This window comes from Lacerta agilis, chromosome 9, assembly GCF_009819535.1.
Source record: "Lacerta agilis isolate rLacAgi1 chromosome 9, rLacAgi1.pri, whole genome shotgun sequence".
Taxonomy (NCBI): Eukaryota; Metazoa; Chordata; class Lepidosauria; order Squamata; family Lacertidae; genus Lacerta; species Lacerta agilis.
The window spans coordinates 61765587-61904089 of record NC_046320.1 but is presented as its reverse complement, the minus strand read 5'-3'; the positions used below and the strand labels follow the sequence as shown (position 1 = coordinate 61904089).

The 138503-nt window shown below is 44.3% G+C and overlaps 4 protein-coding genes and 1 long non-coding RNA gene across 12 annotated transcripts; 2 read left to right on the top strand and 3 right to left on the bottom strand.

The window, feature by feature from the left end:
• Positions 1 to 39276: 39276 nt before the first annotated feature.
• LOC117053216 lies at positions 39277 to 47819 on the top strand. The gene is made up of 4 exons (XR_004427366.1): positions 39277 to 39347; positions 41713 to 41821; positions 45721 to 45879; positions 47738 to 47819. It is a non-coding gene; the product is annotated as an uncharacterized LOC117053216 (long non-coding RNA).
• Positions 47820 to 49876: 2057 nt separating this feature from the next.
• HNRNPD (heterogeneous nuclear ribonucleoprotein D) lies at positions 49877 to 65145 on the bottom strand. Of its 3 annotated transcripts, none has more exons than XM_033160799.1 (8): positions 64856 to 65145; positions 58480 to 58648; positions 58193 to 58354; positions 56652 to 56783; positions 53946 to 54045; positions 53139 to 53288; positions 51437 to 51549; positions 49877 to 50225 (listed from the first exon to the last, which is right to left on the bottom strand). In XM_033160799.1, exons 1-7 carry the CDS (start codon positions 65071 to 65073, stop codon positions 51482 to 51484), a joined length of 999 nt encoding a protein of 332 aa, XP_033016690.1. In that variant the 5' UTR covers positions 65074 to 65145; the 3' UTR covers positions 49877 to 50225; positions 51437 to 51481. The 3 variants fall into 3 exon arrangements, with proteins under 3 accessions (XP_033016690.1, XP_033016688.1, XP_033016689.1); XM_033160797.1 differs by having other exon boundaries at positions 51452 to 51549; XM_033160798.1 differs by lacking the exon at positions 49877 to 50225 and adding an exon at positions 51030 to 51138 and having other exon boundaries at positions 51452 to 51549.
• Positions 65146 to 69894: 4749 nt separating this feature from the next.
• On the bottom strand, positions 69895 to 76831 carry HNRNPDL (heterogeneous nuclear ribonucleoprotein D like). Of its 4 annotated transcripts, none has more exons than XM_033160790.1 (8): positions 76626 to 76828; positions 73882 to 74050; positions 73620 to 73781; positions 72357 to 72488; positions 72123 to 72237; positions 71699 to 71866; positions 71340 to 71432; positions 69895 to 70161 (listed from the first exon to the last, which is right to left on the bottom strand). In XM_033160790.1, the coding sequence occupies exons 1-7, from the start codon at positions 76763 to 76765 to the stop codon at positions 71362 to 71364; spliced, it is 957 nt and encodes a 318-aa protein (XP_033016681.1). In that variant the 5' UTR covers positions 76766 to 76828; the 3' UTR covers positions 69895 to 70161; positions 71340 to 71361. The 4 variants fall into 4 exon arrangements, with proteins under 4 accessions (XP_033016681.1, XP_033016683.1, XP_033016684.1 ...); XM_033160792.1 differs by having other exon boundaries at positions 69895 to 70157; XM_033160793.1 differs by having other exon boundaries at positions 76647 to 76825.
• Positions 76832 to 83022: 6191 nt separating this feature from the next.
• Positions 83023 to 96960, top strand: ENOPH1 (enolase-phosphatase 1). The gene is made up of 6 exons (XM_033160787.1): positions 83023 to 83153; positions 89603 to 89704; positions 90683 to 90885; positions 91636 to 91768; positions 93637 to 93760; positions 96339 to 96960. The coding sequence occupies exons 1-6, from the start codon at positions 83070 to 83072 to the stop codon at positions 96476 to 96478; spliced, it is 786 nt and encodes a 261-aa protein (XP_033016678.1). The 5' UTR covers positions 83023 to 83069; the 3' UTR covers positions 96479 to 96960.
• A 7421-nt stretch (positions 96961 to 104381) lies between these two features.
• TMEM150C (transmembrane protein 150C) lies at positions 104382 to 134605 on the bottom strand. Of its 3 annotated transcripts, none has more exons than XM_033160780.1 (9): positions 134356 to 134605; positions 127287 to 127350; positions 116197 to 116278; positions 115922 to 115975; positions 113054 to 113086; positions 111072 to 111129; positions 110555 to 110682; positions 106294 to 106471; positions 104382 to 104739 (listed from the first exon to the last, which is right to left on the bottom strand). In XM_033160780.1, exons 2-9 carry the CDS (start codon positions 127310 to 127312, stop codon positions 104531 to 104533), a joined length of 768 nt encoding a protein of 255 aa, XP_033016671.1. In that variant the 5' UTR covers positions 127313 to 127350; positions 134356 to 134605; the 3' UTR covers positions 104382 to 104530. The 3 variants fall into 3 exon arrangements, with proteins under 3 accessions (XP_033016671.1, XP_033016672.1, XP_033016674.1); XM_033160781.1 differs by lacking the exon at positions 111072 to 111129 and adding an exon at positions 112831 to 112898 and having other exon boundaries at positions 134356 to 134602; XM_033160783.1 differs by lacking the exons at positions 111072 to 111129; positions 127287 to 127350 and adding an exon at positions 112831 to 112898 and having other exon boundaries at positions 134356 to 134378.
• Between the last annotated feature and the right edge of the window lie 3898 nt (positions 134606 to 138503).

Sequence of the window (138503 nt, the reverse complement as noted above, 5' to 3'; positions counted from 1 at the left end):
CGCTTCATTGGAAGTGTTTTCAAAATCCTGCCAATGTTTTCAATTGTTTACAGTGTTCTTTCAAGTAACTTAGAAAATTTCCCCATTCGTTGTCAAATTTATTGTCCTCTTGGTCTCTGATCTTCCCGGTCATTTTCGCCATTTTGGCTTAGTCAATCATCTGCAATTCTTCTTTTGTAGGTAGATTGTCCTCCTTCCATCTTTGGGCAAGTAACATCAGCGCAGCTGTTGTAGCATAAATAAATACAGTAGTCTCTTCTGATCCTTACGTATTTCTGGACTTAAAATACCTAGTAATAAAACTTCAGATTTTTTTTACAAAGGTAATTTTAAACATTTTTTTCAACTCATTATAAGTCATTTTACAATATACCTTTGATTTGATTTGATTTTTTTATTTTTTATTTTTTGCATGTCCACCACATGTGGCAAAATGTGCCTTCTTTCTGACGCTGTAATTTCCTGATGCCCAGCTTCACGCCTGAAGGCGAACTCTACCATTGTCTCCCAAGACTGACGGATGCCAACAACAGTGTGCTCAGATTTAAATGCAACTCAATGTAAAAGCAGACAATATCCGCTGGGGAGCATGCAGAACTGCCTTGTACTGTCTCAGACCATTGGTCCAGCCAGCTCAGTATCGTCTGCCCTGACTCTCCAAGCTTTGAGAGTCTTTCCTAGGACCATTTGGAGATGCCAGGGACTGAACCAGGGACCTTCTGCCTCAAAACAGAAGCTCTGCCACTGAGCCACGTCCTTCTCATGAACACATTTCCACTTGCCCAAGTTCTGCCCAAGTGAAACAATAGGAACCTAACTATTATGGTGGCATGTGAATTCTTGGGTAAAGATTGGCAGGTCATGCTTACATCTATTTTATTTCTGCTTGTGGTTCTTTGGGTGTAAGCCATTGTTATTTTGGTTCGGGGTAACCAAAACAGTGCACCCCAAAAGTTCTTGGCCTGCAGTTCCCATCAGTTCCAGCTGCCATGGGCAACGGCCAAGGAATATGGGAGTTGTAGCCCAACAACATCTTGAGACTGCCACATTGGCTACCCTGTTCTTATTGTTCTCTGAATATTGGAGGAGAATGGATGGTCCTGCCTTTTGGAAGGAGAAGGGAGCTAGACATGGTAAGTTTCTGGAGAATTCCTAGAACTCAAATAGTGGCAGTGGATGGAGAGCAGGTAAGAGTTGAGCCGAAATTCTGATGAGTGACTCATCAACTCTTCTGCAGTCTCTAGAAAAGGTGGACCGTTAAATGGAAGCAATCTGGCCAATGCCTCTCCTCTCTGGTTTTCTAATCTGGGTCAGCTATGGTTCGGTAACCAAAGCATGAATGAGACAGCTCTGATTCTTCCCAGCATTTTTGGATGAATAATTCAGCAACATTAAATAATTCAAGGAAGGGCTTTCTCGGCAGATACACTTATTCTTCTGTTCTCATTCCAGCCACCTGCCATCGCCGTGGCACCATGAACCTCCCTCTTTTGAAGCTCTCCTTCCGTTTTTCATCTCGCATCCTTTCTTCTGATCTACGCCACTGGGCTTGCGAGACAAATTACTGGCAGAATTTAGCATTGGTTGGGGGGGTTATAGCTGGCTCCCCTTTTTCCTCTATTTCAGAAGCTCTATTTGACAAGGTTTAACAAACATAGTAATGAGATCTCTCCAGAAAACACAAATGGCAGGGATCTTTGAAAGATGTTTTATTGCACTGAATCCAGTACTGCTTGAAGAAGAGATCAAAAAACTGTGGTGTAGGCTCCAAGGGAACGGTCCAATTCAACATTTAAAGTTTGTATGGAAACATGCTGAGCAATGGGAGGCAGTGGACATAATAAAGGAAGATACTCATTCTTTGATTATTGTCTCTTACCAAGAAAGAAACTCCAGCCACTGAGAAGGACAGCTTTTTGTTAATATTCATGTTTAGATTTTATTGAAATTTTTCAGTAGAGAAATAATAAATGTCAAAGGTGAAGAAAAATCAAAAGAAAAGAAAAGAAATAAAAAGTGTTTGAAGTGATGCAATACATGGGTATATATGTAGTATGATTATTCTAGCAAATATAAAATTATTAACAAATCATTGTGCTTTTTATAAATGCATTCCATTTTTTTTGAAATCATTTTTATTTGATTTTACAAATACAAAGTTATATTAAAAATATATATTTCCATAAACAGAGATTACTTCAAATCTTGGGAGCTCCCCTCACCCCCCTCCATGGGGTCCCATATTAAACATTTAAAACTGCATATTCCTCCAAATTCTAACTATTATATCAATCCATATTACCCTTGGTAATTATTACACTACAAGTGAAATTAAAATCCTGCCAATGTTTCCATCTGCTTACAGTGGTCTCCTAAGTAACTTGTAAATTTTCCCCATTCTTTTATAAAGTTTTTGTCCTCTTGGTTTCTGAGTTTTCCAGTCGGCTTTGCCATTTTAGCATAGTCCATCAGCTTGGTTTGACATTCCTCTCTGGTGGGGACCTTGTCTTCTTTCCATCTCTGAGCTAGTAACATCTGGGCAGCTGTTGTTCCATACATAAAAATTCTTTTCTGCTCCTTTGGGATGTCGGTACCTGTAATTCCTAATAAGAAGGATTCTGGTTTCTTAACAAAAGTTATTTTAAACATTTTTTTTCATTTCGTTAAAAATCATCTCCCAGAAAGCCTTTATCACCTTACAAGTCCACCACCACATGTGTTAAAGGGTACCTTCTTTTTCTTTACATTTCCAGCAGATATTTGAACTTGCCCTATACCAGGCATAGGCAACCTTCGGCTCTCCAGATGTTTTGGCCCACAACTCCCATGATCCCTAGCTAACAGGACCAGTGGTCAGGGATGATGGGAATTGTAGTCCAAAACATCTGGAGAGCCGAAGGTTGCCTATGCCTGCCCTATACATTTTTGCTAGTTTAAATGCATTTCAAATACCATTATATTTATCCACACACAACCTGCGTCTAAAAGCAACCCGTTCGTTTGTTGCAAGAGTTGTCATATCTTCTTCCCCAGAGTGGCTGGGGAAACCCAGCCAGATGTATAAATAAACAACAATTTATTTGTGCCTCGCCCATCTGACTGGATTGCTCGAGTATAGTCTCTAACAGCTCTGTAAGAGGTCTGTTAAAGTCTGCAAGGGTTTGTTACCGCAGTTGCACTGTTACTTTTTTAGCCTATAAAAGAGTTACTGTTAATCTACTGCAGTCCTGGGCGTTCATTAAACATGCTCTTTGGAAGAAAGCTGGGATAGTAATGCACTACTAGAAAATATTAATACACATTTACAGGCTCATCTGAACTGGCCCAAAGGTAACATAATGTCACTGCTCATATTTATCAGTTGTTCTCCTTGCCCCTAACATCAATAATTTTTCATTTGGGTTCACTACCACTCAAAATTCAAATTGTATATATATATAGTCCACAGGGCTGGGACAATGGGTGGTATTTAATCAGTGCAATGCATGAAAAAAGTGTTGAAAAACACTTTTAAAAAGAAACCAGAAGCCTTTTTTGCTGGGCATCCTAGGCCAAGAAATTCCGAAAGGTGATAGAACTGTATTTATGTATGCCACAACAGCAGCTAGAATTTTGATAGCTAAAAACTGGAAGACAGAAGAATTACCATCGATAGAAGAATGGCAGATGAAAATGATGGATTATATGGAGCTCGCAGAGATGGCCGGGAAACTGCATGACCAGAGGGAGGACGCACTGGAAGAAGACTGGAAGAATTTTAAACTGTATTAAAAAAATTATTGTATGATTGATAATTAGATATAACTAGGAGAAAGTTAGGCTGTAGATGTAAGTAAGGATAAGTGGTTAAGATAGATGATTATAAGTTAAGAAAAATAGAAAAGACTAGATATTTATAGAAGTTTTGGTATAAAATATGATTTGGTAAGATGTTTAGAAGTTACTAAAGACGATTGACAAGGAACGCAGGAAGAGGAAATAGGAGGAAGTCCAATATAATGTGAGGAAGGAATATGAGATATAAGATAGATATGTATGTTATTATGTTTGTTTTGTTTATTTTTATGTAGTTGTAGATGTGTGTGTATTTTTTGTGTTTTAAAAATGTTTAATAAATAGTATTTTTTTAAAAAAAAATCAGTGCAATGCATTCTGTTTGCATGATGGGACTTTCCCCCCTTCCTCCCCCCATGTTCACCTTTCCCAAAGTTGCTTCAGATGGTATGGAAAACCCCAAAAATAGATTTAGGGCATACATGGGCAAAATATTTCAATATGCAAGCAGAAATCCTTCCAGTGATGGGACATTTATTTAGCACTTCGTCTGACTCCACCCTATAGCTATTTTTATCCGTAATTATTATTGTTGAATTTCTATCCCACCCTTCCTCCCCAAAGAGCCCGGGGCAGCAAACAGGATATACAAACAAAAAAGAAAGCAAAAACACTCTAAAACACATTTTAAACATGCTTCCATCCAATTATCTTGAGGTTACATGGACCAGTATTCTTTGGCCATCAATTGCCTGAGTGAACAGGAATGGTTTTCAAATTCCTCCTGAAAATTAATAATGGTGGAGAGAGTGCTTTCCAAAACTGGGGAGCCACCACTGAAAAGGCCCTGTCATGTGTCGACACCAGCTGCGCAGAGGTAGATAGACAGACATCCCTTTCTGAACCTAATTAAGATGTTTCCCCAGCATAAATTCTAAAAAGTGTTTTTTCCCCTTACAATACAGCAAAATCCACTGAAGGAGAACCAAAAGTTGTTAACTTTAGCTTGACCCCAAGTGGCCATGTGACACAGCATTAATTGCCATTGCATCTGAGCAAAAAGATTAATGGCGGAGGCCAGGGACTGTGCACTCATTCCATATATGTGGTGGGGGTTTTTTCCTTTTTTTAAAAGGTACCTAATTCACGTCCCAACAAGTTACGATAAACCCTGGATCTGTCTTAAGAATCAGAAGAGCGACCAGCATCTGCCAATCTCCTAAATTCATTCCGCAGACCCGAAGTTAAATTATTAAGAGAGCATGGATCGCAGGGTGATGGATGCCTAAGATATACTGTCAGACGGCTACCAAATGGAACAACAGCATCAAGCTGTGTCTGTCTTGTCAGGATTGAGAGAATGAGTGAGTCGTAGGATAAATGAATGCCTGCTGGCCAAAGGCACTCTCCCTCCACCAGGATTACTAACTGAAATTTCTGTATGCCAAAGGGGAGACAAACAAATTTACTTTTGGGGGGGCAGGGCAGGAAGCTGTGGGGGGGGGAGACTTTCTGGATCTGAGTCTCTCTTTCCACTCCACTCCTGTGAATGCTATAAACAATTAAAAAAGGTAAAGGGACCCCTGACCATTAGGTCCAGTCGTGTCTGACTTAACTCGCATTACTGGCCGAGGGAGCCAGCGTACAGCTTCAGGGTCATGTGGCCAGCATGACAAAGCCACTTCTGGCGAACCACAGCAGCGCACGGAAACGCCGTTTACCTTCCCGCCGGAGCGGTACCTATTTATCTACTTGCACTTGATGTACTTTTGAACTGCTAGGTGGGCAGGAGCTAGGACCGAGCAACGGGAGCTCACTTCATCGCAGGGATTCGAACCGCCGACCTTCTGATCAGCAAGCCCTAGGCTCTGTGGCTTAACCCACAGCGCCACCTGGGTCCCTGCTATAAACAATACTTAGTGTTTATTTAGTATTTTGGAAGGGTTGCAGGTGGCGCTGTGGTCTAAACCACTGAGCCTTTGGCTTGCCGATCAGAAAGTCGGCAGTTTGAATCCCCACGAGGGGGTGAGCTCCTGTTGCTCGGTCCCAGCTCCTGCCAACCTAGCAGTTTGAAAGCGCGTCAAAGTGCAAGTAGATAAATAGGTACCGCTCTGGTGGGAAGGTAAACGGCATTTCTGTGCATTGCTCTGGTTTTGCCAGAAGTGGCTTAGTCATGCTGGCCACATGACCCAGAAGCTGTCTGTGGACAAACACTGGCTCCCTCGGCCAGTAAAGCGACATGAGCGCCGCAACCCCAGAGTCATCTGCGACTGGACTTAACTGTCAGGGGTCCTTTACCTTTACCTTTTTAGTATTTTGGAATGTTCAAAGAGCATCATATGTAGACGATGCAGTAGCACAATAGGTCGGTGCGTCTGCTGGTTCAAGGTCCAGAGACAGCTGTGGGTGGGATTCCTGCATTGCAGGGGGGTTGGACTAGATGACTCTCGGGGGCCCTTCCAGTTCTATGATTCTATGAGCCACACTTCTGCTTGGATTGCATGCCTGGAAAGTGTGGGTCCAAGCAGTTTCCTCCCTACTCTGTTCCTTCCAAGGGAAAACTCACTCTTTAGCTCTAAATCGGAACAAATGGCCATCCATGGAAAAGCGGAATTGTTGTTTTTTCTGATTGATTGCTGATTGATCTCCCCAGGAGAGAAAGCAGCGGGACAAGAGGAAGTGTGGATAAGCCCTCAGACTAATACAATGACAACACTCAGCAGTCATTGCACCCTGATATGGGCCACATTCTAGGGCTGGGTGGTATATCGATATATCATCAAAACCGGACTGAAGTCCATATTGTGATATCAGTTTCATAATTTTCAAGCTAGCAATATATCATGAATCTTGAGGTGTGTGTGTGCTATGCAAAAATCACAACATGGGAGAAACCGTGGAGCCAGCCAATGCTTCTAAATAGCTCCATCCTTATTTCAGACATCATGATATATTGGTATATCACAATGTTTAGTTGGTGATAGATCACGATGTTGAAAACCAGATATTGGCCAGCCCTACCTACTGCTCGCCTCTACATAGCTCTATCCTTATTTCAGACATTGTGAAGTATCAACATATCACAATGTTTAGCTGGTGATATATTAAGATATTGAGAACCAGATATCACCCAGCTCTACCACATTCACATCATACATCTCAAGTACTATGATACCAATTTAAACAGTCATAGCTTTCCCCCCAAAGACTTCTAGGACCTGTAGTTCGCTAAGAGTGCTGAAAGTTCTTTGGAGACCCCTTTTCCCATCCCAGAGCAACAATTCCCAGAGTTCCCTGAGAAGAGGGATTGGTGGTTAAGCCACTCTGGGAGTTGTCATTCTGAACAACCTTCCACCTGACTGCATCTATTAACCAGCAAATGTTAAATTTATTTCCTAGGCATTAAAGAAAAAGAAATATGGCGGAGGATCCAGGATTAGCCAAGAAGTCATCACCGTTGCATTCTAATAATGTAAACAGAGGCAATATGTCCAACCAGTCAACCATCCTAACTGGCATTAGAGTTGACAACACGTCCTCATTAACGGTGATAATCTGTCAGCAACAGCATGGCGTACAACGCAGCGTCTTTCACCAGGAATCAAAACGTGGAACAAGGTACTGCTCAGTGGTTGGTAACCTTTCCAAATGCACCAATTGGCAACCCATCAGTGGCAGAATCTCTCTCTCTACAAGCTTTCAGGGCAGAGTCCGAAGACTTTGCTAAGTTCAAGGAGAACAAGAGCCTGACATTGCCTTGCCAGGGTGTTTGTGTGGAGGGCTGATAAATCCCCCTTAAATCTTACAAGATAGCACAGTTTTACTGGCTGACCTTCAAGGGCTGATAAAATCTCATTAGGCAATGCTGATGGGAGGAAAGAAAAATCATTATCATCAGCAGGCAGGTGTCATAAATTCTCCCCATTGTTGCATACGATGAAATGCTTGAATAATTAAAGCATGGCATTAAAACACAACGCCATCCTTTTTTCAAAAAACAAAACAAAAATTCATTCTGTTCCAATTTGCACTTAAGTGAATGTTTTTCTTTTCTCTCCCCCAAGTTTAATTCTTTGACTTTCTTACATTGCCTGTTTTAAATCATAATGACTGTCAATCATAATGCTGTGAACCTAGCCCCAGATTCCTATGATGATGACCCACAGTCAGGGTGGTCATAGTGATGTCAGATGACTGGCAGGGAGGTCCTCTGCCCACCTGTCCAATTTGGTCCCAAGGATCTGCCCTGCCAACCCCTATTCTATAGTGTCAGCTATCCCCACCACCACCACTTGCAGATTGGGTAAGCATTCATTTTATTGAAGTCATTCATACAAATGCTGAACAGCGCAGGTCCTGAGACAGAACCTTGCAACTCAAGACCTCTATCCAGTTTGATGCAGTCATTAAAGTCATAGGAGACCTTTTCGAATGCTTTGCTGAAATCAAGATATACTGTGTCTGCAGCATTCCCATGATCTACTGTATTAGTAACTCTATTGGGAAAAGAGAGGGTCCAGCAGGTCTAGAGATGGAAGGATCTGTCACTTTCAGATCTCTCAGGTTCTCATTTTTCCGACCTTACATTCAGTCCTCCACATTTCTGCAGCATTTTCTGGATATTTATAAATAAATCAGCATGATTTCCCCCCAACATTTTAGTGCATGTTTTCATATCTAGTTTTGACTAACGTACACATTTTCCCAAGCAATTTCTCCTAATTTTTGTATGTTGTTTTCACAAATATATTCATTTTAAAGCACAGTTCCCCTATTGTATGACTTTTGGTAAACGTGGTTTGGTTAGAAAACTGCATCATAGAATTCAGGTAAGTACAGATTTCAAAGGACATCCATAGTTTGGTTCTCATATTGTTCCGGAACGTGCAAATTTTATGACTTCAACTTTAACTGTGAACTGAAACAAATTTATCCTCCATTCCTAGGCATAACTTGTTCTTGATAAACCCAAGCTGGCTCATATTAATCAAATCACTCTCTCCCAGCTGGTTCAGGTCATTTGGGATCGGAGTAGAAGACTTTGACGTTAAGGGAGAAAATATATCCCCTAACATCTGCAGCGAGTCAGAAAACTACAATAGCAAGGAATTGGTAAAAATGCCACCAGCCGTGATGTTACAGAACCTCCATGCTTACTAAGCAATTGTGTGTTGATTTCAAAGTGCAAACATTTAAAACGGGGGTTCAAAATGGACCCTTCTCATGTAAACACTGAAGCGTGGGGGTCATGTTGGGGGAGCCCATTCTGTAACTCCTCTCCACACCAGAGATGCCAGGGGTTGGACTAGATGACCCTAGTGGTCCCTTTCAACTCTGCAATTCTATGATTCTATTATTCTAAGGGTCACATGCAGCCCTAGGACTTATTAGTGATCCACCCCTAATCTAGCAGCAGCCTTTTACACAGAGAACGTTCTGTCAGTTTCTATTCCTCTCCCTGTGCAGTCACAAGACTGTGTTTATACATTCCACACAGATTGTTGGAATCACGGGAACGGATGTTGCTGTGCTCTGTTTCCTGTTGTTGTTGTTGTTGTTGTTGTTTTCTTCTTCAGACTTTTCGTAGCCAGAGAAGACATGCTTTCTTTTCTTTTCTCTGCCTTATGTTGTTGTTCAGTCGTTCAGTCGTGCCCGACTCTTCGTGACCCCATGGACCAGAGCACGCCAGGCATGCCTATCCTTCACTGCCTCCCGCAGTTTGGCCAAACCCATGTTAGTAGCTTCGAGAACACTGTCCAACCATCTCATCCTCTGTCGTCCCCTTCTCCTTGTGCCCTCCATCTTTCCCAACATCAGGGTCTTTTCCAGGGAGTCTTCTCTTCTCATGAGGTGGCCAAAGTACTGGAGCCTCAACTTCAGGATCTGTCCTTCTAGTGAGCACTCAGGGCCGATTTCCTTGAGAATGGATAGGTTTGATCTTCTTGCCTTATACTGCCTTATACTTAGCAATAAAAGTAGCTTGTAGCACACACCTCTGCCTCAGTTCGTCTGTGTTTATACTCTGCAAGATGTCTGAATGTGTGCCCGGTGTCTGAACGGCACGGGTCATAATAAATCGTCGGGAAAGGCTGGAGAGCTGCCGCTCATCGCTGATAGAGAGATACATTCCTGAGGTGTGCCTGGGAGGATCATTCTTCACACACACCCCTCCGACCTGACACGTTCCCTGGCCATCCTGTGATTACCGGTATTTGCAAGGCAGCAGAGATCAAGGCTCCAGCAGCAAGCTCTCAGTATACTAAATCATTCCGCCTCTTATGCTATGGATGTGATGAAAGACCTACACAACGCAAGTAAAATATGCATTATGTTTCTTTGGAGTCCTCAGCAGTTCCATAAAAAAGAGAGTTTCTGGGGAGCCCCTCTGCGATATCAAATGGGACACATAAATGAAAGTCTCTCTGTCTCCTCCAACATGCGGTTCAATTGGAAATCAACCATTAATCTCCCTAAAAACATTTCACCGAACATACAGGCCACAGCAACTTTTAAATAGGAGGTGTCACTAAAAAGAGTGCTTTGCTACAAGTACTTTCAGAAAGCTGGTACTATAACTGAGATGCACTTCCCACCCTCCCCTCTCCAATAGATATGTAGCCTTTTTTTCTCCTTTTCATTGCTCTCAAACTTGCTGAAGCTTCTGAAATGCCCAGAATCAGAAATCAGGACAGCCGAGATAACAGCCTATTTTGAGTTTCTTTTTGAGTCTTCAAATGCAAAAAAGGCAACAATTTATTTGGCAGCTGTTTGAAAAGGGAAGCGATGTTTAGTGCTGGTGTGCCAACCATCGTTTAATTCAATTTATTCTTAATTAATGTTTAATGGTTGTTTAATTATGAAATGAAAGAAGAGAAAGAAATCAGGAGGAGGAGGGGGAGGAGGAAGCCCTAGCAAAAGCCTGGACAAGCTTTGCACGCATGCATCTGTCATGGCGCTTAGAAGCTTCAATAAAATGCCTCTGATTGCAAATGAATATGTTACTCTGCTTCCACACTGGGCATTTATAGTGGAACGACTATGCTATGCCCACTCACTTTTTTATGGGGCATCTGCAAAACATTGTGAGCAAGCCTCCCCACTCCCAATGTTTCCCTCCCCCCCCCCACAATACCAGCGGGAAAGAGGTATTTGCTGGTTGTTGTTGTCGTTTAGTCATTTAGTTGTGTCCGACTCTTCGTGACCCCATGGACCAGAGCACACCAGGCACTCCTGTCTTCCACTGCCTCCCACAGTTTGGTCAAACTCATGCTAGTACAGTGGTACCTCGGGTTAAGAACTTAATTCGTTCCGGAGGTCCATTCTTAACCTGAAACTGTTCTTAACCTGAAGTACCACATTAGCTAATGGGGCCTCCAGCTGCCACCACGCCGCCGGAGCACAATTTCTGCTCTCATCCTGAAGCAAAGTTCTTAACCCAAGGTACTATTTCTGGGTTAGCGAAGTCTGTAACCTGAAGCATCTGTAACCTGAAGCGTCTGTAACCCGAGGTACCACTGTAGCTTCAAGAACACTGTCCAACTATCTCGTCCTCTGTCGTCCCCTTCTTCTTGTCCCCTCCATCCTTCCCAACATCAGGGTCTTTTCCAGGGAGTCTTCCCTTCTCATGAGGTGGCCAAAGCCCAAATTTAATCACTTTACTCCTGTGATTTTCCAGGTTAAGGGGGCTGCAAACGGGCATTTTCCGGAATCAAATAACACAGAACGGGCACTAAACATGCACTATATTTCATTAGTTAACTAAGAGTGGCTTTTACATCATGTGAACGCTCAACTCTGATGAGGAAATTAACAGATAGGGAAATGGAATAAACTGTGGTGTGAATGCAGGCTTAAATTTGAAGAGTGTGATGTGTGGACGGATCCTGTTATTACTTATAATATTATCTGAACTAGCCTTAAATCCTGACACTTTCCCCCCCCACCTCACCTCAGAGGAGATTCCGAGTCTTCGCCCTTCCTTCTGCTAGAAGGATTTGAGCAGCCTCAGCAATTCTGTTGTCAGATCTTTTTGTTTGCACAAAAAGCCTATTTGCCATCTCCTCTTGTCCCACAAGGAGAAAGTTAAATAATGAGACTGTGGCATGCCAAGCAGCCTCCCTCCCACCCCCACCCCTCCCCCAAGACAACCCATCAATCTGTGTGTGGCATCAGGCAGGCTGCAATGACCATCCATCAGCAACCCAACGGAAACCGCAGGAGAAATTATTAAGCGAGCAATGAGGGGATCGTTGTTTGTTTGCTCATGTTTCTGCGTCCCATTCCCCCCCCCCTTGAATTGGGTGGAGGGAGTAAGAACACGGTCCAATCACGTTTATATTATAATCCTTCAAGATCCCCATGGGTAGTGTCATTTTCAACCAAGTCCCTTGAAACTGCGTTGAGTAAGAGTTGAGGGCATCTAATAATGAAGGGTGACATAGAGGTTCTGCGCTAGACTGAAAATTGCACCTGAATTTGTTTGGTTGGTGATGTATAAGCACTGTATACTGAACTGTATGGATTCATATGGGGCTGCTCATGAGAAGGTGGCTTTTCAGAGCTTTTTTTGTGAATGCACTTGAGCTTATCAGATGATACATCTCCCCCAGCCCAGCCCATCACGTGAAGGAGAACTTGTCAGGCTAGTTTAGGTCTACTGAAATAATAATGTTGCTTTGTTTTTTTATTTCTTACCCACCCTTCACTATAAGGTCCCAGGGTGTGTTACAATATTTTAAAATGCTTAAAACGAATTAGTCACAAGAATACGGCAAGCCCTGAAAATGTATCTCTCAAGCTTTGAAGGCCTGACATGAGCCAGGGGGAAGAGGTTTCAGTCTGTAAGCAGCGGCAAGCTGGAGACGAGGGGAGTCAGAGCACAATGTGGGCTGACAGTTTGAATCCAGGACTGTGGCCAATAAGCACTCTTGGAGTGTTGTGTCCTAGGCTCAGGTTGTATATACAGTGGTACCTCGAGTTACAAACACCTTAGGTTACAAACGCTTCAGGTTACAAACTCCGCTAACCTGGAAGAGTTACCTTGAGTTGAGAACTTTGCCCCAGGATGAGAATGGAAATCATGTGCCGGCGCCGCAGCGACAGCAAGAGGCCCCATTAGCAAAAGCACGCCTCTAGTTAAGAACAGTTTCAGGTTAAGAACGGACCTCTGGGACGAATTACCGTATTTTTTGCTCCATAGGGCGCACCTCGTTTTTAGAGGAGGAAACAAGGGAAAAAAATATTTTTCTGCTTTTCCTCCTCTAAAAGCCTTGTTTTTTTGAGGATCAGCTAAAAGTTTTGCAGCTTTTTTGCAAAGGGAAAAACCCTGTTTTTTTGAGGATCAGCTAAACGTTTTGCAGCTTTTTTTGCAAAGGGGGGAAAGCAAAGCTCCTTTTGCAAAGGGGGAAAAGCAAAGAGGAAAAGCCCTGTTTTTATGGGGTTCAACTCACATTTTTGCAGCTTCTAAAGGAAAGGGAGCCTTTTCTACAGTTTCCAGACAGATAATCTAATCAGCCAGTCACATGTCACTGGGGAAACAAACAACCTCCCTCTGCAGCACATTCAACAATGGAGGCCTGGGCAAGAGGGCGGGGCTGAAAGGGAGCCAGGGACTCTTATCTCTCCCCGATCTCTTGCTGATCAGCTGCTGAGCGGATCCTTTCAACACCCCCTTTTCTCTTTGTAAAATAAAAAGCATGGTCCTCTTTTGGTCCCTGGGCAATTCAGCTCCAGGGACCACCATTCGCTCCATAAGACGCACAGATATTTCCCCTTACTTTTTAGGAGGAAAAAGGTGCCTCTTATGGAGCGAAAAATATGGTAGGTTTGTAACTAGAGGTTCCACTGTATGTGTAAATAAATCGTATATCATAAAGACACCACAGTCTCCAATGGAAATATATGCTATATATCAATTCATTTTCCTTCTGACACACCCTCCGTCTCTGGGTTCTCACCCGGGGTCTGAACAAACTCTCAGCTCACCCACAAAAGTCTCACAAGAAGAGTTTCTGGAAACAGGAGACACCACCCTAGTCTCTCACTCTAGACTTCCTTTTAATGCTCAGGCCCAAGGTGGATGCTACTTCCTCAGGCTGCCCACAGCTGCATCCCATTCACCTGCACACCCAGCTCCACTCGCAGTTACTTCCTCGCCCTCTGTCCTCTCCTCCTGCTCCAGCTGCAAAGATGAGCTACATTGTCTCCTATCACAGGTGTACAATTTTGTAGCGAAGAATCTCCCCTGGCTCATCATCAAAAAATGGGATAATATTTCCCCGGCTGTGCCAAAAGACAGAGCCTGCTAACAGATGCCGGTGCATCGACCAGACAACTTCAGCTGAGAATTCGCATGGCCAGTTTTCCCTGGCAGACGGCCAACAGCTTTCTGACTGGTTTGTTTGCGGCTAATGATCTGTCCCTAAAGCAGGGTGACCCTCTGAAGACTTTACTCCTGCTGCCTGGGAAGTTCAAGCGCTAATATCCCCCCCATAGCTCGCCTTTCAGATTGTCTGTTTTGCCTTCTACGCTGTCTCCCAAGGTCAATGACTCAGCAAACCGCAAGGTGCTTTTGCCAAATGCCAAGTCATTCATTCATTCACCACCACCAACCAGCAACATTGAAAATGCCACTCTCACACTCTGTATGGGCTGTCTCTGTTTAATATGGGTGAATTTCAGGACAGACTGCATGACTAGACTCAGACTCAGGTTCATGTTGGTATGGATGTGAGAATAGCCCAGTTTGAGACTGAGCCTCAACCTTGGAACTTCTTGTTTTCCCATGTCTGAGCTCAGTCACGGAGCACACACAATATTAATAAAGGGAACTGTGCCTCTGGGCATGGGCATATAGTTGCTAACCAGCCAGAATTTGACTGATCTGATCAGAATTTCACAGCCCTAGCCAGTTACTAGGAGATGTAACCCAAAGGTTGGGGGTATGTTTGGCATTTTTGTCTGTCTGCAAAGAAGGTCATGGAGTGCCCTGAAAAAACGCTCTGCACAATCTCAGAGGCTGTACGTTCCTTTTAAAAACAAAAATGCTTCCCATCAGAGGGAGGAAATAACATTGTGCAAGCTTAGGTATTGTGTGCTTCAATCCATGTTTTACAAACAACATGATGAAGTGGTTCGTAAGACCACTGGGAGAGGAAGATGGAGGCGGGGGGAAGCTCACCGCCCCCAGCAGCGCGATCCCGGTGGTGTGCCATCGCGGCTGTCCCCCGCCCGCGCTGGGCGCCACGCCCCCAGGACGTGCACCAGCCATGGCCCCGCCTGCTCTCCACGCCCCAGGGCCGGAGCATGAAGCTCCGCCACTGCGTAAGATCAAGGAAAGGCATGCCCTACTTGCTCAGAGACAGTAAACTCAAGGTGCCAGAATTTTAGAACACAAAACTTGGCAAGCTGGGCTGCAGTCAGAGCACCTCCCCCCCCTTCCTTTAGTGACAAGTGGGGAAGATAGGGATTCTAGACAGGCCCTCTAATAGATGGGCTGAATGGAGAAGTCAAAATCAAGGAAGTGGCTTTAAAACAGAATTGAGGAACCTGCGGCTCGCCAGATGTTGCTGTTTGTAATATTTTGTTTCAAGTGTTGTAACCTGCCCTGAGCATAGCTGTCAAGTCTCCCTTTTTTGCGGAAAACTCCCTTATTCCAAGCCGTTTCCTGTTGCTATCCCTTATTGTTGCTATCCCTTAAATTTCCCTTATTTCCGGGAAGGAGAGTTGGAGTCGGGGGACTCCTTGGGTCCCTGCCTTTCTCACCCCTGCCTGCCTGCCTGCCTACCTCACAGGACTGTTGTGGGGATTAAATGAGGACTAGGACCAGGGAGCTCCTTGGAGAAAAAGGTGGAATATAAATACCTAATAACAAACAGGCAGGCAGACAGACAGATATATAAAGAAGAAGATAAAATAGACAAATGTTTCTCGGCAACAGGTGCTCAGATTAAGCATTGCTGCCCCTAACTGGAGGCAGAGCAGAGCCAACCTGGCCAGAAGCCATCAGTGGTCCTCTCCTGCTGCATGAATTTGCCTAATCCTTTTCTAATGCCATCCAAGTTGGTGGCCATCGCTGCTCCCTGTGGCAGGGAGTTCCAGGGGTTAACTGTGTGCTGCATGAATAAGTGCTTTCTTTTCTCTGCCCTGATTTCTCTTTCCTGGTGTAAATTAATTTGTAGCCTGGGGGGATTACCGCGGCGTGGACTGTCCCTGAGAACCGTAGACTGTCCCCGGGACAGGTGAGGGTGCTGATCCCTTATTTTCAAATCCGAAACTTGACAGCTATGGGCCCCTGAGATCTTAAAGAGAAGAAGAAGAAGAAGAAGAAGAAGAAGAAGAAGAAGAAGAAGAAGAAGAAGAAGAAGAAGAAGAAGATATACTCAGAGTAGGCCTATTGAAAATAATGGCTCAAAGTTAGTAATATCTATTACTTTCAGAGTAAAAGTTAGCTGAATACAACCCTCATTGCTTACAACGAAGGACCATGACAGCTCCATTAAAGCGATTCCCATCTAGTGTCAAGATTTTTCCTTTAGCCCCAGCTCTGTATTTTGAACTATCTGATTTAAACTGCAGCACATTGATAATTAATGGAATCATGACCACTAACCTGGAAGGGAACATTACTTTGATAGCTCCATGCCGCTCATTTTCATGTCGAACACATACTGCCGTGTGGGACTTTAAATTATTTAAATAAATCTGCATTTTCATCTCTTTCCCCTTTCGCAGAAACAATCAGTTCCACCCTGCTGCACTAGAATTGCGCAAAATAGGAACACGCTGCTGATGTCTAACAGGGGCATTCAGATGATCAAGGACTGATCAGGGAAAAACAACGGCATGAGACATTGAGTATTTCCCCAGCGTGTACTAAGGCAACTGGTGTTGATGTAAGTTATTCTCTTCCTCATAAAAAAACAACACACACACAGAGACACACACACACACACACACACACACACACACGAACTGCTGTGATCGCGTAAGGAAAACGCAAGCCTTGAAATACATTTCTAAAGAATGCTTAATGCTCAGAGTGATTGCCTTTGCAGCAACTTTCTCTTGCTTGCGTCTTATGATATTGCATTCTGCTTGGTGTGAGCACCCACAGTCAAATCCGTCAGAAATGCCATGTGTCGCGCTGGTCTGCTAGGCAAACTGGCAGGCCCCATTTTGGCTTTGGAGTCGACCAATCATGAATGGGAGAAGGTGGGCACCACTGGGCAGTTGGTCTACTCTTTCCTGAAGCTACTTAAGCATGTACCAAATAATTCACCAGCAGGCTGGGTCAGGTTGAAACCAAATAATTGTAGAGTTGAAAGTGATCCTAAAGGGCCATTCAGTCCAACCCTCTGCAATGAAGGCATCACAGCTTAAAGAATCCCTGACAGATGGCAATCCCACTTCTCTTAATTACTACCGGTAGAAACCCCTCTAGTAATCTCAACTTGCATCTCAACAAAAAGCAGAACATTTTTGCAAACTAACAGGAGGACTAGAAGCGTCTTTCTATTTAACCCAACATTTCTGTTTCTCAAGATTCTCTGCCATATATGTTAGAGGTGATATTTCCAATCCTGCACCTTGCTGTGACTATTTATGACTGTCCTAAGAGCAGCGCGGGTGGCGCTGTGGGCTAAACCACAGAGCCTAGGGCTTGCCGATCAGAAGGTCGGCGGTTCGAATCCCTACGACGGAGTGAGCTCCCGTTGCTCGGTCCCTGCTCCTGCCAACCTAGCAGTTCGAAAGCACAAAGTGCAAGTAGATAAATAGGTGCCACTCTGGCGGGGGGGTTAATGGCGTTTTTGTGCGCTGCTCTGGTTCGCCAGAAGCAGCTTAGTCATGCTGGCCACATGAGAGCTGTTCGACAGTGGAATTTGCTGCCAAGGAGTGTGGTGGAGTCTCCTTCTTTGGAGGTCTTTAAGCAGAGGCTTGACAGCCACCTGTCAGGAATGTTTTGATGGTGTTTCCTGCTTGGCAGGGGGTTGGACTAGATGGCCCTTGTGGTCTCTTCCAACTCTATGATTCTGTGATTCTGTGATTCTATGAACCAGAAGCTGTACGCCATAAAGTGAGATGAGCACCGCAACCCCAGAGTCATCCGCGACTGGACCTAACGGTCAGGGGTCCCTTTACCTTTACCTTTAAGAGCAAAACTTATCTATTTTGGTCAGGGAAGGGGGAGGGGGAGGGGGAGGAGAAAGGACTGCATAGATCAGGGGTTGGCAACCTAAGGCCCGTGGGCTGGATGTGGCCCAATCGCCTTCTCAATCTGGCCTGCGGACAGTCCAGGAATCATCGTGTTTTTACATGAGTAGAATGTGTGCTTTTATTTAAAATGCATCTCTGAGTTATTTGTGGGGCAAAGGAATTCATTCATATATTTTTTTCAAAATATAGTCCGGCCCACCACATGGTCTGAGGGATGGTGGAGCTGCCCACAGCTGAAAAAGGTTGCTGACCCCTGGCATAAATTCAGGCAGGATAGAAAAAAAGCCATTTGCCTCCTAGGAATATTCTTTAGAAAAGGGATGCGGCAGATTTATTGTTTGGTCTGAAGGGAATAGAGAAATAGCGTTAAATAGATTCCAATGCTTGTAGACAAAGTCTCCATAACCAGATTCAATAGCACGTATTATATCTGAAATGCACAGTGAATGCATAAGCAAGCTGGCTTGTTCTAATCATGAGGCAGCCCACGTTGTTGTTGTTGTTGTTGTTGTTGTTGTTGTTGTTGTTGTTGTTGTTTTTGCAGCAGGGGGAGGAGATGATAATGATAAACCAAGAGCAGAGGGGTGTACCAAATGCCTTTCAAATTTGCATCGCTGCCAGATGCTATTGAAGAGATGGCGCTAGTTGCAAAAGGAGCCCTTTGAAAGAGTGAGTCTGAAGTCACTGCCAAATAACCTGCTTATTAAGCACAAATCTTGATTTGTTTGCACAAAGTCTGGTCATTGTGCTGCCATTGTTGTTGTTGTTGTTATTATTATTATTATTATTATTATTATTATTATTATTATTATTATTATGCAGGACGGTTATACAACGTCGCATCAAGCAATCGTTTCCCCAAACATTCCGGTGCATTTTTCCATCGTTGCTGGTTTCTCCAAATTGAATGGCCCAACCTGCATTTGTGGTTGAATCCTGCTCAAAAACAACAGTAGCCTGGAAGCGCCCAGACCCTTGAAAGGACAAGGGTTGTACGTACATCAGGGACACCATTCAAGGAGAGAGGGAAGTGGGGGGAGGAGAGAGAACTTTGATTGGCTCACCCCACTGAAGCACCTACAGCTCTGGTTGTTTACAGTGTTTATTTATTTATTAAATGTCTACCCCACCAATTCATCCAAGGATCACAGGGTGGGTTTGAAGCATAAAAACACAAATACATGCTGAGTTACTGGTCTCTGAAGCCACAGTAGGTGCTGAAATTCTCCAGTGGTTCGGCTCCACCCCCAGAGGCGTACTCCGTTGTCTCTTGAGATGGATGGATGCCAACATCAACTGATGCAAAATCACTATACCCGGCAATCCTTTTTTCCTTTTAAAATAAAATGTTTAGGGGTACTCTCATTTTGACTCTAGAAAAATCACCATTTTATAGTTCAAATTGGGGGGGGGGATACAGTAAATGGGCAAAAGTACAAAGATTCACAAAATGTTTATGGGTATGTGTGTTGGAATGACGCTCGCTCAGAGACGGCAAACTCCAAGACCCCTGAGCGTCTCCCAGGAGGCCCTCTCTGGCTGGCATGTCCCTTCAGTCCAGAGCGCCTATATCTGCGACCTTTCTCTTATGAGAAGAGCAAACAAGTCTTCTAGCATCATGCAGCAAGAAGAAGGAAACATCTGTAGATCTAAACTACGTTTATTTACAGTCTATATACAGAGAATTCATTTCCATGTCTGTGTTCTCCAAGCTCTGGGAGAACAAGAAGCAATCTGCGACACAGCAGAAGTGAAACTAACTTACATTAAAATTACAAGTAGGTAGCCGTGTTGGTCTGCCATAGTCGAAACAAAATTAAAAATTAAAAATAAATCCTTCCAGTATCACCTTAAAGACCAACTAAATTTGTTCTTGGTATGAGCTTTTGTGTGCATGCACACTTCTTCATAAGCAGAAGTCACCAGACCCTTATATATAGTGACAGGGTGGGGTGGTGGGAATGGGTCATTGGCTGATAGGTGAGGTAAACCTGTTGACGACTTTTAACAACTGCCATTGGCCATGCAGGAAAAAGCAAGGGGTGAGATGGCTAAAAATAGCTTTGTCATGTATAATGAGATAAGAATCCAATGTCTCTATTCAGACCAGGTCTCTGGTTTTAAGTTTGGTGATAAGTTGCAATTCAGCAACTTCTCTTTCCAGACTATTTCTGAAATTCCTTTGTAACACACTCAGACGGAAGAGATAAGACAGTCTTCCGTTCTCACACTCTCTCTCAGACACTCATGTGATTTATACTAATCACAATAGCCAAGCTGAAGCAGCAGAGGCTACACAAAACCTAACAATGTGTACCCCTTCCAGTAGCACCTTAGAGACCAACTAAGTTTGTTCTTGGTATGAGCTTTCGTGTGCATGCACACTTCTTCAGATACCTATGGACACGAAAGCTCGTACCAAGAACAAACTTAGTTGGTCTCTAAGGTGCTGCTGGAAAGAATTTTTTTATTTTTTATTTTGTTTTGACTATGGCAGACCAACACGGCTACCTACCTGTAATGTGTACCCCTGAGTTTCCCCAGAAAAAAAACCACTGACACCCAGTTTTGGTCAGTTCCACAAACATGCCCATTCCAATGCTGCAAACCTTATTTCACACAGCCCCCACTGTTCTGGCCCTTCCTTGGCTCTCTGGAATGAGTTTGTGGGTGCAGGGCTTTGAGGAGAATGACACCAGCTGCTGTCCATTCATTCACACAACATTAGAAACAACCCCAAATATTTGACAGTATATTAAGATGCCTATTGCATAAAAATCACGGGGCCCTCCAGATATCCTTTTTCATTGTGCATTCGTGACCATTTGTGCTCCTGGTGCGGAAATCAGTTATACGCAATCCACTTTCAATGCAGTTCTCCTGACAAAGTTTTGGAGTTGGCGGCGTGCTGCATCCCATCAGCGCATGCCCCCGTAAGGTCCTGCTGAGATTCTGCAACCTTTTACTGTATATCGCAAATGTTTGGGTTAAATTTTCCTGTGCTGCCTTTGTTGTGCTGTAGCACAGGAGTGCCCCTCTGGATGGTAACAATGCAGCAACAACAAGGAAGCATCGCAGAACAACTAATAGAATCCACAGGGAACCAGGCAAAGGGCCTTCTCGGTAGTGGCGCCCGCCCTGTGGAACGCCCTCCCACCAGATGTCAAAGAAATAAACAACTATCTGACTTTTAGAAGACAAAGGCAGCCCTGTATTGGGAAGTTTTTAATGTTTGATGTTTTATCATGTTTTTAATATTCTGTTGGGAGCCACCCAGAGTGGCTGGGGAGGGGAAGCCCAGCCAGATGAGCAGGGTATAAATTATTATTATTATTATTATTATTATTATTATTATTATTATTATGAACTGTAGAGCTGAAAAGGACCCGGAAGGTCATCCAGTCCAACCCCCTGCAATGCAGGAATCATTGCTAAAAAAATATATCCCAGGCAGATGGGCATCCAACCTCTGTTTAGAAACTTCCAGGGAAGGAAACCTGTTCCACTGTTGAACGGCTTTTACCATTCTGGGAGAAGGATGTGCCTGCTTCTATTGCAGCAGAATACATCCACCAAAAAGAAAAAGAAAACCCGGTCTAGAGGGGCCCCATGATTATTACTGCTTCACCTTTTCTAAAAATGGTATTTAGAGATGCCAATATGTGCAAGACAAGGTATTTCAAACCCCACCCCCCTCGGCACTCCCTTCCCATCAAGGCACATGGCAGAAGCTCTGTTGGGAAACTGTTTCTGACGCCGCATTTACTTTCTTAAATCATTAAAGTGTTATTGTATTGCTATGGATTTCCGCCCTCCCCCCTTTAAATGATGTTGACAGCTCTCGACTCCTCCAGTGTAATAAAATGTGTGATTTGCAGCGTGAGATTCCCCTCCCCTGCTAAAGCAGACAACGGGCAATTGCTAATTTATCACAAATGGGGGTTCATGGTTTTACTTCAGAAAGGAACATTGCTAAACACCAAGGGACCTATTCAAGGAACAAAGCAGGCTTGGCTTGCGTTTATTTTTCCGTAAGGATTCCTGCAAATACAGCACATTTGCATGTTCTTGGAGAGTTGACAGAGGGCGCCTGATATCCTTCATTTCTGGAAATTCCCTTGCCCTGAGATCCCATTGCAACATACCCTATAGCCAACACTGGATTGCATCTTACAATTTACAAAAGCCCTCTTCCAAGAACTAGCATCTGGGCAAGTTAAATATGTGTGGGCGGTGGGTGCTTCAAGGTTTTAGTGAGCATTCATCCAGATTTGTTTAAGGCAGTAGTTCCCAAACTTTTCCGGGTCACCGCCTCCTTAGTTTCAGTAAGCTTATATCCTATAAAAGCATTTTACCCTATGAAAAGCATTATTCAGAATTCTTCTTCTTTCTTCTTCGGTGATCACTCGTAGCTGAGTAAGATTGTCTTCCATAAACACGGCTTTAACAATGAGTCCATAAGTGACTGTGGAGGCCAATTCTGGACCCACACGTCCTTCCACAGTGGGGACATAGGTTCCCGGGCAGGAGTTGATCACGGTGTGGATTTGCCAAGCGTGCCTTCCTCTTAGCACGTTTCTCCCTTGCGTCATGAGTTTGAGTGTCTTCAAAGTCCATGACACCTTTGGTAAAGGCTGTTCTCCATCTGGAGCACTCGCAGGCAAGTGTTTCCCAGTTGTTGGTGTTTATACTACATTTTTAAAAATTTGCCTTGAGACAGTCTTTAAACCTCTTTTGTTGACCACCAGCATTACGCTTTCCATTTTTAAGTTCGGAATAGAGTAGTTGCTTTGGAAGATGATAATCAGGCATCCGTACAACATGACCAGTCCAACGAAGTTGATGTTGATATTAGTTTGCCTGTCTTCCCAAGTGATGTGTAAGATTTTTCAGAGACACCGTTGATGGAATCTTTTGAGAAGTTGGATATGGCGTTTGTAAGTGGTCCATGTTTCACAAGCATACAGTAAGGTTGGTAGTACAATAGCTTTGTAAACAAGCATTTTGGTTTCCCTGCGAATGTCCCGGTCCTCAAACACTCTGCACTTCAATCGGGAGAAAGCCACACTCGCAGAGCTCAGGCGATGCTGGATTTCGGCATCAATGTTGACCCTTGTGGAAAGATAACTGCCTAGGTAGGAGAAGTGATCAACATTTTCCAACGTTACACCATTGAGTTAGAGTTGTGTGTGCACGCTCAGAGGATGACCTCCAAACCACCCTAAATATCTTCGCAGAAGCTTACGAAAAGCTTGGCCTGTCGCTCAACATCCCAAAAAAACAAAGTTCAGAATAGTGGTTTGCACAACCCACTAAGGATGATAATAACACAATAAGATGCATAATTCATTGCACATTCATTCGAAATCCAATTAAAACCAATTAGTTTAATTAATTCAATAAAATTCATGAACTTGATCCAATGATACCAACTTTTCAATGTCTGATAGTCATTTACTCCTCCAGCACCCGCCTGCCACCCACTTGCCTCTTAGCACCGATCCCAGGTAATCCCACCCCCTGGGGGTAGTACCATATACTTTGGGAATCCCCTTTAAGCGGAGGCTAAATGATTTGCATTAAATGAATACTTTCCCCCCCACATTCCGGTGCATTTCCCCATCACTTTCCTTATCACAAAAAGTCAAATCTCAAGGGGAAGCAGGGTTGGTGTGCAAGACCTCCCAGCCCACTATAATTACAGTACAAGACCTGAATCGGCTGGTATGTGAAACTGGGAAAGCCCCGTTGCTCAGGAAGCTCTAATTAGCCTCAGCCATCGCATTGATTTCCTTCTTCCTGCCTGCTTGAGAAAACAACTTTTCCATGACAATGTTTACTATTCGTGCAATTAAATAATTAGCCATCCTTTAGACTAAAAAGGTACTTTAAATAAAATAAAAGGATGACTATGGTGTGAAATAAACATGAAACTGCCAAAGAGAATCACCTGTGACAACCTAATCTAATTTGCTGCTGTGCAGCGAAGAAGCATATGCCCGTGCTGCCCAGGGTGGGTGCGCTCCCGAGGGGGCAGGGCACACTGCCGAGGGGGGCAGAGTGCAGAGGGTGCCCTTCCAGGCACAAGATAGCCGCTCAGGTGCACGGAGCAGCGTGCATGCCCTGCAGCCAGGGGCGGAGCGAGCCGTCCATGAGACAGAGGAAGCCGCCGATGGTGGACATTTGGCGCACCACCCGCCCACGACTGCCAAGTGTCACCCTCTCAGCGAAGACACCCGGGGCGCTCCGCCCCCCACCGCACCCCCCTTCCTTCGCCCCTGCTGCTTTGGATGTTGTAGAGAGAGCTGCAGTTCTGTTCCACATTCCCGAGTTTCAAATTATCCATTAGTGCACCGTCACATGTCTCTGTGTGTGTGTGTGCACGCCACTGGAAGACACAGGAAACATCAGGGTCATCTAGTCCAAAATGCAGGAATCTCAGCTAAAGCATCTATGTGGAGCAGCAAAATCTTGAGACCTCTGTTGGCGTGTTTCAAGCTATGAACATTCACCTATGCTCAACCCAGATATATGTGTAAAAAAAAAACAACAACAACAACCACCCACACATCATAAAATGCCAATAAATCTCCAGGGACCTAATTCCAAAGAAAGCAGGAGCTGGGTACACCCTGCTCAGTCAACTAGGGTGCAATCATGTAACAGCATGTACACTTTTGGATTTATTTTGCTATGGGTCAGGTTAGCTCACTGCTTGCTTTTAATCGCTAACTTTATCCTGCCCTGTTAGGTTCTCAAACTCCCTCTCCCCTGCAATGCTGGGATTTCTGCAGGATAAAAAAAACAAAACAACCACAGCTGATGTCAAATTAAGATGTTCCTAACACCTCTTTTAATGGGATCTGTTCCTGCTGTTCATCCAGCTTCCTTTGCGTGTCTTGCAGGCAATCCTTAACCTGCAGGTTAACTCTATTACTAAGAACTTTGCTTCCCGAACCCATTGGTTATTTGCCCTTGAGGCAATCGCAATTAAATCAAGCAAGTATTAACCGCAATTATCTGCCTGCTCCCTTCTTCGCCCTCCCCATCAACCCCACCCCACCCCAACCCAAAGTTGCCCATCTGGGGCTCCAAGATTACGCTGAGAGTGATGGATGGAGATATAGTCAACTGCACACACCCTACCGCTGGTGCGATATTGTTACAGTGAATTCATCATCCTGACACATTCATAATACTTAAGCACACCACTGTGCTTATTGCATTCAGCTCTGCTGGATTACTGGTTAAATTATAAAGCTTCATAGCACACGCCACCCAGAAAAAGGTCTCGATAACCTTAGACAGCATTAACAAGGGTGCGTCCCCTCGCAGCTATAAAAACGTGTCAACTGCTGAGGGCTGCTTTACATATATTTATTTTCCTAAAGGGTGATCACTTCTGCATAAGGAAACTGCACATTGTGTTGTGCTGAGTTTACGGTATATATGTATAGACAATAGGGATCCACAGCCAACCATATCCGAGAGTGAACATTTACAGCATGCATGCAGTTTAGGGATATTTAAAAAATAATAATTGTGTGTCAATTATTGTTTCTCAATTTGATCCTTTTACATGGGTTTGGGTTTTTTGTGGTATTTCATGCATTGTGACTTGCTGTTATTTTTATGGATTGTAGTTTAGTAATTGTTTATTGTAATCGTTAAGTTTAATTGTTTTCATTGTTTAATTACTATTTTTCTGATACAGTGGTACCTTGGGTTACAGACGCTTCAGGTTACAGACTCCGCTAACCCAGAAATAGTACCTCGGGTTAAGAACTTTGCTTCAGGATGAGGACAGAAATCGTGCGGCGGCAGCACGGTGGCAGCAGGAGGCCCCATTAGCTAAAGTGGTACCTCAGGTTAAGAACAGTTTCATGTTAAGAATGGACCTCCAGAACGAATTGAGTTCTTAACCCGAGGTACCACTGTATTTAAATTTACTGTTTAATATTAGATGTTAATGGATTGTCGAATAATGCTTTATTTGATATAAGCTGCTTATTTTAAATTTATTATGACTTTTTTGTATTGGATCAGATTATTAAGTGTGTGACGCAGGTGGCGCTGTGGTTTAAACCACTTAGCCTTGGGCTTGCTGATCAAAAGATAGACAGTTCGAATCCCTGCGGCTGGGTGAGCTTCTGTTTCTCTGTCCCAGCTCCTGCCAAGCTAGCAGTTCGAAAGCACGCCAAAAAGTGCAAGTAGATTAATTGGTACCGCTCTGGTGGGAAGGTAAACGGTGTTTCCGTGCGCTTTTTTGGTGTCGGTGTTCCGTTGCGCCAGAAGTGGCTAATTCATGCTAGCCACATGACCCAGAAAAACTGTCTGCGGAGTGGACAAACGCTGGCACCCTCGGCTTGTAAAGCGAGATGAGCGCCGCAACCCCAGAGTCGTTCATGACTGGACTTTTTTGTTGCTGACTATTTTGTTGTTTCTTCAGCTTGTAAACGCCTTGTGTTTAGTAATACAGAAAGGCAGAATGCAAATTAAAAAGTGAAATGAAATGAAGTGCATTTAAAGTTCTATCAGTCATGGCTTCTCCCACAGAATTATGGGAGCTACAGTTTGTTAAGGGTGTTCAGTGATATTAAGAGACCCCTATTCTGCTTCCAGAGCAACTAGTCCTTGAGAAGGCTGTTCCAAATGGATGCCACAAAAAGGTACTGCTTTTTGTTCATGTTGTGGTGGATACACAGTGGATAATTGGTTTTTACTGCATGGAAGTGTAAACAGGGTAGGTTTGGGGGTTTCTTTTCTGGTATGTTATGCATGAGGTCAGAAAAGACATGGACTGTGTTGCTATTTTGGGGACATTTTGAGTTTAGAAAAGTGTTTACATCTCTTGACCAATAATAAATGAGGGGCAAACCAAGTGTGATTTTAAATGCATAAACTGGGATTGCGTGAATCTTTTAAAAATCTAAGGGGTGGCGACGATCAGGATTGGGACCATAATCCGATAATGGTACCAGAGAAAATTCGCCACCAGTTGCTCAGGAGGGTGATTTTCATCAGAGATGGCAGTCTTGATGGCCCCCATCATGATAGGTTCCCTCATCCCACACCTATGCTCCCCATGGCTGCTCAATCCCATTTTTAAAAGAGTCACTCAGTTGCAAGTTAAACATCACCTGTAGTTAGAGAGCCAGTGTGGTGTAGTGGTTAAGAGCGGTCGGCTCGTAATCTGGTGAACCGGGTTCGCGTCCCCACTCCTCCACATGCAGCTGGGTGACCTTGGGCTAGTCACACTTCTCTGAAGTCTCTCAGCCCCACTCACCTCATAGAGTGTTTGTTGTGGGGGAGGAAGGGAAAGGAGAATGTTAGCCGCTTTGAGACTCCTTCGGGTAGTGATAAAGCGGGATATCAAATCCAAACTCTTCTTTGATGCTCAATTAGGACTGCATTTGTTAATGATTATCCTGTGTTTGGTTTGGTTTGGTTTGGTTTGGTTTGGTTTGGTTTGGTTTGGTTTGGTTTGGTTTGGTTTGGTTTGTTATGTTTTCTTGTCTCTGGGGATCTTCACATGCGTAGATTGGTTTTTCTAAAGTACAAGTCTAGAATCCAAGAAGGAAAGGGGGAAATCTGAGATTCTGGGAGCAGAACATTGAAATAAATGATTACTTATTCTGGTAGTGCAATTCAGATGACTCCCCCCACCCCACCCCACCCCACGCAATTTTCTCCTGTATTGATTCATAACCTTAATCCAATTTACTTGTTGCATATTTAATTTTAAAGCCATCATTATTGTCATATTTCATTTGGCAACCCATTATGCAAAGCACACTCATTCAGCCTCCCTTTCTTGAAAAATACCAATACAACTAAGAAACGAGCTGTTCATCTAATATAATCACATTCACTGTACCCTCAGAACTGTAGTCACTTGAGAGAGTGAAAAGTGCAATCAATAAGATTAGCAGCAGCTTAGAAAGGTCAAGGCATATCAATATTTGCATTTAATTGACCAAACCCCTCTAGGGTGAAAAGGGGAAGAGAGAGAGAAAATATGCAGGTAGCTTTCTGGGATAAAGTCAATATAGGTGAGTCAGCATTTCCACCTCAGCCCCACCAGCTGCATCGTACCTCAGAAGTGCAATTGCTTTGCCCCTGGACTTGCTGAAGTTCTGCTTTCATCTTCAGCTTTTGTCATGTGTGCTCGCTAGACAAAGCAGTCAAGGAACTTATGGCGCCATTGAGCCACACACATCACAAGCAACAACATTTAACTTATTCTGCCTTTTCCTCCTCGGCTGCTGCAGATTCAACTCACCTTTGGATCAGTCTTGCTTAACAAGCAAATTTGAGCCCTGAAATCTCAGGGTCTGAGATGCTGCCAGCCTGGCAACCCAATTTGGCTATCAGGGGTGTCAACTTGAATAAAGTATGGGGGCGGGGCTCAGCTAAGCCCCGCCCTGCTTAATTGATCACATGGCACTGTGCACACACATCATTTGAATGGCAATGCCCATCAACTTTGGTGAGGCCTAGCCCACTCAAATATTTTATTGGGGGTGGGGCTGAAGCCCCCTCAGCCCCCAGGAGTTGGCTCCTATGTTGGCTATTTACATATAGACTTGCAAAATAGACAATCCTGGTTATGAGGGATGAACAAGTGTACCAATACAAACTGTACAGTGACCCATATTGTCCAGGACACTTGTGGTACTCCTTGCATGTCTGCAGTGCCAGATTTACGTATAAACAAGCTATAGCTTAGGGCCCCACTCTCTTGGGGGCCCCCAAAAAAATTAAAGGGGGGGACTGGATGTACATTTCCAAAATATAAGATAAAAAAAACAAATAAAATAAAACTTACATACAGCAACAGTGTTTGCTGCTAGCCTGCTCCCTAAAATATCACTGGTTTGCTCATTTCTGTATCAATTACTTTGATAAAATACCTATTTTGTTATGTGCAAATGGATTTAGATACCTATTTGGTCCATAAATTACCTTATAGCATATATTCAACACAAAAAACAGCGACAATTTGTTGTTTACAACAGACAGCTGGATATATAAAGGCCCCCATTATCTTCAGTAGCTTAAGGCCTCATCAAACCTAAATCCGGCCCTGCATGTCTACAAGGAATTCCATAAATGGAGGGTGTGTGCGTGTGCATGTTTTGGTTGTTATTTTTTTTTTAAAGAAAATTGCAATGCCTTGTGAAAATTGCATTTTGGCAGATCCTAAAGTCCAGGGATGAGAGCTTAACCATTAATGGGCAAGTTGCTTTAGGTAAATTGTTTCTCATCCCTCAGAATAACAGTACAGTGGTACCTCGGGTTAGGAACTTAAATTTGTTCTGGAGGTCCATTCTTAACCTGAAACTGTTCTTAACCTGAGGTACCACTTTAGCTAATGGGGCCCCCTGCTGCCGGCACACCGCGATTTCTGTTCTCATCCTGAGGCAAAGTTCTTAACCCGAGGTACTATTTCTGGGTTAGTGGAGTCTGTAACCTGAAGTGTCTGTAACCTGAAGCATCTGTAACCCGAGGTACCACTGTAAACAAAACAAAAACTCCCTGGAGTAGGTACGCCTCTGGACTGATGCAGCAGATCTCTTCTTACTTCTTATTTCAATAGGAAGAGGAGGCCTTTAGCTTTCCAGACCCCTCTTTAGTCTCAGACTGTTCCTGCTTTCAGAGTTACTTTATGCACCGGAGTGCCAGCAGCAAGGAACCCAGACATTCCCTGGAGCCTCAGCCCTGCTCTTTAACCCATTCAAGTTCCTCACTTTCGTGAATGTGAATAAAACTTGGAAATAACCAAGATCCGCTCGTAGGGCGTAATAATCGTTTTATGTAGAGCCAAAGGTCGGCCTCGTCCTACCCTGGAAGCGTATCCCGGCCGAAATAAAAATAAATAAATCTGCGGTGGGTCTCCACAATACTAGACTAATGAGATATTCATTATTAAACAAATCACTATGTAATAATGCATGAAACGCTAATGAGAGCAATATTAGGCACGACAACTCGCACAATTATTTGACAGGCGGTGGAATTAAGCAGTTATATGCCAGTATCTCCTTCCACCCAGAGTGGCTTTCACCTGGCATTTGTTCTCAAATGGTTGTGCGTGTATAAAAAAATAAAAATTTATTTTGTTTTGACTACGGCAGACTAACACGGCTACCTACCTGTAAGTGTGTGTGTGTGAGTGTGTGTGTGAGCGTGTACACAACAGAGTAAAAGATTCACTTGAAGTGCACCAGCTCACTCACATCCATGTTCTCTTAGGTTCTAAATTCTGTTTACTATTAGCTTTCCCCCCCTCGCTAAGTCTTCTAACTATAAACCGCCCATAAGCAAGGCAGCTAAATATAATCTGAAAACGAATGAAGAATTCTTCTCAAGGGCGCTGGGGGGGAATGCAACATAAAAGCTTTTAAAGTACTGCAATTAGAATAAACCATGCATGTCCAAAGTCTGTTTTGGGGGCGTAATCTGGAGACTCTTGAGAGTCCCATGGACTGCAAGAAGATCAAACCTATCCATTCTCAAGGAAATCAGCCCTGAGTGCTCACTAGAAGGACAGATCCTGAAGTTGAGGCTCCAGTACTTTGGCCACCTCATGAGAAGAGAAGACTCCCTAGAAAAGTCCCTGATGTTGGGAAAGATGGAGGGCACAAGGAGAAGGGGACGACAGAGGATGAGATGGTTGGACAGTGTTCTTGAAGCGACTGGCATGAGTTTGGCCAAACTGCGGGAGGCAGTGGAGGATAGGGGTGCCTGGCGTGCTCTGGTCCATGGGGTCACGAACAGTCGGACACGACTGAACGACTGAACAACAACAACAACAAAAAATCTGGCCCACCGGTCGATTTAAAAAAAAAGCAACTTCAATCCTAAAAAAAGCTCAACAACCAGGGCCGTCTTACAAAAAGTACATCTGCTGGGAGCAAATATCTTGGCTGGGGAACTGCACTGCAAAATTCAGAGAAGTGCAAATTGTGAAGGATAGTATCTTATGGTTTGTGGATTGTTTCAGAAAGCGTGAACTAGGGGTGTTAGCCTTGCAACGCAAACCGAATCAAATTTCTTCCTCCCGTCTCTAATTCCAGAGCGTCCTCTTTCTGACATCCAGGTTATCCTGCCACTACTTTTCAGGGACAGGACATAATATATGCTGCCAATAACTAGCCCTTTGCAGAGCGCCTTCCATTTAAGAATGGTGTGTGATATGCCTAGGAAATGGCGGGTTGAGTGAGTTTTCAAATCTTCCCAGACTGCATAAACAATAACACCTCCCCAGGTAATCTGGAATTAATTCCTGCTGCAAAAGGATCGGAGCATAATGAAACTGCAAAGGTGCTAATTTATCCGGTTATCACAAGGAGACATTTATTTTTAGGTTCTTTCTATCACACAGCCACACCTATATCACAATGCCATGGAGAAACCTCAGGGTCCCATCTCCAGGCACCTCATTTTCTAGGGGGGGGAAGCACTGGTTATAGGGTTATATATTTTGTGTTATTATTAAAAACAGGAGCCTATACTCCTGATGGGGGAAAATATGCCTGAAACTGTGGGTGTGTAAAGAAAAGTAGAGAAGCAAAACCTAGGATTTGTGCCAGAGGAGCACAATTCTAGCCTATATTTCATATGCTGATTTAGCAAGTGGGGTTCAAATTGATCAAAAGGCCAGCATTCAAATTAATTTCGCTGATTTTGGGGGTGCTTTTTTGCCTCCATCCCACATGTCCTTTTTATTCACTATTATTTGCACTCATTGTGGCATCAGGGCAGTCACACGTAATCCAGAGTGATTTGACAGCCAATCCCTCTTTTCTCTGGGAATTGTATCTTACAGCGCCCTTAACAAACTACACTTCCCAGAATCCTTAGTCATGAAGAAGAAGAAGAGGAGGAGGAGGGAGGAGAAGGAGAAGGAGGAGTTTGGATTTGATATCCCGCTTTATCACTACCCGAAGGAGTCTCAAAGCGGCTAACATTCTCCTTTCCCTTCCTCCCCCACAACAAACACTCTGTGAGGTGAGTGGGGCTGAGAGACTTCAGAGAAGTGTGCCTAGCCCAAGGTCACCCAGCAGCTGCATGTGGAGGAGCGGAGACGTGAACCCGGTTCCCCAGATTATGAGTCTACCGCTCTTAACCACTACACCACACTGGCCATGGTACTGCTTTAAGTGTATACTGCAGATGGGGCCTGACTGATAGCTCTCCAGGGTTTGAGGCAGAAGCTTTTCCCTGCCCTACCTAGAGGCACCAGGGTTTGATCTTGGGACTGAGCTACACAGTCCTTTCTCAACCAGTTTGACTCCATGATAAAGATTACTGCACCATCAGCTTTGCAGTTATAGAGCAAACCTAGGCCAACGTTGTTGAACTTTTTAAGCTATTTCGCCAAAATGTCAGCACATGTCATAGCCACATCTGCACCCCACACACTTCCTTTTCCTTACTGTTGTGACAGCATGCAATTCACCGCCAAATTATAATCTATATTTGGTATAATGCCTTTGGGGGCTAGTAGTGCCATCGGAGGCCAGAGAACCACCAGCTGCTCATCCCCAAAACTGAAATAATGGAAACGTCACCAAGTGGAAACAGGATACGAACCATGTGAAAACTGGTCGTTGCTAAAGAATCAGAGGGCCGATTGGAAAAGATGCAAAAGCTATATTTAGCCTTTTGAATTTTGGGTACCGTTACAGAGAAGCAGACCTGAAGGCAGGGATTGCAAAAGTGAGTTTTTTTTAAAAGGAATGTTCGGGGGGGGGAGGGAAATTCTCAAATAAATCTAGGTGCTGTTTCAGCTGAAATGGTAACCACATAAAAGCCTATAAAGCAAAATCCTTTCTGAAAGCAAATGCTGCCACCTGCTGGACAATAGTGAAATAGGCATGTGAAGGTCCAGAATTTTATTAAACGGGTTGCTTGTGACAAATCTAGAAAGGATCTTAAGAACCATCATATTCCAGGTAAAGTGTTCATGTACAAGGCTTAATTCTCTTTGGGGGCATATGTGGTCCTGTTTAGATGGGTGACTTAATGCAAATAAGCTCTCTGGCTATTGTTAGCCCAACAATCACATATGCATAATTTTAATTATTACTATTTTGATATTAATGTTTCTTTCCAAACAAGCCCCAAGCAGAAGCTGAGTCTTGTTCTTAGCCTACCACACATGGTTTGTTTGAAGAAAAACAAACCATGCCTTCCCCTTTATGGCGCAGGCGAGGAGCAGTAGACGAGCAAAGCATTTGCACTCGTTAAAACGTACCTTATTTTAAACAGTAGTTTAACATTGCAAGCAAACCAGGCCATAGAGGCTAAGCTTTTAATGAACAGCCCAGAACCAAACAAACAGAGCCACAAGGGAACAGTCAGAAATTGCACCAAAACATTCAGAAAGCAAACTTTGGGGGTGTCCCTAAACATTGGCTTCAATAGAAATAGAATCATAGAGAGTTGGAAGAGACCACAAGGGCCATCCAGTCCAACCCCCTGCCAAGCAGGAAACACCATCAAAGCATTCCTGACAGATGGCTGTCAAGCCTCTGCTTAAAGTCCTCCAAAGAAGGAGACTCCACCACACTCCTTGGCAGCAAATTCCACTGTCGAACAGCTCTTACTGTCAGGAAGTTCTTCCTAATGTTTAGGTGGAATCTTCTTTCTTGTAGTTTGAAAACAATAGGTATTGTTCTGCATGATATTATCATGAAGTGTTAATTCCCGGGGACTTTAAGATTGAACACTTACACAAGAAGTGAAGTACAGACCTGGTTGGCATTGATCTGTCTCAGGAGACAATGGAGAAGTGTATCTTTGGGGCTGAAGTAAAACAGTTGAAAGTTGCAGCGTCTGCTGTGGCTGTAGAAACCGATGTGGGCACAGGACCTAGGACATACCAGTAACATACAAATGGAAAACTGGGGGAAATTATGGAAAGTAAATTTAAAATTTACTGATTGTGTATTGTAAAGAGAGAACTACATGAAAATGATGTACAGATGGTATATAACTCCGGTCAAATTAGCAAAAATATATAGAACAGGATCCAACAAATGCTGGAAATGTAAAGAAGAAGAGGGCACTTTCTTTCACATGTGGTGGAATTGTAAAATGATTAAAAATATTGGGAAATGATTTATAATGAAATGGGAAAAAATGTTTAAGATAACTTTTCTCAAGAAACCAGAAGCCTTTTTATTAGGCATTTTAGGTCAAGAATTGCCAAAAGAGAAGAAGAAACTGTTTATGTATACAACAACTGCGGCTAGAATATTGCTAGCCCAAAGATGGAAAAATGAAGAAATACCAACGAAAGAACATTGGCAAGAAAAGCTGATGGAATATGCCGAAATGGCAAAACTATCTGAAAGACTGAGAGATAAAGACAATAGATTGGGAACCATTTATGAGGTATTTACAGAAGCAATGTAAAGAGATGGACTCACTAGCAAGGTTTGAATAAGCACTTACAATGTATAAAGTAAATACAGTTACAATTAAGAAATTACTTCAATGATAAGAGAATAATAATAGTGGATATTAAGAATGCAATATGAAGATACAATTTACTTACTTACTTAGGTTTACTGCAGCTTTAAGCTCATATACAAAATAACACACAGTATTAGGTAATTACAACCAGTAATATATACATATAAAACATGGGTAAAACTTTCAAAATTCATGTAGCATTCCATTTCGCCTCTTATAAGACAACACAGAAGTTAAAAATCTTGCCACCTGCAAGGATACGGTCGAATCAGTGAGGCGGGTCTCCACCGGCAGACCAGAGAATTTTTGAACTAATGGTCTCAGAAGGTTTGTCCGAGCAGCACTGTACAGGGGGCAACTAAAAACTATATGCTGAAGAGATTCTATCGCCTTGTTGTCGCAAGAACATAACTCAGAGACTCGGCCCTTAGAAAATCTATGGAAAAGGACCCTAGAGGGGGAAACGTTAAACCTCGCTTTGATAACACAAAGTGATGGCTAGCATTTGAGAGGGATGTTAAATAAGTTGGTACTTGCTGAGTGATAGAAACTCCCATGTACCGGGGTGAGCATACCCCCCCCCTCCCAGTATAAGATCACATTGCAGTCCATAATCATCTATTCTCTGGTTGATGATTCTTTTAGCTGTAGTAAGGTCAGACTTTAGCAGATCTAGTGGGGAAATTCCAAAAAGCAAGAGTTTGGCATGGATCTTACTGGCCCAAGGATTGGTGAAACTGTCCCGCCATAGACACTGAGCTAAATAATAGTTTGGCAATCTGTGCCAAAGAGTTAAGCAATAATTTAAAAACCCATTTCCACAGCAGAATCTCCAACGATGCGGTCTTCAGTTCAAGTGGTATAGCCGCATTACTCACACATGGGGGGAGTACCCCAAGATACAATATAATAAGCAAGGACAGTCAGTATGTTAAAAAAAAACCAGAAGAAGGAGTTGAGGGAAGTCCGGGGGGGGTGATTTAGGGAATTTTTTTTTTTAATGTTATATGACATGGTTTTTTTTACTATTGTTAAAAATTATAAAATCTAATAAAAATGTTCTTTTTAAAAAGAAACTGATGTGGGAGAGGTATGTTTTCTTGCAGCTGGGGCAGGTGAAGATGTCCATTTGTGCTGCGGCAGATGCACCATAGCGTTTCTTCTCTCTGCGGATTAAAGGGGAGAGAACTATACATAAAATTTACAGGTTCTAATTTTTTTGGTCCAGATGAAAATTTAGAAACAATTGAAACAATAATTTCAAATAGAAATAGAAGACATCCCAGCAGAGAGGGGAGGTTGGTGACCAAGGTGCCAGCTCCACCTGCTGCCCAGGTGCTCACTGATTGGACAACAAGTCCTGAATTGCAGGGGTTGGACTAGATGACCCTTTGGGGTCCCTTCCAAGGCTGTGATTCTGATTCTATGATTTCACAACTTCCAAGGCCACTCGTGCTCTCCAGACTTGGACTGGACAACCCTCCAAAGAGAGAACTTTTTCAAATGGGGGAGGGGGAGCTGTGCCGCTGACAGCCCATCAAACAGAGGAGCATCTTCTGCAAAGCAGGACAAGTTGCCTGCCCACACACCCTAAATACAAATTCACATATTTTCCCACTCTTTTGTATTGGGTCTGTTACATTGTCGGCCTGCAGGCAATGACTTCCTTGGCTTTTAATTCATCTCTTTATGGTGCTTAGGGGGAAGAAATAGTTGTTTTATATGCAAGTGCCAAAACAATACTAATAGATGCTCAGGGTCCTTTTTGGGATGTTGGTGAAAAGCTTCTTGTGATTGACAGGAGCATTCTGAGGCAGTTAGGAGACAGTTAGGAGAGGCAGTTAGAGGATGGGGAGTTAAGATTAGGGTGAGAGAGAAAAGGACACTGGAAGAGAGTCTTCGCAGTTTATAGTCTGGAAATGTATATTGTTTGTTGTTATTATTAGCATGCCATGGGGATTATTGGTTAATAAGATAATGTACAGTTAAATAATATCCACAAGATTTTACCTAAATTGGATTTGCCTCTTTCACGTGTGATTGCTGAACCCCTTTAATTATTTCTAGTACCAGGGAATACATTCCTCTTTATCCCGCCCCTCCTTTATATCGTCCTTCCTCAATTTATCCGCTGTGCTGGGGGCACTGCTATTCTTTCGCTCCGTAGTTTTATTTAAGCACTTGTGGGTTTTGTATCCCTTTGTATTTAACTGGTTCGCAGACATCCCAACAGAATTTTAGCCAGAGTCATGTTGACTTATTCCATCGGGGTCTTTACAGGTCGCCAAATAAAAATAAAAATAAAAATGGGAAGGGAGGAATTATCATTTGCATTTCCTTACCACAGAAAGGTCGTGACACCATCTAAGTCAAGTGCCTACAATAAGTATGTTGCTTCCTAAACGATACAAACCCATACTTCTTTCTAAACCTATGGATGCACAAACAATCCCAAGGTCTCTGGGTAACATCCACTCAGTTTCTAATCCCTATGGGCTCTTTCCCCCAAAAAAACACCACAACTTCCCACATCCCAGGCACATAAACACACTCTCTCTTCTCCCTTTCCTGCCCCACAATAATCTATGATCTGAGGTAATGCTCTGCCACCCGCAATCCCATTTCTCCCCCTTCCTGTGCCCTCAGTAGAGCTGGAAATCATGAGCTTTGACCTTTTTCCTTATTTTAATACATTTATATCTGATCTTTTTCTGCAAGGAACTTGAGGTGGCATACCCATTTCCCCATTTTAGCCTCTCTTGACAACACTGTGGGGTAGGTTAGGATAAAACATAGTAGGCCCCGTGCGGTTTTGAACCCTGGTCTCCCAGGTCCTGGTCCGAAACTCTGGCTCTTAAACCCAGTAGAAGTACAAACTGGAGAATTGTTTGCGTCCTCCCTTGCTAGAGTTCTATGCCTAATATGAGAGAGAATTATTTGAAGTATTCCTTTTAAAGCCTGTACAATCCAGAGGGATCCAAAACCCAGAGATGATATTAGATCTTTGATTTTAAATGAGATAAACACTTTATAAGGATTTTCCTTTTTTTATCGGTCTGTGAGTGCTGCATTCAATTAGAAATGTTAGGCTTGAAAGTTGCTTAAACAGATTAAGAGCTAAGAGCAAGCAGACAGCTTCCTCATATAAAATTGATACCATCTTCCCAAAGCGCTGGAGGGGGGGGGTTTCCCCCCTAATAGGGCACATGAGGCACGATGCTATCAAAATCAAACACTTAATTCTCTTCCAATTTCAGAGAGAGGGAAGCATTTACTGAACAGCATCATTGAAAACAATGGCATTTCAATGTGCTTCTTCACTGCGTCTGAATGGTGCCCATTGCATTTCTAATAATAATAATAATAATAATAATAATAATAATAATAATAATAATTTATTTATTTATTTATATGCCACCCATAACTGACTGGGTTACCCCAACCACTCTGGGCGGCTTCCAACAAATTAAAATGCAATACAACAGCAAAATTTTAAAAGGAAAGCATCATAACCAGACCCTGGAGAGGCCTGTCAGGAGTAAACATGGACCATTGGTATCAGATAGTATGTGGAAACAGCCTTACTAGAAAAACTAACCAATAAACTAAAACTGACACGGGGACAAATAGAAGATGCCTTCACCCCAGTATGGCTCCCCTTTACCACATACACAACCCAACAAGACAACAAGAATCGGCCAACAGCATATGAATCAATATGGCTAACCTGACCCCAAAATCCACACTCACACACATAAACACATCTCACTACAGCCAGCCAAAGACAACCAACCACCCCCTAGGCCACCCCCCAACCTCTCTCCCCACCAAGGAAATATAAGAAGCAAATAGAAAGGGAACCCACACAAGTGATGCTGACACAAAACCCCACACATACACTTAGTAGAATAATATTGCATGCAACACTAATGTCTCACAACTCATGGAACCGATCTGTAGAAAACACAACTTGAAAAAAGAGACAACACAGTATTTTTGTAAACTAAGAAGTATTTAATAAAATTTAAATTAATAAAATTGAAACTGTTCTTAACCTGAAGCACCACTTTAGCTAATGGGACCTGCTGCCACGCCACCGCCGTGCGATTTCTGTTCTCATCCTGAAGCAAAGTTCTTAACCTGAGGTACTATTTCTGGGTTAGCAGAATCTGTAACCTGAGGCCTCTGTAACCTGAAGCGTCTGTAACCCGAGGTTCCACTGTAATATTATACATTCACACCATCATTATCCTCCTTAGAGCCTATCAACTTCCTTCCCTCCCGCCTCATGGCTTTTGAAATTGACCTTTATATCATTGCACGTTATACGTTTTCCAGTTCTAATTACACTCATTACAGAATGGCTCAAAATTTAAATAAAGATAGAAAGAGAGAAAATTTCTCATTACAAGTCTTCAAACAACCCTGCTGGTGATGTCAATCGCTTACAATAATCTCTCAGATATCGTATAAATTTACTCCAATCCTTTTAGAATACTTGATCGTGCTGCATTCGGATTTTTCCTGTCAGCTTCGCCAGTTCTGCAAAGTCCATCATCTTCATTTGCCGCTCTTCTTTCGTTGGTTCCATTGCATTTGTTGAGCTGGTTGCACGTTACTTAGAGACCGTTGTAATTATGTGGTATATCAATTTATGAAGTGAATAAATAAAAGTAGTGCCTTTAATCGAGTGCAGAAGGAGCCCAGAAGGCAGTGCAAATCCAATAGCAACCAGGTGGTGCACAGATAATGTTCACGCTGCATGTTTTTCCTAACAAGCACCAAACATTTGTCATTTATTTTTAGGGGACCACCTCCGCAGTGACTTAAGTTGTATGCAAAGGCTTGGAAAAAGCATCTGTTTGTACAGGAAGGTAAGTCGAGTGTTGCAGCATTTTTTCTCATGAAGAAAGACAGCCCTAATCCAGGTTTTAAAGATTAACTGTAATAACAAATGGATTACAGGATTACGCTAGAGATATGCTTCCCTATACACATAGAAATGTAAAGCCGTCATGGTGCAATTGGCATGACTGCCAGTAGGTAGTCACACCAACACCATAATGACAGAATAGCTGGCAGGTGAACAAGGAAGCAGCCCAGGTGGCAGGCAGACCAGGTGAAAAGTAAAAATATAAAAAGAAAAAAGGAGAAAGGGGAAAAACGAAAAACGAAAATTAATAAACGAAAAAGAATTAGTCAAGTGCACAAAATTGTTCAAAGGATACAAACAGTAATTTGAATATACTATACACCAGGTTCTCAGAAAGAAATTATATTTGTAATCCTTTTCTTTCTTTCTTTCTTTCTTTCTTTCTTTCTTTCTTTCTTTCTTTCTTTCTTTCTTTGCAGTCACTTTCTTTCTGTTCCGGAAAACTAGTTTGAATCCCTGCTATATTAGTTGACTTCCCTCTATCTCTTTACGGCTTCAGCGCTTTTCTTAAGTGACAAATATTCTGCATTCATTTATTAAAATCAGGTTCCCCCCTCCATATATATGTGAGATAAATCTAAGCACAACCAAATATTGGTTTTGGAACAATATTTTGTCGGGTAGTTTTTAAAGCAATCCCATTCCTTTTTGTACCTTGTCACCTGAGGGGTCTCTTATTAGTTCTGTCCTTTTGGCTAGTTCGAGGTACTGGCACAACTTTAATTGCCACTCGACAGGCCAGGTGAACTGTTTAGTGGAAGTGGGAGGTGCTTCGGAGAGCGGCTGGGCAAACTCGTCACTGGAGCACTTCCCCCCATTAAACACAGCTATAGCAGGTTTGGCAAGCGACTCTCAGAAGCAGCTCCCCACTCTTTTAAAGAGGTTAGGATGAGCTGCGAGGGAAGGGTCTTGAGGGGATAGATAAGGAAGTGGGTGCACTGTAAAGGGAAGAGGGGTTGGCCAAGTGTGGGGAAAGGGGAGAAGATTGCAAAGGAGTTGGCATTTAGCCAGTGGCAAAGGAAGCCGCTTGGCCACCTGGAGCGGCAAACCCGGGGGCACTCAGGGACGGGGTGTTGCTCCTTAGCACGTATGTGCGCTATGGAGCGGTAGTGCCGGCAAACTGCGAGCAAGCCTCCGCAACTTGCTCGCAAACCTGCTCAGCGCACTCTTTCCTTTTTACGGCTGGGGCGAAGGCGAGGGGTGGGCCAGGGAGGCTGATGCCCCTCCCTGCCCCTCGCCTCCACCCCAGCCGGAAAAAGGAAAGCGTGCACCAAGCAGGTTTGCAAGCAAGCCGTTGGCGCACGCTTTTTTACCAGGGGGCGGGGCTCGGCTTGGGCGTCGCGGGGGGCGCCGAGTGTCACCCCCTCCAGGGTGGCAACCAGGGTGGACCGCCCCCCAACTCCCCCCTTGCTACGCCCCTGCATTTAGCTGGGGCTGGCAGCTAGAGTGACCAAGGGTAGCAACCCCCAGTTAGTAATTCTAAAGTATTGTTATAATCATCATTTATGGGGTGCTTCTAGGTCTCCCAAGTGTTTTGAATGTCAGTAAAAAGAACCACCCAGAGACACCATGAAGTCCTAGAGCAGGGGTCAGCAAACTTTTTCAGCAGGGGGCCGGTCCACTGTCCCTCAGACCTTGGGGGAGCGGACTATATTTTTTTTTGGGGGGGGTGGAATGAACGAATTCCTATGCCCCACAAATAACCCAGAGATGCATTTTAAATAAAAGCACACATTCTACTCATGTAAAAACACCAGCCACAGGCCCCACAAATAACCCAGAGATACATTTTAAATAAAAGGACACATTCTACTCATGTAAAAACACGCTGATTCCTGGACTGTCCGCTGCCCGGATTTAGAAGCCAATTGGGCCAGATCTGGCCCCCAGGCCTTCATTTGCCTACCCATGTCCTAGAGAGTCAGCCAAATGGTTCTGTGCACTGGAGTTCAGTCCTTAAAATAAGCTAGGCATCTGCACAAAATGTGATGGCAATACTTTCATAGCATACTCACAACTCAAAGGGTGTACCGCAAGATACATACTAATAATTCCAGTGGGATTTAAGCAGCCTCTGGGCAGGTTTGCAGCTCAAATCTGCTGATACCTAAATTCACTTATGTTCTTCATATAATTCGTATGACTGTAACCCTATACAAATAGGACTCCTCCTCATCCAAAATCTTGGCAATTCTGATAAATAATATTACTTCATATGCCTATTGATGTCTATTTGACATTTTGATTGTGTTGATCATAGAATTCTTGAATTCCATGTTAAACTGTCCCATTCAATTTCCCTCCAGATTTACAAGGCAATCAGCAGTCAAGCAACTCCTTGATATCACAAGCACTTTTTGCTCGGTGTTTTGAGAGTTGGGAACAGATTTTCAAGATATATTAGCAAAATACATGGTAAGTAACTTTGCCAACTTCTCTTACTGTTGCAATAAAGAAAACAGCTACACGAGAAATCAAGTTTAAATATAATTGTTTCAGTAAAATAACTTTTTCTGCAGCAGAAACATTCTGAGTTTAATATTTGTACAGCTTATCCAAAAAGACTTGTCACTGTAGTAAAATATTAACTAGATAGTATCAATCATTGCTTTCTACTGCGTCATCACATTAGACAGATACCTTCCAAGAGCAGAGGGAAACAAACATACACTTTTAAATACTTTAACTCTTCTCCTGGATCTTCTAAAGCTACTTTAGGTAAAATAACCTTATTGTATTCACTCCTGCAAAAGTTAATTGGAATGATTTCCACAAGAGGCTACCGGGGCTTTGAATCAGTATTGGCAATGGAGTGTGAAACTAATCTTACTATAGAGTAAAATTGTAAGGCTGTTGTCACGCTACAGTTTGCACGGTCACCAGTTAGGCGACCGCGGCAACTCCAGTGTGACCACAAAACAGCAAGCAAGGAGAGCAGGCAGCCGAGGCAAGCTGTTTAAAGGAGGGTGGGCAGTGTTTCAGAGAGTGGTTTGCCAAGCCCCTTTAAAAGGGTTTGGGGAGAGCTGGGAGGGAATAGCCAGGGTAGGTGAGTTGTGCAGTGAGCGGGTTGGTTCAAGTGTTATGGGAGGCTGGGTTGGCCAGAGGAGGGGAGCAGCCCCGTGTGTGTTTGGAAAACCTTAGTGGTTTATTTGTTTCTTAAAACGGACACACTGCCTGATTGTAAAAAGAAAAATCAAAACGGTTTACAAAAGAAGATAAAGCAGTAAAATTATCTTCCTTTTTTTAAAATCATATTTATTGATTTTCCAATATATATTTCCAATTACCAATCAAATTACAATCCAAAATAATTATACATTCCAATTATAACAATTCCAATTATGCCAAAAAATTTAATTTGTGAGTTCCCCATGTCTCGGACTCCGGAGCGCTTTTCTAATCTCTTCCAGTTGCATTCAAAACCCAGTATCTTCACAACCTCTGATAAATGCCAGCAAGCAGACACGATTATAATAAATAATGTCTCTGTATGGATAAAGCAGTAAAATTATCAATGAGAAAAATAAACAACAATAACTGTGTATGTAATTGCGAATTGGATTCTGTTATATTATTATTTTCTATTAATTATTAAATAATTAATATTGCATTAACACACACATTACTTTCATATAGGGAGAAATGGGCTCCTGCGCCATTACTATGGAGCTAGAAAAGGGTGGTTTCAGCAGAGGTTGCTTGTATGGCATAGCTTCCCAGATATAACAGATATGTGAAAGAAAGGTGGTCAGATCTGAAAGAGCAGGAGAGGTCCGACACCTTTAATCACTGTGTGGGATATCGAAATTCACTCTTTCCACGCTTGGTAAAGGTGTACGGGCCCCCACTTTGACTTATCTGTTATTCCCGGAATGCTACGTAATTTTGGTTTCTACTATGCTATATGGTTAGACTGAGTTTCCTGTGAATATGTATTTGGTAAAGAATGGGAATCCATTGTTGTTGAAGTTCTGCAAATGCTGGGGGATTGCATAGCTATTCTTACACGTGAAGTCTTAAATTGCCATGTTACAACAATAACAGTTCATCAGTCACTAACTGGCACTGAAAGGAATTGCTGAAATAAGAACCATATGCTTATAGGGGGGCAGATAAGCCCTTCTCACGTCCTACTGCTACTCGCAGATTAAAGATTAGGAAACTAGATTTGACTGAAATTGAGTGTCTTGCTGCATTGGAATAATTTTTTTAAAAAAAAAGACTGTCAGTGCATTGGAAGCAGGAAACGGGCTAGGAAGGCAGCTGGACCTTTGGATCATAAGGGAGTCAAAGGTGTGCTAAAGAAGGAAAAGGAGATTGCAGAGAAGCTGACAGAATGCTTTGTATGTCTCTTCGCTGTGGAAGATGCAAGGCAGTTCTCTGTGTGCCCAAATGAGGGGATTGGTAAAAGTGAAGTTGAAAAGAAAGTCAATAAGGTTTGGGAATTCCTGAAAATCACAGTAGTAGAAACTCAGCTAAAATGTGCTCCTTGCATTTCTTTTTTTGCACAATCTCTGCTTTCTTTGGTCAATGTATGTTCTCATTGGGGATAAGTGACCATTTTCTGAAGAAATGCTCCTTGCCTCCAGTAAGTTTCTTTGACTCTGCTCATTAACCACGCTGGCATCCTCTTGGTTGTTGCACTCCGGTCCTGCTTGTGAGTAGCCTCCAAGCATTTGGTTGATTGCTGCGAAAAGAGGGTGCTGAACTAGATGGACCACCGGCCTGATCCAGCAGCACTTTTTTCTGTTATCATTGCGCATCCTTAGAGCATTCCTGAGATCCAACAAGGGACAGCAATACGAATGCAAAAAATCAAATGTTAGAAGCCTTTGCAAAAGAGAAAACATAACACCAACCTCTGCAGTCTTTTAGATCATTTTGAAATCTGCATTATCTCAACAGAGAGCTGAAGGAACTAATATTAGTAACCCTTTATAATAGTGAATTTTGTGATACTTGGCAGTACAAACAGATAATTACTTCTATGCACTAACGGTAGAGAGGTGAGATGGAAGGGAGAGACCTAGGAATTTTCATGCATCTCAGTGTTATTTAATCATTTATTTGTTTTGTGAAGGTAAATTGCCCTAACCTCATGGGAATGTTTTTTTGTTTTGCTATTAATTCGTAGAAGTGCTCAGGTGACCTCTAGTGGCCACGTGACAACATTGCGGAGAAAGCGCACAATTCTAAAATATAACTTGAATATAGTGGGCTTACTACTTTTAAGAGCAGCAGCAGATAAAATGGAGCTACTAAGCAGTCTGTGTTTGAAAATGGGTATATTTTAAAACAAATGTCCACTTAATTTGTATATTAACCAAACTATGCAGTGTGGGTTATTCCTGCTCAGTGTTCCCTCTGTTTCAACCCCATGTTGTTTGCATCCGTCTGTCTGGAGAGACAAGGGAGTGCACCTTCGGGGGGGGGGGAGAAATCACATCTGTTTTAGCAGCACCAAAGTGACCTTCCCGGGATGCAAACCTGGGCAGTGTGTATGGAGGTCTTGGGCTGCTCAGATGACAAGACCCCCGCCTCTCAACCTCACTGATTTGGTCCAAAAGAAAGCTTGGCTGCAAGAATGGCCAGAAGAAGGTATATGATGATGGGAATTGTAGTCGATTCATGGTTGGTTGTTGTATTTAACATGTTATACTACTTCTCCCGCTGGCTTTATATAGCAGGAGGGTTGTACTGGATTTTTAATACTTTGGAAATAAAATACTAAAAGGCATTATTACACAGTGTTGATAAATGCTTAGTAAACAAATGCATTTTAAATCTTACTTGGTTCTCATTTTAACATTGGGTTTTACTGTTGCGTTTTATTTTTTACTCTACCTGTAGCTTTTTGTTTTGAGCCGTGAGCTGCTGTGAATTTAGGCCTGAAAATTAGGACAGAAATCTTTTGAATAAAACCTAGACACTTGGTGGAAACAAGGAATTAATTCAGTACAGTATAAGGTTTCTAAATATCTTATATAGTGGTACCTCGGGTTAAGAACTGAATTCGTTCTGGAGGTCTTAACCTGAAACTGTTCTTAACCTGAAGCACCACATTTAGCTAATGGGGCCTGCCACTGCACTGCCAGAGCACGATTTCTGTTCTTATCCTGAAGCAAAGTTCTTAACCTGAAGCGCTATTTCTGGGTTAGCGGAGTCTGTAACCTGAAGCGTCTGTAATCTGAAGTACCACTGTAATCGGTTCACTGACTTATTTTTCAGGAAACATTGCTATACAAAACCATGGCCAGTATTATTATTATTCCTATTTACTGTAATAATTGAAATGAAAACTTTATCCTGGGTAGATGGCGTTTGATCAGAAACACAGTGATGCTGCAATTTCTACACTTCAAGTTCAAGTGGATGATGTGAAAAATGTCATGAGTCAGAATATTGAAAAAGTTTTGGACAGAGAAGAACGGCTGAGTGAGCTGGCTGATCGAAGCGATGATCTCCAAACAGCGGTGATTCTACATTCATTTACTTTTTGCAGAATATTTTTCAGTAGAATGGCTTTAAGCCGACTCTTTTAAGGATCGGCATCAGGATCTGAGGGTTGTATTATATTAACTACATCAGCTAAAGGATGTACGATTCTGCAATGTACCTTCCTCCCCATCTCTCCCTGCACTCTCTTGTGGGGGGGGAACGCCCATAAGATTTAGGGGCACAGAGAGGGGTATGCTCCATTGTTGTTGTTGTTCAGTCGTTCAGTCGTCTCCGACTCTTCGTGACCCCATGGACCAGAGCACGCCAGGCACGCCTATCATTCACTGCCTCTCGCAGTTTGGCCAAACTCATGTTAGTAGCTTCGAGAACACTGTCCAACCATCTCATCCTCTGTCGTCCCCTTCTCCTTGTGCCCTCCATCTTTCCCAACATCAGGGTCTTTTCTAGGGAGTCTTCTCTTCTCATGAGGTGGCCAAAGTACTGGAGCCTCAACTTCAGGATCTGTCCTTCTAGTGAGCACTCAGGGCTGATTTCTTTGAGAATGGATAGGTTTGATCTTCTTGCAGTCCATGGGACTCTCAAGAGTCTCCTCCAGCACCATAATTCAAAAGCATCAATTCTTCGGCGATCAGCCTTCTTGATGGTCCAGCTCTCACTTCCGTACATTACTACTGGGAAGACCATAGCTTTAACTATACGGACCTTTGTCGGCAAGGTGATGTCTTTGCTTTTTAAGATGCTGTCTAGGTTTGTCATTGCTTTTCTCCCAAGAAGCAGGCGTCTTCTAATTTTGTGACTGCTGTCACCATCTGCAGTGATCATGGAACCCAAGAAAGTGAAATCTCTCACTGCCTCCATTTCTTCCCCTTCTATTTGCCAGGAGGTGATGGGACCAGTGGCCATGATCTTAGTTTTTTTGATGTTGAGCTTCAGACCATATCTTGCGCTTTCCTCTTTCACCCTCATTAAAAGGTTCTTTAATTCCTCCTCACTTTCTGCTATCAAGGTAGTATCATCAGCATATCTGAGGTTGATATTTTTTCCGGCAATCTTAATTCCGGTTTGGGGTTCATCCAGTCCAGCCTTTCGCATGATGAATTCTGCATATAAGTTAAATAAGCAGGGAGACAATATACAGCCTTGTCGTACTCCTTTCCCAATTTTGAACCAATCAGTTGTTCCATATCCAGTTCTAACTGTAGCTTCTTGTCCCCCATAGAGATTTCTCAGGAGACAAATGAGGTGATCCGGCACTCCCATTTCTTTAAGAACTTGCCATAGTTTGCACAAGTGTAAATCCTTGGACTGATGGAACAAGTTCGTTGGATCCACAGGGAAGCCATGTGGTCCATTTGCCAGCAATGCATTAAGTTGCTTACTTTGGGGGCTCATCACAAATTACTCCTCCAAGACAAAGTCGTTAGTGATCAGGGCCTTTGAAGAAACAGTTTTAAATGTTTAACTATCAATTCATGCTAATTAAGCAGCTTCAACTACACTGAATTCCAAGAGGAGAAATATTCTAGGCTCATTTTGTGATTCTCCCTCCCACCAGCTCTCAAAATACTCAGACAGCCTGATGGGGAAAAAAGCTAACAGCTTTATCCTAATCGTGCCTGCTCATAAATCCTATTTAATTCAACAGGGCTTATTCACTTAAGTAGGGTTCAGATTACAGCTTAAGTGTGTTAAAACACAATTCTTTGAATTGCATCCGTTTTATAAACAATACAAGCTAAGACTTAAATTACCAACTGTTGGGGTAATTTGTAAGTTACACAAAGCTACATCCCCATTTCTAAAGCAGCCACTTTCATCCATTTGATGTGTTGCCCTGCTTATTAACTTGCGCCTTTCTCCATTTGCTTTCAGGCTCACGGTTTCCAAAAAACGTCTACAAAGATTTCAAGGAAGATGTGGTGGAAAAACACTAAAATGATCATAATTATTGTTAGCATTGTCCTCGTCATAGTAGTGTTCATCGTCCTTTTAGCCACAGGCACCATTCCAACATAAGGATCCTTTTAAGCATTCTCAAAACGATGCCCTGGCATTCTATAAAGAGTTCTAGATTGAAAGGCACAAGTATTTTTGTTTAGTTTTCAATCTTCAAATAAGTACAGTTAACAGCTACAAATTGCTTTTACATACTAGCGCTTGCCGCTGGCTGGCTGGCAAGCAAGCAAGCAGGGATGGGGAACCTGTAGCCCTTCAGATTGCTGGATAACAAACCACATTATCCACAACCCTTTGCCAGACTGGCTGGGGCTGCCAGGAATTGGGAGTCCAACAAGGTCCGGAGGATCACAGATTTCCCAGCCCTGCAATAAAGGAATGAGCTAACTCCCCATTTTAAATATTTCACATCATAAAAAGCGACAAGGTAATAGATATACCTATTAAGAACCCTCAAACAAAACCCTGAACCAAATTCTCAATGGTGCAGGAGTAGAAATACTTTCAATTTCTAAGCCAACTTGTTGAATCTACTTCCTATTCTGCACACTTATATGCTTAAGGCCCACATTCTACAAATACTGGTGTTTAAGGGTTAAATAACAACAATCTGATACCAAGTAGGAAAAGTTCTTTATTAAAAGGGGGGAAGTCGTGCTATAGGCAAGAGAAGGCTTCAGAACTCTAGACCACAATGTCTTGCCCAAAGGTTTTTGGCTTGTTTTCACACGATTCTTCACTGCAGTTCAGTTTCATGTTTATTAAGCAACAGCCTGATAAGAAATCGAGCCCTAGTGCAGGTGTGTCTACTCATTCCTATAACTGGAGCCTCTCTAGCTGAAAAACTATTAGTAGCTGGACTTCAGTCAATAGCTATATGTCCATACACGTGTGACTGCAATGTACTGAGCCCCAGCATTTTATATGTAAGAATTTTGGGGAAGAGCAATGAGAAAGATGCTGGGGCTTGGAGCCAGCCACTGATGGCACCATGTAGACAGACCCTGAATCAGCACCTCCTTAGAGCCATGAGAACTTGTTGAGAAGAACGGATTGTGCAATACAAGCCATGGGAGAAGCAACTCATTCTGCAGTCTCTTATTCCAGAGTAGACTGTCAAGAACCGTGAGAGTACTTACCCAAATGCCAGTTATAACCACCAGTACAAAATTAATGAAATACTTAAAAGTGCCACCTTTCTTGATTCAACTGCTTATATAAATGTTTTGTTTCCAATAGACATCGATGTGACAGTGATAACAAACAAAATATAGATATCCATGTACCATCCGGCCAATGTTTGTTGAGTGCTATTAGAAGTCACACTTTGTTGGGCAGGCGCCATTGTAAAGGCTGGAAAATATAAATGTGACATGGACCCCACTGTACTGTCTGAAGTTTTGGTTGTTTTTTAAAAAATGTATTTCTTGAGTTCAGGAACAGAGGGAAAGAAAAATTGTGCAGGCTCCTAATCCACAGCCAGTAGGTAGTGTCAATTCAGAACCGCTAAATCTACAACACTGGAATTATCCTGCCTTTCAGGTGACTGACTCAAGCAAGATACAAATATGAACTGCCAAGGGTGGTGCAAGGAGATTGTCACTGCCAAACTCCTCAAGCATAAAATCTCTTAACAAATGATCAACATGGCCACTTAAGTGTTTTGGCATCCACATGTTAACGGGGCAACATTTTTGTAATGTGAAAACCACTGTAAGCCATTTAATACAGTGATCAGATTTCTAGCTCCCAAGGCAGTGGAGTAGAATTTGTGCAAGCCTTAATGATGCTCCACGGAGGTGAGAAAGCAAGATGGATGTTAGAACCTGTCTATGCATTAAATCCTTCTTATCTACTACTAATACAATCCAAATAATAAAAAATCTGGAATTGTTTGCTACGGAAATATGTTGCTGCGTTTTTAGTTGCCTGCCACTGATGGAAGTACAGCCACAGTTGTCCCCTCAGATTTTTTTGCTGAATGGATGCATAAGCAGCTTAATACCTTCAAAGAACTCAAGAGCCTCCCTGTTCCCGAGAGGGAAAAAGCGAATGCAATTTATACAAAAAGATTTATTAAAAAACCAGTAAGACACTACTACGTCATGACACTGTCACACTGGGCTTTAAACACAAGACTTTTTTTCTACAATACTGGGGAACAAAATGGGCGTGGGCATAAATCAAATTGATCCTTAAGCGTAGCAAAAAAAAAAAAAAGGAAGAGAAAAAAAAGACGGTGAAAGCAATTCTGTTGTAATGAGAACGCAATCAAACTTCAGAGGGACCAACATCTTACTTCCAATTCAGGGACTTGATACAAAAATTTTAGTTTGAACTGCTATTAGCAGGCAGCATGAGCCACCTCAAAATGAATCTTCAAATGAGAATACTGCTTGTCCACCTAGAGAGAAAGAAAGAGGGGTCAGTTTGTGAAGGCCATAAGTTCTAGCCAAAGTTACAGAATGTGTTTAGATACCCCTATGTCCCACTACGTAAATATTGTATCAACATTAATCAAATATGCTTTTTTTATTTTAAAGCTGAACAGGAGAGTCCATGAGCTGGAAATCCACATGTGCACCACTGTTTGGAAAAGGGTCTTTCCACATCTCTGAAATTACTCAAGAAATACTTGTTTATTCACGAAATGCCGTAAAGGATCTCCCCAAACCCTTTAATGCTCAACCACCACTGAGTAGCGGTAGTAGCTTAGCAAGTGGCTATTTTTGGCCCAAACACTTCTGTTAAAGACTTATAATTGCCAGCTAAAACAGCACTACTTGTCCATTAAGAGAAATACAACAAGGAGAAAGGGTTATTAAAATAGGTATACTATAAATAGGTGCGTGTAATATATATATATATAATATTGAGAAGTTAGAGGAGTTGACACAACAGGACTTCAGCTCAAGAACATCTTGCAATTACTGCTACAACGTCTATAAAAATGGGAAAAGCAAGCATTAAAATAGATTAATAAAATATAAAATTAAAGACTGGAAAATCCAGAGACAAGCTGTATCCTTAGAAGAACAAACAGTTAAAATTATTCAGTAAAGCTGACGTATTTAACCATTACTGGGCCTGTAAAAAATGCATTAAAAATTACATTACAAGTAGTTTTACAAGCAAAGAAATAAGTGAAGGCAAAGCTTGAAGTATCCATTTTATTATAATGCTGATACAGGATGTTGGAAGAGACCATACCAAACGGCAGCATTCGAGAGCGTGAGCATCTCGTACCCTGTCCGCATTGAGCGGGCCTGTGAGAATCGGGAAGTCAGCGCGACACAGGGCCTGCAAGGAAGTTCCCGCTGGCGGGTACAAACAAGGTATAATATCAGAGTTAGTAGGCAATACTGTTTTCGCTGCAATTCCTTAATTTGTACCCATTAGCAGTACTTTACCTGTTAACTTTACTGACTTGTTAATTTACAGGGCAAAAGGCAAAAGCTTAAGAGCGCCTGGGTTACTTATCTTCAAAGGCATTACGTTACATTACGGTAAGCACTTCTGGGTGCTGCGAAATTTTAAAACATCAATCATTACAGTATCTTACGCAATGTACTCAAAAACAGCTACTATTAAGTATAAAGTTACGGCGCAGCTTACAAATGAGGGACGTACCTGTCTGGGGTGGGCTGCCAATGGAATAATTTAGTATGGTTTGTAGCTATTTTGATGACCTCCTCGCCGAGATATCTTCCCATAGCCACTCTGCTGATCTAAATAAGAGAAAGGGCAATTTAAGGCTCACGGAAGTTAAAGAGGCCACCGAGCTTAAAGGCCATCTATTTATTTTGTAAAAGGCTAGATGCCCAAGAAAGCTCTTCACATAGTGCTAGCACCACACACATGACAGCAGAACCCTCTTTTATGCCTGTCAATTCCAAGATAAATGGGGACAAACCACTACTTTTACAGAAGCATGCCATGCAAGCTTCACCAGCCCAACAAGGTGATTCATTAAAGACTTCAATAAAATAAAATAAAATAATAATAAAATTTTATTTGTACCTTGCCCTCCCCAGCCGGAGTCGGGTTCAGGGCGGCTAACATCATAAAATTAACACAGTATACAAAGAACATAAAAACAGGCAATCAATTAAAATACATCTTAAAATTAGTTCAGAGCAAATTAAAATCTGGACAGATAGCAGTCCACGGGTAAAATATTCTCCAGGCCAACTGTTACCACTGCTCTTATAAAGGACTTGTGAGCGGGCTAGGAGGCCTATTTAATATTTGTTCTTATAACAGAAAGAAAAGAATCAGACTGAACCCTGACCAAAGGCCTAGGGGAACAGCTCCGTATACCACCCTTCATCTGCAAATCTCAGGGTAGTTCATAACATAAAATAATAATCCCCCCTCCTACAATACATTTAATAGGGCATTCGGTGTCAATCAGCCAAATCAGTATGGATTTAAGTGCAGACCAACAAGTCCAACCTTGGTGCCATCATGGACAGCCTATTTAAAACAAAAACACTACCACTTCTTGATTACTAGTGACTGGGCACAAGTCACTACAGTGGTGCCTCGCAAGACGAAATTAATTCGTTCCGCGAGTGCTGTCGTATAACGGAAATTTTGACTTGCGAAGCACGGTCGGAGGAAGCGCAGTTTGATGGGGGGGAGTCGCAAAACGTTTTTGTTTTACGAGTCATGGCCATAGGGAAATTCGTCTTCTAAGTCACCCTTTTGTTAGCGAATGCCTTTCGTCTAGCGAGGCATTCGTCTTGCGAGGTACCACTGTATATGCCTGATTAATAACCGTATCACCAAAAGTCATCTAAAAGATTGTAGCTTTCTGCCAGGATCACTGAGAATGTGTGTGCAGGTGTTGTGAAGAACAATGTCTACCACCCTCCAAGTTAAAAGTTTTGTTTGAGAAGGCGCACCAGCTTTCTGCTTGAGCCTGCCTGTTTCTCCTCCAGGCTCTCTCGTGCCTCCAGTGTTCCTTGGCTGTTTTAGGTGAATGCCCAAAGAGCAACACAGGAACAAAACGAGGGAGAGAAAAACAAATGAGCTGCAGAAGGGATGCAGTGCAGAGGTATCCAGAGGACAGCTCCCAAAAGAGCACTCCAAAACCGCAAGTGCAGTGTTCCGTTAGCGAAATGGTCTGCCTTTTAAATTACTTAAAACTGATTTCCTCTGCTAAAAACAGAAGCCTAGCATTTTCCATTAAAATGCTACTCGGCTGTGCCTCTCAGACACTAGAAAGAAAGTACCCTGGATTCTGATTTGGTAGCCACCACCCGAATCAACAGGATTTGCTGGTATGCAAAATGTGAAGCCTCTCTACACTTACTGCTATAATCTCCATATCCGTAATAGTTGTTGTAGCCAGTGTAGTCATAACCTCCGTAGCCACCATACCCTTGGTTGTTGTATCCACCGTAGTTGCCATACCCCTGGTTCCAATAATTACTGTATCCGGGGTTCCAGCTTTGACTGGGGCCTGCAACAGAAGTAAGAGATGGTCACTGGGGTGGGGGGGGAGAGAACCTAAAATGAACAGACCTAAACTCTACAAGGCAGCTGGGCTACTCCATCCCTTCTGCTGAGACCCCAGCTGCTTTTGGGCCTTTCTTAGTTGTCAGGCTACTGGAACAGTTTCCAACTAAGCTGATCACTGTAAGAACTGGTGCCTGAACTTGCTTAAAGTCCTTGAAATAAAGTGATTTTCTGCACACTTAAGTGGAAACCATTCCACTGAAATCAGTGAACCGAATTTCCAAGTAAATTATTTTAATTTTAAGTAGATTGGGTGTTATGTATGGTTCAGCGACAGCTACACTGTGCCAAACACCAAGCTATGTTAACTAGCTTTCCACTATGTTGAAGTATAACTTAATTCCGTGAGCAACTACTCAGGTTTCTTGCAATCCTGAATTCTTAAAAATTATATTAACTGTCAGTTAATATAAAAAGATTCAATGCCTTCACCAAGAAGGGAAGCTAGGGCCAGGCGCTGTAGATCAAGTAGGCGCACTGAGTTCACAGAGATGTTTGGTGAATTTTTAAAACAGAAAGCTGAGAAACATGCACTTGAGAGAACAGATCTTCAACCAGGTACTGGAATTAAGTATCAGTGCCAGTTAAATAAAAAATTTACCTCCACCTCTGCCACGAGCTCTTCCAGCAAATCCCCCTCGTGTTCCCCACTGCTGCTGCTGCTGATACTGTTCTTTTGACATCGCTACTTTTATTTCACACTGAAAGAATGATAAGTAATAGTTATTTCTGCAAAGTGCAATGGAGCAGCTCTTTCAGGTTCAATGCCCATTTACTTTAACACTACAAAATTAATCAAAAAATAGCAATGCAATTTAAGGAATGAGTTGGCACCTCCAGTTAAACAAAACTTACAGCAGGCAAAAACTGCAGCTATAATATAGTTAAGTGTTAAATCTTCATTTTCACAAAAACACTAGTAAGAATTGAGCTTTGAAGAGGTATGGATGCGCTGCTCAACATTCAGGAGCTTTAACTTAATCTTTTTAACCAGCAAAATCTTTGCTGGTAAGCAACAACTAGTTTCTGTTTCGGAAACTATGTCATTTTAGTAGGAAGATAGGTAAAGGTACCCCTGACCATTAGGTCCAGTCGCGGACGACTCTGGGGTTGCGGCGCTCATCTTGATCTATAGGTTGAGGGAGCCAGCGTTTGTCCGCAGACAGCTTCCGGGTCATGTGGCCAGCATGACTAAGCCGCTTCTGGCAGCACACGGAAACGCCGTTTACCTTCCCGCCGGAGCGGTACCTATTTATCTACTTGCACTTTGATGTGCTTTCGAACTGCTAGGTGGGCAGGAGCTGGGACCGAACAACGGGAGCTCACCCCGTCACAGGGATTCGAACCACCGACCTTCTGATCAGCAAGCCCTAGGCTCTGTGGTTTAGATACAAGCTCCAAATAAGCCTACCGTATCTACCAGTCACTGGCAGTAGAGGGATTGCTCTTTAAGAAGAGGTAAATACTGTTTCCAAAAGGTAGTTATGAACTACCCAGCATAAACTGAAGTTTAAATGCTTGCAATGTTACATGGAATGGTAATCCAGCGGTAGGGAACCTCTGGCTTGAGGACCTAATTACTCCTAATTTGGCGTGTGAGGCCATTTTCACAATACCATGCCCCACCTGTGTGGGACAGGGAAGGACGCAGCTATAAAGGAGCAATAAGGACATTCAAATGACCTCCCACTATCAGCACCAATGAACTGAAAGGCACCAACAAACCCCTCTGAAGGTAGGCTTACAAGGGTCAGCAAACTTTTTCAGCAGGGGGCCAGTCCACTGTCCCTCAGACCTTGTGGGGGGCCAGACTATATTTTGGGGAAAAAATGAACGAATTTCTATGCCCCACAAATAACCCAGAGATGCAGTAAAAAAAACCAACACATTCTACTCATGTAAAAACCCCACAAATAACCCAGAGACACATTTTAAATAAAAGGACACATTCTACTCATGTAAAAACACGGTGATTCCCGGACCGTCCACGGGCTGGATTTAGAAGGCGACCAGTTTGCCTACCCATGGCTTACGCTGATAGCGCACCAGCAATGCGCTTGATGTAGCCCCTTTGAACTTTGACAAGTGGGAAGTGTGGGAATACGTTTGTGGTGCTTCCTGCACCTTGCCGCAGCACAGTAACCTTCCGCGCTATGCATGGAAGGCAAAGAGATCCGGCAAAGGTTTGCTGCCCGGATCCCTCCGCGCATGTAAGAAAGCGCGCCAGAAAAGCCTCTGGTAACAGCTGAAAGCAGTTTCGCGCCCGGAAACTCAACCAAATGCAATGTTGTGATTGGTTTATGTTTATCCTAGGACGTTGTTCAGTTTATCAATAAATGGCCCCTGCGCTCTGTAGCGTTGTGTAGAGAGCGCGAGACAAGCCAAGATAGAACAACCGTGCGAGACAAGCAAGAGAGAAAGAAAGCGAAAGAGAAACCAACGCACAGAGCAGTAGTTGGGAGAGTGCAACTCCACCACTGATTGCAGTCTCTTAATTCATTTTATTTCTTTATTTTAATCGGCCGCCTTCTTATTTTTGGCCACACCTTTTGCTCTGCCTATCTTTTCCTTTCTGGAACCTTCAGAAACGACCTTCAGAACTCCAAACAACTTCTCACGACCTTCAGCTTCATAACCAGCAGACCCAATCATAACCAGTGGGAGCAGGCACTCCGGGAATTACTGGTTATCCCAGATGTTTGTTATCCTCACAGGGTAGCCCAGCCCACCCGGTGATGTTGGCCCAAGAGATGGGGAATTAAGGATGTGGCCCACTGGCCACATACAGTTATCCACCCCCAGCATAATGTCACAAGCAGTTGGTTTTCTAGGTTCTGTCCCACCCTTCGCCCTGCCCTACAAAAGGCCTCAGCACAGTCAATATCCCATGCCCAGTCCTCACTGGGCTGTTTTCGGATTCCCCCCTCCCTCTCACAAGAAGTGTGCATTCTTGCAAGCCTTTGGGGTTCACCTCAAGCCTGCTAATACCTCCCCCCTTCTGTTTGGATGGTATCGTCAACTACATAAAGACCAGCACTTGGATTAACTGAGCTCACTATCAAGTATATAGCGATGATTTCAAAGTACTTCTTGCAAAACAGAAGAGTTGTAAATATTTCTAACAGTTGTGTGGGTGCATGCATACTTTTAAACAAATGTTTCACCCCTAACATCCACCAGTGACTCCTCCCTTTGTGTTTTCTTGTCTACTCTTCTGTCTTGATAAGAACTGGCTGTTATTGACCAAGCAAAACCAGGATTCTCTTTCTAAAGAGGAGGTGCTTTGGAATCATAGTTTGAAACATACTTTACTGAGACCAACGTTGTGGTATTTTTTCTCCATAATTTTCTTCACTGGATCTTCTTCTTTGAAAGTAATGAAGCAAAAACCACGGCGCTTGTTGGTTTTGTTGTCCATGGGAAGTTCTATCGATTCCACCTGATCAAGAGATACACAGGTCACACAAAAGTATGTATTTTGAACAGCTTATAGCTAAAAGCACACAAAGAGCGTTGTTTCAAAGTTCATATTAAATAAAAACAATATAGGATGGAAGTAGTCAGGATGCAAGTAGCCAGCTGAAATTCAAACATCACCATCAATGATTGTATGAACCATAAATTAGAAACCAAATCATAGTCTGAAGTCATTATTTACAACCATTTTCCTGCTCAAGACCCAAGTCTCTGGGTAAAATGGCCTTCAGAGTATATGACTATGATTTGTCCTTTCACACATCATACTAAGTCACAGTAAGCTTCCTTGCTCATGGTTTGCTGCAATGTTTGAAATAAGCCTCTGCATCCAGGAAAGTGCCCAGAGGTAACCCCGCCCCACCATGGATTACTAAATTACTGAAAGAAAACTATGCTAATTGCAGAAGCATTAAATTGTTCAGAGCCAATTTAACCATTAGAGAAAAATGACTGCAGTATAACATACCTCAGCAGAATTTTGAATACATATCAAATCCCAGGCTCTCAAAAGAAATTGGGCCTACAACTGAAAAATTTCAGCCAGTTTGTCTTAAGGATATTACTACTCTAATATTTAATTTGAACTTTTATTGGCTGGGTCAATTAGGCTATGGTTTTGCTCTGAAACAATAATAAACAGTGCACTCCACATCCTGCTGAACTCAGGGCAAGCCTCCCATTGATTTCAGTGAAGCTGGCAGTATCCTACTGCTCTGGGAACAAATTAGTCCCAATACAACTGTAACATACAGAACATCACAACGTAGCTTTAAAGCTGATTTGCAGGGAAAAGTCAATAGGGACCAATAAGCACCTGGCTTAGGATAGTCCTTAGGGATGAACTAAATGTCTATGTCCTCAAACTGAGGCCAGGGTAGAAACTGGTAGTAAGAATGTGGAGACAACAAAGCACCAAAAAGTGTAGTAGCATAGCAAAAATTACATGCAAACAAGAGATTAAAAGTACCACGAAGGCTATTGAGTAGCTGGACCTTTTCTCAGAGCTGCCTCTGTAAGGAATACCAAGCAGAGATCTCCTAGGAGTGCCCACTGTCATGAGTTTCATTATTCCCAACGGTTGCATTTGAACAGGGGGGGGGGTCAAACTAGCCCTATAGCGATGAAATAATTCTGCCCTCCCCCCCAAAAAAAAGTCCCCCCCCATTTTTGTCAGTAAACTGTTTTCCAAAAAATATTTGGGGGGAAGTTGTGAATAAGTATGAGTGGTATCTAACGGTGTCCATTTCCCTTCCCCACTGCTATACACACCCTAAAGTTGCTCAGGAGATTCTATCAGCCACTCTGAGCAACTCTGGAGGTGTGGGAATTACCAAACTAACTCAATATGAACAAAGAGGGCAGGTGACTTACCTCGCCAAAACCTCCAAAGTATTCCCTTATTTTCTCCTCAGGCGTATCTGGAGATAGCCCACCAACAAAAATCTTTTTAACTGGCTCTTTCGTTTTCATTGCTTTTGCTCTTTTGGGATCAATCACTTTTCCATTCAGCTTGTGTTCTTTCTGATCCATGACCTGTACAAAAATAAAACATAAAAACATGGCATCTTATACTATATTTCCATGGATACTCAGCAAGAAATAGCATAGACCTTTTCTGAATTCTTGAAACAATGACAAGATGCGTTTTGAACACGTACCTTGTCTACGCTCTCAGCTTCCTTGAACAGCACAAACCCAAAGCCTCTTGACCGCCCTGTAATTGGGTCTAACTTCAGGGTGCAGTCTACAACTTCACCAAATTTCGTGAAGTAATCCTTGAGATCCTTCTTTGTAGTATCCCAGCTGAGGCCACCAATAAACATTTTCCTGCAGAAGAAAACAAACATTAAGACGTCCAGACTTTAATGGGCTTTGCCAGAACAGTAGCAGAGCAATGTGAATAGCCATTAGGTAACCCGCCCCAAAACAACTGCCTGGCGTTCTCTCCCACCCCACACCCATAGACCTAGGTACCTGCCAAAACAAGCAGTGGGGAGGGGCAACTGGCAAACCATCTGAAAAGGGGCTACACACCCCTTTTATAATAAATACACTACTGAAACTAATCAGAATTGCAACAAGAATGCTGCGGTAAAAGCAAAACCCTACTCCCCTTTACCATCCCAGCATATCCCAAGGTAACACCCACCTCAGCAGCCCAACATACTTCTAATAGCTAGAACATTACTTAAACATATAGCGCTGCTATCTTGGCATGGAAGTAACCACCCCAACTGGCTGGTGCTACTTAAAATTCACATCCAAAGCTGCCGATTCTATTGTTGTGTTGTAAACTGTTTGGGTTTCTTACAGGCTAGTGCAAATACAAACCGGCTGCCTAAAATGCAGAACGTCAACAATAAATGGTTTACACTAAACATCAAGAATCCTAATGATGTGTTAGTTCCAGTTCTGCTAATTTGTGAATGAATATACTTCCATGAACTGGATCAAGGCCCTTCTGCAACCCAGTGGATTGCAGTGGATTCTCCTGCTTGAGGAAGGGAAAGAGGGGAGGAAATTGTCACTGATTCCCTCTTAAGCCTCCAGAGCAACATTCAATGTTATTGCAGAGGCCCCTCCCTCTGGAACAGACCTCAGGGGAAGGGCGTGGGAACTGCAGACAAGAAAAGAGGAATTACTAAAACTCCAGCCCTTCCACTAATGGGAAGCCTGGATCCAACCCCATGAATGTTTGTATGGTATAAAAGCAATGAAGTGCACAAACTAGTCAGGTTGATTATTGTAGCAGCCTCCAAGACCAAAAAAAATATGGCAATCAAAGCTGCAGAAGTCCTGTATGAACTAGTTTTGGGATTACAATGATTTCCACATAAGACAGCACTGCTATCAATGATGACAGACCTCTCCCAAATCAAGTATGTAACCCAGGAGCTACTTCCAAGCAAAGAGGTAGAAACATGTCCAACACTCCCCACAGATTAAGTGCTTGATAGAGTAACAGTGAATAATACTTAAGTAAACCAGAGCTTGGGGAAAGGGTTAGCCTAAATTGTTTTGAGATTAAAACAGGGAAGGGGGGGGGAACAGCCCACTGACCAACTCCCAGTGTTGTAACTCTACTGGAAAAAGGCACATACTAGCTTTGTTCAGGAGGCCGTCCCTTCACCACCTAGCATTCAGTCAGGGATTTCCTTATCTTAAGGCTGCACCTTCTAACTGCAGCTGTACCTGAAACACCATGTGATGCAATATGGGCTGCTGCTAGAAGTAACATCCCATCTTTTGAGCTGCAACTTTCACGTAAAAAGAACCACCCAGAAAGCTGAGCACTAATTAAGAGCAGTAAGAGAAATCGTAAAGGCTGCAGGCTTCCTGAAGCTATTTTCAAGATAAGCTCATGCAAAAATAAATAAATTTTCAGACAGGCATGTAAGTGAATGTGAAAGACAAAGTTACCAGCTCTCCCCCGCCCCCAATCTCTTTTTAATGACTGTATAAAAAAAAAAAACTAATTTGGCACATGTTTGTTACGGTCTTGCAAATAATTTGACAAGAGGTTGCTAGTACTGGGCTGTTCATGCTCAGTAATTTGTGATACACTGAACTTCACCACTGAACTGTCAAGGTCTTCCCTGTCTCGTCACCTGCGCAGGATTATTAAGAACATACCAAGTGACTGGATACTTACAAGTCTGGTTTGTTCTATGGTGCTCTGAGCACTCCAAGTGGAAGATGCAACTCAAATGTACTATTTGAACAGCTGCCTTTACTGATAATACTATGGTGCAGCCCTCCCTTCTTATTGAAGATATTGGTGCATTAGAGAACCACACCTGGAATGCAAACTCCTACAGGTTTAACTGTTACAGTTTCCATGCAAGATGTCCAATAATTGTAATCTAGTAGGCAATTGACGAGGCCTGCTCCCCTACAGGCAATGGAATGCCTAATGCAGTGTTTCTCAAACTTGGGTGCCCAGCTTATGTTGGACTACAACTCCCATCATTCCTAGTTAGCAGGACCAGTAGTCCGGGATAATGAGTTGTAGTCCAACAACAGCTGGGGACCTAGGTTTGAGAAACACTGGCTTAATGAATCTAACACTGAGCATCTTTAAAAGTATTACAATTTTTGGAGTTCCCTTCCGGACGTTCTGACCATAGCTGTCAAGTTCTCCCTTATTTTAAGGGAAATTCCATTATGCCAAATAGGCTCCCTCGTGAGAAAAGGTAAAACTTGACAGCTATGGTTCTGACTGTTAACCCATTTCAGGTTTAGAGCATAAATGAGCTTCACAGATTCAGAGCACTTCAGTACAAAATGAAACTGCCGTCCAGTTGCACATCTGCTATCCTTATCAAACAGAAAACAAGATTACTAGCAGTGCAGGAATGTCCTTATATCATCTTGTAGACATATTCTTTACTATTAGGCAATGCCAGAAATGAAAAGATTTCACAAGTATAGGAAATTATTCTTGCTAATTAAGTCATGCCAACACAGCATTTTAGGACCAAAGAAGGTAAGAGGCATAAATATGGGGTACAATTATTTCCAAAGACCGTGAGCAAAGTCCATTAAAAAAAAAATAACTACTCAGATGTACAGATGCTCAAAAGTCAGCTTCGCCCTGCTTTATATATTATGGCAGTAAAACAGCTACCCAGAAAGGAATTGGTTCAACCTATGGGGACATAGCCTTAACCCAAGTGGTTAACCATGCAGCTCCACTCCCCATCGCTCAGCCTGGGCACTGAGGTTCTCCTCCAAGGGTCTTCTGCTGGTTCCCTCACTGCGAGAAATAAAGTTACAGAGAACCAGACAGAGGGCCTTCTCGGTAGTGGCCCCCTCCCTGTGGAATGCCATCCCTTCAGATGTCAAGGTTAACAACTACCTGACTCTTAGAAGACAGCCCTGTTTAGGGAAGTTTTTAAGGATTGGTGGTTTTATTATGGTTTTAGATATGTTGTAAGTCTTCCAGAATGGCGGCATATAAATAATAAAATTATTATTATTACATTATTATTATTATTATGGTTCTCAGTGGCACTCATTCAGTATTGTATAAACCAGGAACCATCATTTGATTAGTTTTCAAAGGCAAGAATGCTCCATAGTTGAGTGACAGTCTATGTACTCTTCAACAGCCCAGGCCCAAGCTTAATGCTAATAGCATATGCATGCTCATATTTGAACTTAGTATCATCACATAAAACAGCAGCAAGAGACCATCATGCTGAGTCCCACTGATTTAGGTCACTTACCATGCCTTAACTAGCACTATCTCAAGAACACAGCCCAGCCAGGAGAGCTGCAGTATTTTTGAGCTCCTCACTATGGAATAATCTCCCCAGGGAGGCCACCTGGCACCCAACTTGCTGTCTTTTCAGCATCTGGCTAAGGCTTTTCTTCTGTCCTGCATCTGAGGATCTGGCCTTACGGCTGGTCATTTTAAAGTATATATTTGGCAGCTGCTTAGTTCTGTAATACCGTACATACAGGTGAAACTCGAAAAATTAGAATATCATGGAAAGGTTCATTTCTTTCAGTAATTCATCTTAAAAGGAGAAACTAATATGAGTTACAGGTGGGTAGCCGTGTTGGTCTGCCATAGTCAAAACAAAATAAAATAAAAAATTCTTTCCAGTAGCACCTAAGAGACCAACTAAGTTTGTTCTTGATATGAGCTTTCGTGTGCATGCACACTTCTTCAGATACGCTTTTGGTATGAGCTTTTGGTATGAAGAAGTGGTATGCACACTTCTTCAGATACGCTTTTGGTATGAGCTTTCGTGTGCATGCACACTTCTTCAGATATGCACACTTCTTCAGATATGGTATCTGAACAAGTGTGCATGCACACGAAAGCTCATACCAAGAACAAACTTAGTTGGTCTCTAAGGTGCTACTGGAAAGAATTTTTTATTTTATTTTGTTTTGACTAATATATGACATAGACTCATGACATGCAAAGCAAGATATGTCAAGCTTTTATTTGTTATAATTGTGATGATTATTGCGTTCAGCTGATGAGAACCCCAAATTAACAATTTCAACTTTGGGGTTTTCATCAGTTGTACGCCATAATCATCACAATTATAACAAATAAAGGCTTGGCATATCTCGCTTTGCACGTCATGAGTCTATCTCATATATTAAACTCCAGTACAGCGGTACCTTGCAAAGACGAATGCCTCGCTAGACGAAAAACTTGCTAGATGAAAGGCATTCGCTAACTAAAGGGTGACTCGCAAGACGAAGTTTCCTATGGCCGCGACTCGCAAAATGAAAACGTTTTATGTGTTTTTTTCCGTAAAACCGCGCTTCCTCCGACCGTGCTTCGCAAGACGAAATTTCCGCTATACGACAGCACTCGCAGAACGAATTAATTTCATCTTGCGAGACACCACTGTAGCTAATTAAAACAATTGCTTACATAAATGGACTTTTCCACAATATTCTAATTTTTTGAGTTTCACCTGTATATTTGGTTGTCTCTTAAGTTGTGGTTTTATTATAATGTTGTTGTTTTGCTATAAAGTCACCGAGAACTCAAAAAGCTTGCCACATTTTTGTGACATTTTAGCTAGTCCCAATAAAAATATTGCCCAACTGTGGATTGTAGAGGTTTCTTCCCCCATATGGGTCAACATGTCTACCTTTTGCTTCTTATTTTACTAGCTAATAAATGGAACCCTTTATACCATCCCCCAGTAAACCACATTACAAAACTCTAGGCTCGGGTACAAATGCATGAATGGCTATCACCACAGCTAATTACTTATGTATATGCTACAAAAGGATACTGCTCAGCTATCCTGTTAACATTTTCTCCCATGCATTACATAAGACATGCAATATACATTAGTTGAGGGAGCATAGTGTTATCCGTTCCACACTGTAAAAGTCTCAGAGTAAGAAAGCTGCTTAGGTGACCAACCTAATCCACTGAAATGACAATTTAACCCAGGATTTCCACATACAGTATCTCTGCAGCCACTAACACAGGACACAGATAAAGACAATGCCATGGGACCACCAAGTAATAAGTAGGTTTCATGACCGGACAAAAGAGGGCTCAGTGGAAAGCTTCACATTCGTTTTGAGAGCTACAGAATGTGTACCATCAAGCTCTTATATGAGCTTATATGACTGTCTTTGGCACAATATACAGTACACAACTGAGAATTTGCACAGAATGAGCTCCACTCGCGCCATTTCTAGCCAGGTAGCAGCGCAAGTCCATCTGCTGCGAAAACAATGAGCCTTGTGACCGTCTACTCTCTGCGAGACCACAACTCTTTGTTTTCACGCATCCCGGGCTGAAAAACAAAAACAAAACAGCAGGGCTCATTCAAAAAGGCTACAAGCCATCTGCTGCATTTGACAGCCACTTCTACACTGCCGCTTTAGTGCATTTTTATAGCGCCCAGACTATGCGCCGGTACCGGAGCATCCACTTTCGCACCACGCAGTCCCCCTCTGCGTTAGAAGCATTATGCTCCCCGTTGCAACCCGAGGGTGGCTTCCTACCCGAGGGTTTTGCCCCATGCTCTTCCCCCTTACAAATTCGGCAGGGCTGCCGAAGCAAACGGGTGCCACTCTTTCTCTATATAGACCCCACGGGCAAGGTCTCCAGGGCCATAAAACCAGAAACACACACGCACAACCCGCTCCCCGTCTCCGGAACAAAGTAAGGCGGCGAAACGAAGAGATCGCTCTCGCAACAGGCAGCTGCTCCTCTAAGTCGCCCGAGGCGGAGAACCGCCGCCCGCCCGCTTAGACTTGGAAGCCATCAGATAAAGCACCAAGATGCGCGTCCACGACCCCCGTTTCCTTCCTCCCCGCAGGACTCGCGCATCTCCATCCTAACACTACCCGGGGAGATGCGGAGCGAAGCACCACTGGCGGAGCAGCAGAACCAATTTCGGGGAGGGGGGAAGGTGGTTCCCCTAGGAAATAATGCCGCCGGTTAAGTTTCTCCCGACTCGGGAGTAAGCAGCCGGGTCAACGCGAGGCGGGATGGGGCCCGCCGCCGCCGCCGCCGTTCTCCTCCTCCCGGTCGCCTACCCTTCATCCTCCTCGTTCTTGCTCGCGTCGATTTTCGCTCCCTCCGATTCTCCTGTGCCGCCGCCGCCGCCGCCTCCTCCTCCTCCTCCTCCACCGCCACCACCTCCTTCGGCGGCGGTGCTGCCGCCGCCTCCATTGCCCGAGGCCCCTTCAGGCTGCTCGGCCTGCTCCGAAGCCTCCGCGGCAGCGGCATCTCCGGCGAGCGGCTGCTCCGACATGGTGCCTCGGCCGGCTGGTCTCGCAGGAAAAGGGAGAGAGGAGGGTCGCCGAAGGTTTGGAGGGGAGAAGAAGAAGGCGGGATCCTGCGAGGCGCGGGGGGGGGGGGCTGCGCTGCCCGACCGCGACGAAAACCGCGACGGCGTCGGCGTCGGCGACGACGTGCCAAACACAGGCTGCTGGCGTTTCCCTCCTTTCTCGCACTTTAATGGCGCCGCCTCGATGGTTCCCAACCTAAAATGGCCGACGGAAGGAATGCGGCGGCGCGGCCACGTGACCGACGCCGACTTTTCTTTCTCTCCTCCTCCCTAACCCCCCTCCCCCCGCTGCACTCCGTGCGCGCGCATTCCCTCGCTTTGAGCTCTTTTAAGCTTGGGGAAACCATAGAGACGCAGGCGGACGGGGGAACTAGAGCGGCTGCCGCTGACGGCGTGGCGTCTTTTCCATTCTGCCTCTGCGCCGCTCTATCCTACAGTCTATGGTGAGCCCCTTCGGTCGTGTTGTTGTTATTGCATTTATTTTATTATTCGTTACGACTGCCTCAGCTGCCCCCGCGTGATCCCGGGGCGGTTTGAAACAAAAACACAAACGCAGGTCCACAGCAGTTTTAACACCACATTATAAAACGATAAAAGCACAAATAAAACTGAAATAGTTGGAAGGGCGGGAAGTGAATAATAAGGGAGCAGCAGACAATAGGAAGGCCGCCATCACGATTCACAGGCCTCATACACAAACCCCGGATGTACGTTTATTTCTCCCACAGAACTAAGAACTCGGAGCGCCACTCGGACTCCCGCCGCCATTCCGTGCGCGCTCTGGAAGAGGAGATCTCGGAGCCGGAGATCCCTCGAGGGTCTCGGCCAAAGGCAGCGGGGCTCCGGGTAGACGCAACAGGGACGCGGGAGGGAAGAAAGGGCCGCGCGACTCCCTCGCAGGAGGAGAGGGAAGGGCGGGAGGCTTCGGCTCAAAGCTGTCCTGGATTAGTGGCTGCTAAAATAAAGGATTAAGATCGGAACTATTGTATTTGGACTAATTAAGAGGATTGGAGCAGGACCAAGGAATAACATCAGCTCCTGATCATCAGAACAAGGGAAGTCATCCAAAAATTCGGAACTGAATAATTGGCTCTTTAGAACGTATTATGATTTGGTATTTGGTAATGTGGCCTGCATTGGACTGTTATTAATGAAAAATTAATAAAAAGTACTTTAATTAAAAAAAAAGCTGTCCTGGATTATGTACATGGAGCCGGCTCCCGCCGGATCTTGCGCTGCCTGCACGACCAGGACAGTTTGCTATTGCATTTATTGCGTCTGCAAATTTCCGCCCGCATTTAACAGGCGAAAGATCCTGTGAACAATCCCAAGCGCGTCCATAACACGTTCAGCGATGAAAAACGCTCTGTGCAGTGCTGTAAGAGATGCGAGAGAAAGACACGAGAAGGGTTTGTGAGAGAGATGCTGAGTACCCACTTTTATTTATCAAAATACCATCTTTTTTAAAAAACAAAAAGCATCAGCTTCATCCACCTGATAAAGCGGACTGTGGTCCACCAAAGGCCATGCCATAATAAACTTCTTTTAAGGCGCCACGAGGCTCTTCGTTTTTGCTGCAAAAGACTGGCACGACCACCTCTGTACAAATTTGAAAGCAATTACACATTTGAAAATTAAACGACGGGCAATATTGTACTAAGAACCTCCAAAAATGCATAGCAGCCTGGATTATACATTGTAAGACAATACTGGTCTGTTCTCCTGGGACTCAGTAGTCATTCCTAGTCTCGCCTACAAACAGGCACATTTGCAGGGCATTCTTAAACCTGGCTCCCCAGCCAGCCAATCTTCATCATCAGTGGGGTTTAATACTGATTTATCTGCATGGTTCTTTTAAGGATAAGAAATAGATCCCAGTAAAGCGCTACATAAAGGCAATATAGTACAAACAGCATTTTTTAAATACAGGAATTTCACAGGTGGCACAGAGCAGATTGCCATACTGGAACAAGTGAGCTTCAAGAGGAGACCGTTAACATGAATTAAATTCATCAAGAGGTTCAGTTCAGTGCTGTCACTTGGGTTGGCTCCCAAGTTTTTTGTAACGCTGCCAGGATTTATCAGTAACAGCTTCTTGTGAACCATCAGTGTTAATTAGTAGTTATCACTGTTCTTTTCCACATTTCATTCCTTTCTAACTGCTTACAATTCCCTCCCAGTTTTATGCACACCTGCCTACAGGCTAACTTATTGAATCTGAAAAAGACTGCATTCTATGAAACTAGAGTTCTAAACTAGTTAAGTCTTTAATATATAAAAGACCCTTAGTTTATGAAGGGGAACATGCTAGTCTCTCAGTAAGAGAAAATGCATCTGAAGAAGTGTGCATGCAAGAACAAACTTAGTTGGTCTTGAAGGTGCTACTGGAATTTTTTATTTTGTTTTGAGAGAATGCTTTGCCTCAAGTTCAAGGGCAACCCCTATTCCTGATGTCCTGAGGGGCTCTCATTAAATCTCCCTATACACTAGGCAAATATATTGTTCTTTTCCCAGGTCATTGGCTAATTAAACAATCTACAGTCATACCTTGGATCCCGAACGTTTTGGCTACCTAACGCCGCTAACCCAGAAGTGGCTTCCAACTGCATGTAGGAAGCTCCTGCAGCCAATCGGAAGCCACACCTTGGCTGTCAAACATTTTCAGAAGTTGAACAGACTTCCCAAACAGATTCCATTTGACAACCAAGGTACGACTGTATAGGCTTTTAAACGGGGGGGGGGGGGGTTGTTTTTACTATGGCATTTTTGTTTTATATTGTAACTTGCTCTGTGACCTTTGGATGAAGGGTTTAGAACAGGGGTCAGCAAACTTTTTCAGCAGGGGGACGGTCCACTGTTCCTCAGACCTTGTGGGGGGCCGGACTATATTTTTTTTGGGGGGGGGGAATGAACCAATTCCTATGCTCCACAAATAACCCAGATATGCATTTTAAATAAAAGCACACATTCTACTCATGTAAAAACATGCCGATTCCCAGTCTGCGGGCCACATTTAGAAGGTGGTTGGGCCGCATCCGGCTCCTGGGCCTTAGTTTGGGGACCCCTGGTTTAGAAATTTGATAAACTCGGGCATTTCCTGATAGAGGTAGGAGACCCTGCATCTGAAATGCTGGAAATCCTGCAAATCAGCATAGGAAATATATTACTGGATAGCCAAGTAGTCTGACTAGGACATATGGGAGCTTCCTTATGTTCCCAAGACCTGAGATTTAACAATACAAGCCAGTCTTGAAAAAGAGGACTTTGGACTTTATATCCCACCTTTCACTCCCCTTATCCCACCTTTCACTCCCCTTAAGGAGTCTCAAAGCGGCTAACAATCTCCTTTCCCTTCCCCCACAACAAACACTCTGAGGTGAGGCTGAGACTTCAGAGAAGTGCGACTAGCCCAAGGTCACCCAGCAGCTGCATGTGGAGCAGACGCGAACCCGGTTCACCAGATCGCTCTTAACCACTACACCATGCTGGCTCTCTTGAAAGAACTGGTGGCAACTTTTTAAGGATGAGCAGGACACGGTAAAGTTTTTTAATGCAAAAAAGGGTGGGGAAGTAGGATTCCCTCTCAGATTGCATGTGCTGTATTGCACACTGACATTGAAACTATGTGCACCATTATATAAATTGCTCAATTACTATCATGGTCAGAGGTCCTTCTTGGTGACCACTCAACATTAGGGTAAGGGGAGATCACTTGACAGTTTGATTGGTAGCAATGAGAAAAGGAGCCTCTTGCCTCATAAAACCCAGACTATCGTTTTTATTATTCTTTAATATAGAAAGAATGCAGCACTGAAAAAGCCACATCCCCAAATACCATACAATACTAGATAAGGGAACAATAATGAAAGGCCAAGTACTCATGGAGTAAACTCCCCAGGCACTGATTATTTTCACAGGGTTTGCTTTTCCTGCTGACTAGCACTCTTGTTTCCATTTCTATCTTAAGATTCCTTTTACTGTTAAGGTCACTGGACTGTAGAAATCTAAAGACTGCTTAGACACAGCCTACTCGTTGACAAGAAAACAAAACTCAGGGGGATGGAGAGACTAAACACTATTCATACCTTTAGTTTTCCAAATATCAGACCAAGTTCTTACATTCCATTTGAAAGCCCTAGTGTTTATGCCCGTGATTGTCATTATCATAACTAAGGCTAAGTGGACACACTGCATCATTCCATTGTGTTTATCAGCAGCAGACTAGACTGTATTGGCTGCACCTGCCAAGTCGGTGTCAAAGCATAAGCAATGGACAAACGCCCCTCCTAGTACTTAAAACTTTTGATTAGATCAGTTTGTTGTGTTTTAATGAAACAGCATTTTGTCTTCCTTAGTAATAAAAACACCTTAAGTTGCACAACTTAATTACAATGCAAATGTTTTTTTAAAAAAAACAACAACACCCAAACGACCAGCCAACAATTTTCAGTAAACCTACTGTATATGTTTCTGTTCAGTGTTTTTTTGAAGAAAAGTGATGACTTTCCTCCAAGCATCTGCATCATACATAGATTAGGGACTATGTATCAAGATAAAAGGTCACACTTGCTTCTATAATCAATCAAGTCTCTTCATTTTTTAAATGAAAACGTCAGTGATAGAATCATGTTGCAGTACAGCATGGAATACAGTTGAGACACACATAGCCTTGCATTTCTCTAGCACACTGTGTGGGTTTAACATGTTGCAATATTGCTCACAAGTAATGGTATTCTTGAGCCTGATACAACCACCATGGTATTCTCAAAATGCTGAAGACAGCACTCACAGAAGGTAAGCATTTTTATTTGAGTCATTCAACAAAGAAATACAAATAAAAATTGTATAAACACAAGAACCACATTGGCATCATAACACAGATGACAAAAGGACAAAAAGTAAAAACCATAAAGAAAACTATTCGGCCGCTATGTACAGTTGGACACTGTTGTGTCATACACTAAAAGTCTTTTACAAAATAATCTCATGTCACGAAGACCACCCTCCAGTCAGTCCTGATGCTCTGCAAGATGGCTTTGCTGTAGAATCTACCTACAACCAAGACAAAAAACATTATGAGACTAGTGCAACATTTACAATCGTTTTTAAAAGGTCCATTTTCATGAACTGCTTTAAGTCCTCTATTTATTCCTCGCTTCACTGTTAAAGATCATATGCATCTCTGTCAACGTGAAATATTTCTGATGACCCAATTGCACTTTACATGCCCAGGCGTCCCAGTTCAGCTCAAATGAGGGAGCTATGTCAAAGAACTGTAGAAACTCAGCAAGGAAGTTCTTGGTTTACTAGAAACCAAGCTGTAGAAGAGCCTTTCACGGCTTCAACTGCTAGTGGGAAAGAGAAAGTGGCAATACAAGGAAAATTATTGTTAGCCAGGTGATTAAATAGAAACTGCCATCTGCATATGATCTTTAATGTTTCCAGATTTAAAAGTTCGTTTAGGTTTGTAGAATTCACTAATAGCTATAAAAGAAAAAAGCAAGCATTAAATCTTAAAGAACGAACACTTAAAACGAGGTTCCACAATTGATATACAACACTAAACAGAAGACCAAAAATGATTAAGCTGTAAAGGCATTTATGCACTTTAACTCCTGTAAAAAACCATTTTAAGTTAAGACACTTAAATCTTCAAAGAAGATTTTTAAAAAGAAGCCAAAGTCTGAAGTTTTCCACTTTAATCTTTACGCTGGTACATGAAGTTGGAAGAGACCATACCACAGGACAGCGTTTTCTGGTGTATGCCTTGCGCTCTGCCTGCAACGTGCGACCCCCAGAGATAGACGTGGTCAGGGTGACACACGGCCTGCAATGAAGTTCCCGCTGGCGGGTACAAACAAGGTATAATGTCAGAGTTAGAAGACAACAATCTTGTTTTGCTTAAGTTGTACCCATTTCAGTACTTTACCTGTTGGTTAACACTTCTATTAAGTTTAATTATTCCTCTACACCACCTGGCACACAATGTAAGCAGAAAAACTCTTATGTTTCTCTGAAGTACTAAGGACGATGAACCACCTTTTACAGAGTTAAAGATCTATAGACACTTAAAAGCAAAGAGTTTTAAAAACACATTTCAAAACACGTTTTTTAAAAAAGTTTTTTTTTTAGAAAAGGGCTATCCAAGAAAAGTGGTTTATACTTGTTTGTCTATTGATCTTTAAATTAGATTAGACGTATGGGTGGTGACACTTTCACTCAATACACACCTGTTTCTTTCCAGGTTTTCCTTTAGTATGGCTGGTAGTTGTTTTGGTGATTACCGCCACCTCGGGATGCCTTTCCATAAGTGCTTTGCTGTCCTGTTCAGGAGAGAGAAATTGCAGTTTCAAGGTCCAGCTTAAAACCACAGAATATTCAAAACATGCTGTACCAAACTATTATCGGAATCGTTACAGATACTTACACAAACCTTTATCAGTTTCAATACAGACTCCCACAACTAAAAATCCATAAAGAAATATGCACAACCCTCCTCTTCCTGCCCCATAGATGCCAGGATGAGAAAGACCATAAAACCACCCTAAATCTATAGTGTGAACTAGAGGCAATGTTGAAAGAGGCTTACCACTGTAGTCAGCGTATCCCTGTCCATAGCCATAACTTGGGTAGTTGTACCCAGAATAATCATATCCACCATAGCTGCTGTAACTCTGGTCGCTGTAAGGGCTGTTGTAACTTCCATATCCTTGATCATAATAGTTGTTATACCCTTGGTTCCAGCTTTGGCCTTGACCTAAAATAAAGTGATTATGACATGAAGTCTTTAGCCCTGCTTTTTTTCTATGTTAGAGGAAAATTAAAAGCCACTGTATTTAAAGCTTTTTTTACTCTCAGCTGCAAAGGCTCCCAAATTTAAAATATGTAGAACCATCTCTGCCCTCAGACTTACAATATACTATCACGCCAACGACACCCCCTCAAGTTGCAACTTCTGATTCAGATGGTTTCTGGGGACAAATTTCAGCAGTTAAGATTTAAGGCACACTTACCCCTGCCACGTCCTCTGGAACCACCACGCCCACCAGATGAAGCGCCTCTGCCTCCCTTCTGTTGCTGCTGTTGCTGCCTATATACATCTTTGGGCTGTGCTACTTTTATCTCACACTAGATGAAAACAAAAAGTGCAGGACTGTAATACTACATACACGAAGGAATTAACATTCTGAACTATCATCGCTCTTCCATGCAAGAGAAGAATGCAAGCGACAAACACAAAGCAATACCTTTCCAGAACCAATTTGATGGTATCTGCTTTCCAACAATTTCTTTACCGGTTCTTCATCTGAGTATGTGATGAAACAGAAACCCCTTCTTTCATTTGTCTTCGTGTCCATGGGAAGCTCAATATTTTCTATCTGAAAACCACAGTAAAAAGCTGTAAAACCTAACCCAATTTCAGCCTTCCATCAAACTAGTGCTCTCCCGTGTGTTTTGATCTACAACTCCCATCAGCCCCAGCCAACAAGAGCCTTCCTTCATCTTCTTGGCCCATTTTGCAACGTGTATATCTTCACTCTTACAGCTTCCCACCTCTAGCATCCAATTTTTTCTTGCAAACCCTCATGCCTAAAACTAAATCTCTAACTTCCACGTACTCTCAAATCCTTCCCCTGGAATCTGATCAAACTCGAGCTACATTTACTCACATTCATCCAATGCTCTTCCCTCATTCTTTTTGTTACCCTCTTAGTTCTTCCTTCACCCCTCTTCCTTTTACCTCATTGATGCAATTTAGACTACAAATTCTTTGAGACAAGGCTCATCTTTTTCCTTATATGCATTAAAGTGTATTGACTAATAATTAATGTTTTCAGGCAGCTTGCAAGAAAAGTCTGAGTAGTGTAAAAATCCGAACCCATGCCCCTACTTCCATTGTAAATGCAACTCTCAAATTGTTCCCATTTATTCCCAGTATAAGCTCTAAAAGTCAACGACCCCAAGAGAAAAGCTATCAAAGCTACTCAAAGGTCACATCTGCACATAATAAGCCAGACTTTCTGGCCTATTTTGAATCAGCTTTACTGATCATAGCTTCTTGCAACAAACTCTGATCCCTAACTTGGATATAATGAGATGTCGAAGCTCCCTCCTTCATTACTCGTTTGTGCCAGAGGATCAATATAAAGGAGTGACCAGGGAAGGTCTAGCTAACCACTGTATGCAAATGTAGACAGTGTCATTCAAAACTACTATATTACAGTAAGCCCACGACTTTCGGGGATCATGCCTAAAGCCAAAATTACATAGTCAAAACACATTGGGTGCAATGGTGGAGGAGATTGCCACATTCATTTTACTGATGCCAAACCCTTTTTAAATTTTGCCAAGCATGTAAAGCTGAATGCACACAAGTTAAATGTGCACAAGTTGCAGGCATCTTGTACAATTTAGAACAAGCAATGTTTTACCAGTAAGTATGCCATACAATACCCCTCAACTGTAAGCACACAAAAAATGCTAGACAAAGACAACAACAAAGATTATACCTCTCCAAAGCCACCAAAATATTCCTTTATTTGCTCTTCAGATGTATCTGGACTCAGTCCACCAACAAACACTTTTTTGGGTGGCTCTTTCCCTTTTAAAGCTTTTGCCCTTTTGGGATCTATTAACTTGCCATCCAATTTGTGTTCCTTCAGTTCCAAAACCTAAAAATACATGAGTTCAAATTCAGACTCAGAAAATGAAAATACTTCACAAGTATTCAGAGATGCTACTTATGGCCATTTAACACCAAGATTTACATACCTTCTCAACACTGGCAGCATCTTTGAAAAGCACAAAGCCAAAGCCTCTAGACCTCCCTGTGACAGGATCTGTTTTAATTGTGCAGTCCACCACTTCTCCAAAGCGAGACAAATACTCTGTCAAATCTTTTTTGCTCGTATCCCAGCTTAGGCCTCCAATGAACATTTTACTGCAATGAAAGAACAGAGAGTTGATTGAATTATACCTTTCCAAAACATTATGTATTTAATGTATGTCTTGACTTTCCATGTGCAAGGTAGCTAATAAATTTAAAGTAAGGCAATTACATTAAACCAATACAGAACATTATTAAGCAAGATAGACAACTATGCTTGATTGCCCCAATTCATTTACCATGTCTCTATTGTATTCCACATAAATTAGAAAAACTAAAACATGTCACACTTGACGTACAGTCACAAGTTAGTAAGAAAAATCCAAAACCTCATTTTTACACTTCTCTACTAATTTGTCCCGCATATGTGGTTCAAACTGTAAGCAAAGGTGACTGTAAAGGTACTTGATTTTTATATATATATAAAAGTCCCATCTCTTATCCCTACCATGGGAACATCTGGGCATAAAGTCCTCAATGTTGATCTACAATGTTATCTTTATTTTCCAAATACAAGAGTAGCTAAGTATAGATTAACATTTCCATGAAGCAGAACACATTCTGTGTCTATTATAAGATTGTGACAACTCTTTTAAGTTCTAATGCTTCTACACAACAGTAAATGTATATAAGGTTTAAAATACATGCCTATGAAGATAGAAACCCTATTACACTTTCAGCCACACAAAGAAAATATTACCCATGCTTAGTGGGAACCTTATTTTGTTTAAATAGGACTTACTTACTTCAAAATAAAAGTATATAGACTGGATGTTATTTGCAGGCAAACACAATCTATCCTGATTTAAGACTTTGCAGCAGAAATGAAAGGTACATATTTGATTAACAGCTCATCCTATCTTGAGCTTAGAATGGAATTAGGACAGAAAGAATGACATTTAGTTAAGACACCCTTCCCTGGAAGCAGGAAACATGCATAGTAAGTAAACTATCAGATTTGAATATTGTAGGTGGCTGGGTTAAGGCCTTGGAGCAGGGGTCCCAACCCAAGGCCCATGGGCCGGATGCGGTCCAATCGCCTTCTAAATCTGGCCTGCAGACGGTCCGGGAATCAGCATGTTTTTACATGAGTAGAATGTGTCCTTTTATTTAAAATGCATCTCTGGGTTATTTGTGGGGCATAGGAATTAGTTCATTTTCCCCCCAAAATATAGTCCGGCCCATCACACGGTCTGAGGGACAATGGACCGGCCCCTTGCTGAAAAAGTTTGCTGACCCCTGCCTTAGAGAACTGTGTGGCCCTGCATGGCCAACACCCAGGAATAGTCAGAATTGCAATCCAGCATCATCAGAAGGATGGTACAACAAAATAGGTTTAAAGATGCTCAAGGTAAATCTTTAAAAATGTAATATAAACACCAACAACTGGGAATCACTAGCCTGTGAGCGCTCCAACTGGAGAACAGCCTTTACCAAAGGCATCATGGACTTTGAAGAAGCACAAACTCAAAGGGAGAAACGTGCTAAGAGGAAGGCACCATTTGGCAAATCCTCACTGTGATCAACTCCCACCTGAAACCTATGACCCCACTGTGGAAGTATGTGTGGATCCAGAATTGGCCTCCACAGTCACAGACACACCGTTAAGACCATATTCATGTAAGACAATCTTTATCGGTTACAAGTGATCGCCAAAGAAGACAGCTACATCCAAGAGTCTCCATGTTGCATGAGAGCCAGGCAAAGTGTAGCAGTTAGGATTGCTGGGAGTAGGGCAATGTTTCTCAAACTTGGGAGTTACAGTCCAACAACAGCTGGAAGACCCACCATCCCTGACCCTTGGTCCTGCTAGCTAGGGACGATGGGAGTTGTAATTCAACATCCAGAGACCCAAGTTTGAGAAACAAAGGACAGTGGCCTGGGAGGGTTCAAATCCCCACTCGGCCACATTCTCTCTCACCCTAAGCTACCTCACAGGATTGTTATTGTGGAAATTATACGAAATGGAAGGGCAAGGAGGACCACGAATGCCTGGGAGGGGCGGGGACGTTGGGACCGAAACGCAGCAAGTGAAGCAAAATGCACTAGCGTAGCAATCCTGTGATGAGCGCAGCCTAGGCAGAGAGCAAGTGCACCCAGAACCCATAAAGATGCCTTAAGGAGAGCCTGACCCACAACGAAGCCTACACAGGCCGGCAGCGGCTCTCCAGGGCTGCAGAACAGAGTCTCTCCCTAGCCCCGCTGGGGATCGAACCTGTGACCTCCCCGCACGCAAAACAGGCGCCCCTTACTACTCAGCCGCTGCCTCTTCCCCGGTTCCCACACTGCGCACGCGGCGCCCGCTTTGCTTGATCCCGCCCACCGGGCTCCCCGATAGGCTGCCGCTTGCGTCACGGCGCCTTAACGGGCACCTTCCCGGCTCCGCCCAGTTGGAAGCGGAGGCCGAGCGCGCGAGCGGGTGGGGGGCGGAGCGAAGGACACACAAAAGGGCCCGGGGAGGCGGCGCTCGCGTGGGAACGGCCTAGTCACGTGGCGAAGCCGCCTCAGTTCCCCCCCCTCCTCTCTCTCCCTCCTTCCCGCCATTTACTTTTCCTACAGGACAAAATGGCGCCCTCACTCTTTCCCTCCCCCCCTCCCCTCGCCACGCCGCGAGGCTTGTTTCCTCCACCTGCTCGTCCGCCCTTCGTACCCGTCATCTTGCTGGTTCTTGCTGGCGTTGATCTTGGAGCCCTCGGCGAAGTCGTCCCCGCCGGCGCCGGAGCCCGCGTTGTTGTTGTTGCTGCTGCCGTAGTCGGTGTTGTCCTCCATGGCCGAAAAGGGCCGAGAAGAAGCGCGCACAACACACACACGAACACACACACAAGGCAGGAGAAGGGACGAGCGAGCGAAGCCAAGCAGAGTATTAAAATGGCGGCCGTAACAAGAGATCCGGGCAGAGCCTGCGCCGCGGTTATATACGGCCTCTCTCGCCCAATCGGCGCTGTCCGCAGGCGCAGGCGCGGAAGAGGGCGGAGGGATTTCCTGTAGTAAAAGAGCGCTCCAGTGGCGGAAGGGCAAATATTGAGGCGTGAGCCTGAATGGGTTGGAACTATGTTAACAGCAGGGCCTTTCGGTTTCTTCCACCAGGGACTCCACGCGTACAGTCCCTGTTTGCGTTCAGTGGGTCTCGTTTCCCATTATTATCATTTATTACCCGCCCTTCGCCCGAAGGCTGCAACATTTTAAGCACAACATTTAAAAATCGGTTCAAAGCAACAAAATAAGACGGGTCCTAAAAAACAAAAAGCAGCGGTTGTTATGCTGAGTCTATTTACTCAGAAGGCAATGGTGGTGGATTCAGGGCTCAGTTGCTGTTAAGGGACCTGCATCTGCCGTCGCTTTTCATAAAGTCTTTCTTTCACAAGTAAATACAGATGGGCAGGACACCCAGTGGGAAAGCGAACCGTGCTTCTAGGTTTCACTTTCACCCCACATTCACAACTGCATGCAAAGTTTTTGTTTCTGTGCTTGCCCCAAAATCAGTTGTACGGCCTGCTTGTGTGGTTTGTAGCATCTTTCGCAAGTTACACAGTGTGGAAGAAGGGGTTCGGTGGCGGCTTTTAGTGGACACAATGAAGCCCTCCCATGTTTGGGGCTGTATGGTCATGTAGTGCAGGAACAGTTCCCCAGAGGACATCCATACGTATCATGATTTGGATGAGGTTTCTGTGAGGGCTGTATTCCTTTGTGGGAAACAGAGTGCAAATCAAGGGTGAGTATGGCCATGATACATGAGTACAGCTACATACACACCATGCATTTAAAGAACCCCCACCCCCCAAAAAAATGTGAATTGTAAGAAACTTGTTGCACAGCTATAATTCCCAGGACCCTTAACAAACTACAATTCCCATAATTCTTGGCGGGGGGCATACTTTAAACGTATGGTATGTACGCAGCCTTATATCTTTCGTCCAGTACCCTACATGATTCCAGCCACATAAAAGTTAAAGGTTTCTCCCAGTGCTTTTTTTCTAAAAAATAAAATAAAAATGTTTAGTGGTACTCTCATTTTGACTCAAGAAAATCACCATTTTATAGTTCAAATCGGGAAAAATAAATACAGTAAATGGACAAAAGGGCAAAGATTCACAAAATGTTTAGGGCAGGGGTAGGCAACCTAAGGCCTGGGGGCCGGATGCAGCCCAATCGCCTTCTAAATCCGGCCCGGGAATCAGTGTATTTTTACATGAGTAGAATGTGTCCTTTTATTTAAAATGCATTTCTGAGTTATTTGTGGGGCCTGCCTGGTGTTTTTACATGAGTAGAGTCGAGTGTGTGCTTCTATTTAAAAGGCATCTCTGGGTTATTTGTGGGGCATAGGAATTTGTTCATTCCCCCCCCCCCAAAAAATATATATATATATAGTCTGGCCCACCACATGGTCTGAGGGACGGTGGACCGGCCCACGGCTGAAAAAGGTTGCTGACCCCTGGTTTAGGTATATGTGTACCCCTGCACCCCACCCCCATCCCCTGAAAGAAAGCACTGATTTCTCCACACATACATTGTTCTCTCCATCCAGGCAAGCAAGGTCTGTCACAGTTCAAGAACACACCCGAGCCAGGAAAAAGCACCCAAGGAGGGTGGTGCCCAGCAGTCGGTGTGAGGAGTTCCCTGGCTGCATTCCCAAACTCCCCACTGCTTGCTATTCAGACTTTAGCAGGAAGTTAAGTAATGCTTCACGCAAGACTTCTATCATGTGCACACTTATCAGGAAGGAAGGAAGCTCCACTGAGGTCCGTGGGGGCGGCATCTCCATGTCAGCTAGAGTAAGATTATGGTGCCCATGCTCTTTCCACCCTTTTTGTAAGGCAGCCCTGTTTAGGGAAGCTTTTAATGTTTAATAGATTATTGCATTTTAATATTCTGTTGGAAGCCACCAAGAGTGGCTGGAGAAACCCAGCCAGATGGGTGGGGTATAAATAATAAATTGTTGTTGTTGTTGTTGTTGTTGTTGTTGTTCAGCCTTTCCAAGCAGGGTTACCTGGCTCCAAGTTTAGAAAAGACACAAGGAGCAAAGGACGCAGTTTCTTTTTCTGACAAATATTTGTGCCCATACTAACAATACAGCTCAGGTAAGAACCAGCCTGCCTGAAGTGTATGCAAGGAGTCAGGGGCGTAGCAAGGGGGGGCATAGGGGGCAGTCCGCCCCATGTTCCATAATGGAGGGGGTGACAAATTACCAAGGAACAATTACTGCCCTACTAGGGCGGTTCATAAAAAAAATTTAAATGCCTGCTCCAAAGGTCTTATTTTATTATACTAGGGATTATATAACTATATATGAAATTTCATGCATATCGGTTAATATCTTGACCCTCCACCACCAAAACAGCTGTTTACTTGGCTGTTTTCCTGTGTCGTGAAGGCTGAAATTTCAGTTCAGTGGAGTACTTACTGCTCCCAACCCTAACCCTATGGAAAGCCATCTAATTAGACTTTAATTTGATTTTGAGATGTTTTTAGGAGGTAATTTAATTATTGTTTGATTTTATACCAATGTTATGTATCGGATGTTAGCCACCCTGAGCCCAACTTTGGCTGGGGAGGGCGGGATATAACTAAAAGTTTTTTATCATTATTGTTATTATTCCTTTGTAAGAAAATATTAAATAATGTAAAACCATTTTTGCAGGGGGGGAATCAATGGGGGGTGACAATAAATTTTCCGCACCGGGTACCACCTGACCTTCCTACGCCTCTGCAAGGGGTATATGCTCTTGCCACCCTGAACCATTTGGTCCCTCTAGAAAACTTGAACAATTTGGTCCCGCGCCACCTCACTTCCCGCTAACTCTAGTTCACGCATGAAGTAGTTTAAAAGCACAGGAGTGCAGCCTTTTGGTCTTTGGCAAAGTTTCTCGTTTCCTAGTTGATTCTTAGGTTTTTGTCCCTTCACAAGTGGAAGGATTATTGTATTGCCCTCCCCAAAAGGCGTCCTTATTTTTTTTAAAGCCCTTCGTTCATTTGGGAGCATCTGATTAATATATAGGACACACCGCATATCCCTCATTGAACTCAAATGACAGTGTTTTGAAATGTTTAGTTTGCAAACTTAAGCAACTGGAATGATTCCTGACCAGTGAAACTTCTTTTAAGTAGCCTACGTAAGAAAAGTGCTGCTGGATGAGACCACAGGACACGAGCACAATAGCCCTATCCTATTCATAGGCTTCAGCGACTGGTATAATTTGTTTTCTTGAAAGCCACATATACAATCTCTTAAGCTTATAGCATGTTCCTAAGATCTTTTAATTCCCCTGAGCTTCCAGCGGAAATTAATGTTTTTATCCCCTTGCATTTCAACTTATTTTATCCTCCTCTTCTTATAGGACATTGATTTTAATAACGTTTAGGTTATTCTCATTACTGTGTTTTGGTCTTGCTGTAAGCTGCTTTTCATGTGTTTATGAAGAAAAGTAGGGTTTAAATTGTGAAATTAATGGAGGAGATAAAGAGGTGTGGCAAAGTGAGGAGTACTGAGCAATCTCATTCCATGCAGCCTTACAAAAGGTAATGGTACATACCGCAGAGCCCCAAAATGGAAAACTATCCTGGTGACATGCTGGCCAAAATTTCTAAAACGAGAAGTGTTGAGTCTCAAGCCTGCTTGAATTCCACGCCCTATGACAAGGAAGCCTTTCCACATAATCCTGTGTGTGAAGTCTGACTCATTGGTTTATATTTAAAGGCACAATCTTCTTTTTCCATTTGTTCCAGGGTTGCATTTGGGCTTTGGCATAGTTAAGTTCCCTACAAAGTATCATGTTATTAAAGAGTACTTTTTGTTTGTAATTAGCAATATAGCATAGAGGGAGAGAAAAAGAAAACATCCTTCATCTGAAAATGAATTTTATTTAAAATAGCAAAATGAAAACCGAGAAGATTATTTTTGTAAAACAGTCATAGAAGTTAAATGCTCTTGAAATACAGCAGAGGTGCAGGTAATATTCTACACAATCAAAGCATGACATAGCCTAGGGGGTTTAAACTGAGCAGAGGGAGACATGGTTCGGAACTCTGAGCTTCAGAAATAAAATGCCGTAAGTAGTATGCACAGACTGCACCTGTCTCCTCAATGAGGTATCTCCGTTTATATTTAATGAGATGTTTCCACAACAGTGACAGTCTGAAATCTAATCTCACCTGGTTGCATCCAGTGTTAGTCCTACTAGTAGACACGTTGAAATTAATGAATCTTAGGTCCATTAATTGCAATGGGCTGTGAGTAGGACTAACACTGAATATAAGCCTTCCACCGTATGATACATTGATTCGCTGCTATTCTTTTACCAAAATGAAAGGGGGCAGGGCAGAAACATAAATAGTAAATGCTGTACGTAATGGGAATCTGTAAGAGTACCCACTCAGTGTTCTATGTATTCAACTTCACCAGAACCTAGAGATGTTCCAATCCAGGTTTTACCAAAAAAGAAAAGTTGCAAAGCACACAGCTGGGCCCTGAACTTTGTAGGTGTGACCTTCAAGGAAACAGCTCTGAGCATGCTCAGAACAGATGTATTGCCACCTTAGTCTTACTGGCAAAGAAGACCTGCAAATATGGCTAAATTACCATCATGCAGAAGGGGGGGGGGGGAATTGCAGAATCAGATCTAAGAACCAATAGTGCCATTAACATACACATGTACTATAATCTCATGTTTTTCTGCCTGGATATAGGTGGGTGTGACCTCCTGGCCACAGCAGTACTTTTCACACTGAGGTTGACTGAGTAGTAAAGAGAATAGGAGATTGACAGAACTATCTCCCTCATTAAACTAAATTCCAAATGGATTATGGAAAGATGCATGAGACAAAAAAGGAGAGTGGGTTTGAGATTTTGGAGGAAACTTTTTAAAAAGACCGGCTTGACGTTTCACTGGGTAGGGCTAAGCCCTGCTTGTCCTGATGCACCAAGTCACCAATGACTTCAATCAGGAAACAGGAGAATATGAGTGTGGAAACAAAGCAACAAACCAAAATACCAGAATTAAGTAACAGCCATTCATTTCTAGTCGCGTTCCAAAGGCATCCTGTCAGTTAACGATGCACACTAATAACTTGGGATGCCCACAGCAAGCAAGACGGGATCCTAATTCTGAGCATACCTTTGAATCCACCATCTAAATAAAGAATCTCAAGCGTTTCTTGGGCAGACGAAGCCTCTGCCCCAAAGCGGTAGGGCAACTGCGGGCGCGTGTCAGCTAATATTACAACGGTACCAAGGGATGCAGCCTACAATGTCCTCGCACGGCTTGTCCTGCCGATAAACCTGCAGCGAGATGCTGCTCCTATATTGCAAACAAGATGCACCCTCCCCAAGCACTTGCTCTATGCAGCGGGGAAAATGGCCGCTCAGCTTTTATTACACAACACTGTAGTTTGGGTGCACGCCCATTAAATCCGTAACTACTGTACTTTGGGTTATGGAAATGGGGATGACCGCACGCGTTATGCAGCCCGAGGCCTGACTTATTGCTAATTGTTAATATCGATATGACGATTATGATGATGCGCCGCGCATTTCAGGCGCGCCCTCGGAAGGCGCACGGTTTGCACCTTAACCCCGCGCGCATGCACGATAAGAATCCCCCACTAGCCACGGCGGGGTCTTGCTCCGCGGCGAGGTGCGCGCTCTTCCCTGCGAGCAAGCCCCGCGGGACTCAACGCGGAGCAGAGGAGTGCGCGCAGCAGAGCGCACGGCAAATGAGCCCAGCCGCTTCCAGACACCTCCTGCTCCCCGCCCGCTGCGCACCGCATTACGGCCACTCCGCCTCCCCGTCCATTCGCGGCAGCCAATCGGGCTCCCGCGATCCGGATGCAGCGGCGACTCCGCTTCCAGCCACGTGGTGCGCCCGCTCCCCTCCTCTCTCTCCCTCCTCCGCGGCCAGTTCCGCGGCTCCTCCCGGCGCTTCCCCTCCGACGCCGCGTCCCTGAAGCCGCTTTTTTCCGGGGAGGGTCCGCGCGCGCGCGCTTGTGGTGCTTGGATCGGCGTCTCCGCGCTGCCGTGCGCGCAGCCAGCAGCAGCCAGCACCCCCTCGGCTCGGTCTCGGTGGCCCCCGCGGTGGACATGGTGGGCTTCGCCGTCCCCGCAGAAGTCAGCGTGCTCCTCCTGGATATCGAAGGCACGACAACACCCATCGCGTTTGTCAAGGTGAAGATTTTGGGTGGGTGGAGGCAGAGGGAGCTGAATGGTCCCGCCGTCGGGTGCACGTCTGACACTGTTTTTTTGGGGGGGGGGGTTGGATCGGGCCGTCGGAAGCCGCAGCCTGCGCTCCAAAAACCTCCCTTGGGCGCAGGTGAGGCCGCTTTCCCTTCCGAGTAAACAAACGCTGGTGCACATTAGCGATCTGTGCGCCTCCCCACGTTCGCTTTTCTTGGCTCCGGTATGGCAGTTCCCTCTGTAATCTCATAACGTTTAGCATCTGCGTTTATAGGGAAACCTGGAAGCATATAGAGAAAGATATAAAGCAACCTTTTAAGAAAGTTGACAGTAGCAGAATGCTGAGTTTTCTATTGATCCGTGAAAAGCTACCGATAGGGTCTATAGATTAGTTGGCCTGGGGGGCATCGCAAAAACACATGGTAAAAACAGGCAATCCCCACCCCCTTTGCTGCAATTGCTGTTTCATCTGTAAGACAGTTTTTGGGTCTAGAATGATGGGGAGCTTATCCAGTGCTATTTCTGGAAAAGATTTCTCTACTTAATCTTGAGAGAATGTGGAATTAAATGTAAGTACTTTTACCAGTGTGTACTTTAAAAAAAAAATCCTTTTCATGTGTGCACCTCATGGTTATAACAAAGCAAGTTTTGTAAATACCATTCTCAGCTCCATTGCCAGGGATCTGTTAGGGTAATAACCACCCACAATTTAGTCAAGAAGGCATTTTTTGCCATAAAAAGTAGATTTTAGCAACTTTTTGCTTCACTCAGTTGCCGGAGAAATAAACAGCACAGTCCTATGCATCTTCAGAAAGCCATTTGCACTGTGATCAGTGGGGCCTGATCCCCAGGTAGGTGCGTTGTAGGCTTCCTTCGTAAACTAGCTTACCTGGGAGCAAGCACCACTGCATTTAGCAGGGGTTGCTTCTAAGCAAACGTGCATGGGCAAGTCCTGCAAATTTGTAGTCCTACAATCTGCTAGGTATTTGCAATGCAGTTTGTCCCAGAGCAGGGATGGGGAACATGCCTCACTCTGGATATTCATAGAATCATAGAGTTGGAAGAGACCACAAGGGCCATCCAGTCCAACCCCCTATTCTTGGACTCTTAACTCAGATCAGCCCTAGCTAGCACAGCCAGTGGTCAGGGAGTCCAATGCAATCTGGAGGAGGGGCACAGATTCAGCATTCCTATCAGTTGTTACAACACAATACTTTTAATCTTTGGGTTGTGGGTTCGAGCCTCATGTTGGGCAAGGATTCTCGCATTGCAGGGGGTTCGACTAGATCACCCTTGTGGTCCCTTCCAACTCTACAATTCTATGATTCTGTGAATACCCCATAGATAGCTGGATAGATAGATAAATAATGTCAATGCAGCTGTGGATTAAATGGTTTTAATAAGTGTGACTTGGATGGCTTGTGAACTACACTGCGGAATGGTTCTAAAGGCCTAGTGTGGTGCAGCAGCCCATGAGTTCAATATTATTATTATTATTATTATTATTATCATTATTTGTACCCCACCCATCTGGCCAGGTTGCCCCAGTCACTCTGGGTGGCTTCCAACATATATAAAAACAGAATAAAACACTGCACAATAAAAAGCTTCCCTATACAGGGCTGCCTTCAGACGTCTTCTAAAGTTTATACAGTCTGGGTCAGAGAGACCCAAGTTCACATCCCCGCAAAGCCATTGAGCTCGCTGTGTTGGGGTTGAAGCAGTCGCCTGTCTCACAGAGTCTACAAAAGCAATATTGAGAAGGATGAAAAGTAACAAGTCCACATTTGCTGCCCTGAGATCTGAAGAAGAAGGGTACAATATGAATGTGGTAAATAGACCAGCAGCCCTCCAGATGTTGATGGATTCCAACTCCCATCAGCCTTAGCCAGCTTGGCTAATAATAGGCAGGGCTGATGGGAGTTGTAGTCCAACTGCATCTGGAAAGCTGCAGGTTCACCATCCCTGCCTTAAATGGACTTGCATTTATCAGTCAGGTTTTCCAACCTGGAGATGTTGTTTTCCCTTTTCAAAATTGCTGCAGAGTTCTCCTGCTCCTTCGTCTGTTACTTTGCTTTCCCCTCTGCCCTCACCCCAGCTTCTGCAGGGCAGAATTGAAGTCCTGCTGATGGTCTGATAATGTTAGGCAAGAGAAATCTCTCAGTTGAATTGTCTCCTGAAGCCATGTCACTTTCAAATGAAATTTTAACACATCTCAGCTGCGACTGGGTCACCTTGCTTGCTTTTTTTTAATTAATGCAACTTCGGGAAAACAGAACTTCTGGAATAGCCGTGTTACAAAAAGTCTCCTGGCACCTTTCAGTGTGTCGGAAGGGAACCTGAGGATCACCTAGTCCAACCCCCTTGTAATGCAAAAATATGCAGCTGTCCTATATGGGGATCGAACCTGCAACCTTGGCATTATTAGCACCATGCTCTAACCAACTGAGCTATCCATACCTGCCATAAGTGTACTGTATTTTAGACATACAAACCCAGTCCCCACTAAGCTCAAGCACATTGTAACTGAAATAATCACATTTCCTTCCTGTTTCCATATGCTTCCATACTGCCACCCCTTCCTCTGTTTTCTCTCCTGCGTCGTCGTTTGTAAGCTCCTCAGGGCGGGGAATCTATCCTCGTATTTTGTACAGCACCGCGCGTGCATGTGGTGGCATACGCATAAATAGTTACAGGTAGGTAGCCGTGTTGGTCTGCCATAGTCGAAACAAAATAGGAACATTCCTTCCAGTAGCACCTTAGAGACCAACTGTTCGTTATTGGTATGAGCTTTCATGTGCATGCACACACTGAAGAAGTGTGCATGCGCACGAAAGTGCATACCAGTAAAAAAAACCTAGTTGGTCTCTAAGGTGCTACTGGAAGGAATGTTTTTATTTTGTTTATACGCATAAATAGTGTTTTGTTTTGTTTTTTTGTAGGTCCCCGCTTTTGTAACAGGGACCTTATTGAATTGCATCAAGCACTACTGCCTGTTGTCAGATATATAATACTCATACACATGTACACAGACACGTCCAGAGAGCTTTTAAACAGAAGGGGCAAAAGGCCATGAAATGCAAGTAGAGCATGTGAGCTTCCTGTGCTGCTTTGCATTTCTGGCCTCTGCAGTTTGCATCATTTTTCTTTACCCAGGTTTATAAATTTGCCAGCAGAGAGTAACGCTTAACGCACCTGCAGAGGGTTATAAATCCACAAAAGGCGATTCTACATCAGTTCTGTTTAAGATGACACAGGATTCTCGTTCAGTATGGTGTTCACTATAATACTGCCGTTAAATATCACGGGGGGAAACCGGCTGGGAATTTCCTCTGCCTGAAACTCTGGAGAGCCAACTGCCCACCAGTGTGGACATTACAGTGGTGCCTTGGTTCTCAAACACCTTGGTACTCAAACAACTTGCAACCCAAACACTGCAAACCCAGAAGGAAGTGTTCTGGTTTGCGAACTTTTTTCAGAAGCCAAACGTGCTCCGTTCTGAGTGTTACACTTCCGTTTTGAGTGGCACACTTTCGTTTTGAGCGTTGTGCTGAGGTCTGTCTGTTTCTGCTATCTATTTTGCGCTTTCATTTTTGCGGCTCTTTTTGTTTTGTTTTTGTGACTGTGCGGAGCCCAGTTCAGCTACTGATTGATTGATTGATTGTGTGACTGCAGTACCTTGTTTATTGCTTTCATTTTTATGGATCATTGGTCTCGTTAGATAGTTAAATTCATGGTAAATTGCTGTTTTAGGGGTTGTTTTTAAAAGTCTGGAACGGATGAATCCATTTTGCATTACTTTCTATGGGAAAGCGCACCTTGGTTTTGGAACGCTTTGGTTTTGGAACGGACTTCTGGAACGGATTAAGTTTGAGAACCAAGGTACCACTGTACTGGACTATGTGGACCAAGATGGACACAGTATAAGGCCTGTGTTTCCTAAGTGAAGACATTTGGGACTGGGCTTCTATGTATTTAAAATTTTAATAAATACCCAAATGGACTGAAAGCCCTGTATACCCTTGCCTTTTTTTAAAGTAGAACAAACACTTCATAATATTAAGAACTTAGGGCTGCTATTTCTTCTGCTCACACTCCTGCTATATAAACGTGAGTGAGCTGAGAGCTGTCACCTCAAATACTTAGGAAATTAGGTCACAGTTACACAGTAGGCTTCCTACTGACACTGTATTTTGCCTTAATACACACACACACAGAGAAAGAGAGAACTATTATTGTTGTGCCAGAAATGTTTTTTTCTGGCATTCAGAAGTTTGCCTGGTGCTTTCTGGTCCCTCCTATTGACTTGGTTACCTGGAACGCCGCCTCAAATGAATCCCCAGCTTTGCTAATACAGTATAATGACTGCTGTGTTTCCCGTTACTTCTGTCCTCTAGCACTGGGTTTCTCAAATTCGGGTCTCCAGTTGTTGTTGGACTACAACTCCCATCATCCCTAGCTGGCAGAGCCAGTGGGCAGGAATGATGGGAGTTGTAGTCCAACAACAGCTGGAGACCCAAGTTTGGGAAACCCTGCTCTAGCAAAATCTGGTCTGGGAGTACGTGAATAGGCATTAAGAGGAGCTTGTTGAGGGGGAAAGAGGCCCATTGCCCAGGAAAGCTTATTGAAGGGGGAGTTTATCCTTTTGAACCAAACTGGCATTTTTTATTCTCAAAGTAACCTTAGAGTTTTGAGGGACTAGGAGTCTCTTTTGAGAATACATTTTTTTTCTCTCCAAGTTGATTTTTGCAGCATGAGCAGCCAACCTTGAACTTGATTTCTTACCTGACTTGAAGGCTGCATCATTTGTCAATTAGCCGGTCCATTGCCCCTGGGCATGAACTGCAAATGTCAGACTTTTTGTTCTCTGTTTAATTGGCTGCGCCCAGTCTAGAGGTTCCTTAAAGTGGCACTTTTTCTGATACTCAGTAATATCAGCTATAACACCTCGTCTCCAGCTGTCCTGTTGGAGCTTCCATCCCAACACTCCCATAGAAATATCCTGAAATGCAGGCATCTGTATTGATGCATTATTTAAACATGCATAAAAGCACCCCAAGAGCAACAGCACATAACACAATACCCAGTCGATTAGGATCAGCATGTCTTCAATCCTGTGCAATGTTTCCTGGGAACAAACTCCATTGAACTTGGTGGTTCTCACTTCCGACTGCATAGGGTCAACTTGTGAAACATACTGAGTTTCACAAAAAAAAAAACGGTTCGTCCAGCTGTAGCTTTAATTAGAAATGCAAAACAACCTTGTAAAGAAACGTTACCACTGCTTGTGTGAAGCCGTACCTCCATCAAATAAAAGGAAAGACGTATCTAGCCTTTGCTTATCCTTTTAATTCCCTGTGCTTATGCATCGTAAGCAAACTTGAAAACCTCATTACAGTGGAACCTCTACTTACGGATGTAATCAGTTCTAGAGGTCCGCCTGTAAGTCGATCTTGGTCGCTGGTAGAAGCGCCGTTGTGCGCAGGTGCATTCGGCGGCAGCGCACTTCTGCGCATGTGCAGGCGGCGGCGGCCACTTTGGCGCGTGCGCGAATCGCGGCAAACCCAGTATTTCCGGGTTCAGGCCCAAGTAGAAGCGGTTGTAAGTAGAGGTTCTACTGTATTGCCTCATTCATTTGCCAGAGGAAGGAGGGCCCGCCCATTAGCCAGTTGATACTGGCAGATGTTGCCGTCATTCCTATTCTGAAAAGTGTCTCAGAGCTGCACTACCCTACATTTCAGTGGGGGTGGCAGTGGTGCTCCCCTGGTTTCCTGACAGCTGAGTCACTGCTGCTTACATACAGAAGGAGAGGGTTTGGGGTGGGGTGGGGAGGTCAGCATGGTGCAAATGCACTGCCAGGACGCTCCTGCCATTGCACTTTCACCGCACCTGTCTTCCCACCACTTCGCCCCTCTCCTTCCCAGGAAGCAGCAGGGCCTCTGCCGTCAGGAGGTCAAGTGAGCGCTGCCCCAGCTCCCCCACCCACCATTGTTCTAATTATCCATCAAACGATGCATTTAACTGAAGGCTTTGTATTCACACGCCCTTCTGTAATGCCAGGAATTGGAACTAACAGGGCGAGGAAGCAAATGTGCTTTGCCATTTTTAAATGTTAAGAATATCAGTTGGATTTCAACGGGGCATCGCCCATAACTTTATATTGCAACTACGACATCCAGGCCTAATCCCCATTTCCCCTTAGAATAGTGTTCTCCCACCCTTGGGTTCTCCAGCTGTCATTGGACTACAACTCCCATCATCCATCACCACAGGAGCTGGAGTCCAGCCACAGATGGAGGGCACCACGTTGACTACCGCTGCTCCGCATGCCGATGCCCTGTGTGAGCTAGCAACACATGAGTAGGGCTGAGGTCACTCTGAAATTGGAAAGTTTTCCACGGGCAATGGCCTCATGTTCATTTCGCTTTTTGTCTCGCTAGGATACTCTGTTTTCCTACATTAAAGACAACATCCGAGAGTACCTTCGTGCACACTGGGAGGAAGAGGAGTGCCAAGAAGACGTCGGCCTTCTGAGAAAACAGGTAAAGTGTTTTCCTTTTCATCGTCTTCTAACAAAAATGATTTTATTATTTGTATGCCACTCCCAACAAAATATTAGAAATGCAATAAAACATCAACCATTAAAACAAGGCTGCCTTCAGATGTCTTCTAAAAGTTATGTCGTCCTTTATCTCCTTGACATCTGATGGGAAATCGTTCCACAGGGCGGGCGCCACCACCGAGTAGGCCCTCTGCCTGGTTCCTTGTAGCTTCAGGTGTTGCCATGAGGAAACCGCCAGAAGGCCTTTGGAGGTGGACCTCAGTGTCTGGGCTGAGCGATGGGGGTGGAGATGCTCCTTTGGTATACAGGTATTCTAGTCTTCGCTTGCTGCAGTCGGGACACCAGGTCTAGGGCTAAGTCGCGAGTACCGATGTTAATCGCGGCACATCGGTAGCAGAAAGGGACCTCTGGCTGATGCTGCAGCAAGCAGGATGCTGGAGTAGATGGACCCTGAATCTGACCCAGCTGGGCTCTTTGAAGTAGGAGTCCCCATCACTGCTGATAACGTTTTCTCACCGTGAAAGAAGAATGGACAGTGAAATTGACGGAATATGCAGAACTGGACAAAATGACGGGAAGCATCCGGGAACAGCGAGACCAGAAATTCATCAAAGTGGTTAAAATTTACGAACTATTTAAAATACAATTTACAATTGAATACGCTAATAGGTTTTCAAGAAGTTTTGTAGTTAATGTGTAGAAATATTATTGTAAGTATGGAAGTTAAAGTAAGTAGGAAATTTATGACAATGTAAGCAATGGTTGATTAAAGAAGTATAAGATTAAGATATAATTTTGAAAGCCATGTGAAGGGATTGAGGGAAGTCATGGCTTGGTTAGCCAAAAATGGAAAATGTATGAGAGTGATGGATATGTTTAGTATTGTAGTAGTATAGTGTAAAATAATAAAAATTATATTTTTTTAAAAAAGATAACGTTTTCTCACCGTTTCCCAAAGGCTGAAGAAGATGCTCACATGGATGGAGCGGTGCCCATCCCGCTGGAGACCAGGGATGGAGAGGAGGAGGTGGAGCGCATCATCCAGGCCGTCATAGACAACGTCCACTGGCAGATGTCTTTAGACAGGAAGACGACCGCCTTGAAGCAGCTCCAAGGCCACATATGGAGGGCAGCGTACGAAAACGGCCGCCTGAAGGGAGAGTGAGTGTCCTGCGTTTATGACACGAGCGGCCAGTGTGCATTATTGCCCCATTGCTTGTCCTCCCCTCCCCACCCTCCAAGCAAACACACATTTAGAGGGGATCTGCACATCAAAGCAGAAAACATGGGGCTTTGACCCCTAGCACTGGGCAGACTTCAGGCTTGCAGAATCAACTTTTTGCTGAAGCCAGGTGCAAAATGCAGACCCTTAGGATGAATTAATTCTGCGTTTAGGGGTATCGGAACTGAGTGGAGTATCAAGACTGAATGGACACACATCCATTCCTGGTCCTTCCCCCGTGCCCTGTTTTCTTTCTTTCAGCAGCATACTTTAGGATGGGATTGTTGTTGTTGTCATCCAGTGTTGGGATGGGTGTCTGTATACATCTCTTCATAATTTAGAGAAACACATAGAATCCTAGAATCATAGTATTGTCGAGTTGGAAAGGGACCCCAAGGGTCATCTAGTCCAACCCCCTGCAATGCAGGAATCTCAGCTAAAGCATCCATGACAGATGACCCTCCAACCTCTGCTTAAAAACCTCCATGGAAGGAGAGTCCACCACCTCCCGAGGGAGACCGTTTATTATACGAACATTTTTGTCCCTGTACTTCTAAGGCGCATCAGGTCTTCTTGCGCAATTGTGGAATGTGACTGTCCAGCAAATTCTGCACACAAATAAGGCTAGCACTTCCGTTGTCTCTTCAAGATATGTCTCTGGGTTGCCGCCTCATGCATTGCCATTACAGGTTCTTTGATGATGTGGTTCCAGCAGTGAGGAAATGGAGAGAAGCAGGGATGAAAGTTTACATCTATTCCTCTGGGAGCGTTGAGGCGCAGAAGCTCTTTTTTGGGAACTCTACGGAAGGCGATATTTCCGAGGTAGGCACAACGCTTTAAAGGTTTGTCTCCTTTCCTTTGCCTTTCCGGCTTCTTCCGCCCTAAAACGGTCTCACTTCCGGCTTCTCTCAGGTGCAGCGTGTCTGTTTGCGTTCACGAGATGCAGGATAAGGCCATCAAGTAACCTTGATGATTATGTTCTGCCTCCCCTGTTGGAGATACCTTGCATTGCCGGGGGTTGGACTAAAGCAATGGTAGCGAACCTATGGCACGCGTGCCAGATTTGGCACGCAGATCCCTCACTGCTGGCACGCGCACCATCGGCCCATCCGTGCTGCTGTTGTTGTTTTTTCCCCAGGCTTGCGTCCGCTGTTGAAACCTTGAACTTTTTTTTTTTTTTTTTTTTTTTGCTAGTCACTGGAGATTGTGTTCGGCGATTGATCTGTTTTTCTGTGTCAGTAGTTGTTTCTGATTGGGCGTAATAGCGTTCGTTTTTCAACCCTTATTGTGCTGTGTGTGTGGTTTTTTGGCGCTTTGGCAGACGATGATGTCGGCGCTGCATGTTAATTCCAGAGAAGGTGTTATTTGTCATTTATTTCTGTTCTCTCCCCCCCCCAAAAAAAGCTCAGCAGCTTTGGGGCGCCCCCCCCCAAAAAAGCAAAGCAACTTTTGTGCGACCCCCCCCAAAAAAGCTCCAAAACCTTGGTCGGCAGCTCCCCCAAAAAAGCTCAACAAGTTTGGGCACTTTGTGATAAAGAAGTGGGTTTTGGTTTACAGTTTGGGCACTCGGTCTCTAAAAGGTTCGCCACCACTGGACTAAAGGGTACCTTTCCAATGTGGTGATTCTATGTCCTTGAGACAATAAGATGGGCAAAAGCAGAGAAGACATGCAGTGAAGGAATTAAGCGGCAGACTGGAATGTTCCACTTCACACTGCAGATCAAGGAATTCCCCACCTCCTCCTCCTTCCATGCTCCTTTAATTAGTTTTTTTTTTTAAATGAAATTTACTTGCAAGCGGAATACAAATACAATAGGGAGCAGGCTGAACTAGAATGCTTCTCTCTGCTGTGCGTTTTAATTTTACTGCATTGAGAGTTTTGGAAACGTCTGGGCGTCCTGCGGTTTTACCGAAGAACACAAGGTTGACTCGCGTTAAAAATCAGGGTGCTTGCAGAATTTGTACTGTTAAAACGGAAAGGGGTCGAACCGTTCGCAAGAGGTGTTGAAATTCTGGGAGGTTGGATAGTTACAATGGAATCGTCTCGGTGGTGGGGTGCCCATTTTTAATCTTATTTATTTATGGTTATTACTTTGTCAAAATAAAACTAATAAAAAAGGAATGTATAAAATGTAAATAAACGTGTGGGGTTTTTTAAAATCAGCGCCGTGCAAAAATCAAAATGCAAAATACTATTTTTAAAAATCCTGAAATCTAAATCAGAGCTTTTTTTTTTTAAGGGGTACATATCCTCTTGCAGCATGAAGTGGTACAGGCTGTTTTTGCCCCCACATTCTGCTTCATGTATAAACGAGGCCTAGAGGGGTTTTCACAATCTAACCAGGACTCTAGCTTCTGTTAAATTTTGCAAACTGGGGGAAGTAACCAGGGTTTTTGTTTTTGTTTTTTGCAATCCAGCAGTGTATAATTTTTATGAAATAAGTAGAAGACGCATTAGAAACTATTCTATATAATCACAACATCAGTGAATGCAAATGTCAGTCCGTACGATGTAAAACGGTACGAATGAGCTGGCCTCATTTAACATCTGAAAACCAAGCAACATTGCGTTAAAGAACAGACCGGGCCAACAAGTGAGGAAAACGATACCAATACAAAAATGAAAGAAGGGTATGAGAAACGTTAAGCCTCTCCTTTAAAAAACAAAATGTCCTTCCTAAATCTTCCAGCTCTTTGATGGCCACTTTGACACCAAAATAGGCCCGAAAGTGGACAGCGAGAGTTACCAGAGGATTGCCGCAAGCATTGGGTGTTCCACAAGCAACATACTGTTCTTGACGGATGTCACTCGGGGTAAGAGAGCAAGTTTAGTTGTTGTGATCCTTATCTTCTCGTAAGCCTGCCCAGAAGCTGTTCACTGTACCCATTTCAAGCACGGTTATACTGATTTTAACAGTCATGACTACCCCCTCCCCCAGAGAATCTTGGGAACTGTAGTTTATTAAGGGGTGCTGTGAGTTGCGAGAACAGTCCCTGTTCCCCTTATGGAGCTGTGCTTGTCACAGCTATAGTTCCCAGAGTGGTTTATCCATCATTCCTTCTTCCCAGGGCACTCTGGGAATTGTAACCTGGCAATCACTTGTTGTTTGCCACCCTGGTCTCCTTTAGGAAGCAGGATGAGATATGAATGTGATAAATAATCAATATACTGTTTATTGCCACTTAGGCTCCTAATAATAAACCTGCTCGTGTAACGCAACAAATCAATGTTGACAATGCTAGTTTGGATGGCTCAATGGTCTGACTTAGTATAAGGCAACTTCCAATACCCTTTGTACTTTAATTTAAAATATATTCACCCAAATGACCCAGATTTTTGACAGATGTGGCCGAGTTCTCCAGCTTGTCTTCACTGACCATGTGATGATGATGATGATGATGATGATTATTTAACATAATATTTATTAAAGTTTTTAACATAACAAAAAAGAACAATAACAACAACATAAAACTACAGTAACATACATTAACAAAACACATCAAAATAACACCTTATTATTTCTATATAAAATTTTCAATTTTCCTCACATCTTATTAGGACTTCCTCCTGTCTCCTCCTTCTGCGTCCCTTGTGAATACTTTTTTTGTAACTTCCAAATCCTATATAAATCTAATCTATTCTAATCTATTTTCTAACAAACAACTTATCCATTTATATTTCTTATCACTTATCTTATATTGTAACCTTAACTATTTAATTAATTCTATCTCTTATCTTATCATATCATCTTTCATCAAAAATAACTAATTTCTAATCTACAGCCTATCTTGTACTCAAAATATATCTAACTTTCATAATATTATTTTTTGAAAGCACATTGACATGACACAATTTGTGCCATTTATTCAGCAGCTTTCTCTGGTTTGCATACTTTATTTATTACGGTGCAAGGAAAGTAGAACGTGGCCCCTGATGTGTTACTGTTTAAAACTTCAGGTGGGGCAATTTTGCACGTTTTAACAATTCCTCACTTTTATGTCAGTCAAAACAAAACAAAACCCACAACACAACCTCTTGCTCCTAGGGCAGTTTCACCAGCGCAGAGACTTTTACCTGTGCAACTTCCTCACCCTCTGCTCTTCCTGTGTGCCTGACCTGCATGACACCTAAATTTACTTCAGAGAAACTCCAGAGCAGATTTAGGGGGGACGTGAGGAGTGGAGAGGGTAGGGAACTTACATGGCACAGCTAAAAGTCATTGCGCGACCATTACTATTCAGTGGAATACCGCACACAGAAAGCAAGCATGTCAAGGAGAACGCTAGATGATAATATTAATAATAATAATTTATTATTTATACCCTTCCCATCTGGCTGAGTTTCCCCAGCCTCTCTGGGCGGTTCCCAACAGAATATTAATAAGAATAAGAATAATAAGCAATAAAATATCAACCATTCAAAACTTCCCTAAACAGGGCTTCCTTCAGATGTCTTCTAAAAGTTGTATAGTTGTTTATTTCCTTGACATCTGATGGGAGGGCGTTCCACAGGGCGGGCGCCACTACCGAGAAGGCCCTCTGCCTGTTTCCCTGTAACCTCACATTCTCGCAGTGAGGGAAATGCCAGAAGGCCCTCGGAGCTGGACCTCAGTGTCCGGGTTCAACGATGAGGGTGGAGACACTCCTTCAGGTATGCAAGGCCAAGGCTGTTTAGGGCTTTAAAGGTCAGCACCAACACACTGAATTGTGCTCGGAAACGTACTGGGAGCCAATGTAGGTCTTTCAGGACCGTTGTTATATGGTCTCGGCAGCCACTCACAGTCACCAGTCTAGCTGCCGCATTTTGGATTAATTGCAGTTTCCGAGTCAGTTTCAAAGGTAGCCCCACGTAGACCGTGTGGCAGTAGTCCAAGCGGGAGATAAACCAGAGCATGCACCACTCTGGCGAGAGAGTCCGCAGGCAGATAGGGTCTCAGCCTGCGTACCAGATGGAGCTGCCCTGGACACAGAATTGACCTGTGCCTCCATGGACAGCTGTGAGTCCAAAATGACTCCCAGGCTGCACACCTGGTCCTTCAGGGACACAGTTACCCCATCCAGGACCAGCGAGTCCTCCATACCCACCCGCCCCCTGCCCCCCCAAAAAACAGTGCTTCTGTCTTGTCAGGATTCAGCCTCAATCCGTTAGCCCCCATCCATCCTCCAACCATCTCCAGACCCTCACGCAGGACCATCACCACCTTCGTTGGTTCTGGTAGAGCTGGGTGTTATCTCCTTGAGATGCTTGTTTTCCATGGGAGATGATAATGTAAAAACCCAGCATGTTTACCTCAGACACACATTCCCTTGGCTTCCAGCATATGAGCAGTAATAAGATGGGTATCTGGATTCACGCTCTTCTGATGGATTATTCCTGCTCTTTTCCCCTCAGAGGCAGATGCCGCAGAAGAAGTTGACATGCACGTGGCGATAGTAGTCCGGCCGGGCAACGCAGGCCTGACAGACGACGAGAAATCTTACTATAGACTCATAACCTCTTTCAACGAACTCTTCTTGCCGTCCTCCACTTAAAGAAGCAAATTTCTGCGTTTCTGTTAAGAAAAGAAAGAAAGGATGATATGGGAGCGACGCCTGACCGAAATCCTCCTTGTACTATAATACGGTAGTTTTTTGCTGGTGACATGAGTTTTGGAATTGAGAGCATTGGGATCCTTGGCCTTCCAGTGACAGGAATTTTAAACCCGGTGTGGTCGAGACATCTGCTGGTGTTGCGGGCACACCTCGGACCCAGCGGCTGCGAAGCCCTGGTTGTCAGCACAACCTTGCTTTGGATTTGCACGTGGAAGTCACGCAAACCACCAGGAGGATGTTGTCCATGGAAGGCCTTCTCGAGACGAAGGGGGCTGCCGAAGTTTACCCGCAGCCGCCGTTCATCTCCAGAGGCTCCTGTGTAGGAGATCCTCGCCGTGGGTTGTGCCCAGCATGTTTACCTCAGACACACATTCCCTTAGCTTCATTCTCTCCTGCAAATAATAAACAAGTCTTTTAAGTTTTCTTTTATGTTCTGCTGTTTTTGGTTTACAAGCAGGGGTGGGGAACATCAGGCTCAGGGCCAAATGCAGGCCTCTCTATCCCGCCCATGGGATTCTCCTCAGGCCACGCCCCTTACTCAGGCCACACCCTTCCTCTGGCCACGCCCCTTAGGCCACACCCCTTCCTGGTTCTGCTCCTCTGGTGCGTTTATCTAGCTGGAACGTGCCCCAATCTTTCTTGTCTTAGTGAAGGATGGAGAGATTTGGGGAGCAGAGACACAAAAGCCCCGAGTTTTGCATGCAGGAATGTAGCATGCTATGCAAAGGTTGCGTTGTTTGCTCTGCTTAAGAGTTAACTAACCAGCTGAGGAAATAAGGTACTGAGAAGATGCAGAGTGAACTGACCCGCAGACCAAAAGCTGTAAACACTTTTGAAGGCCTTCCCAGGTGAAGCTTTCTGTGCCAAGGTGGTGCAATATTTTGCCCACCCCCGTTCAAGCGTGTTTTGGGAGATCTGTTAGCATAGCTAATGTATAGATTGGTGGGGGAGGGAAGGATTGTATTTTCCCTTTACTGTGATGCTGGGCAAATGCAATCTCTCCCCTTCAGCTACTGATAGGTTGAGTGTTTCGTGCATTGCAGCTGCAGTCAATTGGACAGTACCTGTGTCGTCGATGCCACAAATCACACCAGTCATTTCTCCCTTTACTTGTGCCATTTTGTGACTGTTGAATTCCCAACATGTCATCTTTTTTTTTCCCAGACAGTTCACGGCACTGACCCCTTTTAAAGTCTGCATGTTTTTTTGAGTCTCCGAGACAGGAGTGTGTATCGCCTCCAATTCAGTGCACAGCTGTGCCTTGCTATACAGCTGTCCCCAGCCTACAAGGCTGCTCCTTCCCTTTTCCTTTTTGCGTGGAGGAGCTACAACTTCATCCACACCGAATGCTGAGAGAAAGCGGTGTCATTTTCCACACAAGCAACCACTTCCTTGCTTGTAAGTAAATAACTGTCGCAAGGCACTGTAACCAGGGCAATTGTCTTGCAAGGCATATTTTGCAGCAGTCTTCGCCAGTACTGAACAGCTCTGTGTCTGGCCAGGACCTGGATGGCAGATGGCCTGGAACACCTATGTCTTAAGATAGACAAAATGCAGAATTTTAACAGACCACATCCTCATTGTAAATTTCAAACACTGTGATACAACTTCTAGTGGTTGTGGCTCCTCGTCGCCACCCAAAACCATCAGAAGTGCAGTTTGTTAAGGGTGCTGAGAGTTTTCAGGAGACCTGGTGTCACCTCACAGAGCGACAATTCCCAAAGTTTCCTGGAAAAGGGGGATTGATAAACGATTCTGGGAACTGTAGCACCGTATGATTGTTAAAGGGGTATGATACTGCTTTAATAGTATCGTGCAGATGTGGCCACAAGTATAGCAAGTTACATTCACATTATGTTGTAGGTCCAGGGGGCAGGCAGGCTTTGTCCTAGGGAAAAGTCTTCCCCTCTGTGGAAGCCCAGAACAAGGCTTTGGCCTCTTCTGCGGCCTCTTCAGGTATTTGAAAAGGGCTAGTTACAGGTGGGTAGTCGTGTTGGTCTGCCATAGTCGAAACAAAATAGAAAATTCTTTCCAGTAGCACCTTAGAGACCAACTGAGTTTGTTCTTGGTATGAGCTTTCGTGCATACCAAGAACAAACTCAGTTGGTCTCTAAGGTGCCACTGGAAAGAATTTTCTATTTTGTTTTGAAAAGGGCTGTTAGAAAACAGTGCACATGAACATGTGATTCACTTCGTTGCGTAAGGATCCCAGTTCTCGCCACAACCTTTGCATGCTGGGAAACAAAGTATTTCCAATGAAATCCACGTGCAACCATTTTAGCAATAAAGCTTCTTCCTTGAGTAAGCGTCCCTTTTGCTGCAGATCTATTCAATGTCCGTGTGATTGTCGCCTTGTAATGCATGTGTTTTCTTTAAACAAATCTGTGGCCGAAATGGAAGACCCACAGCCATGGCCCCTCCGTCTGAACTGGCTTTATTTCCACCCATGCACTTGTGCTAAATAAAGGTTTGTCTTTAGTGTTTGAGAAGCACCTGCATAATGTTGGTAGTTGCTTACCTGTTGCAAATTTGACCTCTGGTAATCTTTCAAAGCACACATATGAAGGGGGACACTCTCTAAACGAGGGATCAGGGAACCTGCTGCTTTCCGGGTATTGTTTCACTCCAGCTCTCATCAGCTCCAAGGAGCATGGCCACTAATCAGGGATGATGGGAGTTGTAGTCAGGTTCTTAAGGTAAAGGGACCCCTGACCGTTAAGTCCAGAGGCGGACGACTCTGGGGTTGCGGCGCTCATCTCGCTTTACTGGCCGATGGAGCTGGCGTTTGTCCGCAGACAGCTTCCGGGTCATGTGGCCAGCATGACTAAGCCGCTTCTGGCGAACCAGAGCAAGGCACAGAAACGCCGTTTGCCTTCCCGCCAGAGCGGTACCTATTTATCTACTTGCACTTTGACATGCTTTCGAACTGCTAGATGGGCAGGAGCAGGAACTGAGCAACGGGAGCTCACCCCATCGCAGGGATTCAAACCGCCAACCTAACTATCGGAAAGCCCAAGAGGCTCAGTGGTTTACACCAGGGGTCCCCAAACTTACCCGGCCTCGGGCCGGTTCCTCCGGCGCCGATCGTGCGGAGGGCGGGGGAGCATGCGCCCATACGTGCGGGCACTTGCTTTTTCTGGTGCACTTCTGGCGCAGCACGGCACCAGAAATAGCTTGTGCACATGCGCAAGTGTCTTTTCTGGTGCACTTCCAGCTCGGTGCGGCACCAGAAATAGCTTGTTTGCATGCGCATGGTCCTCCGCAGACCCGAAAGTGCACCGGAAATGACGCTTGCACATGCACACAGGCTATTTCCAGCACCGCGCTGATCCGGAGATGGGCAACCGCGCCGGTAAGAGCGGGCGTCGTGCGTTGTCGGGGGCCCCACAATTGGCTTGCGCAGGCCGCATCCTGCCCATGGGCCTTAGTTTGGAGATGTCTGGTTTAGACCATAGCTCCACCTGTGTCCCACACAGTCTTAATTTGCCCCAAATAGGCAAGAGGAGGAATAGAACCTGAAAGGCTATTAATTTGTTTGGAAGGATTTTATTTCAAATACATCAATCAAAGTCCAGCACATGCCAGTTTAGTTTATGAAAGATGTGAGCTTAGAAATATCAAAGTGAAATGAACATGAAATGCATACTGGGGAATGAAAAATCTATAGGAAAGTGGCTGTTATATGCAAGATTAATCTTAATTGCAACTAAACTCTCCCTACCTAAATTCCACCAGCCTCTTCATTTAAAGTTTACTACGTAATTCCAGCTGTCCTAACTCCATGGCCTTTCACTTCAAGAAAGGACTATTCCAGGAAACGGGCATCTGTGGTTTTTGATGCATGTTGTTAGAGATAAGTATGGTGTCCAGGATATAAAAACCACAAAAATCCAAACATAAAATTAGTCTGCGTAAAAATTTAAGGAAAATGTTTGATTTTTGCTATTTTATTTTTAATCTCACATTGGAGCAGAATGAGCTATAAAATAAATTATTCAAAGCTGTCTGTATAGGCTGAAGCTCTGGAAAAACCTAGTTCTGTGTCATAATCAAAGGAACAGTTCTGATAAACGAGAAGTAAAATATCCCCAAAACAAGTCACAAAATATTAATCAGAGCTGTACAAAAGTTATGTGGAAAGCTTGGCACAGAAAAACCTAAACCAGCGTGAAACTATTGCAACCAGCAAAGTTCCATTCTCTGTGTGTGTTCCAGAGAAGTTACAGAATAAAAAGTCATTGGAGGAAGCTGCTTGTGTTAAATAGATGTGTGAAAAAGATAAGATGGAGGTCTGACAAATGGAAACTGCTCTCTGTACAACACCCCCAAAATTGTGTTTTCGGCTTGGTGATTGGTTCTGTATTAGTGAATTACAAGTCACGGGCAGACACCCCAAACAGTTTACATGATCCTATCCTCTTTGGGGCCCAGTGCACAGAATAGCCTATATTTTTAATTTGGGCAAGAGACGAGACACATTTCATTTTTTGATGTGGAGATTTTGTTAGGCCTAATAAACTCAAGACAGGTGAAGAGATGTAGGGTCAAATAAGGCACTCTGGGCCACACCCCTCATACCCTCCTAAGTATCTTTGCTGTGTGTTGAATGTGGCTGGCGCAACCCAGTCAGAAAGGTTGTTTTCTGCTGCTCCAGAGAAGCGGACACGGAGCAGTGGATTCAAACTACAAGAAAGAAGATTACACCTAAACATTAGGAAGAACTTCCTAACAGTAAGAGCTGTTCAACAGTGGAATTTGCTGCCAAGGAGTGTGGTGGAGTCTCCTCCTTTGGAGTTCTTTAAGCAGAGGCTTGACAGCCATCTGTCAGGAATGCTTTGATGGTGTTTCCTGCTTGGCAGGGGGTTGGACTGGATGGCCCTTGTGGTCTCTTCCAACTCTAGGATTCTAGGTGTGGTACAGTTATTAAACTCTCATGTCTCTCTCTTGCCTAGATGTACAAAGGGTGGGAAACCTCAGGTCCAGGGCCCAAATGTGGCCCTCCAGACCTTTCAGTTTGGCCCCCAGAACACTCTAGGTCACCTTCCTTCTTTGCTTCTGCCACTCCACTTTTCCTGGGCTATACCCCTCGGCCTTTTGCTCTCCTCAAGCGTGTTTGGAAGCAATGCATCCCCGGACTCTGATGATGCCTCTTGCTCGCCTGGATGAAGGCTAGAGAGGGGCTTGTGACACCGTGTCAATAGGATGTCTTTCCACTGAAGTACGTTTAGGATGGTGGCTTTAGAAAGTAGATATTGTATACAATTAAGTCCCTCTCCTTTGAAGTCTCTTCGCCCAATAGAATCACTTCTTCACACAGTGCATTGTTAAGACTATGGAACTCGCTACCACAAGACGTTGTGGTGACGTCAGAAGTGGATTAGACAGGCTACCACTGGCTGCTAGTCACAGTGCTTGTGTAGAACACGAGTAGGACGAATGCTGGATTAAATTGGCCTTTGGTCAGGACTCTTCTTATGTTCTTAAATGTTAGATTTGTAAGCTCTTTTGAGCAGGGGGTAGTTCTCTTCTACTATGTCAAGTATCATGAACATGGATGGCACAGTGTGGTGTAGTGGTTAAGAGCGGTAGACTCATAATCTGGTGAACCGGGTTCGCGTCTCCGCTCCTCCACATGCAGCTGCTGGGTGACCTTGGGCTACTCACACTTCTCTGAAGTCTCTCAGCCCCACTCACCTCACAAGAGTGTTTGTTGTGGGGGAGGAAGGGAAATGAGAATGTTAGCCACTTTAAGACTGCTTCAGGTAGTGATAAAGCAGGATTTCAAATCCAAACTCTTCTTCTTCTTCATCCTTGAAGCTGCCTATATGCTACATGAAAAGGAAACATTGGCAATCACATCAATCTATTATAATCCTATGGTTTTGCCTTTGGCCTCCCCCCCGCCCCCACTGGCATATGGTCCCTAGGTGGTATCTCAGAAAGAAACACAGTCTTTGGTCTGGAAAAGTTCCTCACCTGAAGTAAAAAAAAATTAGCACCTCCGTGCATGCAGCTGCAGAACCTGCTTTCCTGCTCCATCCAACACTCTCTTTGTGTACATGTGTAATAAATGCTCACGCTCTCCATAAAAGAAATTTATTTAGTGGTCATGTTTTAGTGTACAGGAATTACCGTAAGTCATTGCTCAGCTGTATTGAAATGTGCCATAAGAAATTCTTTTAAGAAATGTACAATATATCACCAAAAAAGCTTGAATTTCAGCTCGAGCAGTTGCATATCAGGAAAAACAAAAACGAAAAACCTTTCACAAACGGATTTTTCCTTCCAATTAAATTTCAAAATATAAAATGATACAACGTAAAACTTCTTTTTAAAAAAAAACATCACATAATATTTACAGTAAAACACATTTGAACAGAAGTCTAATTTAGCTATGTGTATTTGTGTGCATGTTGCTGTATGCTTCTTTTCCCCAGCCATGTATAAAATTCACTTGTGTTGGTTTAACCCCTGCCCTCCCTCTCTTACAGCCCCTCCCCCAAACCTACCTTTCTACCTATTGAGACATTTGTGTACTTTACATAGTGAAGTGGATTTTTTTTTTAAAAAAAAAAAGCAAAATAGTCCATGTCCAACAGCAGACTTTGGCCCAATGCAATTACAGGATACTGTTCCATGTTTTGACCATGCATTCGTTTCCAATCATTTAACTTGGAAGCCCTGAACCAAACCCCATGCCCATCAGCGGCAGGAGAAAAGTGCTAAGGAGTGTTGGCTGCATTTATTTAAAAACGTAGATGGTCCGTGGGTGAACTTCATTCATCCTTCTCCTAGCCAGCAAATTGTCGCCTGCAGTATTTCAGCATGGTTCTGAAAACCACAAAAGCCCTAACGTTTAGGGGAAAGGTGGCAACCCTAACCCCTGAGTTTCAGGAGAAGAGTGAGAGGTTCCCTCTCCCCTTCGCCCTGATGGCATTAGTTAGTAGACTAGGCTGCTTCAAGGATTGCCAGCTTGCCCACTTCCAGCAAGCCCCCCCCCCCCCCCGCTTTTAAAAGACGCGTGCCCATGCAATAAGGAGGGAGGAAATGCAATAGCAGGCTGCAGCTTGGGGGTAACCTGTTAAATTGGCATCTGAAGCAGGAGACCTAAGTATCTGTGGCTCCTCCTCCTCTTCCTTCCACGCATGCACACAGCTGATCCATGCCCCCTCCCCACCCTCTGTGTGGCATCTTCAGAGGCCTGCTTGCTGCAATTGGCTGGGTGGGGAAGGTGGAAGCAAGGAATGGAGGCAGACAGACACTAGAACAGGCACCCGCAACCTGCAGCCCTCCAGATGTTTTTGGACTACAATTCCCATCACCCCTGACCACTGGTCCTGTTACTTAGGGATCATGGGAGTTGTAGGCCAAAACATCTGGAGGGCCGCAGGTTGGGGGTGCCTGCACTAGAAGCTGCAGCTTGCATGTTTCCCAATCGAGCAACAAATCCAGAAATGAAGGAACTCCCTAGATCGCAGGGACTGACACAGACAGATCAAATTCCCTGGTGCACTAGGGATGAGAGTGAGGGGAGGCAGCTACCTTTTCTGGGAGCCCTTCCTGCAGTTCAAAATCTGCATTTGGGGGGGGGGGGAAGTAAGTACAGGAAGCTGATGCACAGCCAGGCCCATAGCAACAAAGGTGCCAATCTTGTTCTGAACTGTATTGCAGCTGCACCAAGGAATTTACAAGACTCCTACCTTTCCTAGTCACCCTTAGGGTGGGACTAGACACCCACAACATGACACAGAATAGGCTGTGATCATGAGGAAGTGGAAAGAGGCACAGAGGGCATGGCAGTTCCGTGTCTCTTAAAATGCCTAGTTCTGGGGTTTTTTTTGGGGGGGGGGAATACTTTTTGGCAACTTGTAGGCATGGAAAATGAGCAAGTATTAAAAAAAAGAAAAGGGGGAGGAATAGGACCAGGGGTTCAACCATGTGTCTACAAGAACCTAACGCCATGACAAAAGGAGAGAAAGAGTGTGGCCTGGGTTACACCTGATCTGTTTGGTACTCGGACGCTTCGGAGAGGCTTTCGGAAAAGCTGAGGAAGTTCTCCTGGTACTCGGAGCAGATGATCTCGAAGCGGTAGTGTCTGAACTCCACAGCAAAGGAGCCGAAGTAGCAGAGGAAGCACATCACCATTCCCCACTGTATCCGCGCAGCGTGCATGTGGAACTTCTGGGACATCAAGATGAAATCTGGAGAGGCGTCAAGGGAAAATGCGCAGGAGGCTCTCGAGCGCAGGAACAGAGAATGTGGACGAGGCTGCCTTACAAGTTCTCGTTATTATGTATGGTTACACATATTTCTGTTTTGGCTATTTATATTTGGCTTGTTAGTAGGGATTATTCTCACTATTGAATGCTAGTTACAGGTGGGTAGCCGTGCTGGTCTGCCATAGTCGAAACAAAATAGAAAATTCTTTCCAGTAGCACCTTAGAGATATCTGAAGAAGTGTGCATGCACACGAAAGCTCATACCAAGAACAAACTCAGTTGGTCTCTAAGGTGCTACTGAAAAGAATTTTCTATTGAATGCTATATTGGCCCGAGGTCTTGGTCTGTTTCTTATTGGTGCCTTACAAGCAGGGCTGTGTCAACGCTGCGCTAAAAAATAAAACATTCGGCACCAAAAAAGTAGAATTCTGTGAGTTGCTTAACTTAAGTCTCTTATTTATTTTGCATCATTTATTCTTCACAAGGTGCGATGGGAGGGTTGGCCCTTTTCATAACACATTTGGCCTTCGGTATTCATGGAGAATTCACTGCTGAAAGAAGCCAAGTAGGGGAGGGGGCTGAGTTTTTCTCCCCTTCCTATGCATCCCATTGGGTATTAAAACAGATAACAACCCCCCCCCGCCCCCGCCCCTTTGCAGACACCTACTTTAATACACCTGCACACTGATCCATCAAGAGTTCATCATACTTTCGCAATGCTTATGTAAGGACATTTAAGATGACGTGGGTTTTGTTTTTTTACCAGACTCAACTTGCTGTTGTTGTTTTATTAGAACCGTACCTCTGTCTTCCGAGAACTGCATTAGCTGGAAGAAAAGCATGCAAAAGGTGTAATAAGGCTGGCAAGTTTCCAATGCTGTGTGTATGCAAAACAAGGAGATAAATGATGAGAAAGGAAAGCTAATTTTGCGTGTGAAAGTGAGGACACATTCATAAGAGGGATGCTGGACTCGATAAGATCTTATCCAGCAGCCTTCTTCTCATGCTCTTAGGTTATGTTCTTAAAACAGAGCAGTTACTAAAGGGTCACAGAGTATTCATATTATGCACCTTCCCTTGGTCGAAACACATTTTTTCATGAGGTGACTAATTTGGGAGTTGCTCAGTACAATCCTATGCATACTCAGAATTATATGCATTTCTGCCCAGAAGTAAGCCCCACTCTATTCAGTAGGGCTTACTCTCAGGGATGTGGGTACAGGATCACAGCTTAAGGCACAGAACTGCATTGAAAACCCAAGCTTACATGCTTGGCATACAAATCCCGCCTGCATCAAACATTAAATTTTAGCGGAATTTTTAGTTTCAGAAATGCGTAATTCGAGTGAGTTCTGGGGATCAGTGTTAAGATTTTATTTCACAGTACATGTGCTAATATTAGTAACTGCAATGGCAAACTTTAGCCTCATGCAAACAGTTAATCGTCTGGAAACTCTAATTTATCAGATCGTGAATTTTCCGACCTTTGAGGTGAGAAGTTTGTTCCTGGAGAAAATGTGCAGAATTAAAGGATACAAAGGACGACGCAGAGGGTTATCGCTGCCGACAAGACGACTCGTGGGATCCCAGCTTTCCTTCCTTCATTCTTCAAGTTTATTTTGAGCGTTAGGGCAGACTGAATCCAGCAGGCCAGGGTGCCGAAACCAAAGGTCAGGGATGTGCCCACATTATGGATTTCTTCATCGTTCGAAAGCTACAAAGACAACAGAACTGGTGGCCTTCCTTGATGTGATCAAGAGAAAAGACTCTTGCCCCCAAACCTCTGCTTTACATGGTTCTGCTAAGGACCCAGAGCGAACCTGGTCATACTGCCACTGCTGAACTCAACATGCGTGAGAGAATACCTTGATGTGTGGATGACTTTACTTTCCCCTCAATCCTTCAAGGCTGATGGCTCATAGGCACGCCTAAGGTGGGCAGGTGCAAAAGGAGATGCAGCTCCTGTACATTTAATGGTTGTGCAGAAGAGGGATTTCCAGCAGGCGTATCTTACCATGCAAGTTACACCTGCCAAGGTTCTCTCTTCTGTACAGCTATTAAAGGAGCCCTGTTGTCTTTTGCATCTGAGCACCCGAGACGTGCCTGGAGTAAAGAAGGATGGAAGAGCCAGAGAGGGAGAGGAAACACTTCTGCCCTTTCTGAAGCAGATCAGAAGAGACAACTAAGGCACTGAAAGCAGCCTCCCAAAGAATCCTGTGAACTGTAGTTCACCCCTCACAGAGATAAAATTTCTCAGCACCCAGGATTCTTTGGGGAACAGAGGATGTGCTGTTCCATATCCTCTCCCGTATCCCAGTCCTGGTTGGCACCAGTAACAGGTTGCAGGGAGTGGCAAGCTTAGCATGACCTACGGGCCTCCTGTTGCTATTAATCCACCAAGAAGAATTCTACATGAAATGTACTCTCTTTACGACAGCAGGTGGGTTTGGGATTTATAGGAATGGGGGGCTCTTACGCAACTGCTAGTAAATCCTGCACGCCTCAGCACAAATGCCCTGTTCTCTTATAAATGTGCAGTTTCCTTTTATGGATGTATCATTCACTACCTCGCATCTGCCAAATAAATCATCTCATCTGCCTGGAGCAGCCTGGGCCCTGACATTAAGTGACACCTAAGCTGGGCTTTTGCGGGCATCAGATTTTGGCTGACGAAAACACGGCTTACATTTATTCCGTGACCTGCAGGCACCTTGGACAGAATCCATGAGAACTGAGCCACTAGCTGTGTGGGCTTGATAGGTCTTGCTCTTCTCCCATCAAGCTGCAGAGCATGCAAAAATACGACATTTCCAAGGCAGCTTGTAATGCGGTGTGCTTGATGGCTGCTGATCTTGCTAGGGACACAAAAGACAGGATTCTCTCCTACTTGCAGCACGCCATCATTTCAGGGGTGCTGGGATATCAAGATGAAGGGCCTTCCTCCATGAGAAGAAGAAGAAGAAGAAGAGTTTGGATTTGATATCCCGCTTTATCACTACCCGAAGGAGTCTCAAAGCGGCTAACATTCTCCTTTCCCTTCCTACCCCACAACAAACACTCTGTGAGGTGAGTGAGGTTGAGAGACTTCAAATAAGTGTGACTAGCCCAAGGTCACCCAGCAGCTGCATGTGGAGGAGTGGAGACGCGAACCCGGTTCACCAGATTACGAATCTACCGCTCTTAACTACTACACCACACTGGGACTTCATGCCCCTTTCAGATCTACGATTCTTTCTATACGAGACAGGGAGTTGAGAAACGTGAAACTCAAAAGGAGGATGGAGACAGCCTGAAAGAGAAGCAGCTGTTTGGAAATACTGAACTTACAGAAACTGCCATCTGGCGGCCAGATGAAGCTAGGCAGGAGAACCTTTTTAAAGAAGGGAGGGATCCACTCTGCCCTTCATGCTGAAAGCATGTGTGCAATGCACTCTTCTTTAGAGTGTTGAAGAAGAGCAGCCCACAATGGGCAAAGGTGCACTGAGATTTTGTCAGGTGCAAAATCTTGGGAGTTATAGGGACAGAACTACCTAAAATGTATAGAAACTTATTCATGTATGTGACTATAGCGGCAGGAATGCTACTTGCCCAAAAATGGAAAGAAGAAGAAGTCCCAGCAAAGGAAGAATAGATACAAAAACTTATGGAATATGCAGAAATGGTGAAACTTACCAGAAGAATAAGAAATCAAGATAACAAACTTTTTACAAAAGAATGGAAAAGGTTTCTTGAATATTTACAGATAGATTGTAAACAGATAAGAACACTGGCAGGATTATTGTAATAACCTGCAGCTACATAAGAGTATACATTTAAAGTAGATGAATAAATGAGCAAATTTAAGTTAATTCGGATATGCAGAATATGTTAAAAATAAATTTAAGGAAAGTGGGGGAAGGAAGTCAAGTTTTGAAATGTAAAAATGACTGTATAAATCAGTGAAATGGATAAATTTGAAACGTATATATAATTTTTTTATATAAAAGAGATTTTGTCAGGTGGGGAAGAGGAGTCATTTAAGAGTACGGTAAAAGAGAAGGAAGCCAGAGAAGAAGAGATATTACCGCCGTTTAGGGCACAGTGCTATAATCCCCGAGAACATGCCATAGGATAAGGAGATCTCTCCCTTCACCCACAGAGAAGGAGGTCTGCAGGCAGTGAAGGCTCCTGTCCTTGACCTGTCTTTAATGTGACATGGAAACTTCTGCCATACTTGCTGCGGTGGCTTCGGCAGCAGCGGGGGGGGGGGGGGGAGAGGCGTCCAGAGTGTCACCCCCTCCAGGGTGGCACTGGGGGCAGCAAGCACACACCGCCCCCACCTTGCTACACCACTGTGCTCCAACAGCCATAATGGCAATAAGGGGTATGATGGGGCAGAAGAGGGGAGGTTTTTGGAGCCACTGAACCCAGAATGCTTGTTCCTCTGACACACACACACACACAGAGAGAGAGAGAGAGAGAGAGAGAGAGAGAGAGAGAGGAGGGGAAAATATTCCAGCCCTATAGCTGACATACTAATTTCCTCTGCAACTGTCTCCTTCCCCCCCCCCTCCATCCTGGTCAGTATGAGGTCAGTAGGGTTTGGGGTTTAGAAGTTCTTCCAGCACAGATACTCCTTTCCCTATCATAATAGAATGATTCTGTTCTAGACATTTACTGTAGATTATTATTAACAGGCTATTGAACTAGAAACTAATGAGACAATGCCTTAATTCAGACACACGGACAAAACATGGCTGTTTCACTGTTTAATAATTAACAAACAAACAGACCATCGTTTGTGGTGTCACTAGAAAAAGCAGCAATGAGTCTTGTGATTGCATAGTGCGAAAGCGAAGATTATCTGATGGGGGACAGATTAAATCTGAAGACAGTCCTGTATCTGGAAGCTTTTAACATGTGGTGTTCTGTTGTGTTCTTGTATATTCTGTTGGCAGCCGCCCAGAGTGGCCCATGTGAACTTAACAAAGTTTCACATTTTGGATTCTGTTGCAGACCTGACATACGTTTTAATTTGTAAACTGTTTGTATAACCACATTTGTAAACTTCCTAATGGCTCGTGGCTGAAACAAATAACTGCATCCGGCCGAAGTATTCTGTATAGATGGGGAACTGGCAGGTTTCCAAGATGTTGTTAGAATCTTAACTCTCATCAGTGCCAGCCAGCACAGCCAGGGATTATGGGGATATAGTACGTGTAGAGGAATTTGCTCGTACATATAAACTGCAACATGCGATTGCATGTGCTTGGATTCCACTTGGAATGTGACAACAGAACAGTGGTCTAGAAACATTAAAAAGATGCCCGTATATGCCAGGCACAGATCTCTGGGGCAGAGCACATCTTTTGCATTTAGAATATACCAGGTTCGACCCCTGGCTTGTCTAGTTGAAAATGGCAGGTGATGGGAAAGACCTCAGCTAGGGACCTGGAGAGTCACTCCCATTCAGGACAGACAAGAGGTAGGGAAGATTTTTCAGTCGAGGGCCACATTCCTTTCTGGAGGCCAAATGTCAGTGGCGGGAGGAGGCAGAGATAAAAGCAGCAGAGCAATGGATGTAAAGGATGCCTTTATGTACTCTCACACCTTTCACTATCCTTCATCCAGGCAAGTAAGAGGCATTATCAAGAGATCGGAGACACATTCCAGCCAAAAACCACTCACGGAAGGTGAAAAGAGTTGCTGGTGAGGGGCGGGCTTAGGGAGAGAGTTATTGGGGAAGGGGAGAGAGAGAGAGAGAGAGAGAGAGAGAGGAGAGAGAGAGAGAGAGAGAGAGAGAGAGAGAACACAATACCTGGAAATTGCCCAGCAAAGTCATTCCGAAGGAGGCCAAGCACAACGCCACCAGGCCACTCACATTGAGCCAGGGATTCAAAACTTTTGGTTTTAGCTGAATAAAGCGAAGGACAGCCACGACAAGCGCTGAAATGAGGAACGAGAACATGCGCAATTACGACTCCAAACGCCAATATAATTCTAGGTCTGCGAGACAGGTTGACAAATGCGCCCGCCACAGCCAGCTACCAAGCTATGGAGCTTGAGAAGTGCAAAAAGGATCCGCCCTCTTTTAATTCTGGGGCAGCGGACTTGCAAGAGCCTCCCTCCTAAGTTATTTCTTGGTCAGTCAAAAGCAACGCCACCCGGAACAATTAAGACCTGATAGGGACCCTAGAAGCCTCTCTCCCGTTAACCATCTCCACTGTGGTTGAATCTTGCCTACAAAGGATGACCCAGAAGCAAAGGCAGCCAGGCCTTTGGTACTTTTAACAGTGGTGTAGGAAAAGGAATTTTGGTAGCTCCAGTTTACGTACCTGCCAAACTCCCTTCTTCTACACATAGGTGGCCTGCACTCCTTTGGATCTGGTCACCCTATATTTGAAACAGCATACCATAAACTTTTGTCAGAACAGTCTCCCTTGTATATATGTAGACCGGAGGTAGCCAATGTGCTGCCTTCTACATAATTTGGACCACAGCTGCCATCAGCCCTAACTGGCATAGCCAATGGCCCAGAGGCCATTCTTACACATCCCAGGTAACCAGGTGAGCGCAGATTTATAAGCCTGCTACAGGGCTACTACGGCTCAGTTCCTAACCCTAGCAAAGAAATACTGGCCATCAATTAAAAGAAGAGTTACGAACATTATATAACAAACGGTACGTTATCATCATTATTATATGCATAATCACATTATTGCTGTGCTCACACACATGCAGGATTTAAAGCAGTAGAAACTGATATCAAGTGTCATGCAAATAAAAACAAATATTGCCTGAAAAATGAAGTGAACAAGCAAAAATGTACGGCGACTATAATGTTTCTCTATCTGGATATTTTACACAACCTTCGCATAAGTTATTTTATAGCAGGGGCGGATGACCTTTTTTGGGCTGCGGGCCTCTGAGGGCTACATGTCAAAGTGAGCAATGGCCAAAGTGCAAAAGAAGTATGGGAAAACAAATGTTGTTGTTATTATGTTGTTGTTGTTGTTGCTGCTGCTGTTACAAATTTTGGTGGGTCTTATAAGTGGGTCACAAAAATATTTGGCAGCATAGAATTGCAGAAGGAAACCTGCAAGAATTGTCATTTTTTAAAAAAATCAGACTTTTTTTAATGAACAAATTTTGAGTGGCCTTGGGAGGCCACAAAAAAATCTTTCGGCATTGCAGTATCACATCTGAGAACCTATTGGAGCAGTCTGTAATTTTAAAATAAATGGAAATTTTTGGAGGTGTTTTAATGCTACAAAAAATCATTTGGCATCATAGCACTACAAATTGAAAATGACAAACCTACGGGGGGGTCCTCAAGAGCCACAAAATCTCTTGCGGGTCTGGATCTTGCCTGCGGGCCATGGGTTAGCCACCCGTTTTACAGGCCTAGTTCTCAAAGGCAGTAAATATGTTGGAGCAGCTTTGAGGGGACGTGGCTAAGTGATGTTCGGTTGGCCCCCAAGAACATTAACATTCCCACAATGGGCACACTGCCCTTCCCAGAAAGTTTACTGACAGTGGCAGATAGCAGTGCTACAAACTGCCTGAAATTTTAATTAACAACACTGTGTAGTGTCGCTCCAGGGCATTGTGGGAAATTTAAAATGGCAGCCAGCTCTGCTGCTAGGTAAATCCCACACCCAGGCAGGTGTCAGAGCTGGTAGGCCATACCCAAATATGTTAGATGCTGATGCCAAGCCTAAAACCTGCCTCTGAGCTAAATAACTTGAGATTAGATAGGGTTTCCTATGATTGGAAAACAAACACCCCTGCAAGCAGAAATCCAGCATGTCAGGAAGAAGGGACTTAGTCTAGCCTTCTACTTGACATTCTAATCTTTTGTGTTGAAAGATTTCAATTCTTTTTATGAAGGAGGAGCCCCACACATGGCCTTCTGTCTCAAGTTGTCCAGCCCAAACACCCCCGCAGTGTGAACTAAGCCATAACAGCTGCAGATTACTGGACCTGGCCTTGACAATATTGACTGAGCTGAACCTGGTGATTTCGCTAACAGAAATTAGAAGAGACAAAAATAAAATAAAAGAAGAAGCCAGACATTCTCCATGCAACGCCTACCTAGAAATGCTGCCATGTTCATGACTTGGCTAAACACACAGCTTGCAGGAGGGGCGTCACCTGCAATACTTCAAAAATATAATGCGTATCATTGTAATTCAACTAAGCCTGCAACAGAGATGCATAAATCAGTAAAATGGTCCACTGGTTAAAAATGGGACTTACTGGAGGGGCGGGGAAAGAGACATGGAGAGAGATAAAGAATGGAAAATGACTTCATTACCTTATATAAGGAGGCTTTTGAGGACCTTCCTTCCTAAAAGACGAAAAAAGAAATGAATCATACACAAGTCAGAATTGCAGGGCTGGTTACTGAATGTTACGGAATGTGATTTGGTTTAGAACAGGAATGGAGAAGCTGTGTGGCTCTGCAATGATTGGACTCCAGTCCCATCATCACCAGCCAGCTTGGCCAACGGTCAGGGACGATGGAAGTTATAGCCCAACCACATTTGGATGGCTGCTGGTTCCTGATCCCTGAATTAGACCTGCCTGCAGTGACAGACTCCCTCTACCTAATGGGTGTGTATATGTGTGTGCAACACCAAACCATTTGCCAAATTTAAAAGGGCACCGGTGGTGGTGGGGCAACACCACCATCTGGGTCAGTCCAATCTGTGACAGCCAGTAGCAGCAATGCGAGCGGTCCTCCATTTGGTGCCTTGGTTGCTACTGGGCTGACCAATCCATGAGGCAAGGTGAGGCTACTGGCTCAGGCAGAAAAATCCACAGGGACAGCAGATCCCAATGTAGATCTTTATTCAGGGCCGGCCCAACCAAGAGGCAAGGTGAGACAACTGCCTCAGGCAGCAGAATCCACAGGGGCAACAGATCCTAATGTCAATCTTTCTTTTCCCCTTTGTTCCTGATGTATATCTTCCCTCACCTCTTCTTCCCTGACACGAGAGGGGTGCCATTTTGGGGTCCGCCTCATGTGCCAACAGGCTGCTTTGGACAGTTGTCCCAACTGTGACTGAAGCTGTAGAGGCAGGCAGCAGCAGCAGCAGCACAAGGGACAGCCAGCAGGGAAGGGTGAGAAAGGCTGTCGTGTTCATGGATGGAATGGGGGTTTCCTTGCTGGCCTCCCCCTGCATGCTACCTAGGAAGGCGATGAGGCAAGGTTGTCTCCTGCTTCCCCTATCAGGGCAGGTGCTTCTGCTGTTCTGTTTTAGCTGTCATTTTAATGGGAGGCACTAATTCAGGCCAATGCAGGGTTCACTGGGTGCAGTAGGTAACCAAGACTGGTTCCATGGTCTGCACCACTGTTTTGCAACTGGCTGCAGCTGGTGGACTTCTGAGCTCTGGTTTTAAAAAAGCAAAAGGTGGCCCATTCAAGCCTGACCTACTCTTGCTTTTTAAAAAAGAAAATGCACTAGTAGTAGATTGCAAGAAAAGGAAGGTGCTATTGTTGTTGTTGTTCAGTCGTTCAGTCGTGTCCGACTCTTCGTGACCCCATGGACCAGAGTACGCCAGGCACGCCTATCCTTCACTGCCTCTCGCAGTTTGGCCAAACTCATGTTAGTAGCTTCAAGAACACTGTCCAACCATCTCATCCTCTGTCGTCCCCTTCTCCTTGTGCCCTCCATCTTTCCCAACATCAGGGTCTTTTCTAGGGAGTCTTCTCTTCTCATGAGGTGGCCAAAGTACTGGAGCCTCAACTTCAGGATCTGTCCTTCTAGTGAGTACTCAGGGCTGATTTCTTTGAGAATGGATAGGTTTGATCTTCTTGCAGTCCACGGGACTCTCAAGAGTCTCCTCCAGCACCATAATTCAAAAGCATCAATTCTACGGCGATCAGCCTTCTTTATGGTCCAGCTCTCACTTCCGTACATTACTACTGGGAAAACCATAGCTTTAACTATACGGACTTTTGTCGGCAAGGTGATGTCTTTGCTTTTTAAGATGCTGTCTAGGTTTGTCATTGCTTTTCTCCCAAGAAGCAGGCGTCTTCTGATTTCGTGACTGCTGTCACCATCTGCAGTGATCATGGAACCCAAGAAAGTGAAATCTCTCACTGCCTCTATTTCTTCCCCTTCTATTTGCCAGGAGGTGATGGGACCAGTAGCCATGATCTTAGTTTTTTTGATGTTGAGCTTCAGACCATATTTTGCGCTCTCTTCTTTCACCCTCATTAAAAGGTTCTTCAATTCTTCCTCACTTTCTGCCATCAAGGTAGTATCATCAGCATATCTGAGGTTGTTGATATTTTTTTCCGGCAATCTTAATTCCGGTTGGGGATTCATCCAGTCCAGCCTTTCGCATGATGTATTCTGCATATAAGTTAAATAAGCAGGGAGACAATATACAGCCTTGTCGTACTCCTTTCCCAATTTTGAACCAATCAGTTGTTCCATATCCAGTTCTAACTGTAGCTTCTTGTCCCACATAGAGATTTCTCAGGAGGCAAATGAGGTGATCCGGCACTCCCATTTCTTTAAGAAATTGCCATAGTTTGCTGTGGTCGACACAGTCAAATGCTTTTGCATAATCAATGAAGCAGAAGTAGATGTTTTTCTGGAACTCTCTGGCTTTCTCCATAATCCAGCGCATGTTTGCAATTTGGTCTCTGGTTCCTCTGCCCCTTCGAAATCCAGCTTGCACTTCTGGGAGTTCTCGGTCCACATACTGCTTAAGCCTGCCTTGTAGAATTTTAAGCATAACCTTGCTAGCGTGTGAAATGAGTGCAATTGTGCGGTAGTTGGAGCATTCTTTGGCACTGCCCTTCTTTGGGATTGGGATGTAGACTGATCTTCTCCAATCCTCTGGCCACTGCTGAGTTTTCCAAACTTGCTGGCATATTGAGTGCAGCACCTGCAAAATCTATTAGCAGGTGCTATTAGCAGACTGCAAAATCAAGCAGAGTAACTTTCAATTCGTAAGGAACTCTGCACTGTTTCCACTCATTTCTTCTATCCCTTTTATTTACATTGCTGTTTGGCGGATAACACCCTAGGCTATTAGCTGAGAGCATCACTGTGTAAAGTCAACCAAAAGAATTAAATGCTGCATGCCAGGGAAACTAATTCTGCTTCGCTGGAAGCATAATGGACTGTGTCATTAGAAAGTAAGATTTAAAATATATATACATTACCTGTCCAGCACATTTAGCGGAATAATGTTGTTGTCTTCTACTGCTATAAAATACCTGCCAAAATAGGAAGGAAGACATTTAGACAATTCTAAATGAGGGGTGGGGTGTGAGGGCTGGTTCCTGGAAGAAGGAAAGTTGTTCAGCAAAACGACAGAACAATGTTCTTCCAGTGAAGAACTGTTCACCCTGAGGCATGCCGAGACCCCTTGAATAATGTTGCTCCAAAGAAAATTATTCCACCCAGAAACCATAAAAGGTCCACAAAGGTCACTTACACAATCCACAGTCCTGCTGAGGTAAACAGTGTCAACACAAGAGGTAAGAACATCCATACGCTGCATTTCTTCCCATCCATGCCTGACAGGAACAAAGAGAACAGAAATGAAACATGGCAAAAGTGAGAACGTATGGGCTTTTCTTACCTTGATGAGAAGATATACAGTGCTCTCTATATACTCAAGATGGTGACATTCTTCGCCCAACTTGCAAATTACTATTTATCCCATTTTAAACTTGGCTTTCCTCCCAGGAGCTACACGGAGCTTAGTCTGTTTTATGCCTGGACACACCTATTGCCGCACCTTCAGGTGCCACCATAACTTCACAGTGTTCAAAAAGCTAATTGTTATTCTACCTAGGTAAAGAGGAAGATGGAGAATTGCTTTTCTGCCATCCATCCTTAAAACAGGGACAACTCTTTCCAGTCTCCCCATAGCCTCCCAAAATGTCTGGTGAGATGTCACGTGAGAAGCACATAAGCAGAGTAAAGAGTGAACTGAATTGTTGTCCCCCCTCTTCTTCTTAGCCAAATTGTAGACGAGGCTCATGAAATCCTGAGAGGCGGGCCTTATGACCTCAGATTATGGTTCCTTGGAAGATGCACTAATGAAACTCATGTACAGTACTCAATGCACATTTCACACAAATTGCAATTGATTGCAAATTTGCATAATAAGCAGAAAGGTTAGTTTTTTTGGCCTGATCTGCATCTAATCACATTTTTCAGTCTCTAGCTACATTCCCTTCCCCTTAGTCATCATCTATTATTTCCTTCTGTTCCCACACGGTTCCCTGCCAGAATGTCAATATTCTGCAGAAAATAACGAGAGAACACAGCTAACCAGGCTGTTTATTGCTACATTTTCTATATGCACGTTTTTGTTGATTGGCATGCTTTATGATGAGCACAGAGTTTTGAGTTCTCAGTGCGATTTTCACGCTTGATGTCGAATAAGCAAGACGCAAGTCATCCTCGAAAACCGCTTTCCTCCAGTTCCCTCTACCCCAATCCTTGGAGCCAATGAATTCATTAATAAAGTTAATGGAATCTGTCACTCAAGTACCAGGAGACATGTCAGCAGGGACAAAAGTCAATTTCTCTACGCTTCTAGCTTCCTTGCAAAGAAATCTCTTCCTAGGATGGATTTTACTTCAGCATCATGCAGCAAGAGCTAAGTGCCATCCCTGAAGCCTGCAGCAATTTAGCCACCTCTTCCAAGCTTGCTGCTTTGGGATATGCGCCACTTTCTGTGCTTTCCATTGTGACCGTTTTCAGCACATGAAAAAAAAAATACTCATCAACTTCTTAACTGGTTTCAAACATTCCTCGGGTATATCCTGACTAAAGTAATATTCATAGCATCGTTTCACACCAGATAATACTGTGGTTCATTTTCTTCCCAGAAGCACAAATAAAGAGGGAGTTAGACAGTGCTTTTTTTCTTAAAAAATGTTTACTCTAAAAAAAAATTGACTCAAGAAAACCACCATTTTATAGTTCAAATCGGGGGAAATAAATACAGGTAAATGGACAAAAGTACAAAGATTCACCAAATGTTTAGGGGTATTCGTATCCTTGCGTACCCCCAGAAAAAAGCACTGGGGTTAGATATTAAGATTTCAGAAAACTGAGGCCAAGTTAACAAATGCAAAACCCAGTGCTTACTGACTGTTACATATTGGCCTGTTCACAAGACACACTAAATCTTGGCTTAGTGAGAATGCATGAACATGCAGACACCCATAGAGATGCTCACAGTCTGTTTGTTCCTCCCCAGTTACTTTAGCTGATGTGATGTGCTGAGCTAAATCAAAGGTGGCTTAGAATGCCATCTAAACTGTGGCTAAGCCTCTCTTTTCACTAACCATGAGCTGTAACCAAAAGAAGCAAGCACTTGTGAGCTTTTGAAACCAGCTCACTGACTGCTTCAACCAGTCAAAATTCACCTTTGTGTAGAGTTAAGAAAGACACAGCTACTTCCCTGGCACACATATAAGGTTGTTGCAACCCAGGCCCTGGTGCATGAAGACTTGGTTTTGTGCAAGCCTTTGCTTCTCACACAACCACACACACACACACACACACACAACACACCCAAGGAGTAAATATTCCAAGATCTTGAATGCAAAATACTCCTGAACTCTGGGAGATTAAATGTGGCAATGCCCATAGGTACATCCCCAGAAGGCAGAAATACAGCGTCACACCCTTTTGTTTTGTGTTCAATAATTCTCAAAAATTTCTGCCCTATAAGGGGAAACTTAAATAAATGTTACCACACTGAAGATGGTCCCAAGAAGGGCACTTTGCCAGTAGAACCGGCCAGACTGCATAAAGGCACAGAGTTTATTAGTATCAAAACGAAAATTGTCTTCCCCATTAGATTCACTTCCTCTGCCCTTTCTGCTCACGGGCCTTTTTCAATGAGTTCCCCTCACATCTGTGGTTGTTTAAAGTTCGGCATAAGCAAATGGCCATGAAACTTGCCTTCCTCAGTCTTTCTGGCAGAGAAACCATGCTTAGCAACACTTTGCTTCCTTCTGCAAACCACGCTAGAAGGAACCAAACATTTGCAAGCAAAAAAGAAAAGAAAAATATATTACCTATTTCATCTTGCGAATGAACAGTGGGGGTCTTCCCCAAACGGTCACATTTTTTCAAATGAAAATCTGATAGCACCATTCAGTTCTAGACGAAGCCCAGAAGCTCTTCTGTGGCTTCATCCCATGCTGCAGCTGCCAGCAGAGCTGGGGGAACTGTGGGCCATCCAGAAGTTGCTGGACTCTGACATCCCATTCCCACAGCCAGCATGCCCAATGGTCGTTAATGGTGGGAGCGACATGGGGCAGATCACAGGTCCCCCACACCCCTCCATTGTCGCTGCTCGGCCTCAACCAGACCTGTCTGATTTCCTCCTCCTTCCTACAAATCCTTTAAAATGTCACAGCAGCAGCAGTGCTTTGCGATGACACCTCCCACACTGCAATCTATTGTGACATTCTGGAATTTTGTTTCTTACAGCCAGTAGGTGGTTTTGTTTTGTTTTGCTTTGCTTTGCTTTTGTGTGTTTTGCGGGCAAAAAATGAAGCGTTTGTACTCATATATTGATAAGAGTGCAGTGGGTAGCAGCACAAAATGGCTGCCACAGGCATGAAAAAAATGGGGAGATGACTTGCTCCAAACCTACGAGATTGCCTTATCTCACATGTGCCCCCTCAAAACGCCTTCAATCGGGGCGGGGGGGGGGAAGAGGATTGGCTCACATACGTAACAACCGTCCCGCATTTGTTAGAACTTAAGTCGTTTAGTGTCGCAGCAGCTGCACTTTGGAACTCCCCGCTTATGGAGATCAAGCTCATACTCTTTTCGGCACCTGTTAAAAACATTTCTACCCAGACATTTAGAAAGTGGAGGACATTTTAACCTGCTTCAGCATTTTAACTTTTGCAGGGCTGTGCATTTTCCTCCATCTTAACCCGCTGTGAGGGGTTTGTGGCACTTTTCAACACAAGTTTTGCGTTGCAATGCACGAGGTCCCTACAAGATCCCTGGGATAGCGGCGACTGAGCAGTCACCGGGGGAAAGCCACCTACACCACCGGGGGGGGGGGGGTTAGACGATTGTGCAACATCAACCCTCATTGTGGGGCGAGCTCACATGCAAGCCTTTGGCCCTGCCGTCTACTCGACTGGAGCCTTGAGGGCACCTCTCTCTTTCCTTCGCTCTCTGCCATGTGCCCTGTGCGTTCAGGCTGCGGTGGGGTGCGCAAAAGGCTAGAAATGGCGCACCACCAGTTCTTTTTTTCTGGGCTATGTGGGGGCCAAGTTCAGCCTGAGGTGCCAGTTAACGGCTTGGGCCCCCTCAGGCCCGTCTCCCAGAGCATTGAGGCAGGGAGACAGGTGTGCATGGGTGTGTGGCGAAAGAGGGAAAACTGAGAAGGGCGTTTCAGCTCCCAAATCAGTAGGCCTCACAGATGGGGCAACATGGGAGGGCGTGCATGCACGTGCGCAGTTTCAATCGAGGAAGCTTTGACTTGGAGCTTCCTACGGGCCCAGAATGCATCTTTCAGACTACGGTGCCTGGTTGCGGTGCAATTCTCGGCTGTGTTAGTCGCCGCTGAAAAGCATCTCTCCTGCGGCGAGTCCTACGTTGCCTTGGCAACGCAGTTGAGGTCTAATCACAATAAATCATCGCAGGTCTCACAAGCGGCCAGGTTGCTCAACGGGGCAAAGCGGTTTTTGAGCATATTACACCATAGGTAGGCAAACTAAGGCTCGGGGGCCGGATGTGGCCCAATCGCCTTCTAAATCCGGCTCGTGGACAGTCCGGGAATCAGCGTGTTTTTACATGAGTAGAATGTGTCCTTTTATTTAAAGTGCATGTCTGGGTTATTTGTGGGGCCTGTCTGGTGTTTTTACGTGAGTACAATGTGTGCTTTTATTTAAAATGCATCTCTGGGTTATTTGTGGGGCATAGGAATTGGTTCATTATTTTTTCAAATATAGTCAAGCCCCCCACAAGGTCTGAGGGACAGTGGACCGGCCCCCTGCTGAAAAAGTTCTTAACCTGAAACTGTTCTTAACCTGAAGCACCACTTTAGCAAATGGGGCCTCCCGCTGCCGCCGCGCCGCCAGAGCACGATCTCTGTTCTTATCCTGAAGCAAAGTTCTTAACCTGAAGCGTTTATTTCTGGGTTAGCGGAGTCTGTAACCTGAAGCGTATGTAACCTGAGGTACCACTGTACTGGGACTGGCCTAAAACATGCATATTTAACTGTGCCTTACAACCAATGAGCACCAGAGGGCACAAAAATACTGCTTGCAATCAAGATCAAAGACCTAGAAAGTGTAGTTTTAGTATCAAATCCCAAACCAAGGGCTAATCCACAATTTTGCCTGACCCATATTTTGATTGTATTGTGTATCAATTACAGGCCTGAGAGCTTTTTTGCCTTGCGAAAATCTGATCCTGATCCTGCCCCCATGGAAAATTCAAAGAGAGATGATGTTCAACTAAGCTCCAATTCAGCAGGTAAAGGTTGGATCGTCTCAAGGCACAGCTATGGAACAACAAGAAAGGACTGTCACCCATCATTTCGAACCTGTCACTCAACTTTTTGAGCATTTGGGCTCGTTTGCAAACCAGAGAAAACTGCCAGGGACACACACAAACGGCAACATATTCTATTGACTACAATAGAATGCTTCTCTTAAATCAAATTTCAGTGGACAGGAGCCCGCCGATGCATGCCAAGGAAAATCTCTACAAGATGTAACATTGGTGGCCCTGCCCTTGTTTTCTTCTGCTCCAGAGGCTAGGACCTGAAACCCATGGCTGCAAGTCACGAGAAAGGAGATTCCAACTAAACCTCAGGAATAACTTTTTGATGGAAAGAACAGTTCGATAGTGGAACGGACTCCCACAAGAGGTGCTGGACTCTCCTTCCTTGGGGGGTTTTAAGCAGAGGTTGGATGGCAGAGGTCTGTCATGGGTGCTTTAGTTGAGATTCCTGCATTGCAGTGGGTTTGGGCTAGATGACCCTTGGGTCCCTTCCAGCTCTACAGTTCTACGATTCTATGATTTGATTGCACATAGAAAGCAGGCCTATAACACGTTAGCACAAGTGAAGAGGCTGGCTTGCCTACGACAAGGGGACCTGGTGATCCCTACCGTGTCCCCTCAGAACCCGTTTTAGAAACGGTTGCTTATTTTCACACACAGCACGGTTATGCTGCAGCCCTGCAACGAGGCGAGCAGCCAGCGAGAGCACTGCAGGCAAGGCACAACCCACTGCTGCAGAGAAACAAGGCCGTGCAAAGTGTGGCAGGTTTCATAGAATCATAGAGTTGGAAGAGACCACAAGGGCCATCCAGTCCAACCCCCTGCCAGCAGGAAACACCAAAGCATTCCTGACAGATGGCTGTCAAGCCTCCGCTTAAAGACCTCCAAAGAAGGAGACTCCACCACACTCCTTGGTAGCAAATTCCACTGCCGAACAGCTCTCACTGTCAGGAAGTTCTTCCTAATGTTTAGGTGAATCTTCTTTCTGTAGTTTGAATCCATTGCTCCGTGTCCGCTTCTCTGGAGCAGCAGAAAACAACCTTTCACCTCCTCTATGACATCCTTTTATATATTTGAACATGGCTATCATATCACCCCTTAACCTTCTCTTCTCCAGGCTAAACATACCCAGCTCCTAAGCCGTTCCTCATAAGGCATTGCAGGCCTTTGACCATTTGGTTGCCCTCTTTGGACACGTTCCAGCTTGTCAGTATCCTTCTTGAACTGTGGTGCCCAGAACTGGACACAGTATTCCAGGTGAGGTCTGACCAGAGCAGAATATAGTGGTACTATTACTTCCCTTGATCTAGACACTATACTCCTATTGATGCAGCCCAGAATTGCATTGGTTTGTGATGGAAAGGCCTCCTTCAGCTCCACCAGACCTGCCCGCCCATGTCTCATGTCAGATAGCTGTCAAGAGAATCAGGCCTACGCAACAGCCAGCTATTACGCCAGGATTACTACGGATTAGCGTCGATGGCAGAGCTCACTTGGCAGCTCCAAGCCACAGATCAAGCTTTCAGCTTAATTGTAAATATTCCAAAATATTCCATTTGACAAACGAGCCCATGTGGGTGTTATTAACCGCTGAAGTGTTCCGAAGCAACAGCAGTTGTGCAGAGGGCCGGGCAATTCGCAGGCCATTGGCTAGATAAATGTGGGCCACAATGGCGCATTTGGGGTATGTCCAGGCTCTGGGTCTTTGCTCTTGAAAGTAAGAGCAGATCCTAGAAGGTTTATTCTGCTCTGATGAAACTCTGGAGCAGATGATTGCAGAAGGCAGAAAGGGTTCCCAAATCCTCTTGAAGAGGTCAGATGTGGGCATATCTCTAGACTGCACTAAGTTCTTCACAGGGGTAGATGCCCATTGAGTATGGTAGGGCAGAAGGCAAGGAGCCCGCCAGTAGATGGCGCCAGAGAATAGCAGGCAAAGCCAACTAATTCTAGTTTTGTCCCCATCGTCCTCCCTGTTCTGCAAGGGCAAACTGAACCCAAGGGGGAAACGGATGCTGTGCCGTGCCACACTGAACCGGTTTTAAGTAGAAAGGAAAGCAGATGAAGGGGGCAGGCTGAGAGCAAAGTGAGGACGGTGGGGCAGTGCCCCATTTCTCCTAATGAGCCCACTGCAAGTATACCCACTGCAGTGGGTATACTTGCACCTCAGGGTCCCTTCCAACTCTACAATTCTGTGATTCTGTGCTATTCTGTGCCTTGACACCCTTTTCTGAACTATACCAGATTGGGACAGACTGGACTTATGCAGAGATTACTCTACCCAGACTCAATTCAAGCTGGGCTGGATTTCACCTCCATCCCTGCCCACTGCGTCCTAAGGGCTACCAGTGCATACTAGGCAGAAATGGAAAGTACACTTCCGAGTTAGGAAAAGGCATGTCTATCAGTCCTATGTCTCTCAGCTGCTCCTAGGTATGAACCCAATTAGGCAGTTGACACAAGAGAGGTCCCGCCCCGCAACCTCAGCTTCTGTATCTCCCCCAAGCGAAGACTCCCTCTGCATGTAACCAATTTCTGCTTCTCCCTCTCGCCTGGTCCTGGGAGACAGTAGAGCAGGAGAGGTGGGGGCAGAAGGAGGAAAAGGTTTGGAAGCCCTTGACTCACCAACCTGACCTCTCTCTCTCCTCCTGCACCTCTAATTCACTCTCCGACAGCTTCTCCTGCCTCTGACTCTCATCTCCTGGCTGTAAGGCTCCCCCAGATCACTGATCTCCAAGTCAGTCTCCAACCCCCCTTCTTCCCACTCTTCTGTCTCGCTCAGTGTCCAAGCCAATACCTGACAAGGAGTCTTGCATGACCAAAGTCAGCCTCTTGACCACGTAACCATGACAACAGACTACTCTTTTGCAGTCTGCAATTTTAAAGGACCTGGGGGCTATGGCTGGATGCTCTTTTTTATCAGGAAAAATGCAGAAGTTCAAAGAAGTGCAGCACTTACACAACCTCATGGCCTCTCTAACCTTTCCTTTGAAGAATTTATCCATTATCGTATAAAGCTTTGAAAAGGAAATGCTGGCTCAAATTTGCCTGGAAATTTCAACTTCTCATCTAGAAACCCTTTGCCCGAATCCCTGATGTGTCTGTTACTCATTGGTGTAGGGAAATGCATTCTGTGCCTGCCTAGGAACACTTTTACTTCTTCTTTCATATGTTCTAGGAAAGAGCCCTGGCCCTGAAAGCAGATTAAATGGTGGTGTCACAGAAATTGTCCTCAATAAGTAAGTGTTTTGATGTTAGATTCTGCTGGGAAATGATATCTCACAGCCTCTGCACTTGAAGGGAAGGTCTAACCACCTGAATAGCTGTGCTTTGCACATCTACAAACTGACGATTCAAGATTGGGGTGTCTGGTTCCACCAGGTAAGTTTGGAGATTCTTAGAGTCAAAGAGTGGTTTAACTCCCTGTTAACCACCCATTGTCAGGAGTCCAGATTCCCATCTTGATAACACAGTAGGCGTAGGTAATTAAAAAGGAGGATTTATTGCAAAAACAAACAGATAGCTCCGGACGGCTCTGACAAAGCCTCCGGCATCATTACTCAAGATGACCCTTCTGAAGACTCCTTCTGGCTACGATAGAAGATATTGAACTTACGGCTCTTACGGCTCTTGTTTTGCTTCCTGTCTAGCAGCCCTCCCATTCACCGACTCTTCGGACTTAGTGGATCGGCTCCAACCTCTTCCTGGTCTGAGAGGCTGAGTTTATTCGTACCTATTTGTGCTTCCTGTGAGCTTTGGCTGTGTTCTAGCCTGCTCTCAGCTACTGCCTTATCAGCCAGCCCGTCAAGGTCAGGGGGTGCCAAAATCTGCAGCTGCCGGCTCTCCCCTACCTGACTAACCTCTAAGCCTCTCTGTTCCTGGCTGCTTTCTGCAGTTGGCTGCAAACCTTCGCTTGGAGCTGGCTCATTCCTGACACCCATTTACATGGAGACAATCTCTTTGTAAGGGAGCCTTATTTATTTTATTTTATTTTATTTTGCAGTTACTTGGGCTGGATCTCTAGACACATCAAAGAAGCATTTCAGTGAAACATGCTGTAATCTTTGCATGAGAAATTGGGTTGGCAAAAACGGAACGCCACAGCACCATTGGGTGCTGCCACAGTGATATAATGCATATACAACGAACGTAAAGTGCTTTTTATTTGCCAATGTAGCTGAGTCCTTGGAGAACAAACATGGCACAGAATCCCATTTCTGCGTGGACATCACCAAGAATAGCAATGCAGGAGAGGCAAGCTACAGGGTCACTGGCATCTGAGCATCACTTACTCAGATCAATGGCAATGATAAACCACTAATGGTCAATAATTATTATTATTATAATTTATTAACTATACCCCGCCCATCTGGCTGCAAAAGGCAGGACACATTTTCATATCCATCCAACTGAAGCCTCTGATATGAATGGATAATTCAGTCTAGAGGCTGGTGCCATGACACTTATTTCTGCCCCTCAACCAGCCCCAAAGATGGATGGAAGTTGCTGCTGATATCAACTCTATTCGTGGCTACAACCAGGTCTTCCTCTCTCCATTAAAAGAGCCAAAATGCTTTGCTGATAAAAACTACATTTTGAATTCTGCAAATCTGGCGGGACTTGTCTGGCATTGGCACCAATGCTTTATTCCAACTGTAAAATATGCCTATTTCAGAATCTTTTGCAGTGTGGTTGGTAAAGCTTAAAAGAAACATACACGGTACAATGAAAGTAACAGGCCTTTGGACCCAGCTCATTTAAAGTGAGTCATTATCAAGCCCCATTGAAAGCAGTGGGACTAAACAGAGAGTCACAAGAAGCATGTTGCATAGACTTAAACGTGTTTTGTTCAGGGTTAACTTTAGTTGGATGGGTGCCTTATAGAGCCTGCAGATAGCAGTGCAGGACAGTAAACCTTTGGTCCTGTAGCAACTCAAAACCGGAGCTCCACTCCATCGATCACATACATCGGGGAAGGGGACCTGCAACCCTCTTGCCTATTTTATTTATTTATTGATGAAAGTTTTCAAATCCACTTAATATAGATATATATTACTGGATCACATAAAAGCAATTAAAAATACAACACCCCATAAGGAACCCGTATTTGAAGGATAGGAGTGGGAAGAAAGTAATGTCGGTTCGGGGGATTGCTAATTTAATTTTATTTTGAAAAACCGATAAATTATATTTAAAAAAAAAAAAGAAATGAAGTGACATTCAGAAAGCAGTAAAGACTATTTTAAAAAATACAACATTCAATAAAGATTCCTAAAAGCAAGATAAAAGCAAAACACAAGAACACTGTAATAGTTTAAGCATGAGGTTATTAGCACATGGGCCACCAATTTAGTCTATTTTTAAAAAATTATTTTATTAAGTTTCAACATTTTTAACATGTGCAATCAAAACACAGTTTCATCTTTTCTCTTATTTTTGTCAACTTCCCACCCCATTTTCCATGGAGATGTCATTTCTCCCTTTCTGCTGTACCCTATCTGTTAAATCATAACCACGAAATTATAATCTAATTACTTTTGTTGCTCATTGCTCAAATCCTGCTCGCGAGTTCATCGTACTATAATATTTCTTTAAGTAGTATGAAAAAGACTTCCATTCTTCCATAAAACACTCATCATTAGATTCTCTTAAGGTCACCAGCTTCGTCTAAGAGCTCTGCCTGCTTCACAAAATTCACCTACTGGTTATGACAACTTTGGGCTCTAATCCTGCCCAATTTGGTTCCGGACCCTGAGAAAATGGAGCCCTCAAAAGGAAAGAAGGTTCCCTGCGGTATATTGATGGATAAGTCTTGTGTATGAGTTTGGATTGTAGCCATTTACACACAAGGCTGGAGAACCTGTGGTCTTTCAAACACTGTTGGACACCAACTCCCATAATCCTTCGCCAGCGTGGACAATTGACAGGGAGGATGGGAGCTGTAGTCCAAAAGCCTGGAGGGCAACAGGTTCTCCACCCTTTCATCAACAAGTTCCAGGAAGTTCAACATTTAAGAACTAAACTTACCTTGAAGCATCCAAGTGCTGAAGCATATATGGTGTTCGACGGAGGGTCACACTTCAGTCCCCACCTGCTTGACAGAAGACAACATATATTGGATATAATACCTTTGTGGCGGCGGCAGCATCACATTTGCTTTACAACCATTTAAAATCCAGTATTTAAAACAGTTAAAACAAACTGCCGTCGCAGGAATTATGTGGGTCCTGAAAACACACATCTCAGGTGTCGAAAGACCAGGCTAAAGAAGTGTGTCTTCAGCGTTTGCTGAAAATTGTATACTGAAGATGTCAGGTGCACTCCTGTGGGAATTACATAGCTTAGGGGCTCTGTGCCAAAGGATGGCAGATCCAGAAGCATCAGTGTGTAGACCAGGGGTCGGCAACCTAAGGCCCATGGGCCACAAGCAGCCCACGGGGGTCATTTAACTGGCCCACGAGCCGCCCCCGAACTGAGCCACCCGCTTGGCGAGTCCCCACGCTGCGCTAAACTGGCACGGTGCAGGGACTCACTTCCGTGGCACTGGAAATCACGTCTGCACAGATGCAGATGTCAGAAATTGCGGGCATGTGTGCACACAATCCAGCCCATAGAGCGTCTCCGCTGGAGTGAACCAACCCAGGCGAGGTAAACAATGCTGATTATCATCTTCTGAAGCAACTACTCTATTCTGAACTTAAAAATGGAAAGCGTAATGCTGGTGGTCAACAAAAGAGGTTTAAAGACTGTCTCAAGGCAATTTTTTAAAAATGTAGTATAAACACTGACAACTGGGAAACACTGGCCTGCGAGTGCTCCAGTTGGAGAACAGCCTTTACCAAAGGTGTCGTGGGCTTTGAAGACACTCGAACTCAGGACGAAAGGGAGAAACGTGCTAAGAGGAAGGCACGCTTGGCGAACTCACACCATGATCAACTCCTGTCCAGAAACCTATGTCCCCACTGTGGAAGGACGTGTGGATCCAGAATTGGCCTCCACGGTCATTTATGGACTCACTGTTAAAACCTTGTTTATAGAAGACAATCTTACTCAGCTATGAGTGATCGCCAAAGGAAAAAAACCAGTGATCTGACTCAGCACAAAGCAACTTCCAATATTCCTATGGAGTAGTTCTGGACCTGGCTAGGACCCTGGAAATCTGCTACCAGTAGGCAAATGGTCTTTATATATGGCTCAGTTCCTCATGGTGCCTTGTTGTTCCCGTGATCAGCAAAGCAAGTTATGCTGAATTTGCAAGGAAAGGGCCATAGCTCAGTGGCAGAACATCTGTTTCGCATGCTGAAGGTCCTGTGTTAAATCCACAGCATTTCCAGATAGAGCTGAGGATCTCCTCTGCCCGAAACCCTGGAGAGCCACTGCCAGTCAGACAATCCTGAGCTACATGGGGCAATGGCCTAACCTTGGGTTAAGAACTTAATTCGTTCTGGAGGTCTGTTCTTAACCTGAAACTGTTCTTAACCTGAGGTACCACTTTAGCTAATGGGGCCTCCCACTGCTGCTGTGCTGCCGCCACATGATTTCTGTTCTCATCCTGAGGTAAAGTTCTTAACCCGAAGTACTATTTCTGGGTTAGCAGAGTCTGTAACCTGAAGCGTCTATAACCTGAAGCGTCTGTAACCCGAGGTACCACTGTATAAAGCTGCTATGCCAGGCACAGATGTTTGCCAATGTTTTCTTCTTCTTCGAAAAATGTGGCACCAAGAAGCAGGCCCGGTATTCCCAATGTGGCCAAACTCTGTATTTTTAGATATGGAAACATCTTCCCAGGGAAACACAGCAATGGGAAAATTCTAGCCCCACGGCACCAACTGCAGCATCCAGGACTTCCATGTGTGAATCGGCTGTCATTCATATATATATAATCAGAGATGCAAATTTCATCTCAGCCCACACATCACATTTTTTGAATGGTGTTCACACATTCTGTTGTTAGTCTCCAACTGTACAAAGATCAACTATATACAGGCATAAACCAGTCCTTGGAGACTGGAAGCCACATGAGTGAACTTACTCCAGTTGAAAATCATTGTGTTTGAGGGGCTAATTAAAGTTTTCTGTGGGCTGTTGTGACTGCGAGGTCTTGTTCACACATGGCAAGTCGACGCTGGATATCGCAGCCATAAGCCGATTAACTTGCATGTGTGAAGCCTCCATAAAAGCTGTTCCGTCCGTGACCTTGAGGGACAAGGAAGCTTTTTCATATTGTTTCAGAATACAACCCAGCCTGATCCATTTGGATAGGATGGGATATACTAAAACGGCAACTGATTCATAGGATTCCATTTGGGAAGCTAAGCTATTTCTTTAATAACAAGCATTTATAAGCAGGTGATGAAGTCCTAAATATATGTAACTGGCTGGAGGGCAATTTTTGGGGGGAATGGCCTCGATGTGGGGTGGGGCTAGGGTTGGGATGGGATGGGATACCTGTGGCCATTCAGACGGTGTTGGATTCTAGCTCCCATCGTACCTAAACATTGATCCTGCTGGCTGGTGCATATGGGTGTTTGGGAGTTGGAGATGGACCATATTTGGAGGGCTACAGGTTCATGAAACCCTGGGCTAGGGTGTTCAACTGCATAATATTATTATCAACAACAACAACATATCTCTTTATATCTTTAAGGGAAAATAATTTCGAAGCAGTTTACATCACACAGTAAAACATCAAATAAAACAAACCAGAACAAAAACATTAGTGAAGAAAGTCAAACATAAACTATGCATTCAAAGTAACATAACTGAACAAGAAACTGTTATCTTACAGATTTCAAAAGAAAACATTGCAACAGAGAATAAGAGGGCAGCCAATACATGGCACAACGTTCTTTCCTATTGAAAAGAAAAATAGTCATATTCAGGTAAGAAACTGCTGCCTCCACTTTAATGTAAAGCTTTCGGCACAACACCCACCCTGTTCCCATATCCTATTGTAAGGAGGCCCAAGCATATGTTAACTACAGTAATCACATTTTCTCCCATTTTTCTCCTGCGCCCACTCCTTCTCTGTTGTCTCCCTTCTGCTGCTTTTCTACATTGTAAGCCCCCTGGGGGCAAGGACCAGTTCTCCTATTCTTAAAGTGCCAATATACCGAATTTCTCCGTGTATAAGACGCCCCCTATTTTGGGGGACTCCAAATTAAGAAAACACCCTCAGCACTACCTGTATATAAGACGAGCCCCAATTTTAAACCTATTTTTTTGGTAAAAAAACAAACCCAAGTCTCATACAAGGAAAAATACGGTATACAGTATATGGGGTACATGGGCTGTTAGGGGAGGGTTAGTACCTTTGGTGGGGACACGCCGTGCTCCTTCTAGGGGAGCTCGTCCACCTTTGGTGCCTACCCTGCGCTCAGTTCTCACCCCAGGAAACAGCTTCAGCTTGCCAGGTTAAACCAGGTGAGGGTAGCTGATGGGTCTCAAAGCCTCGGTGAGTTAGGGACTTTCCCTGCATGCAAAGACAGGCACCGGCAGACAGGGGTGTAGCAAGGGGGTGGTGGAGGGCCACCCCGGGTTCCATAATGGAGGGAGTGACAAATTATCAAGGAACAATTTTGGGGGGGATTTGAATTTTTTTTTGAAATTTTTATTTTGAAAATGCCTGCTCCGAAGGTCTTATCTTACTATACTAGGGATTATATAGCTATACATGAAAATTCATGCATATCAGTTAATATCTTGACCCTCCTCCACCAAAATAGCTGTTCACTTGGCTGTTTTCCTATGCTGTGAAGGCTGGAATTTCAGTTCAGAGAACACTTACTGTTCCCAACCCTAACCCTGTGGAAAGCCATCTAATTAGACTTTAATTTGATTTTGAGATGTTTTTAGGAGGTAATTTAATTATTGTTTGATTTTATACCAATGTTATGTATCTGCTGTTAGCCACCCTGAGCCCGACTTTGACCGGGGAGGGTGGGATATAAATTAAAAAAATTAAACAAATTATTACTTGTTATTATTCCTTTGTAAGAAAATATGAAATAAAGTAAAACCATTTTTGCGGCGGGGGGGGGGGGGGAATCAATGGGGGGGTTGACAAGAAATTTTCCGCACCGGGTACCACCTGACCTTCCCATGCCTCGGGGGGGGGGGGTTGACAAAAATCTTTTTTGCCCCTGGGTACCAATTTACCTTGCTACGCCCCTGCCGGCAGATTGAGTGGACGAGACCAACAGTGGGTCCAAATGGTCAAGAAGGCTGTTCCTGCGCATGCTGTAGAGGCAAGTGAGGAGCAGATGGGGCTCATCAACCTGGGAAGGTAGCCCATTTAGAAGAAGGAAAACTCTGATCCTAAACCTCTGCTTCCTTGCAGGATATCTTTGGGAGAAGAAGAAGCTAAAGGCATAAACCATGGATAGGCAACCTAAGGCCCATGGGCCGGATGCAGTCCAATCGCCTTCTAAATCCAGCCCACGGATGGTCCGGGAATCAGCGTGTTTTTATATGAGTAGAATGTGTCCTTTTATTTAAAATGCATCTCTGGGTTATTTGTTGGGCTTGCCTGGTGTTTTTACGTGAGTAGAAGGTGTGCTTTTATTTCAAACACATCTCTGGGTTATTTGTGGGGCATAGGAATTCATTCATTTCCCCCCAAAAAACATAGTCCGGCCCACCACATGGTCTGAGGGATGGTGGACCGGCCCACAGCTGAAAAAGGTTGCTGACCCCTGGCGTAAACCCTAAACAAATCTGAAGTGGAGTTGCTAAGACAGTTGAATGGCGTCTTGTACGCCTCCTTCTGGCAACTCCTGCAGCAAAGCTGGCGCCAAACACATTGCTCTGCGTTCCTTTGGACTGCATTGGTGAAGCTGAGAGGAGGGTCCTGTCATCTCCATACACACTGCCCAGGCTTGCACTCCAGGGAGGTCACTTCAGCACTGCTAAATGCAACAAAAACAGCATGGGAGGCGGCAGCAGTCACGAGTTACCGGTTTCTGCAGCCACAGCAGCCGCTGTGAACTCTCCAGCGGCTTCACTTCACCCCCAGAGGCGCACTCCGTGGTCTCTCAAGACAGACAGATGCCAAGAACAACAAATGTCAATATAGATCCCAACATTCCATTACACAGATGAACCGGCGGGCAGAATGTTGCAAGAGAACTGAGAATTTTCTCAGGTTGTTTCAGTTCTGTTGGGGGTGGTGTCAAATCCGGGACCCCCTAACAAATGTGCAAACCTGTCAGCCTCTGGAGTCAGCTCTATCCTTTGCAGAGAGTAAGGCTACGGGGAAGGGCTCAGCAGTATGGCATTTGCTTTGCATGCAGGATCAATCCCCAGCATCTCCTGCTACGGCTGGGAAAGACCCTGGCTGAAACTCTAGAGAGCTGCTGCCAGGCCGTGTTGACAATACTGAGTTACATGGACCAAGAATCTGTCTTAAGGTAAAGGTAAAGGGACCCCTGACCATTAGGTCCTGTCGCAGACGACTCTGGGGTTGCGGTGCTCATCTCATTTTATCAGCCGAGGGAGCCGGTGTACAGCTTCCGGGTCATGTGGCTAGCATGACTAAGCCACTTCTGGCGAACCACAGCAGCGCACGGAAACGCCATTTACCTTCCCACCGGAGTGGTACCTATTTATCTACTTGCACTTTGACGTGTTTTTGAACTGCTAGGTTGGCAGGAGCTGGGACCAAGCAACGGGAGCTCACCCCATCGCGGGGATTCAAATCACCGACCTTCTGATCGGCAAGGCAAAAGCCTATGTTCCTAAGCCGAGGTCACAAGGGGCATGCAGTAAATTTAGGTTATACTCCATTGGCAATCCCCCCAAAAAAGTTGCATACCCTATGCCTTCTAATAGGACAAATGGCTGCTATTCACTCCCATGTGCAAAAGTCACACACCTGAACTTGGGGGCACTCTCCTGCAAGGGAAGGCAAAAATGGCCATTCTATTGGAGAAGAGCCTGACAACACAAGCCCTCCCTCCGCAACACCCAAACCGTCAGCTGTCATGGGGAACAGGCACTGCTAGCGGAAACAATAGGGACCACATGGCTTGGTCTGCATCAGCAGCCTGCGTACCCAGCCCCTTACAAAAACACAGCAGAAACCACATTATTTATTGCCATTATGGATCCCCTGTCGTGACCACCACCTAAGGCTGCTAGATGCAAAATTAAAAATTTTAAAAACAGGTGCTGCAGATGCCTCTGGTGCTTTTGGGAGTAAAAGGGACACAGAGAGCCTACCTATGCACTATGGGGGCTGATATAAAGGAGCACGTCTGAAAAACAAGGAGAGCATCCCTTAAGAGGCATTTGGCAAGCCCAGTTACCAAGCAAAGGGAATGTGAGCAGGTAAAGGGAAACAGTGAATATGGCTGAATGATGCTTTGTAAGCAGCGTTGGTGCAGCCTGATAGAAAGATGGGAGTACTACAGAGGGAGAGGCTTGGAAGGTAAGGAAGAGGGCTTGGAAAGAGGGTTAGCGAGCCCCTCCATACACACGCCAGCTTGCAAATTGCAGAGATGGAAACTGGTGCGCCGGCGGAGCGTGGTTTCTTTTCTCTCTCGCTTTTATTTTTTTTTTTTTTGGACGGGCAATCGTCCAAATTGATTCAGGTGGCAGCAGGAAGGAGGAAGAATTAAAGGGAGTTTCCAAGAAGAGCAGAAAGGGAGAGATAAGGCCGCCGCTCAGGTGTGCAGGCAGCCAGCAAAGAGCAACGATCCTCCCAATGAAAGCAATTAAGCAGAGGGCTCATCAAACGGAGAGGCGCCCTTTCGATTGAGCACGATGGGGGCAGCAATTCAGCAAGGCGGGAGGCGGGTGCGGGTCGCGAGCAGGAAATTCCCCGGGACTTTCTCCAGCAATTGCAATTTGCAGAACGCGCACACAATATCACGGTCGCTGCAAAAGCGCGATGGTGATTATCAGGACCATTGATAAGGCTTATCTGGGCGGATTGTGGAGGTGAGGCAGACGGACAGGGATGGATAGAGATGGAGGGGTGGGTTAGGTGGGCTGTGCGCTGAAACGGGTGGGGGAGGAGATGCAGGGCTTTAAGGTGGGGGAGGCGCCGCAGGGAGGAAGAAACCCAAACCGAGAGAGACCCCAGGTATCCTCCTACCGAAAAGCTGGGAAGGAAGAGGAGCGCGGAGGCGTCTCGGCGGCGGCGGCGGTCCGGCCCGCGGGTCCCTGGTGCTGTTACACCTGCAAGAGGAGGCAGGCGGCAGGAGAGCGATCGGCGGCGGCAGGAGGACTGGGCAGGCCGGGAGGAGGGCTTCCCCTCGAGGAAGAGGTGGAGTCTGCGGCTGCTGTCCGCCTCTCGCAGCCGCCGGAGCTTCCCCGGCGCCAGAGACAAAGGGCGAGGGGGCGCGCCTGGCTGCCTGCTTCTCTCTCGCAGGGGGGATATGAGGAGGGGAGGGGGAGACACACCCCAAAAGGGGCGGGCGGGCGTGGGGGGCGACATCCTCGCCATCCTCGGAGGCGGCGGCACCTTCCTGGGTGGGTGCCGCTAGCCAGACCTACCCCACCCCAGATTTGCGCCCTCACCCATCCACCCGGCCCACTTTTCATCTGGTCACGAGAGACGCCGGGCCCCCTCGAACCGGGCATTCTTTCTTTTTCTTTTTTAAATAAATAATCTTTATTTTAAAATATTTTAAAAGAATACATTCACACACAAACATACAACAAAGAAAATGCAAATCATACAATACAAACACAATCACAAAAAGATAGCCAATCACCCCCCAAAAAACCATTGCCCTGGGGGGGGGTGGAGAGTGTGCGCTCGTGTGTGATGCACAAGCGCGCGCGTCTGCCACACTTTTCCGACTGAGCTCTTGCGCCGATTGAGTTCTGCCCTTTGGTGATGACCTGATGAAACAACAAAGAGTCGTAAAGTAGTAACGGGCCCCCCCGGGGTCATCTAGTCTGACCCCCCCTTGCTATGCAGGAACCTCGCAGCATGCGGAGTCTTGGGGCTGCAGAGCCTGAGCCTGAGTTATAGGTCATAGAATTGTACAGTTGGGAGGGACCACGAGGGTCATCTAGCCCAATCTTTTGCAATTGCAAGGATCTTTTGCCCAACATAGAGCTCGAACCCGCCACCCTGAAATCAACGGGGGTGATCTCAATGGTGGGTGGGGTCGCCCAAGTCTGTTTTCCTGGGTGCCGCTGCCCCCTTAAAAATATTTCTGCTTTTTTTTTTTTGCCAAATGCGTGAAGTTGAATGTGTGCAAATTAAATGCACGGAAGTTGCGAGTTACCTGTATTACAGAGGCACCACATGCCTCATTTGTGCAAAAGTAGTTTCAGTGTTTCAGCACTGTCCATGGACTTATGGAGAATTGGGAAGCGTGCCACACTGTTTTGACAGTCAAAGGCAGATAAGGAAAGTGTTTCTTAAAAAAAACAGGAAACAGAAACAGAAAGAGGTTCCGTTGGATAACCCAGTTCCTTCTCGCATCACTTCTGTTACACTTTCAGCTTTGATAAGAATCACAGAAAGTTCAACGCAGGTCACTCTGCTTCTTTTTCTCTTTCTACAAGAACTGACTTGCAGGCTTGGACCAGAGTACCCTGGATCAGCCATGACGGAGATAGCTATCCCCTGTCATTTGTCTCTCACATCCAATAATTGTAATATTGTTATGAGTTTGTGGGTGCCTTGACTCCCCTAAATTCCTAGGTCAAGTGGGTGTTGGAGTTTAATCGATGCTTGGAGTATTGAAATAGGCTGCCGGATGCTGGATTTAACAAAGTGCTAAAATTCAGGCCAGACCAGTTTTTCCATGCTCAGGAAATCGCCTGGGAGAAGAACCACTATGGAGAACAAAGGAAGATGATGGGTGATTAGAAATGGGTGGAGCCCTGCCTTGAGCTGTGAGTAGTTAGCAGAAGACAAATGCCAGCATTTTTGTTAGGAGGAAGTTTCAGGATTTCAGTTGGCTATGGCGTGATCGAGGAAAAGAAGTGTCAGTTTGTTAAATGCGGCTAGCTGGGGAGGGGCGCCAGAGCACAATGTGGGCTGCCTGTTTCAAATTGGAGGCTTCAGCAATGGGAGAAACACCTGGAGTATAATGCTTTGAAACCCTCCATCACAGGCTCAGGTTCTATATGTGTGTAAATAAACCATATATCATAGTCTCCACTGTGTCTCATTTCCAAAGGAAACACAAACACTGCTTAGAGATTGTGGTGGTACATAACAATATACTGCTTCTAGGTGATGAGGGCTCAATTTTTAGCCATCAGGGCTAATATCCACAGTTCACTATGAAGTCATCTAGTTCTCATTTATAAAACCATCTAATCTGACCAGTTGCACCACTTTTGGCCACTAATCCCACGAATGGGCCAAGTGTTCAATGTACCAGAACCTACTCTTTGGAACTCCCTGCCTATTGAGATCAACCAGGTGCCTTTACTTTATTTTATTTTTTTGGCACCTGCTAAAAACATTCCTGTTCAGGCTTAGAAAGTTGATGTGATTTTAATCTGCTTTAGTATTTTAACTCTTGTCTGTTTTAAAAGTAGGGCTGTGATTTTTTTCTTGATTCTGTTGTCTTCCCCCTTTTTTGTAAACCGCTTTGAGGTTCTTTACAATCCGGGGTTGTATAACCTTTATGAAATAAATAAATAGAGCTCGGAGCTCAGCTGCCTACCCTATTTTTCGGGGTGAGGATGTAAAGTGGGGTGTTACCATGTACCAGGATGTGAGCAGCTTGAGATGAGAGAAGCCTATAAATATGACACAAAATAAATCTCCCCATAGTAAGCCAGCAAAAGTAAATATTTAGCAAACATCGCAAGAACTATTTCTTTGGCCATATTTTGATGGCAGGGTAAATGTAATCTAGTCCTTGAACTTTATCCTTTTGAAACATTTCTATTTTAACGGAAAGGAGAAAAGCTCTTGGCTGCAAGCCTTCAGGACGAGATGGGTTGTACACATATAAACAAATGCTGTTCTGGATTTATTTTCCCATCCAGAGCTGCAGCTCTGTCCTTTATTTCCCTTCTACAGCTTGCCACATGCCCCCCCCATGCTATGTTGCTCTGTGGACCTCCTGTATCCCATGATGCATCGGTGTATCTGATGCCCCCGGGGACAGAGCAGTGTGCTTGGACTGGCTGAGATATTTTTGTTGGTAATGGGCTCCTTCAGATTGGTTCCCCCTGAGGCAGTACTGGCAGAATAGCAAAGGTTGGCCACAGACAAGGCGCTTGGGAAGCTATTTAAGAGTGTTTCATGTGCTTTTATGCCCCAGGGAACCATTCATAGGACAGGAACCACAAGATTCAGGCTCTGTAGGTCAACTGAATCCATCTGTTGTCTCATTAAATATCTCTCGGAGATGCCTTCTTCCTTTTTAAGCAAGGGGAAAATATAACGGCGTTAAGTTCTATTATCTCCATTTTCAACTGAACTTGCTGAAAGTGAGGGGGCAGGGAGAGTCCGAAGGGGAAGCGGGAAAACATGTTTGTAGCATTGCACATTGACAAGTAGCGGTCAGTCCACAATATTTCCAATTGCATGCATTTTTTCGCATTGCAGCAAGCTGAAGGGAGGACATTTGTTCCTCTTCAGACTACTGCAGTTTCCATCAGTGACAAAACAACAGCAGAGAAATGCATTGTCTCCCACTCTGTCCCCCAGGAAGCTCATGTCCACATGCAGAGTGAGGAATTGACTCCTTGCTATCAAAAGTATACTTCCAAGTTAGGAAAAAGCATGTCCATCCATCCTATATCCATCTACCCTATGTCCTAGGTATGTACCTGATGAAACAGTTGCAGCAACAGAGAGGCCCCAACCCTGACCTCAGCTTATCTATCTTCCCCACCTGAGCTGCAGGCAAGCAGGCAAAGACTATGCCTGTGTGCAACCTGCTTCTGCTCCTCCCACTTCATTCCTCTTCTGGTCCTGAGATACAGTGCAGCAGGAGAGGGTGTGGGCAGGAGGAGGAGGAGGAGGTGTGGAAGCCCTTGATTGTACACCAGCCTGACTCATCTCCCTCCTCCTGCACCCGTCCTTCATTCTCCAATCCTGCACCTTCTCCTGCCTCTGACTCTCATCTCCCAGCTGTTACAGACTCCCCTAGATCACTGATCCCTTCTTCCAAGTCAGTCTCCAACCCCGCTTCTCCTAGTGCCGTCTTTACCTGGGGGGGGGGGGGGTGCAAGGGGTGCGGGGCACCCCAGCACTGAATCCTGGGGGGTGCCAGGCACAGTGCTGTCAAGTATCCCGTTTTCCCCGGGATTCCCTTA

Excerpts from the sequence above, each read along its gene's own strand:
- HNRNPDL (XM_033160790.1), bottom strand. The coding sequence starts at position 76,765 with ATGGAGGACAACACCGACTACGGCAGCAGCAACAACAACAACGCGGGC. Across the intron at positions 72,489-73,619 it reads ATTTTGGTGGCTTTGGAGAG|ATAGAAAATATTGAGCTTCC; the intron begins GTATAATCTTTG and ends TGTGGTTTTCAG. Across the intron at positions 72,238-72,356 it reads ATCAAATTGGTTCTGGAAAG|TGTGAGATAAAAGTAGCACA; the intron begins GTATTGCTTTGT and ends GTTTTCATCTAG.
- TMEM150C (XM_033160780.1), bottom strand. The coding sequence starts at position 127,312 with ATGCTTCAGCACTTGGATGCTTCAAG. Across the intron at positions 113,087-115,921 it reads CCGCTAAATGTGCTGGACAG|GAAGGAAGGTCCTCAAAAGC; the intron begins GTAATGTATATA and ends TTCGTCTTTTAG. Across the intron at positions 104,740-106,293 it reads AACCCTCTGCGTCGTCCTTT|ATTTCATCTTGATGTCCCAG; the intron begins GTATCCTTTAAT and ends ACGCCTCTCCAG.
- HNRNPD (XM_033160799.1), bottom strand. The coding sequence starts at position 65,073 with ATGTCGGAGCAGCCGCTCGCCGGAGATGCCGCTGCCGCGGAGGCTTCG. Across the intron at positions 56,784-58,192 it reads ACTTTGGAGGTTTTGGCGAG|GTGGAATCGATAGAACTTCC; the intron begins GTAAGTCACCTG and ends TCTCTTGATCAG. Across the intron at positions 53,289-53,945 it reads AGCTCGTGGCAGAGGTGGAG|GCCCCAGTCAAAGCTGGAAC; the intron begins GTAAATTTTTTA and ends CTTCTGTTGCAG.
- ENOPH1 (XM_033160787.1), top strand. The coding sequence starts at position 83,070 with ATGGTGGGCTTCGCCGTCCCCGCAGAAGTCAGCGTGCTCCTCCTGGAT. Across the intron at positions 89,705-90,682 it reads TCGGCCTTCTGAGAAAACAG|GCTGAAGAAGATGCTCACAT; the intron begins GTAAAGTGTTTT and ends CGTTTCCCAAAG. Across the intron at positions 91,769-93,636 it reads CGGAAGGCGATATTTCCGAG|CTCTTTGATGGCCACTTTGA; the intron begins GTAGGCACAACG and ends TAAATCTTCCAG.